We start from the raw sequence: 126,398 nt of genomic DNA on the forward strand, positions 1-126,398 counted from the left end.
TCTCCCTGCATGACACAGCCTGGTGTTCAGCTCCACACCGGTGCTGACAAAGACTCTGTGTGTGCTTCCTTTGTGGACCAAACCAAAGAGAGGTCACTGCTACCAACTCAGTGGGTGCAGACTGGCTTTTGCCCAATAAATGACAGCTTGCACCTTGTGGAATAAATTGCCCATGGCCATACGGCATACTGTTTACGTTAGATGTCTTTCGGGTCTCATCTAGTCTCTCCTTTGTCAGGCTTACCTACATGGTAGCCAGTTATGATTGGGGTCTCTCAGACACCTGCCCACATCACACTGTGCGATGCAGCACAGACTCTGCAGACTGTCTTCTCTTTTCATTGTCTTTATACAAAAGCCAAGAGCTTGATCTTCCCAAGTGTTTGTTTTGTCTTTAATAAATCTTCATATATACTGGAGCCAAAATGTACTCAGAAGTCCCTTCTGACATTATATGCTCTTGAGTATGAACCCAAAATCTCCCTTGATAGCTTTACTCATGGAAATTTTAAGCAATTTATTGATTGGGCAGAACCTTCCCAATAACATTCTTGATTAAACTTTATAACATGCTAGTAGTGAACTGAAATTTACTAATAAATTTTGCTTTCTTCATCCCCCACACATACGATTTCCAATTATATTCCATTTTCCAAAGGCAGCTAGATACCTAATGAACATACTGTGAGCTGGGTATCTGTTAAAAGAGGGGACTGTATCACAACCCACTTGGATGGTGTCTTTACAAACATGCCCTTGATGCAGGCACTCACGTACGGCATGGCGGCATGCCGTAGCATTTCAGAGAATGACGTCTGCTGGGACAAACCACAACTGGTGCTTTCCACAGTTGGATTTCTGATCTGAACAGATGATGAGGAGAACTCCTGTGTCACTATTGCCTGAGTTCCCTCACAGGACAACCTGAAGCAAAGCTCCAGAAAGGAGAGGAGAAACATGGAAATAGGTTGCTGTGAGGATTATAAGAGGGACCAGCACCCCGGGTTGAAAGACAGAGCAGGCCAAGTCAGTGGTACGAACAGAATGACTATTAGCATGGATGCCAAGTCAATGATACAAACTATTAGCATGGATGCTCTGGCAGATACTAAACCTTGAAGTGTTTTCTTTTCAATCAACACTAGAGGAAGAGTTCATCATGGTCAGGGCTAGACCCCAGTTCTCTGAAGTGCTTTTACTGCTTGGTTTCACTGTCAAACACATGGCAAATATCAGGCAGAGGATACAAATAAGGCAGAAATTCAAAATTTGAAGGGTCTATTTTTTCCTATAATTTGATCTTTCGTTTTTTTGTCTTAATTATTCCAATAATTAAGTTGTTCACATGCAGCATGCATCTTTTTAGCAATGGTTGTATTTTCTGCACCTAGTGTTGGTGATCTAGGAGTGAGAAAAGCCAGTGCCTAACATGAGCATCCAGTGTCATGCCAGATGCACTAGGGTCAGTGCACTTGTCTGACTGACCCGCTGTTATTGATGTTGCCTTCCTACTTAAAGGGGAAAAAAACACCTATTTGTTGTTCCCACTGGGGGTTAATGAACGCTTCTTTCCCAGTGTGAATAGCTGTTAACTTCCCAAACAATGAACACAACTTTTTTTATCCATGCAAATAATTAACTGAGCCCTCATGAGTAATTGACATCCAAACTCAAGCATCTAATTTGAGCAGTCTCCAATTCAGGTGTCTCCTGAGCAACGAGCTTAATTAATCTGCCTAAACACAGGCATCTAGGACTATTTCAGATACCCAAAAATATCAGAACTCCAGCTATCACTCCAGAAGGATCTCCCATAGGTCCTATGCCTTACCATTGTTGTGAGGATGGCTGTGGTACCCTAGAGTATACGAAATGGTATTTGGCTCCTCTATTTGGCACCTGACTCCCACTGTAGGTTGATCAGCTGAATAGCTCTCCAGGCCATATTGACCAAATCTCCATAAACTCTAAATGGGGGCTTAGACACCACAATCATGTGTACAGGCCTACATGGTAGAAACTGCAATGTTAAGGCTAGGTACAAATTAATAGTGTGTGAATTAATTATACGAAGACATTCTGGCACCAAGAACAGAGATCTGTCTTCTGGCATGTCTTGTCCTCCAAACTAAAGCCTCTAGATGACACACACAAAGATCACGGCAATGATGTAGCTGAGACTGTTTGGTTGAACACAAGCATTTTATTTCTATCGTGGAACTGTCGGAGTGGCTACTTGGTGGGAAACTAAGGGTATTCCATGTGAAAGTCAGCAGATAGATTTTGCATTTTTGAGACATTTATTCCATCTTATGTTAGCAATCAAAATGGATGACATTCAGGCTCTGCAGTTCAGCTAGGGCCAGCTCTGCACCTGCACAGACCAAAGTCACTGTGATAGAAATGGGTATTTCAGATTGTGTTGACTACACTCCCATCTAGTGGTGTTTGCACGATGCAACTTCCCCTTCTACTTTTTTCATGTGGTCTTTGAATTTCCCCTTGTTCTTATGGCTTTTTTTTTTTCTTTTTGAAGTTCACCAAGCTGATGCAAAGTTGTGGTTTGCCAAGAGATATTTATTCATCAAGCTGTTTCTGTCTGGTCTTGGAGACTAAACAGTCCAAACATTGACTAATAAATTACAGTCTACCTGGACTTCTTAAATGCAAGGTAGGAAGCTGAGATTAAAAGCCAGGACGCAGAACAACTATCTCACTTTGTTATGATACCACAGGTAGAAACACAGTCACCCTGCAGAAAAAGAAGATTGAGCAACATCTCCAGAGGATGACTGACACAGTTGTTGATTGACCTAGAAATGGGACACACTTGCAACATTTTCAGTTGTCAGATGTTGGCAAATCGGCTAAAAATTGGGGTTTTGAATGAATAAGAGTTTAAAGGAAAATTTAAAATTAAATCTGTGGAAATAAATGCGTAAGTCTTACAAAGTTATGCTATCATAAGTGGTCCAGATGTAAATTATTGGATAGGTGTCCTTGTATGGCCTTCACTGCTACACTGTCTGGTCACCTCCCTGTAGTGCCTAAATGTCGTGAGCAACATCAAAAAGGAGGTGCAGTCTGCATGGCAGAAGCTGACTTCTGAGCTAATACCTAAACTCCTGCTATTGTCAATGGAAATAAATAGTTACATTCCTCAGATGATTTAGCTCATAGAAAGTAGATATATAAAACCTATTGGATGGATTACAGCCCAAAGCACGCACTTCTCTCTGTAGACGGTAAGAGAGACTGTAAGAGGAGTCTGAGGTCAGCCTTAGATGCAGATGCAGATGACATTAATCCTGCTGAAGATGGTTCAAATATATGCTGCTAAATTAGAGTGCTAGACCTGGTAAGACAATGAGCTGGAAAAAAAAACAACCAAAGTTGTATTTGTAGTAGAGGATGTGTTTAGGGAACCCCAGGGCTGAAGATTTTCCCTCCCAGTCTGTGAAGGGTCATGGCTGGAATCTGTGTTGCCAGGTGTGTGGGCTTGAAAAATGCACCCCATTAATGTATTGCCAATACCTCTCCCAACTCCATACACATCTGGATAAAAACAGAGCTGACAAGAGGAGTCTATACAGAAGAAAAAAGAAGCAGATTTTCTGTTCCGTTCCTTTGCTGGGATAGCCTTAACCACAATAATGTGTCTAGTTTTGGCAACTGAATATTTTAATTTTTTTAGTATTTTTGTATTCAACAAATCCAGAAAAGATCAGCCAAAGCCTCAGGAGTTTTGGAAAATGGGATTTGTAAGGAAATCTAGAGAATGAGGTGATTCAGTACACATGAGAGGAAAATAAAAAAGAGCAGTATGATAGACAGTGGGATTAACTTAAACTGTGTTTTTCTGATTAAGGTCTGGCAACTGAACTCTTTCTGAGTTCTCAGTGACAAGAAATAGGTACTTTCACAGGGTGATTCACTCTGTTTTAGGGTGAATTAAACTCCTTAAATCTGTAATCCTTCATTCTACCCATTGACAAGACTGAAGGGTTAGACAACTGGAAGGTGCTTTTGTGTGTGTTCAGGGGGTTTTTCTCAGGGCAAATATATGCTGAGGTTGGTATAGATGTTCCTCATAGTTATATTCATTGATGGAAGTTGGATTCTTTTTCAGTCTCCTTCAAATAAAAAAAAATGTCTGCATTAAAGCTCATGCTACTTACTTACATATTGTGAATATATTAATATGCGTCAATACATATTAGCAATGGAAATATGACTCTGTTACTACTGGAGCAATCAGACCAAATACTTCTTTTTTTCACACCAGATGAATATGGCAAAACTTGTGATGGCATCTAATGAAAAAAGTTGATTTTTAATTTGCTTGCACAGGCTGGAAATGTGTTAGGAAGTACCCTTGTCCTATAGAGGAAACATGGGCGTTACTTCAGTTTTAAGTGCTTTTCAGTACATGGAGTAACAAGTAATGTGACTCTTAGTATGTGGGAAATATTTATAGAAATCAGGTGAGAGGTCTGATAATGCAAAGACATTTTTACTCTTTGCTTCTCTGTTCTGTAAAGAAACTTTCATTATTTGAGTCTTAACTGTCAAGGTCTTCACTGGTGCTAACATTTCCTGTTTTATCACTAGAACAAAAGTTATGAGAAAGCAAGAGTGGAAAAACAAAATGGTTGTTACAGAGTTCATCCTCTTTGAGGGCTTCGGGAATGGTCTTGAACTGGATTCTCTTCTCTTCTCTTCTCTTCTCTTCTCTTCTCTTCTCTTCTCTTCTCTTCTCTTCTCTTCTCTTCTCTTCTCTTCTCTTCTCTTCTCTTCTCTTCTCTTCTCTTCTCTTCTCTTCTCTTCTCTTCTCTTCTCTTCTCTTCTCTTCTCTTCTCTTCTCTTCTCTTCTCTTCTCTTCTCTTCTCTTCTCTTCTCTTCTCTTCCTGATATTTCTGTCAATCTACATTGTGATCATAACTGAAAACATCTTCATCATTGTGCTGATGTTGGCTAATCGCCACCTTCACACCCCAGTGTACTTCTTCCTGGGCAGTTTGGCCTGCTTGGAAATCTACTACAGCTCAGATACCTTGCCAAGGATGCTGCTTAGCTGTCTGGGTGGAGACAGATGTATTTCAGTCAACAGATGTTTTACACAATACTACTTCTTTGGTTGCTTGGCAGCTTCAGAGTGCTATCTCCTCACAGGTGATGTCCTGTGATAGGTACAAACCCCTGCACTATCCTTCCCATATGAACGGCGAGCTCTGTCTCCAGCTGGGTGCTGCATCTTGGATAAGTGGTTTTCTATCTAATTCTATACTAACATTCCTGATCTCAGGCACCTGGTCTGCTGGCGACAAATGGGACAGGTGGGATGCACATGTCCCAGAGGGGGAAAAGGATTTGGGGGCAGGAGTTAGCAGGGCTTATTGACAGGGCCTTAAACTAGATATGAGGGGGGGAGAGGGAGATAACTGGGTCTGTTAGGAATAAGCTCAAGGGAAGCATGCCAAGGCTTGAAGGATGGTGGACTAGTGAGGGCTCTCCCTCTGCCATTTCATTTGAGAGAGGGGATAGATGTTTAGAAATCATGGAAGCACCTGAGAAGGGTCTGGTAGGGAATGGGGCCCACACTCACAAAAAAGTGCTGGATTCATGAGCTCATCTCAAGTGCATCTATACCAATGCACCAGTATGAGCAACAACCAGGGGGAGCTTGAAGCCATGATGCAGCACGAGAACTATGACAGAGTAGCTATAACAGACATGTGGTGGGATGCCTCACACAACTGGAGTGCTGCAATTGATGGCTACAAGCTCTTCAGGAGGGACAGACAGGGAAGGACAGGCAGTGGAGTGGCCCTGTATGTAGAGAATGCTATGAGAGACTCAGAAATCAAGTATAGTGATAACGGGGTTGAGAGTGTTTGGATTAGGTTAAGGGCCAATAAAGCAGATCTTGCTGTGGGAGTCTGCTATAGACCCCCCAACCAAAGCAGTGAGGTGGATGATGCTTTTCTATAAAAAGCTGGGAGAAATCTCACGGTCACTTGCTGTTGTTCTTGTGGGGGACTTTAACCTCCCGGGTATCTGCTGGGATCAGAGCACAGCAGAGAGGGAACAATCCAGGAGGTTCCTGGAATGTGTGGAGCGATAACTTCCTCACACAGCTGGTGAGTGAGCCGACCAGGGGAGGTGCCCTCCTGGACCTGCTGCTTGTGAACAGGGAAGAGCTTGTGGGGGAGGTAAAGGTTGGAGGTCGTCTGGGGTGCAGTGATCAGGAGATGATTGAGTTTTCAATCCTTGGAGAAACAAAGAGAGGGGTCAGTAAAACTGTCACCTTAGACTTCTGCAGGCAGACTTTGACCTGTTCAAAAGACTGATTGACAAAATCCCTTGGGAGGTTGCCCTGAAGGATATGGGAGTCCAGGAAGGCTGGACATACTTCAAGAGAGAAGTCTTAAAGGCACAGGAGCGGGCTGTTCCCGTGTGCCGGAAAACAAGCAGGCGGGGAACGAGACCGGCCTGGCTAAACAGGGACCTGTGCTGGATCTCAAGAACAAAAGGAGAATCTATGACCTGTGGAAGAGGGGCCAGGTCTCTCATGAAGACTATAAAGATGTAGTGAAGCTATGCAGGGAGAGCATTAGGGGAGCCAAAGCACAGCTAGAGCTCAACTTAGCACAGCTGTTAAGGATAATAAAAAATGTTTCTATAAATTCATTAACAGCAAAAGGAGGATTAGGGAAAATCTCCCTCCTTTACTGGATGCAGAGGGAACCATGGTAACTAAGGATGAGGAAAAGGCTGAGGTGCTCAACACCTACTTTGCCTCAGTCTTTCAGCAGTGGAACTGGCTGTTCCCTGGACACCCAGCCTCTTGAGCTGGGAGATGGGAGGGGAAGCGGAATGAGGTCAGCACAGTTGAAGAGGAGGTGGTCAGAGACCTGCTACACCACTTGGATGAACACAAGTCTGTGGGACTGGAGGGGTTTACACCCAAGGGTGCTGAAAGAGTTGGCAGATGTGCTCGCCAAGCCGCTTTCCATGATTTACCTGCCAAGAAAGCCAACGGCATCCTGGCTTGTATCAGCAATAGTGTGACCAGCAGAAGCAGGAAGGTGACAGTCCCCCTGTGCTCTGCACTGGTGAGGCCACACCTGGAGGGTTGTGTCCAGTTTTGGGCACCTCAATACGAGAGAGATCTCGAGGGGCTGGAGCGAGGGCAGAGGAGGGCAACGAGCTGGGGAAGGGCCTGGAGAATAAATCCTGTGAGGAGAGATTGAAGGAGCTGGGACTGTTCAGTGTGAGGAGGAGAAGGTGAGGGGAGACCTCATCACTCTCTACAGCTCCCTGAAAGGGACATTGTAGAGAGGTTGGTGCTGGTCTCTTCTCACAGGGAATTAGTGACAGAACAAGAGGGAACGGCTTTAAACTACAACAGGGGAGGTTCAGACTGGACATGAGGAAAAAATGTTTCCCAGAAAGAGTGGTCAGAGAGTGGAATAGGCTGCCCAGGGAGGGGGTGGAGTCCCCATCCCTGGGTGTGTTTAAGGGTTGTTTGGATGAGCTGTGGGGGGATGTGGGGTAGGGGAGAACTTTGCAGAGTAGGGCTGATGGTTGGACTCGATGATCTCAAGGGTCTTTTCCAACCTGAATGATTCTGTGATTCTGTGATTTCTGTGGGCCTAATGAAATTGAACACCATTTCTGTAAGTCATTCCCAATGATAAAACTCTCCCGTAGTGACACTCATGTTGCAGAACTTGTCACTCCTGTTGTGGCAGGGGATGTGCTCACTGACTCTATTTCTGCTGACCTTCTCATCCTCTCTCTACATCATTATCAAAGCCACGAGAATTCCTTCTGTCACTAAAGGAAAAAGGACTTTTTCACATGCTCATCACATCTTATTCTGGTGATTCTTTTTTACTGGTCAATATTAACTCTCTATGTACTTCCTCATCACAATACCTAAATATGTCCAAAGAAAGTCTTCTCTGTTTTTATACCATTCTCACTCCCTGGTCAATCCTCTCATCTACAGCCTGAGAAACAAAAAATTAAAGAAAGCTCTGTGAAAACAGACAAGCAAATTGCTGGCTTTCAAAGGAAGCTTTCTGTTTAAAAAAAAGGGGTAATAATCCTTAATGAATTACAGGTTCAGACATAATTACATGGCATGAGAATATAGCTAATTTGAATAAAGTTTTGGAAATATATAGCTGTACATCTTAAAAATAAATAAAGAAACAAAATGGGTAAATAATCTTGCTATCAGTTGTTGTGTGGTATAGAGAAAGAGCACGAATACGTAGTGAACACTGTCAAGTAAGCAAAATAAATCCATGAATGTCATTCGTATGCTGTATTATTACACATGATATCTTCTTGCCTGACTGGTTGCTTTCTTTTTCCTCACTACAGACGAAATTCAGTTTGGAATAAGTTGAAACTCAATTTATAGCGAATAGACCATTTCTTTATCAATGTTATCTTCTGGATTACTCTTAGCCTACACCCATGATAATTGTTATCTGGACTCCCTTGATTGAAGATGAAGAGTGGTTCATCTGATCTATTCTGGATGTCTTGTTTTGGATAATATAAACCATGCTCTAGAAGGTTTCAGTTCAATATACGAAAGAACTGCTTCCTCATACAGAAGAACACACAATGTAGACATCCAGTCTAAAATTAATTAAATACTGTCTATATTTGGACCAACAATTAGAACCTTAAAATGAAAGCAAAACTCCCACAACAACATTTCAACAACTTCCAAAGAGGAATCCACACTCTGTTGACATTCAGTGAAGAGATGAGGAGATAAATGGAAAGGGGCCATCTTTACCAACCTGAAATTAGTTAATTTTGCATGTATAGTTTTATTCTCCTTGATAACAATTAGGAAATAGGAAGACCTGTTTAGAAATCTTCTGTAGGTTATGGAATTTTGATTGCTCTGTGTGTTCCATAAGCACATGTCTTATGAGGAGCGGCTGAGGGAACTGGAGTTGTTTAGTCTGGAGAAGAGGAGGCTGAGGGGAGACCTCATGGCCCTCTACAGCTACCTGAAAGGAGGGTGCAGAGAGCTGGGGATGAGTCTCTTTAACCAAGTAACAAGTGATAGGACAAGAGGTAATGGCCTCAAATTGCACCAGGGAAGGTTTAGACTGGATATTAGGAAGCATTTCTTTCCAGAAGGGGTTGTTGGGCGTTGGAATGGGCTGCCCAGGGAGGTGGTGGAGTCCCCATCCCTGGAGGGGTTTAAGAGTAAAGTTGACAGCGCTTAGAGATATGGTGTAGTTGTGAACTGTCAGTGTTAGGTCAATGGTTGGATTGGATGATCTTCTAGGTCTTTTCCAACCTAGACAATTCTGTGATTCTGTGATTTAACATGGTTAAAAAAAAGAAAATAAATAGGGATTAGCAAAGCTTCACACTTCAGTGAACTGCCTAGCAGTGCAATAAGCAGTGGAGAAGAGACAACATAGGAACGGAGTGTCCATCACAGTAAGGAAATATAGCTTTTGAAAGCAGTTAGCAGAGCAAGAAATGGCTAATGGGAAGCATCCCTGGGGTCTGGGGGAGAGAACAGCTGGAGAGAGGATTAGCAAATATAGGAAAGAGTAGGTATCACAAAGCTGTACGAGCCAGGAAACGCTTTCTCATGCCTTGGCTAAGTTTAGGAAATTAATTAGAGCTCCAAACTCAAGAATACACATCGAGCTGTCCCATAGACTATACCTACAACAGGCCAAATTAGCCAGGCCCAGAAATGTCTGTATCCCTTTATTTACTATAATGGATATCCATTAAGACTTAGACATCTGCATGATAAACTCTGCATGTGTGTTAGTCACCTAGTTTCCCAACATACTCACTAAATGGAAAAAAGGCATTTCTATATTGTGATTTATCTGCACATTTTGAACTTTTGAGGCTATGACGAATTACACCTTAGAAGTGGCTGTTCCTCTCCTTTGATTATAGGGCAAGTAACTCTATGCAAAGCTGTCCTGGTTTCAGCCAGGATAGAGTTAACTTTCCTTGGGCTGAGAGGAAGCACAGCTGGGTCCTTGGAGTATTCCATACCATGTGACGTCATGCTCTGTCATTTCGGTTTCGCTTTCCCGCAGGACTTCTGGTGCCGGGATCACTGCTGGGGGTGGGCTGCGTACCAGTCACTGGTCGGTGAGCAGCTACTGTATATTACCTGTTTGGACTTATTATTGTTACTGTTGTTTTGTTACTATTGCTAATTTTTTTTTATTCAACCTATGAATGTCTTTTTTTTTTTTTTTGTCCCTCCCCTATTTCACTGGGGCGGGGGGGAGTAAATGACTGGCCACATGGTGATTGGCTACCGGCCAAGTTCAAACCACGACAAAAGCTCAGATGTAGAAATCCAGAACTCAAACCATTGACAAACATAGGCCTTTAGCGCCCTTTGAGACACCCAGGAGCATCTTGGCTGGTCTCCAGTGTTGTTCCAGAAGGACAGATCTCCTGTGGATCACTATCATATTTGCCAGTCTTAAGCAGATATCTTGGATGCTCCAGAGCATTTTAAAAGTCACTAGATAGGCCAACAACAATTAAACCACTGGATTACAAATGTCTGAAGTTAGGTATGGTGAATGTCTCTTTGACTTGTTACCAGGTTTCCTTACCTTGCACAAAACACTTTGTTCAGTGTGGGTCCAGGACACATTTCAAAAATTAGTTTTGGAAACGTCACAGTGAATTTCTAATTTTCTGAAGAGCTGTAGTTCAAGCAGGATTAATTTCACCTGTATTTATCTGTTCAACTATAGACTTCTTACCCAAATGACATGCTGCTACTACATGCCTGATAATAAAAAGAGATAGCTGTCTTCAGAAGGTGATATATCCATCCTCTGAGAGATGTCTAAAACAAATGGTCAGATCTGGTTTGGGGTTCCTTCCTCTCCATCAAGACAGACTTGATTAATAAGTCAAACAAGGCATCTAGCAAAGGGTGTTTTCCTCCTCCCATTACTTTCAAATGGAGACTCACACTTTGTTATTTAAACTTTATTTTAAATTTCAATTTTAACATAATTATTGTTAACTTTACTTCTACTCATGTAAGTGTCTGAGGAAGACACTTGGGAGAAGACAATTCTTCAGCAAGGTGCCTCTGCCTAGATAGACTCACTGATTTTCTGAAAATTGGTCACACTTGAAGGTTAAAAATCAAAGAATTAATGCATTGCTCAAAGTAGGTGAGGGGTTTAGACAATTCAGCTTTTGTTGGAAAATACTGAGTAATGTACATAATCTGTATAATGAATAAATGAATATATTTAATGTAACTGTTCAAAATATTACAGAGACTACAGAAATAAGCCATAAAATCTGTACATTAACTATAAAATGTTTAAGCCTTTTTCCCTTCTTCTGCACAATGGTGAGCTTTCAAGTATATCTAAAATAAATCACTGAATAAAACACGTGACTCCAGCATACATAAACCTAACTCGTAACAAAATTCCAGCAAAGTCAGAAAAAAAAGTTGTGCATATTTTCAGGAAAAATATGCCAACAGATTGTTGGCATATTGATATAGTTCATCCCATGGTAATCAGTTCCTCTAACCAGATAGTAAAGAGAGGGATTCAGTTGACTGGATATAGGAATGGGATTCAGTTCAAGATTATGACATCCAACTGTAGGTATATGTAAGTCAGCAACGACAGGCCCATCAGACTTTATGACATCTAGTCAATACAATCAGCAACTTTTAAGGAGTGAACAACTGAGAGGAGTTTACTTTGGCTGCTTGAACACAGATAACTAGTGCTGCTGGAAATGTCCTACATCTTATTTTGGTTATATTCGCCAATCCAAATGTAACAGATAACCCTGGGGACTGCAGGCAGCCAAGGATGTTTCAAGTCACACCTATAATGCAGCTTAGTTAAGGGATGTGCACAGCAGTGCACCCAAAAGACCTCCAGCTGCCATACCAGGAGAGTGTCAGGAAACTGGGTCCAGGGTACATGGCCCTCTATCTGTTAGTTTTCTGGAGAGATGAGCGTGATACATCTCTGGCTGTGTGGGGTGGTTAGGGATCCAACTGCATGATGTCACAGAATCACAGAATTGTTGAGGTTGGGAGGGACCTCTGGAGGTCACCTTGTCCAGCCCCCCCTGCTCAAGCAGGGCCACCTAAATCCAGTTGCCCAGAATCAAGCCCAGATGGCTTTCAAATATCTCCAAGGTGATCCTACAATCAGAAGTGAGTATTGCTATTTCCAACTCTTTGCAAACAGTACCAGGAAGAATCACTCAAGAACAGCTCAAAACCATATCTGAGAGGTACAACTCCAGACCGACTCATGCAGTGGGTATGAGAGAACATGGGTATGAGAGAAAACAACATTTCAAGATGCAGCAGTGAAGTGATAAAACATGAGGCACCTCCAGGAAGACTTGCCTTAAAAAGGACTCCTTGACAAGAAGGGTTTCCCTGGGCCATGAGGCTGTGCCATGGGAAAAAGCCACCCGCTACCAAAGGGAAGGCACTGCAGGGGGGTGAGGGACTTCTGGTCGGTGGACCACCTGGGCTGGAAATGTGAGTACATACCCATTTGCTGTGTCCTTGCCTCTGTGTTGCCTGGGCTCTTTCTAATGCACCTCAACAGTGTGAAAGGAGGGGAGGGAGTGCTAGGAAAAGCCCCAGACTGGGAAAAAAAAAGAAAACTTAGGAGAATCATCTTTTGAGGGGCTGCATAGGTAAGTGTGTGTCAGGACGTGTCAAGCGGCCAGAACATTGAGCAGGGACATTTGGGGAGAAGTGAATTTTAGGTATGGAACTGGGAGGGGCTTTTGGGAAGGGAATGGGTTGGAGAACGGAGAATATACATGAAATTATGGACATTTGGGAAATTTCCCACATTTTAAACAGGAAACACAGGTCCTTTCACTTCACCAAGTGTTTTTCCATGTTGTGTGCCCATCTCCTGTCAGTCTTGAAAAGCAAAAATTGTAAATATCTGCTATATGGTGACTCAAATTTAAGCTGAGGGCTGCCAATCCAGCAAGTGGGAGAAGTGTGGAGGAATGGGGAATGTGGGGTTTTCCATGGGGAAGAGGCAGGGCAAGCTCTGCAGCTCCAAGGGAAAGGTATGGGCAAGGGCTGCAGGAGCAGGCAGGTTCTTGCAGATGCCACAGGTGAGCAGAGCATACTGACACAGCTCTTGAGACAGAACAACACTGTGGGAGAACCCCAGGAGATCTCTAGTCCCACTTCATCCTCAAAACAAGGTCAGCTGTTGGGGGTGACGACATTGTTCTGGGCTTCATACAACTGAGTCTTGAAAAATTCCAATGACAGAGGCTGCACAACCTCCCTGCATGACCTGCTCCACTGCTTGGCTGTCTTCAAGGTCAAAAAGTATGTCCTTATATGCCATCTGCATCTTCTGCAGCAGCCCAGTTCTTGGAGTCAAACATGGCTTAAACATGAGAGGTCCCTTTCTCTGAGCATGGCACCTCAGTACCCCCATGGCACAAGGTCAAACCCTCACCACAGAGGCAGCAAGTGCCTCATGAGCTAGACTAGCTAATACCTCTATCAAGCCCTTGTTGGGTGCTTGGCTGACCTCCTTGGGGGATCAAGGCAAAGCACTTGTGGGATGGTGCGTTGCTGTTGCTTGTCCCTGTGCCCTAGCAGGTCCTGCACACCCACATGGCTTAAGCAGGCAGGACCAAGCCACCAGGTTGGCTTGTGACAGGCCTGACTTTGTCAGCACCATGAGGTTGGGCTGTTACACCGCTGACTGGATGCTAGCAGTCGTCTGCCAATAAAATCCAACAAGATGCCTGAAGCAGAGGTGTGCTACAAGATGGGAACCTCTTGAGAGGGTCGTCAGTCCTTGGGGACTGTTATCCCAGGTCACAAGAAGAAAAAAGGGCTTAGCCAAAAAATCTGTATCCCACTGCTGTGGCATAACACCAACCCCCAAGAGGTCCACCTCACTTCCTTGCACCCACTGGAAACGGGCTGTGGGAATGAAGAGGGAGGAAGACAGGCAGTTGTTGCCAGAAACCCACCACAAGGCCAAACAGGCTCCGTGCCGGGTAAGCATGTGTGTGACAGCCTCAACTTCTCCTCCAAAATGAGGAGCCAAACCCCAGCGCTGACAGGGTGTCCTCCTCTTGCGCCTGAGTCTTGCTCCCGTGGAGCTGGTGTGAATACACTGATGCAGTATGAGGTGTGTGATGTGCTGAGGAGCCCAGGTCCCAGGCTTTATGTTCTCTTTTGTTTCTTTCCAGAAATATTTAAATCTCTCAACTGCCAGCAGTTTTGCAAACCAGGCCCCCAAATTTCTGAGAAACTTGTGCAAAAATACACCCACATTCATTCTTTTACATTCCCCACAGTATACTTGCCTGTTTTCCCAAAATCCTGTGTATAGGCAGGGGGTTTAGTCTGGAGAAGAGGAGGCTGAGGGGAGACCTCCTGGCCCTCTGCAACTCCCTGAAAGGAGGGTGCAGAGAGGGGGGATGAGTCTCTTGAGCCAAGGAACCAGCGGCAGGACAAGAGGGAATGGCCTCAAGCTGCGCCAGGGCAGGGTCAGACTGGCTCTTAGGAAGGATTTCTTTGCAGAAGGGGTTGTTGGGCGTTGGAATGGGCTGCCCAGGGCAGGGGGGGAGTCCCCATCCCTGGAGGGGTTGAAGAGTCGGGTTGACCCAGCGCTGAGGGATCTGGTGGAGTTGGGAACGGTCAGGGTGAGGTTCATGGTGGGGCTGGAGGAGCTTCAGGGTCTTTTCCAACCGGAACGATTCTGTGATTCTGCGGTTCTGTAGCCAACAGGTGAATGGCAGTTCCTACCCCGCTGGCCAAGAAATATAACATCCCAGATGGGCTTTTTTTCTGTCCAGCTTTCAGCCACACGGTGGGGGACTTCATCTCCAGTGCCTGGAAGAAGGTCAAAGTTCCTCCAGCGCCTGGGACAGCCGCGCGCCGCAGCGTGTTCGTTCGTCACCCAGCCTGGGGGCCAGCAGCGCTGTTAGCGGCCCCTCCCAGGGGATGCGGGTCCCGCCGCTGCTCCCCAGCCCCTCGGCACCCCCGCGGGGCCGCATCCCCCGGGCCGGGGCGCGGGCAGGACCCCCCGGGGCATCCCCCGGCCGGGGCGGGAGGCGGGATGAGGGGCGGTATCGGGATATGGTATAGCAGTTCAGCAGAGTGGCGCAGCGGAAGCGTGCTGGGCCCATAACCCAGAGGTCGATGGATCGAAACCATCCTCTGCTAGCGCTTTTGCTGCCCGCCCGCCCCGCACCTTTTCCCCGCGGCCTCAGGGCGGCCCCGCCCCTTTGGAGCGGCACTTGTGCGCGGCGCGGGGGGTACGGGCGCAGAGCGGCCGGTTAGCTCAGTCGGTTAGAGCGTGGTGCTAATAACGCCAAGGTCGCGGGTTCGATCCCCGTACGGGCCAGAAATGCATCTCCTTTTCTTTTTTTCCACTTTCTTTCCGTCTTCCCCTCCGCTCCTCCCTTTTGTCTTGCCCAGCGCCAGGCAGCGATCCCCGCAGGGCCCTCGCCGGAGCCGTGCAACCCGGGCGCGTCCAAGGAAGCAGGCCAAAAAAAAACCAACCAAGAGGATAAAAAGAAGTGTTGCTGACTGGCAGAAAAGATGGATCACCCTCTGAGTTACAAGCCCAGCATGCTTCCACTGCACCACTCTGCTCCCTTCCATGTGCTTCTGCACTGCTGGTTTAGAGGTACACGTACATGCCCTCCCTACCTGTACTAAGAGGTGCCCCCACACCTCTCAACCCTGGGGGATGGTCCCCTGGGAGAGCTTCACCCTCTAGTCTCCCCCAGTGTGTTCCCTACCCCTTCTTTTGAAGGTTTTCGTTTGTATTCAAGGACAAACTTCCCTGCTTGCTACAGCCAACTGCGCCCATTTGAATAGTGACGAATTGTCAAAAAACAGCCTTGCACAGAAAGTCAGCGACCAGCCAGTGTGCAACTCGTGCACCTGGTTGAGCACCCTAATAGCATCACAAATGCAACCAAGCAAAATATGGAAAATACATCATTACCATCATCCTCACCATAGCTTGCTGCACTGGCGGGGAGATCAAGGTTGCTGCTCACCTGGGAGCTCAGTGCTCCTCACGCCAGTTGGCCTCTGCTGAGAGGTTTCCCTTTCCCCTCCTTCGTCTCTCTCTCTCCCTTTAGTTTTGCCCATAATAAACATTTATTGTTAGAGTCAATGTATGCCACCAGCTACAGACACTGCTAGTAGTTCTTTGTTGCTGTGAGCCTGTACCAGCACATTTTGTGTAACACCTGGGGGATGCTCTGTTAGGTGCTGCCAAATCCAGCAGCCCGACACGGCCGAGGCTGCCGTGGCTCCAGCTTCAGTCAGCAGCAAGGCTGAGCGTGTATCCCCAGGAGGCACATACACCCCAAACTGGTAGGTGGGTAGTTAGACAGGTGATACACAGCCCCTTTCATATCCTTATCCCTCTATTTTCCTATATTTGTGGCTCCCCAAACCACTTTGGTCCCTCCTTTTCCCCACCCTGAACATCCCGTAAATCTTGTACAATCCCAAAATGCTCTTCCCCTCCATCCCATAATGTGTCCCTCACCCCAAGGCAGTCACCCCCCCCAGTCTGAGAGGTGATCCAGAGAGCTGCCCCAGTTGCCTGTTGTGATGGGTGCCACCTCCTGGCCCAAGGACGGCCCTGGGAGCAGCCAGGTCGGGGAATCCCTGGCACTGTGGAGGTTCCCAGGGTTCCTCCACCTCTCATTCCTCTGCTCCTTTTCATTCATGGAGATGAGCCTTTAAACACACAACCTAATGTTGTCTCATGGGAGGGGAGGCTGCCTGCATCCACCAGCCCTGAGGGATGCACCCACGGAGGATGCCCTGCAAGAGCCACCCCACAGACACCCTTCCAACAGGAAGAGTTCGCCTTCCCCATCACAATTCTTCCTGCAACAAAGCCCGGTCTGATCGCTCCCTCTCCTCACACTTGTGGGAGGGAACCAAGCAGGAAAGACCAGCATTAGCTGGTAAGGGCAGGAGAAGCTTCTCTTGCTCCTCTCCAGCCTGGCTGACCCTGACACCCCCCATGCAATCCCACATCCTGCCCTGTCCCTTCCAGAGTGCTCCTTGCACCAGCCTCAGGGGACCCACAGCCCCAGCACCGCCAGGGCTGGTGCCACCTCAACCCCTGGTACACCAGGACCCTGAGGCTGAGGTGCTGTGGGCAACAGCCCCTGCCCCAAGGTGCTGCACCTCAGCTGCTGTGCCCCGCTGCAACCCCACAGGAGCATCTTCAGCTCTGCAGGGCCTGGAGAAAAGGATGAGGTTGTGAGAGGGGCCAGACATGGGCGTGGGGGTCAGACATGGGAACGTGGCTCTAAGAGGGGGTGTCAGGGATGCAGTCAGAGCTCAGGCATCGGAGGCAGCTCAGGTGTGTCAGGATGGACCACTCAAGCATGAAGGTGATCCTTGAATATCAACCTCCTTTCTTGGGCCCCTCTTCCCTCCAGGGCCTTACCAATGGGACTGTATCAAGCAGATCCCTAAAGAGGCCAAACTCTACACTCCTGAAATCCAGCATTGTGATCTCGAGTTTTGCCCAGCTACTTCCCCTCAAGACTCTGAACTCTACCACCTCATGGTCGCTGCAGCCAAGGCTGCCTTTGACCTTCACATCCCCAGTGAGCCCTTCCTCGTTGGTAAGTATGAGGTCCAGCAGAGCTCCTCCCCTCATTGGCTTCCCTACCACTTGGCTCAGGAAGTTGTTATCAATGCTGCCCAGGAACCTCCTGGACTGTTTACACCCTGCTGGGATGTCCCACTAGCACCTATCAGGCTGGTTGAACTCCCCCATGAGGACCAGGGTCTGTGGATGTGAGGCCGCTTCCAACTGTCTGCAGGCAGCCTCTTCCACCTGTTCTTCCTGGTCAGGTGGCCTATAGCAGACACCTACTGCAATGTCACCCACACTGGCCACCTCTTTCATCCTGACCCATAAGCTCTCGGGGGGCTGCTCACCCACCCCCAGGCAGAGCTCCAGGCACTCCAGCTGCTGCCTCACATAAAGGACAACTCCCCCTCCTTGTCTTCCTGGCCTGTCCTTCCCAGACAGCCTGTGTCCCTCCATCACAACACTCCAGGCACGTGGCCACACACACATCTCCAGTCCCTCCTCTTTATTGCCCACACTGCTTGCACTGGCATGCAGGCAGGGCAGGGGGGCAGCCCAACGTGCCCACCGTGGTGCCACAGTGGAGAATCCCTTCAATCGAGGGGCTCCAAAAGCTCAAAAGCTCCAGGGGTACCTCACCAGCTGCTGCCGTTTTGAAGGACAAGGAAATAAAAACATGCACTGAGCACTTCCATCCAGCTACGCCGCAGGGAAAGGAGAGCAGGACAGCCTGCCAGCGAAACTGGGCATCAGGGAGGACAGAGCACTGCTCTGCAGATGGAAAGTGCAGTGGGGGCTTGAAGGGGGGGGGGGGTAGATGTAACATATGAGGTATCCCAAGCTGCAGCGAGATAAATAAAAGAAATGCAGGTATGGAACTGGTTAGAGAGAGAAGAGGCAGTGAGCATACCGGCAAAACCCATGTTTGTTAAGTACTTTTATTCTCAAGAAAGGTCAATATACTGCACAGAGGAGGTTTCAGCTGCATCTCATCTGCTCACTCCTGTTCTATGGCCAAAAAGTACCCACAACAATTCTTTGAAGAGAAAAAGCAGCCCTTCAAGCTGCTCTTTTTCAGCGGCAAATTCAACTTACAGCTTCCCAGTTGGTGTGGTAGTTTGGGGTTTGGGTCGGGGGGGGGGGGGCAGAAAGGTGCATTTTCTTACAGTAAGTGATCTCATTCGAATACCTTCCCTACAGCACAGTTTCAAGGTGTGGTACTGCAAGCCATGAGCTACTTTATTCCCATTTCCAACTCCCACCCTTGAAAAAATTCTGATCTCCACAGAAGGGTGTATCAGGTTCACATGGCAAGGTTGGAGGGGGCTGGTGCTGCAGGGGTGGCCCCAGCTGAGCAATCAACAAAGCTGGTGGCACCTCCGTAAAAACGTATTTAAGAAAGGACAAAATGCTGCCCAGAGTGAGGAAAAGAAATATGCAAGAAACAATCCCACTAACACCAAACAGAGCAGAAAGAGTGGCAGGAGATACTCGTGGCCCTGGAGCAGATTCCCCCGCAGGCTGTGCGGCACACCCTGACCGAGGTTGTCCTGGGCAGCCTGTGGGGAGGACCACACTGCAGCAGACACCCAGAGAGGCCCCTGCCAGACCAAGTAGGTATTCCCTGAAGGAACTGCAGTCCCTGCAGAGCCCACACTGGAGCAGCCTCTCCTGACTGCCACGTGCTGTGACCACACCATTTTTCCTTAAGTCACAACAGCCTTACACCTAGTTGGGGGGGGGGGGGGGGGGGGGGGGGGGAGAACAGATAATCTGCAATACTGTTCAAGAGGAATCTATAAAGTAGGATTACCTGAGCATCATTTTAATATTCTGCACAAAAACTTGTCCCAAAGAATATTGTACTCTCCAGCATTTTTTTCTTCTTGGTCAGGAAGATATTTTAGCACCTGTTGAATCAGGTTCATGAGGTCTCCAGCTTAGGAAACACCTCCACAAAGAATGGAAGCACTTTCTCCTAATTAGGGAAATGGATTTCACGAACAGCTCCTGAGCTACCAAGGCCATCGCAGGCACACTCACTACCCAGATATGCTCTGGAATGAGGAGCAGCAACACTCAAGCTCTAACAAACCCACTTACCTGTTTTAGCGACTTGCATATATCTTAACACTAAATGACAAAGCTATTCTCTCCCTTATCTGGCATAACCTCTGCATTTAACCTGCCTCATTAGGCAAAGGGTTCTATAACACTTTATAAATGAATAATCACATTAGCATCATTGGGAGGACTAAACATGGTGCGATTATGCTATGTGATAGGTCAAACTGTTTTTCAGATTAAGGTGCCAAAACCCACATAAGCATGCACATGAAGAGAACAAGGCAACCACCAGTTCAATAAAGTACAAGAACATATCCCCGACAGACATTCAGGTTTCCAGTGTAAGCTACCATCACTGCAGGGCTCAGTGATACTAATATATGACCTACCTCAGCACTAGTCACCTCCTAATTCAGTCAACCAGACTTTCTGCTGCTACAACTAGCATGAACATATCAAAATGGATGCTAGGGAAAGAGGCAGCAAGAAGCACTGGCTTGTAAGACAAGTCATGACTTCTCTGGAGCAACTTGAGCACTATTCCAGGCTTTTCTAGGCTTCACATCTTTCTTTGTCCCAGGTGTCTTCAGGTAATCCCTAGCAGTCTCCGTTGACAAAGGAAATTTCAAGAATTTTCAAGTAATTTCAAGAAATTTCAAGAAACAACAGCTATGTTCCATGTATTACAAACCACGTTTGTCAGATTAATACACATAACACAAGCAGTTTTAACAAGCACAGTTTATATACATTGCCAAGCATCAATATACATTGGTTCCAAGGCCTTATTTAGGTACTGTTGCCTCCTCCACTGTTCTTTCCAGAAGCTCCCGTTTTCTGCAGCCGGCTCGCACTCGGTTGCCGAGGCATCCTCTGGGCAGATCCTTCCCGGCTGCTCCTTTCTGCTAGAACCTGGGTCCCGCTGACAGCAGAACTGGCTTTATTTCTCCCTGAATAAACAAATACATACATTAATTTTCAAGTCTCAACCCTACATGCCACCCACACAGCACCTAAGCTGCAAGCGTTCCTTAAGGAACCATGCAAAAGGCAAAATTGTATTAGATGTTGCAAATGTCTCCAGCACAGAAAGCAAATTTGTGAATTCAGCTCAACAGGTGTAAGGGCCACGAAACCAAAACAAGTTGCAGTGGGAGCATTTTTAATGTTCATCAGGTTTAATCTACAAAGCAACCAGGCGCTTTGTTCTTTAAACACTTGCTTTCGTTTGGCACAGGAACACCAGCACTGCAAACAGCACTTCAAGAAGAACACGGAAAGCATCTAACACCTCAAGCCTGGGATAAGTGAATGCATGTGCCAGTGTCCACAGGTTTCTGAAGCCTGCGGTCACATTATCAGATCAGTAACTTCATGTCACTTCTGTGACCTGATGAGCAAGTTTGGATTTCCTGTCATTTTGGGGGGTTTCCAGAAGCTCAGACTCCAACACAGGACCTACTCACAGGTTTTCTTACTGTGTTCAGAAGGTAAGAGTTAACTTTCTGCAGGCACACTTGACCATCTCCAAAATGCAACATGACAGCAGAGAGAAGCAATGGGCAGAAAGGTCGAAGTTGAGGGATGCAAGGGGCACCCTTGCCCACCCTGCTGGATTCAGCCAGAGGAGAGTGACAGACCAAGGTGTACTGCAAACAAGTGACAGGAGGGGTAAGTCAGGAAGACTGACTTTTTCCTGACACTGGAGAGAACTACTTCAGATGAGAAGTAGGACAGGCATTAGGGAAGATAATAAAAATAAAAGAAATGTGAGGCAAAAGGGTCACAGCTTTTACTAAAGCTAGCAAGCTCCAAGAAGCATCATAAAAGATTAATATCAGGGAGGAAACAAAACCCAGAAATGTAGTGAGCTGTAGTTACATGCATGCAATAAAATGAAGACAGACATTTTAGCAATCGTTGTCAGAGCCACTTCCAGAATACCAACAGCTACTCCACACACTGGAGTCTCCACAGGCATGGTTTGGAAATCACCATCTTGGTTCATTTATGCTATGGACAGCACACAGACTGGAGATATGTCTGCTTTACTCACCAAACCATCCTGTCTCCTTGGAACAGCTGTCTTGAGAACAAGACTCACATCAATACCGCAAGTTAACACCTTACAAGACGGAAAGACAACCTGAGAACTTTCAAATAAAGAGTATGTGGCCCCTTCGTATCTGTAGAATTTGACAGACTAGGGTGGCAAAAGAAATACATTCACTTATCCCAGCAAAGTCGGGTGCTCATAAAAAAAGTCTGTTATTGTAAACCACACTAGTGATCTGCCAGTAGTTATCATCCCAAGCCAGCCAACCAGCCTTGCAACCTTTCTTTGTAGCTCAAGCAGTTTAAGCAGTTTCACTAAGGCAAGTATTGTCCATGAAAACAAACAAATTGCACAAAGGCAATACATGATCTCACAGTATGAGAGAAAAATTGGCAGGAACAAAAAGTTCACCGTAATGCTTTTAGCAATCCAGGATATCTCTCACAGGTGACTGCCCTTCCCTTTCTCACATGCATCTATCCAGTAAGAGTGAAGGTTCTCAACCTGTGTACGACAACTCTGACCATGTGCACACACAAAACAACTGTACATTAAGCACTACTGGGAGTCAGGCCCTTGATCTTCTGATCTAGCTGAAACAACCTGGGGAGAAAGAATCACTTTATTGAAGAAAAGCTGTGCTCAGACAAAGCACATGCCTGCCATCCTCTTAGCCTCAAAATCACAGTAAAACAAACCAATTACTTCAACAGCATAAAAAACAACTATGTTTTTGGGAGCATCCTATCTTGACCCATGAACCAGGCAAGAATAGCTCATGAAGTACGCAAGGACAGGCATGGTTTGTGCACATCTGCCAGATAAAACACTATCAGAGATAACAGATTCAATTAACACAAAGCACAAAAAACCATGAACAACCACAAATTCTCTGTAATTCAAGTACTACAGACAAACAAAAGGATTCCACTGATACTATCCTTGGTAAAACAAGATGTCCTTATCTTGGATGTGTCTGGCTGTCATAGAACTGCAGTCCAAATAGCTACATAGGCAAGAGACAAGCCAAAAGAGAGCCTAATCAAATATCTCCCTCCCCAAAGATGACTCCAAAAGAAGCAGCTATGTGTTTACCTCCTCGAGAGCCAAACACAGTTTGAGAATGGCATGTACATGCAAGCACTGGCACAAGTATGCCCTACCTACCTTTGACTGCTAGCTCCCCCCGTTTAAAAACGGCTGTGATCAGGCTGCTGACTGGACACATTAATGACAATCATCTCTGACAAAACCCAAGGCCAAAAGGCTACAGTCACCTCTTGGAGAGGACTGCCACCAGGCACTGAAGCAAGAGTCTGCAGGGTGGCACCAGGCAAGAAGACAAAGTCTTAAGTAATAGAGGGAAGAAGCAGCACCTTCTTGCATCAAGCAGGAGGCAAGCAAACACTGCTCAGGTTTAGGAAAGGAACCCCAACCCAAATATGCTTTCAGAAGTGGAAGTCGGTCTCCTCTCTACTCAACCTGCTGCTTTCCCCAGGAGATTCTTTCCTGCCTCTGAGCAGTAACAGGGACTACAGATTTTCCTCCTGCTGGCAAACAAACAAACAAACAAATAAATAAATTGCTCTTGGTAACACAGTCAGGGATGTCAGGGCTGCAGCAAGCTCAAAATATCTCCTGTAGTGCGTACTGGCAGTGACTATGGGCTAGAGGAACCGCAAGAGTACTTTTAAATTCTCAAAAATCCTGTTCCTATTTGTGTCTCACAGCAGGGCTTACACCAGGCACAGTAAACCAGCTGGCTTTTCTAGTCAAGCAAAGACTCAGTTTTAGGTGTGAATAAAAAAAAACTTGTAAGAGCAGAAATCCCTCCTTTTTGCAACACTGTGTGTTACCTAGAGGACTAAAGAGACATCTGTTGTCCGATCCCCAGAAGCATGCACAGTGATGGGCCTCACTTCAAGTATCATCACCTCCTGACCATGGAAAAAATCTCAGACATGGCCAGACTTCACTCCCCAAAGCAGTCCCAGTATGAGACTGTGGCTCATTATACCCAACCCTTTGCCACATTGCCATGTTTGCCCTGCGGAGTCTTGCTCACATCCCAACCTAAATATCACAACTAGTCCTCTTCTACAACAGCTGGGAGGTTCTCAGGTCTTCAAAGCTGCTGCCATATCCTTAACAGCTAATACACACACTGGGCTCTCTTCAGAGTCAAAACATCACCCCTGCTAAAGCAGCCTCCCTGAGAAGACGGAGTAAAGTGGATGAGTAAGACTGGCAAAACGTCTCAACAAATCCAGCTGAATTGTTTTAAAACAGAGGAAGAGGAACAAATAAGATAGTTTTGAAATGCATTTTCCAAAGTATTTAATTAACACCTTAAGTATGCACTGAAGAGAGGGTGTTATTTAAGCACATTTTTTCCTGCAAACTCTTATCTGAAGAGAAGGATCTGGATAAAGAAGAGAACACAAAATAAATGGAGACCTACACAGGCCCACAAACCACCTGCACAGAACTTATACCTTCCTCTCTTCTCCAGCAAGCCTGTCTCTTCAAACCAGGTTAGGTATTCAACTGCAACTAGGTATCACTACAAAGGCAGCATACATTAACAGAGTCACAGATCCTATTCAAGATACTGACAAGCCTCCTTAGGTGCTCAAACATCTCAGTTTAACACATCAGATTAAGAATCTGCTAAATGAGATGTCTGAAGGTGGCTTAAGGTACAGAGCAATTACCTGCTCCCAGAGCAGAGCTCTGCATTGGTCTGATCAATCTGACAGTCCTTTTCTCCAAGGCAACTCTCGGAAACAATACTTCATTTTCACCTACATGACGGATGGATTCTCCCTTACTCTAGTATCTATGTGACTTTGGGAGGCTGCCAACTTAACCACCTATGAAGTGTCTGGTTTAACAAATAAATACAAGGTTTTCATTCACCTCTCCCACTCTCTTCGCGATGGCTCCCTTCAAGGCTGCTCAGCAGAGGCACAGGAGCTCCTCTCCCAGGCACTGATCAACATCAAATGCACTAGGCTTTTCCCTACAAATCCTCACGTGTTCCTGGTTGCTCCTCATTTTACTAGTTTTCACCACCACAACTGGAATACTCTCATTTCCTCCCCTTCTCTTGCATGTAGACTGCAGAAAGAAGATGGAGAAGAGTCCCTCATTTTTCTGAGAGCTCTATTCAATCTATATTTATAAGATTTTTTTGAGTGTTTCTTTGGTTGGTTGAGGGGGAAGAATGAATTAGTTGTCACCCACAAACTCACATCTTACTACTTTGCCACAAGGCCACACATGACAAGTCTAGCATTGACAGTATTCCTCTAAATCTCCTTTATGTCAGTTCTTGCCTCACAGAGCATAAAAAAAAAAAACCTTGAAAAATCAGCCTGAAAAAACATAGTAAAAAAATTATCCCTGTGCAGTGTTTAGCTCAAATAGGCAGCAGAGAGGAAGCCTCACAGCCTCAGGTAAACCTGCAAACCTTCTGCATGGGAAGTGTGACAGGAGACCGACCCACACTGGTCTGCTCTGCCACCTGCTCGTGTTGGCAGTGCTGCCAATGTCACCCAAGTCCTGGTTTTAGCAATCCATCTGTATTAACTTGCCCATCCACGTCCATCACTCCTAGAGCATATATAAAAACATTACACAGAAAAAGGCAGGCTGCTGAAGGAATCCCAAGACCTTCAGGGAATACACTGGCACACAGTGCTTCCTCTTGAACCGCGGCCTGTTCAAAAGCCACCAGCTTCTCCAAACGACACAGCCAGGAACTCATAGCTAAATTATCCGGCAAGTTTGCAACAGGCTCCCACTGTACACAGAGCACTGCAAAGAACATAAAACACTTAAAAGAAAAAGAGTATGGAAGAAGCCTGTGCCTCTCAGATAATGCTTTTTTTTTTCCCTCCTTAAAAAAGTTACTCAGATGGAAGTCTTTAACAGATTCCTTCCCAAAAGACAGTAGTGCAGGTTGCATCACAGCATCCAATACAGCTTTTTCCTCATTATAAAGGTAAAGAATTCATAGAACAACAAGTTTGTCTAGACTTCAGTTTTCAAAGTACATTACCCAGAGCAAATTGTATTTTCACAGGAACAATGAAACCACCTATTCTTTTGCGACTAGGTCCACGTCAGGTTTTGAGCATTCCAGCCTAGACCTTTTGCAAGTTAATCCCTGGGATAAGGAAAAAGAAATAAAAAGCTGTTGGTCTGCTGTTTCTGAAGTAGAAAAGGCTACTTCACTACCCATCACCTGTATTTTAAAATATCACAATTTATTATAACCTCCCCGGAAAGGAAAGGAGCTGGAACTTTTAACCAAAGGACTTTCAACCATCTAAGAAAGCACAGTACAGGTGAGAAATTTTTTAATCAGTTGTAAAAATAACTAACATCAGCACTCGCAATCCAGAAAATATCATAATTTCTGTACTACAAGATGAACAAGGTCTATAAATTGAAGCCATTCAGTTGCTGAGGGACTAAAGAAATGCCTACAATACAGAAAGGTTAAATTTTTTTAGAAGTGCATTCTGTAATGGGAGCCTGAGGGGAAGGGGGAGGGAAGGCAACCACTCCACATTAGGAATGCTCTGAACATAAAACTTCTTGCCATGTGTAATTACCACGTCCCCCATTGCACAAAACAAAAATAAAGGCCTCTAGTTCCAAAGCCTTGAACTCTTACTGCTTATGGTAAAAAGAATTAGAGGGAATGAGACTTGCAGGACAAAAATATGGAAGCCAATCTAACTGTTCTTTAGTGAATTCAGGAAATCCACTTACCGGGAAGGTGTTGATGAAGTACTGAAGAAGGTTGAGTATGAGTGAAGCAGCTAAGTAAGGAAACCACAATGAGGACTGTATTAGTTCTTTGATTAGTCCTACAAGTCACCTATAGATCATTCTACAGATTTTTTTTCAGGAAAGACATACAGACCATGAAGAGTCCGAGTACAACATTTACAGGTGCATGGCACGATTAAGAACACATATCCATGGGATTTAACTGATAGCAGTATTTCATCTACAATTAAAGCATTATAACCAACAGGAAAATTCACTGTATGATGTATAAAAAACAGATTAAATACATTTAAGAGAAATCCTTAGCATCTCTGGGGGGATTCCCTCCACTGTATCAGAGCTCCACATAGCATTATCCTTGTCAGCTACCTTATCTCCTTAATACAGAAGTCTGCATTACAAACCCCACATCAAGACAAATCCTGAAATAACACAAGACTGAGTAAGTGAGGGTGAGTATAAGAGGAATGCAAAGCAGCCAGCATGGCCAGACAGCAGTACTCAAGAGTGATGGCAGTCGCTGTGGGCCCCTGCAGCAAGAGCTGTCATCCCAAAAGGCTGACCACAGCTAAAGACAAACAACCCAGAGAAAGAAATAAGAAGTGAGAAAAAGGGATGAACAGGGAACGATACAAAACACAAGGATGGCAAGAGGAACACATAGGGAGGACAATGGTGGCAACAAGCTGCATAGCAGACAGAGGGGTATTTAGGAAATAATCAAACAGCAACACTTAGAAGAGACCTTGATCCAAGTATTTATACAGAAAAAAAGTAGTTACAAATGCAGGGGCAGAAAAGGACTTACGACTCTCAAAAGCGTATTTTTCTGCACAGACGAGAAAAACACACCCCATGAACCCTTCACCGAGTCCGTGGCTGGTGGTGGGCTCAGTGGCTTTTCCAACAGGCACCTCAGCGTGACACAGGGTTTCACGGGGTAGGAAGCATTCTGACCCCTGCTACGCAGAACAGGAGGCTACAGTGGTTCCTTGCAGCCTTAAAAATCCAGAGACTAGGCAAGAGGCCCACAACAGAGACAGGATTTGGAAAGCAAGCTCCTGTTAACAACACATTCAGTATGAGAAATTAGCTGGGGCAAAGCTTTGGGAAGTAACTTTACGGAGGACACTTGGGCTGGGAAAGGGGGGAATGTAGAAAAACCAGCTGGAGCACAAAGAGTGACAGAAGCATCAAAGAATATTCATCAGCCTAGAAAAGAGAACAGGGCATTGATGTATGCATGTCAACAGAGAGGTAGAAAACTGTAGAGAAACCACCAGGGGCTCTAGGGTTGGCTGATGGGAACAGAAAACATGGAAATAATACGTAAGAAAATGGCATATTAAACTACACAGAGGTAAACTATACACATACCTAGTCTAGACCAAAACCAACACCACTGTCCTAACAGGTATGCACACCTTCTGCTCACACGCACAGAAAGAAATTGCCTGGATATCCTTTCTCTTTAAAATCAGCTCTTTCCCTCCCAAATCAACAACTGTTGAGGAAACATTTTGAATGCAGCCTGTGTGAGGTTGCATCTAGCTAAATATGCCAGATGGATGCTCCAGTACTGACACACAGTAATGAATTCAGTCACCAGCAAACACAGCTCCACGCAGAACACCATGGCTAAATTCGATGGGAAAATGCAAAATAAAGTCATTCATATTAGACTCCCTGTAGCTTTAGCTGTAAAAAAGCTGAAACAACTACGGGGGGGGGGAGTTCCCCCCACTAATAATAGTGTTGTTCAGAAATGCTGTAACAGTCTTTTTTTAGCTGATTTTAGAAAACCTCCCTGCACCATGATGGGCTGAGGAGCCCAAGCCGGTAACTCGTCATTAATGATACAACTCGAGCAAAGCAGACTTGGCTCATCTTTAGTGAGACCTGGATTACTTCAGCCACTTGTCTGTCTTCTGACAAAGGAGGAAGCACGGGAGAAAGAGCACATATGCAGAGCTGAAGGACACTGTGCAAAGCAGCTTGGCAAGCTTGTATGGGACAATCAGTGCTCTTTGTATCAGTGCAAGAAGCTCTGGCTTTGTCAGCAGACACAGCTCCCAGCTACGCAGAGCAGGCGTATCCAATCTCCAAATGCCTGGTCCTGCTGCATGGAAGCTGCACCATCCCCTTCTTAAACAGAAGCAGCATCTTCCAACAAAAGATGCCAGGGCCAACAGCAGATAGAGCTTTGTTTCCCCTTCCCCACAGCAGCTCTTGAAGGGAAAGGAGTCAAGGCAAGCCAAACGCTCCTGCAGAACAGATCCAGCCCAGAGGACACCCCCAGCCACCCTGTTAACACTTACCCAACTCCTGAACGATGGACTTGGACTGTGCCCAGAACTAGAGAGCTCAGTGAGTGAGGAGTGATTCCTCCTCTTCAATTTGAGCTAGCTGGTTGTTTCTTCAATTTAAGGAGAGAAAATTACTCTGCAGATGATATGCTGATTTTAATGGGATCTTTATTTCAGCAACACAGTTTCCCCCAAGGGCTACAGTAAAACAAGCTCCTGTCTTGAGATAGTTCAAATCCTAATTCAACCTAAAGTGGTCCAGTAAAACAGAGACAAGGCTGGCACTGATGGCCCAGTTCTACCATCACTGACAACTCCCAGATCATTACCAATTTCCATGAAATGAGATCTCTCTCTGGATACCTGTTTGTTTTCATGACCTTCAACCAGGAGTCCTACACATCTTCCTCAGACACCCCAAGCACATTGCTCCAATTGCTCTGGAGTCAGACATAAACTAGCCAAAATTTGACAAAGCTACAATTAAAGCTGCAGAAGCTTGTTCACTGGCACTTGATGCCCATCTTAGGTCAGGCTGGGCACTGAGCTAACATAGCCCCTCCCTCAACTAAATCACAGCGAGTGCAGACAACTGGCTTCCATCCGAGAGGCTACAGAGACGTATCCTCACAAGGAGGCTGGACAAAGGGCATCCTCTTCTTGGTATTAGTGAGATCTTACTGGCACTTCTTATACTCACAGAAATGAGGATGCAGGGCTGAGGTTGCAATAAGCTGCCACTCAGCTTAAGTTCTGCTCAAATAATTTTCTGTAAGAGTTACCTTTTCAGTGGTGATTACATTTTAAAAGGAATTAGTTGGTGTCAGTGGGTGCTGGGTGACAGAAGAGTCACTTGGGCTAAAGAAACTAAAAAGATAACTTTGAATGAGTTGTGAGTTACAGTTCTAATATAACCAAGCTACCAGAAAAAAAAAAAACCTGACACAATTGGTAAGACCAAGCCTTCTGGCAAGGCATGCAACTGCTGCCCGTCAGAATCTGCTCAGAACTGAGCGTGATGAGAGAGAGGAGGCCAAAGTGCCCCTTTATCACCATTACCAAGAACCACCTTGCAAAGAGAGCAAATCCAAGTTAAGCATTTCGTGTTTTACCATGTCTGCAATGAAACTGTGGCTTGATGGGCACAATCCTCCCATCTCAGCAAACTGCATGTGATCTGGTGATCTCAGTGCATCAACTAGCCCTGAAGACATATTTCAGTCTTGGGAAATAAAGCAGCAACAGGAGACACTGAAGGCCAAACTAATACTGTGAATATTTACCACAAGCAGTGCAGAGCTAACACCATCCTTCCCTGAACTTCACTACACATCACCCTCGGTTCCGAGGGCTCGTCCCAGTGCACTCAAGGATATCAACAGGTCCATGTTAAAGGGAAACTATGGAGAGGAAAGTCTGGCCAGACACACCAGGACTGTCAGGCACCATCTCGGGTCAGAAGATGCTCCACTAAAGGTGCAGAATGAGCATCCTGGACTGATACAGGCACAACTGAATTAAGCTCCCAAGACAAATACTAATTCCTGCAAACTCATGGCCTCTCTAAGGTGCTTGCAGCACCTCACGGTGGTAGGAGGCAACGGTTAAAGGCATATCAAACCTTAGGGTTTCTGGTTTTTCCTCTTGAGAAATTTAATGCTGATTAAAAAACAAGTTGCCATCTGACCGTTTCAAGCCTGAGCCAGCCTACTACTAGCTAAAACTAGCTCATGGCAGTGACCCAGTGCTGGGGGGAAAAAAAAAAAAAAAAAAACCAACTCATTTTTACAGGAAGTACCACACAAATAGCATACATGAGAGAAAAAAAAGCTACTCCAGATTGACAGAAACAAAAACCTTAACAAAAAGCTCCTTCAGAGTTTTAGTGGCCCATCACACCTGAAGCACCAACAAAGGAGGAAAAGGAGAGAAAGCAAAATTTAACAGCATCTTTTGTTTAAAATCACTCTCTTTTGAGACATTTCCTCACAACATGGTACCAGAGCAGCACACCGATTCTTACTTAAAATTATCCAAATGCTCTACCCCTCTCATTTTGCTTGGGGAAAATTCGTGAGCCAGTGTCTTCTTTTTCCCCTGTGCATATTTAGAGTCACTTCTCAATCACGTGTGAGGCTGTTCTCTTTACCGCAGCCAACTTCTCTGCAGGAAATTCTGAATCAAGAGCATCTCTTGAGAAAGGGGAACCTGTTCATGGTGAAGTCCATGGAGTGCCGGACACTTTATTCACACACTCTATTCCCATCTGGGCTTTAGCAAACTTCCTCAGAGTCTGTAGAGCCACCCTCAGCTGCTCAGTGAGGTGATTCTCACCCACTTACCACTGGGAATCCACACCAGAAGCAGCAGGCTCTGCAGTTGTGAAGGAGCCTCAGCTTGTGGCATCAGTGTCCTTACCCTAAAACTGTTTATAGCTGACCAAAGGAATCTTGCCTTTCAACTTCACTTTCTATAGGAATCACCACCAGACTTGCAAGCACAGCTATAAGAATAAACACTCCCTAGAACCAAGGCAGCCTCAGCAGTGAGACTAAACCAAGAGCAATACACTATCACAACAGGGAAACCTTACTTTCCCCCCACCCTGCTCTGGTTACCTTTGCCGACAAAGTTTTTCTTTCTTGCCCTATTCTCTCTGTTCCCAGCACAGTCCTTGCTGACGGTTACTTTTTAAGGTTTTGCCTCAAAAGTCATTGTGTGTCAACAGAGACCCATCAGCTACAACAGAGCTTTCACCCCAAAACAGAGAGAGGAAGGGAGGACAGGACACAACAATACAATTCGACTTGACCTCATCCATTTCTAGGCTCCCGCTGGGTGAACAAGTGGCACCCACGTTACTGGTACAGCAGTGCTGAGGCACGCAGCAAGCGGAGCTTTCGGCGTGCAGCTGTTCTTGGCAACCACAATGATCACAAAACCATGTTGGTTTGGACACTGCCGCTTTCTACTGTATTTCTGAGCACAAGAGAAATGAGAGCCTTGTCAGCGTGAATTCAAGCTTAGTGACAGCAGACTTATTTTAGTCACCTCTTTTTAAACCTTCTGCAAGTAATCCACCGAGATTGCGAGCTACCAGTCAGAAGTCACTTCAGAAAGTAAAAATTTTATTAGAACCGGTTTGGAATAAAATAAAATATAGATGTGGCACAGCGTCAGGGCTACATTTGTTACTGCCCACCGAGGTTAGAGCAATAACCAACGGTAATTACATTCAAAAGCAGTCGCTGTTTTAGCTGACAGTCCCACACCGCCTCCCAATGTAGCTAATGTAGCAAAAACTACTTTTTTTGGAGTTAGATACAAGCAAAGCAGCACTGTGGAATATTATGTTATTAAGGGTTTGAGGGTTTTTTCTGCTTGGAGGGCAGAACCAGGCGGCTACAAAACGCGGCGCAAGTGACTGCGGCACCCCACCCCGCCCCGCCCCGCCACACCGCATCGCTCCCCCACACGCGGCCCCCAACGCTGCCCAAAAAGACTAAAAAGTAAGAAAAAAAGGGCGCGGGCAGCAGGCGCAGCAGCCGGGCCCGGGCGCGACGGGGCTGCCTCTCCACCGGCCCGCGCAAGCCCCCGCCGGGCCCGTCCCCGCGGCTCACACCGAGCGGGCCCCCCGGGGGCCGGCCGAGCCCCGCCTCGGGCCCAGCCGCCCGGCCCGCGGCCCCCTCCCCGCGGCGGGGCGAGCGGCGCGGCCGGCGGGAGGCGCGGGGAAGCCGCGGAGCGGCGGGCAGGCCGCGGGGGGGCCGCGGGAGAGCGGCGGGCGGCCCCCGAACCGCGGCGGCCGCAGGGCAGAGGCGGGGGGGAGCTGGGCGGGGGCCCGGCCGTCCTCAGGGGGCTCTGCACGGGGAGACACGGGGGTCAGGGCCCGCCGCCGCCGCCGCGCCCCGCCCGCCCCTGCCCCACCGCCTACCTCGCGTGTCGGCGGGGAGCGGCGCCGCCGCGGCGGGGGGCCCGCCCTCAGGTCCCGGCGGCAGCCGCTGCCCGGCGCACATGGACTTGAGCACCTGGAAGACGGCGAGCGGCGCCACGTTCATGCGCAGCAGGTCCAGCAGCACCCTGCGGGGACACCCGTCAGCGGCGGGGCCGGAACCGGCGGCACCGGCAGCCGCCCCCGCCGCTCACCGGAACACCTCCGGGTCCAGCCCGCTGCCCGCCGCCTGCGCCAGCTCGAACAGCTCCGCCTCCTCCGCGCTCAAGAACTGCTTCCGCCTCAGCCGCGCCTCCGCCATCGCCGCCGCCGCCGCCATCTCCGCCGCCGCCTCCGACATGGCGGCGCCCCGCGCCCCGCCCCGCCCCGCCGCCAGGCCCCTCCCGCCCGCGCCCGGCAGGGGGCAGCCGCGCTCCAGCGCCGGCCGCGGCTCGGCGGGGCCCGGGCCCCGTCCACCCTCCCGCTGCCCGGAGGCCCCTCTGCTGCCCCCGGGCTGGCTTCCTGCTGCCCGGGCCCGCAGAGCAGCGCTCCCGGTGGCTGCTGGGTGTCTCCCCAGGTTCCCGCCACATGTGTCGTGGCTGCCCGCCCGCACGTGCCGCCTCCAACCTTTGTGCCCTCTGCTCTGGGACGAGCCCTCAGCCCTCTGGGAGGGGCCTCTCGGTGGCCTCCGTTACCGCCCGGTTTAGCTAAGCCAACCTCCTTTCTCAAAGTAGACACACAGAATGACAGAATCCTTCAGGTTGGAAAAGCCCCTCGGGATCATCGAGTCCAACCCTCAGCCCGACTCTACAAAGTTCTCCCCTACCCCACATCCCCCAACAGCTCATCCAAACAACCCTTAAACACACCCAGGGATGGGGACTCCACCCCCTCCCTGGGCAGCCTATTCCACTCTCTGACCACTCTTTCTGGGAAACATTTTTTCCTCATGTCCAGTCTGAACCTCCCCTGTTGTAGTTTAAAGCCGTTCCCTCTTGTTCTGTCACTAATTCCCTGTGAGAAGAGACCAGCACCAACCTCTCTACAACGTCCTTTCAGGGAGCTGTAGAGAGTGATGAGGTCTCCCCTCAGCCTTCTCCTCCTCACACTGAACAGTCCCAGCTCCTTCAGTCTCTCCTCACAGGATTTATTCTCCAGGCCCTTCCCCAGCCTCGTTGCCCTCCTCTGCCCTCGCTCCAGCCCCTCGAGATCTCTCTCGTATTGAGGTGCCCAAAACTGGACACAACCCTCCAGGTGTGGCCTCACCAGTGCAGAGCACAGGGGGACTGTCACCTCCCTGCTTCTGCTGGTCACACTATTTCTAACACAAGCCAGGATGCCGTTGGCTTTCTTGGCCACCTGGGCACACTGCTGGCTCATGGTCAGCTGCTTGTCAATGAGAACCCCCAGATCCTTCTCTTCCAGACAGCTCCAGCCACACCTCCCCAAGCCTGTAGCCATGCAGCGGGTTGTCGTGGCCCAAGGGCAGGACTTGGCACTTGGCCTTGTTGAAGCCCATCCCGTTAATATTGGCCCACCGATCCGATCTATACAAGTCTCTCTGCAGAGCCTCCCTACCCTTGTGCAGATCAACGTGCCCCAGACCTCCAAACTGGAGTCTTCGGTCCGCACCCACGAGGTTGTGGCTCACTCCACCAACCCTCTCCAGCTTCTTTTCCACAAGCTGTCACATTTTTAGCTGAGTAAAACTGTGGTGTTTATTCCTACAGGCACAGACGTGCTAAGTATGTGCTGGACGAGACCACGTCCAGGATCATGAGCTTCCCTGTACCCACCTACGTGTGGACAGGTGAACTCGATGTAGGCATCAAACCAGGACATCCTCACCCCCTTGCTGGATTTCTTCTTGCATTTTTCCCACTGGAAGACAGAAATAGCTGGTTCTCCTCATTGCTGTGGTCATCTGGGTGACTTCTTGTGTGTCCATCCTCTGTCCCCCAAGTGACCTGGATCCTGTATCGTGGGGGCCAACTCTGGATGCTGGTTTTAATCTCATGTCACTGGGCGGGGGTGGGGAAGGGAGCTAGTGAGAGACAATGGGAGCACTCTGGGGCACAGGCAGTGCAGCAGATTTGGGTGCAGAGAAGCCATATGTGCCAGCTGCCTCGTAGAGCTACACACAGATAATCACCCGTGTTCACACACCCAACGTCTGCCTCTGCTGGGCTGCAGCATCTCTAATGCATTTCAGTTCCCAAGCCAACAGAGAGCATCTGGTGTTGCGTGGGGAAGAAAATTGGAAATTTGGGTCTTGAGTCACACCGTGGCGAGGAGACGTCAAGCCAAGATTGAAATTCCTCTATCTAAATGGAAATGAGCAGCGCCTCTGCCATCAGGGAGGGATCGCCTGACCCCACTCCCCCCACAGAGAGCACACACAGAGACCACGGACAGACCAGCTGTGCTGCTGAATGGATATCAGAGTGGGAGGGACGTGGTGCAGGGATGTCCCCCTCCAGTGCCACCACGAGAGACCCTGTCCTGTCCCTGCATCAAGCCACGGGAGAGAGATGTGCCCAATCCACACCCCAAACAACCTGTGAGCGTGTCAAAATCATCACCCGCCACAGGGCGACCCGACCTTGCGTCCTGACGGGCGTTTGGCCTCACTAACAGACAGACATTTACTGCAGCTGCCAACAGGGGAATGAGATGTATGATGATAAAAGAAGGATATTGCTGCTAATGGCCCTGAGCGGGACCAGCCCAGCAGAGACAGTTATCGTGGTGCTGATAGCGGGTGCAGCTGCTGCCAGCATGAATTACCGTGCTGTCTGCAGGGCAGACAAGGCCAGACCCACAAAGCCCGAGGTCACCCTGAATGATGGACTTGCAGAGGGACCCTCAGCTGAGCTGGGCAGTGTGGGGTCTGCAATGCAGAGGGCACTGGGCAACATCCCTGTGCTTGCTCTCTTGCCTGCTCTGGTGTAGGATGTGCTGCTTCCTTTGGGACTGGCTGGAAGCCAAATGCAAGGGCAAGAGCCCTCACCGCGTGGGTGATGCACTCTCCAGCCCTTCCTGGTCCCACCTGGACCACTTCCCCCAGCCCATGGCATCTGGGAGCTCAGCTACAAGTCACAGCAGAAGAGGGCAAGATGCTTCTTAGCTCGGCCCCTCTCTGGAAAAAAACCAAGAAAACCAGGAACCACATTCCCTACGATGAACTGGAGAAGTCTCAGCTTGTACCTCCTTCTTCCCAGCCCCAGCCAGCTCCAGCTAGCAGCTCTCCCTGCATGGCCTGGTCACCAGCATCACAAACGGGGCTGGAGACCTTCCCAGGGCAAGGGATGAGAGACCCTGCCTCTCCCCTGCTTCCTTCACAGGCCGTCATAGACCATGGCTGGGGGTCACACCTTCCTCACCTTTCTCGGTGTAGGCCTGGGTGGGCACATTCTGCAATTTCGAGTAACAACACTCTCCTCTGAACTGTACGGTCCCTTCTGCCCTCTGAAGCATTTCTGGGGTCTCTGACATCCCAGTTTTCCCCTTTTGCTCTCCCAAACCAACAGGTCAGTAGAGGAAGTCATTGGGATCCCATAAGCATCCCCTGAGAAGACCTCAGTTACTGGGGCTGCAATGTGGGATGCAAAATCAGCAGCTAGAGTTCAGATGTCAGGACACGATGCTAGTGCCTTGCACACAAGCAGAAAGCACTGCTGCGGTGTGCCTGTCCAGGGGCCAAAAGACGCCCGTGTGGGAAAGCAGCAAATGCACGTGTAATAAATTAGGAGCACATGGAGGCCGCACCACGCTGCATGCAGTGCCCACCCACTGCACATGCGGTAAATCCAGGACTGCCGCGTGCACAAGGGGCAAACCAGGCAGCCTGGGAGAGGGGCAGTGACTCAAGGTGCTCTACACAAAGAGATGCAAAAGCCCTCCCTGTAAATCAGGACACTGCACAGTCAGAGAGAGCACACTTAAACCAGACGTGCTGTGAATTTGCAGAGGTAACTCTTAGTGCGAGCAGTAAATCAGGACACGCTGTGCATGCGCAGAGGCTGCAATGCTGCGTATGGGCAGTAAATCCCAGCGCACTGCACATGCGCAGCAAGGCCACCCCACACGGGAACAGGGAGACAGGACTCACATGTGCAGAGAGCCTGTCAGTTCCACGCAGGCACAGAGCAGGACTTGCTATGTGCTGCCACTTTGTAAGAAAAATTCAGCATGCGTATATTTATCCTGGAAATTAAGAGAAAGACTTGTAGCTGCGCAGGTCCTCAAGCTGAGCGAGATGTGAAGGACAGAGGATGCCCGAGGCATGACCACCAGATGAGGACACACTCTGAATGCATGAGGTGAGGGTCAGCCAGGAGGTGCTGCGTGAGATCAGGGAGGAAAGAAGCAAGGTCACTTCACTGTGGAGGAAGGATCAGACTTAGGGTAACCCGGATATGGCTCAAATAGCAAACAAATGCAGCAAATGTGCCTCCAACATCCAGAAAAATCAAAAGAGGGATTAAAACATATCTTAGACTTTCATACCTTTCTGAGGGTTTTTTTAAGGAAACCCAGCTTCAAGATAGGAAGGCAAATGGAAACCGAATTTATCACAGATACATTGTCTGAATGTAATGTAATGATTTTTCTTTGATAATTAACTTCGACAAGGCGATGCAGTGCATTTAGCCTGGTTAGATTTAAGAAAAGAGTTTGATTTGTACCCAGTATGAACCAGTTTCCAATGCTGGAAGTCACAGGCATGGACATATAGCAGAGGAGGAACCAGCTAATCAAGTAAATGATGGGTTGTATCAAAAGGGGTGTCTCTGAGCAAAGAGCTGCTTCTAGCACTGTTCCTCCACCCCAGTCTTGGAATTACCCCGCTACTGTTAACAGCAAGCAGTGCAGGGCTGGGAGTGTGCAGCTGTCATGCCTGGGAGGTGATTTCAGAAGGGACACAGCCACATCGCTAGCAAGGCACTGGGAAGATCTCACCCAGAAGATCTGCCCAAGCATGCCTTTTTGGAGACACGCCTCCAAAATTGTGCAAGGAAAAGGAGAGAACTGCTCACAAGTAGACTGCAAATTAGGTGGAAGCATCCAAGCATAGAAGTTTTGGGACAACTTTCAAACAGAGTACCAGGAACAAGCAACTGGTTTGAGGATGGTGGGGAAGCATACCGAAGGGTGGTCTCTGAGTTAGGAGCTGAACTTGCCCCTCGTGTCAGATACGCTGGTCTTTATGAGATTTGAAAGGAGGCATTCAGCTGGGCCATGTGTGTGCCACATGCATGTGTGTGCTATGGATGTGCTACACTGCACGTTTTGCTGGTAGCCTGCAGGGATCGGGAACAAATTTTTCTCCTTTGCTATAAACTTTGGCAGCTGAGCTGTTGGGTTATTTGATCCTTCTGCAGATTGCTGTGGTTTGAGACAGAACACAGGGCACTGTGTTTTCTGTGATATTCAAGCAACTTAGGCATCACTGCTAGGGCTGGGGTTTTAAACTAATCACTAGGCTTGGGCTTAAGGGAACTTCTCCAGGCCAGAAGGGCAGGAATCCCATGGATGGTGGACCACACCCCACAACACATCTGAGGGTTTTACCCAGTCCCACAAGGATCAGAGTCACTGGTGATGCTCTCCAGCCTCTGAGGTGTTCAGGAGCCTTGATGGCTTGTGCTGGGGCAGGTGATAAGGCTGATGTCGAGCTTGATGCTAACCAAAGTGCTTAATTTCCAGCAGGTGAGGGACTGTGACAGTTTCAGCAAACACACCCCAGCTTCCAAGGAGGGCAAGCTCAACTTCTGCCCTGCATCAGCCTTTCACCCCACTTGGTTGCCTTCCTCCTGCAAGACCACATCTTTTGGCCAGTGAAGTCCTGTGCAGGAATAAGCACAGCCCCAAGCTGGCCCACAATCAGGCAGAGTGGCACGGGACTCAGGGGCCGCGCCAGCTCAGCCCTGACCACCATGCAAGAGCATGTTCCCAGCAGTGCTAATCCAATTACGAAACAAACTTCCTTCCTTCATTATCAGGGCCCGCAGAATGCTAAAACAGCTCAGCGATTATGGAGGGCTTAGCAAGGGACTAGAGATCAGGCAATGAATGACAGAGCTGTTTCACTTGCTGGGAGGAGGGACAGACAACAGAGGCAGCTGGGAGGACACGGGGGATTGCCGGGACAAGTGGATTGGGAATTGCTACAGACAAAGGTCTCTGGTCAACCTTCATGCTCCCATCAGGGTTAACCTCAACGCCACATCAGGTTGCTCAGGCCCTTGTCCATCCTGGGGATTAGCATCCTCATGAATGGGGATCCCCCGTCACCTCTCTAGCCCTGTCGCATGGCTGCACCCGCCCACCTCAATCCCAAACACCACTCACTTCAGTCATGGGAATGCAAAGGTAGCACTAAAATACCCTTGCAAGAGAGACTCAATTCAAATTTTCTGGGGAGCTCCTGATCAGCTCCCATCACAAACAGAGGATGAAATGCGCCAACCAGACCGAGTCATATGCTTTTTGTGGGAATCCCAAAATAAGACCCCCCTGGGTCCAAACAGGTCCCAGAACTTGCTTGGATCTGCCCCATTTGAGATCAGGTCCATCCCCTGACCCAATGCCAAGCTGGGGGCTGGCTCTTTGCTATGGTTCTGCATCCTGCACCCTGCTACTACATCTTTCTTGTTGGACCTCCTCCATCACGAGGGCCCACATGGAGCTGCAGGTGTTGCCCTCAGGTTGCAGTGAATTTGCAGGCTTCTATCCCTGATGTCCAGCCTCTCCTGGTAATGCTATGCTTTATCCCTGGTGTCCAGTCCCTGCTGGTAGTGCTATGAAGAGGGGGGAAAAAAACCTAGCTGGGCTTAGGGCAGTTCTGCTTCGCTCCAAAAAAAGCCATTCTTGATTCTGGTCAACGCTAACACTGCTTGGAGCAGGAGGGTGGACTACAGACCTCCTGAGGTCCCTTCCAACTCAAGTTATCATATGAGCATAACCAGGTGAAAGGAAGTGGTTATTTCCCTTTATTTGGCACTGGTGAGGCCACATCGGGATACTGTGTCCAATTTTGAACCCCAAGTACAAGGAGAGAGTCCTGCATCACTAGGATGGCCAGGGCTGGAGAACATGTTATACAAGGAGATGCTTGAGGAGTTGGGCGTCTTCAGCCTGAAGAAGAGAGGGCTGAGGAGGGATGTAATTGCCACAGGGAGGATTGAGAGCTGCTTAGCTGAAGCACTGGGACACAAAGCCCAGCTCAGAGCAGTCCTGCTGGTCCGTGACTGTTTCTGGGGAGCTGGTGCAATGCACACAGGTCTCACACATCTTAGTGCTCGGCCAGGATGTCCCCGAGATGCAGCCAGGCTGCTCGGGCAGGATTTTCACCATAAGGCTGTGAGCTTACTGATACAGCCAGCACTGGCTGCCAGGCAGGTTGCTCCGTACCACAGTTTCTCAAGAAAAAGAAACACAGTATGTGGGGAGCCTCTCCTGTGCCTTCATTCCCCAGCTGCACGACCCAAGAAGCCTCTGCTTTCCCAGCCATGGCCACGGAGAAGGCAGAGTAGCCCCGGGGATGAGCTCTGTGCTGGTGCCATCAGGGCACAGCAGGGCTGCTAAGGGGCCTTGAAACCTTTTAAATGCAGCAAGGGCATCCAAGAGCATCTCTGCAGATTTCTGCATCTCCAGCCCTCTCTGCAGGCTCCGGTGTGGCACTGCGGGAAGAAAAACCCTTCAGCTGGAGCCGTCTCCATCCCCGGACAAGATGCCTCCCTGGGATGGAGAGAGAGAGGCAGCCAGGGAGCTGCCAGCAGCCAAGCAGGACTGTAAGAAGACACCGGGCACCCGACCAGCTCAAACTGCTGCCTTTTAAGGAGCGGCAGAGGCTGAGGCATCCTGGAACAAACCACCAGTTTCTGCAGGCTCCCAACTGCGACATGCACTCAGGGACCACACTGGCTGTGCCCAATGGTCCCCAGAGCAGCTCAAAGCCATGTTGAGCAGCCAGGACAGCTACAGTTCAAGTCTGGAAAACGCCAGAGCCCTGGATGGTAGAGCTGGGTTTCTGCCGTGGCTGCAGCGTTCACCCGTGCAAGGTCCCCGAGGTCTTATCAATCACCTGCCTCCCCCCGCCGACCAGCAGGACCTGCTCCTTCCTGGGAGCAGGCAGTGGGGAGGATGATGCTTTTTCACAAAGCCTTCATCAAGACACTGCTAACACATCCCACCAATGCCCTAAGTGCTTTGCTCCGCTGATGCAAAAGGTTTTGCTGGTCCAGCAGCGAATTTGCTGCTGCCATCCCCTCTGCTGAGCACAGCGAGAGCACACAGGGAGCGGAGGGGAAAGGGAACGCCCTGCAGGAGAGTAACTGCAAGACTGAGCTTAGTCTGAAGCATGGATGGAGGAAATGTACAGGTGTGGGTACAGCAGCAACACCAGGAACACGGTTAAATGGCAAGGTATGCATTAAATGCTACAGAGCATCAGCTGTAGCTTCAGCCAAATGAAGAAAAGGAGCAAGCCGGCCCAAAGACAAGGTGTCCGAAAGACGGACAGGACTGGAGCCAGTAAATACCCAGAGGAGGAGAACAGAGGTCTCTGAAATTCAGGGACTTTGCCTAAGACTTACAAGGGGTGAAGGAAAACAAGGAGGCAGAAGACCCCAAAGAACACCCCCTTCTATAAGGACTAACAGGCATGTCCAAATCAGCTCATCGCTGCCCACGAAGGGTCCCAAAGACATAGCAAGGATGTGACCACCGGTGTCCCTTGTCCCCTGTGTCTCAGACGAGTGAGCTGGCTGGACCGCTCGGGCACAGGGCTCTCAGCGTATGCAAGAGCGAAAGAAAAATCAACTCGCTTAGAGCTTTTGTGTAATAAAATCCCCCTCCCTGCCGTTTTGCCACACCAATGCCCCACTCAAGGTGGTGGGACGCGGGCGCGAGGTCCCCAGGGAGCAGCAGGAGACCATGCACTGCTTTATTGGGCAGTGGTGCTGCACGCGCAGCCGAGACCGGTCACTATTTACATTTGGCAAAGGATGGCAGCAAGTACCGAGCACCCGTGTGGGTGGGGGCCACCGCCGGCCTGCCTGACCCCCTGTGCCTCACTAGCCCCGGGCAGGCCCCTGCTCGCACCCTGCCAGCCGCCTCGCCTGTGGGCACAGCCATTTTGTCTCCCGTGGGCAGAGCCAGGCCCCTGCTCGGAGGCACCTCAGGCCTGCTACCGGATGATTTCTCCCCCTTTTCCCCACACATTGCCCCCCTCCCCAGCCTCTCCAAGGCCCCAGTTCCAGCCCTTGCGACCCGAGCTCTGCCCAGAGGCAGGCGAGGGCAGGGGACAGCTGGCAAGCCCCGCTCAGCTCCTCACACAGGGGGTCCTCCCGGTGCCATCCCAGCGGGCAAACCAGCACACAGGAGCCCCCCGAGAGAGCGGGACGAGGGGTCCAGCTGCAGCAATCCCCAGCAGCGCCAGCCATGCCCAGCGAGCTGCTCATGGGCTGCCGGTCCGGAGCCCGTCCTCGGCACAGCGGCGCTCGGCCCTGCGGACGGGCCAGTTTTGGGTGCACCCGGCCTCGAGCCTGGCTCATGGAGGGTGAGTACTATAGGGTACGGATAGCCACCGGGTAAAGCAAGGACATGTGCTCAGCCCCCTTGATGGGCAGCTTGCGGCTGGCATAGTGATGAATGATCTCCGGCACGCTGTCGAAGGGCGGGCTGTGCTGACCCAGCACGTACTTGTTCTCTTGGGTCCGGGACAGTTTCATGTGCATGAAGCCCTGGCTGCTCCTGCAAGGAGAGATTGAGGCAGAGTTAGGAGGTGCAGCTGGCCTGAGCCTTCCATCAGATCCTGACCTCCCCAAGACAGGCAGCCTGCCCCTGCAGCTGGGGGGGACGCTGCTGACTCCTGTGCCCAGCCATGGCCCTGCCCACACCATCCTGCTCTGGGCCAACTCCAAATGAAGCCCATGGCACAGGGGAGGGACGTGGCCAGCCACGCTGTACTGTGTCCCCCCCAGGGAGCAGGGCCATGCGGTGGGGTGTGAGGGGTCCATCCGGGGACAAGGACGGTGCCAAGGCTGAGGTAGGTGTGTGCAGGCAGGGCAGCGAGGGCAGAGCCTGGGCAGGAGCAGCGGGGGCTCTTGCTGCAGGGCGACATAGGGACAGCAGCTTTCACCTCTCGCCTGTGGCAAAGCCCCTTTTGCAACCACCCTGGCTCACACGGGAGAACTTCAGCTCATGGATCTCCAGTGTCACTGTGGCAAAGCAGGATTTTCTCCTTCATCCCACAGTGCATTGCCCCTGCCCGCCCTCCCCCCGCCAATACTGCAGGGTCCATAAAACCTGCTCTGCGTAGCGAGGCCGTTTCCCGGCACAGCACAGGCACTGAGCCACGCGAGGCTGCGCAGGCAGATCCTGCCATGAGCACTGATTCCAAGTGACGGGCTAATGGCCCTGTTGCTATTAATTTGCGTCTCTGAGGAGAGCCACAGTCTGTCTTCAGCGTCTGGAATGCACATTAGGGCAAAATATTGATGACTTAAAAGCAGACAGGACCTCATCAGCAATGCTGAGCCACTTCCAGTGCTGTGCAGGCCAGTCCCATCCCCCCGGCTGGAGACAGTGCCCATAATGGACAGCCCGGCTGCATTAGCAGAATGGGTTTGCAATCCATTTAGCGCCGAGAGGCAAGGAGCCAGCCGCGCCGGGGGAGGGCAGCGGGGAGAGCCGCAGCCCCCCGCCAAGGGCCACGGCAAAGCGATAGCTGGCCGCATCCTGCGTCCCAGCGGCGGGGCGCAGGGAAGAGCTGCAGGGGCTGCACCATGCACAGCCCCCCGTGAAGGTGCGTGGGTTCATCCTGCACACACACACACACACACAGTCACACCGCTAACACGCAGAGCTGCCCACGGGTGCTGCCCTCAGCGCTGCACCCTGTCTGCAGGCAGACCCAGCCCTTGCCTGGTGCTGGCAGGGGAGAGATGTGCGGGAGCCTGGTGCAGGATCAGTGCCAGTCCGGAGCCAGACCGCTGCCACGCAGGTCCACAGAGAGGTGAGGCTGGTTGTGCTTTGCCCGAATCGCTCCACGGGTCTTTGTCACAAGCTCAGGGACGTGACTGAGATGGGACCCCCGGGATGATGCCTGAGGGAGTGCGCTGCAAACCCCACAGCCTCGCAGCCAGCAGCAGGAGTGGGAGGAGAAGGGGCAGGCGCTGCTCCTGCCGAGCACCTTACAGATGAGAGGAAGGACCCAAACCTTTGCAGCGTGGCCTCAGCCACTCTCATGGAGGCGCGAGCCAGGAGGGACTCATTCTCCGAGCATTTGAGGCATTAATACTACAACCCTGTCTGTGACAGGCAACGTGGGGCTGCCTAGCCTAGACCAGCCAGGACTGTCACAGCAGGGTTAAATCCTGCCGGCTACCTGACACGCTACTGGTACAGCCACTCCTGCTTCTCTCTTGTGCATAGTTTCCTTTAAAGCAGCACAAAAGGGCGTTAGGTCAGCACCAGAGCTCTCTTTCAGACCATGTCCTCAGCTGCGCCTCCTTTCTCAAGGAAAAAAAAAAAAAAAAAAGAGTTTAAAAAAAAAAAAAAAAAGAGATGCAGCCAGCCAGCTTACAGCTATATAAAAAGCATCCCAGGGGACTTTCCTTGAAAAGGCTCTACAGAGAAAGGCAATGGAGTTAAAATCATGCTCCCGAGGCTGCGGGCTCTATGCACCAGCAAGGAGAGCTGGTGGCCAGGCAATGCCCGAGCAGCTCCTGGATGGGCCACAGTCTCCTCTGAGGAAGTGGCACACTGCTGCAAGGCCACATCCTAGCCACACATGACATTTGAGAGGAGGATTTGGCCATTTTTGCCGCAAGGCTAAGGACAGGCAGTAAGAAGTAAGGAAAAAACCCCAAAGAAATGGGTGACTGGCTTTTAGGGAGGTGATGGAAAGGGGCACTCATGCTGGCGAGGGAGGAAGCCCCATCAACTACCCCAACGCCACCTCCCCGGCTCTCCAACACACATGCTGGCTAATGCCACCCACGAGGCGACGGCTGAGAGGACCTCTCGCAGCCTTGAATATGACTCACCAACCAGCAGAAGCTGTCACTTCAAAACTGCTTGCAAGCCAGGGCAAGGAAAAAAATATTGAGAAAAAATGTCAGTAAAAATTCTAACAAAAAAAAAAAAAGGAAAGGAGGGAGCTTTTCCAGAAAGGTTTATTGTCTGATCTGAAAGCTACAAGTGCACAAGGAAGAAAGAATATTTTCAGCTAAACTTCTGCCCTGGTTTGGTGCTGAAGGCAGCAAAAAAGTGAAAAAAAAAATATAGAGAGGCAGAGTAATCTAATTCACAGTTGTGTCACTGGGAAATAAAAAGGGAAGGCTGAAACCACCAGGGAGCAATGCAGGTACAGAGACCACCGGGAAAACGTAAAGTATATTGAGGAAAGCATAAGGATACGTGGCCTGTTGTTGGGCAGAGACAACTGAAGTGCTCAATAAATACTTTTTTCACATCTGCCAGGAACAGAGCTAATATAGTCATCCAGCAGCAGGGCAAGAAGGTATTTGCTAACCCATCATCATCTTCAGGACAGTAACAGCTTTGATTTCGTGGGTTTGGGCTGTCCCAAGAGCCTCCAAAGAGCTGGATGAGGAGCTATGGGCAGCTCCTGCACAGCGATGCTTCATGCAGTTCTGGCACTCAGGGAATCTGGAAAACTTGGGGAGGGTGCAAAGATCCCCCCATAAAAAACAAGCAGAAACCAAGCCATGCTGTGGGGGTGAGGCTTCCCTGCTGGGAAACCAAAGCAGCGCAATGCCCCCTCTACAGCGGGGTTGAGCAACGGCTTCAAGGATCACGTGAGCTAGGGAGGCAGCGATGGGTACCTGTGTTTCCATCAACAATGGGATCACACAAACTTTTTATTCCCGTGAAACTAAGCTACAAAAACTGGGGTAAGAAGAAGCCAGAGCTGGAAGCTGTAACCAGACCCATTCAAGTGAGCAGTGAGGCACATCATGTTATCTGTATGAGGGATTACTAGCACTGCCAAGGGAAGAGCAGTGTGCCTCTAGGTCCACAAGCCTTCCTGAGAGATACTTTTGCCAGACACCAAACCTGAAGCCTGTGTCACACTGCAGAGAAGTGCAGACTTCGTATTCCAGCCATTTCTGACCACCCCGTGGTCGTCTCAGTTACCCCATCGGCACGGGCACATGCTCGCATGGGGCACCCACCCGCGAGGGGTCACCCACGGCACCGGGTCACCTCTGCTGTGGGTCCACCACCACCCCCCCCCCAGCCCTGTCCCGCTCACTCACTTCAAGGAGAGGGAGAAGTCGTTCTTGCTGGTCTCGCTGTTGCGCACCAAGTAGCTGGCCTCCTTGCACAGCCTCAGCAGCGTCTCCGCGTCTGTCCGGCTGATGGCCCCGTGGTACCAGCTGGAGAGGCAGGAGAGGGACCGGCTGTGCCGGGCAGACAGCAGACACCCCGGGAAGGACTCTGCCCCGGGGCCAGCCCCCCAGCACCTCCACGGGAGCAGCATCCATGTTCAGGGAGAGAGATGCGGATGGCACCACCAGGGTTGGGGGACAAGGGGCAGGGCTGCACTGGGCAGCTCAGGGCAGTGCAGAGGGCACACGGGGACACCGTGACTGTGAGATGGGCACCAGGGACAAGCAGGCAGAAATGTGGGGCCAGGGAAGAAAGAAGGAAGCAAGTCTGCCCCAGGGCTCCCTGTGGTGGGGCCACAGGGATCCTGGAGCAGGCAGAGGGGTTGGGCAGCTGCTCGGGGCAGGCAGGACTCACCACTGGCTCTCCAGGGGCAGGGCAGGGTCGATCCTCTCCCCGACGAAGGGGCCAGGTTCAGCGATCAGCATCTTCGTGCTCTTGAGGCTGCTGGAGCCATGCCTGAGGGCAGCCCTGGCCTTCTCCTCCCTGCAGGGCGAGGTGTGGCCGTACCCCAGCCCCTCTGATGGACCTGCAGGACAGACACGTGTCACAGCCAGTGGCGGGGACAGACGGACAGGCTGGGCTCCCAGCTCTACCCCTGTGGAGAGAGCCTGCAGAAAAAGCCAGAGCCACATCACATCGTGCTGGGTCCCCTCGCACTGCCCCATTCCCCTGCTCTAAGTATGGGCAGGGCAGCTCTTGGGCTGCTGCTCACTGCAGTGCCCCAGGATAGACGAGGTTGGGTCCCTACCACACCAGGACTGAGGTCCCTACAGCACCTGAGCCCCTGGAAATACTTTCCAGGGAGGTTTCAAAAGCTCAGAGAGGTTTTGCTAATGCAACCAGAGATTCAGTGGCTGCGGCATAGAGTTAAGTTAGAAGCAGTAAGGAGACACTCTCCAATCTTGAAAGAAAAATTAAATTAAAAAAAAAGAAGAGGAAGGGGTAGAGCTAAAGGGAGCAGTCAGTTTGGAAAGGATGGACGCATTTCTGCTGGCACAAGTAAACCTCCTGGGGTGAAAAAAATAATTCTCCGAGATGGGAAGGGGACATTTTGACTGCGAGGTGCCTCCCCAGCGCAACCCTCTGCCCGGCACCAGCCCAGCCACGGGCCCCCGCGCGATGACAAAGCACAGCAGCCCGGTGCGTGCCGCCTGGCGAGCGGCAGGGCATTAACCCAGACGTGCCCCGGGGACCCAGCCTCCCGCCGACTGTTATTTCCGTGCAGGATGATTTCAGCATTAACGATATTGTTTCTCCCGCCTCCAGAGAGTTCATTATTGCTCCCCTGCAATGCAAGCCCCCTCACACAAATTAGTTATCGATCAGGCAGAGCTGCCTTGACGTGAGGCTGCTGGTGGTTGGTGCCGCGGAGGCACAGTCACCCCGGAGGTGGCCGAGCCCAGGCACCACAGCTCCCAGGACAAGCAGGATGCCCCCAGCTGGGCAGCTTCCCCCCTCCCCATGCTTCCCGGCTGCTGGAGGGGGAAGCAAAAGCAGGTCAATGCTGAGGCCATGCTGCTGCAGCACAGAGGCAAAAACTACCCAGAGAGGGATGTTTTTCTCTCTAGCAGGGCATCCTCTAATGCAGCTATTTGAGGGACACTTTGTCTGGGCCCTACACAGACAACCAGGTCTCCAGCCCCTGCCAGCACTGAGAAGAGAGGAAGGCAGCCGAAAGGAAACCCAGCCAAAATCCTCTGCAGCTTAGCACGGCTTAAAACCCCCCGAGAAGGAGCTCGGGGAGGAGGTGCTCAGCATTAAGGCTTGACCAGCCATGTCTCCGCAGCAGTTTGGCTTCTCACCGGCGAGGCTCACCCCTGTACATAACATCCAGGCTTCAATTTCAACTCAACACCTTAAAAAATCTGGGCAATTGTTAAAAAGCCAGACAATCAAAACAACGAAGTGTTTGCTGGCGGCACAAAGTCATCGTGTTAGAGGCTCAGAAGAAATGCATTGCACCTGTCAGAGAGAGGCAGAGGCATGTGCATGATTAAACAGGATATTAAAAACAAGCCCCTAGGAGTAAGAAGACATCCTTCAAGAAGTTCAAGTCACCCCCAGACAGGAGAAGTAGAAAATGAGACAAAACTCTGGAAAGATAAACTTAGCACAACAATGCAAGTCAGGAAAAAAAGAGACTCTGTGTTGCTAAAACCAGGAAAAATGACAAACTGATGTGTTCATCAGGAGTAGGATGCATGTCAGAGCGACTGCAGGGATAATATAAATGATGGGGGAAGAGTAGAGGCTGCATAGCAAAGAAATTAATTTTTCTTGACACCTGCATTCATTGTAGGAAGAGGATCGGGAAGTTCCCCCGTGCCAAGACCTTTCTTTTTCGAGACTGAGCTCAGCCTGAAGCATCCCTACAGGTTTGGGACAGTACCCCGATGCGGCCCCGGCAGAGCAGCTGCATCACTCTGGAGTGCCATCAGCAGCGAAATCAGCTGTCATGTGCAACCTCCTGCTCAAACCCACCTGGGAGGAAGCAAATGCCATATTGTTTTTTCTTTACGAAGCTCTGCAGGGATCTGGGTAACTGCAGATAAGGAAATCAGACATCTGCACCCAGCACGTCACAGTGTCTACCAGCAGCAGCGTTAGTGACGCACGGGCAGACATGGCACGCCGGGGCACAGCCACCACTTTGTAGAGAAAAAGTCACGGCTCACAGATCCGTCCCAGTTCTTCACAAGAGCAGCAGCCCAACCCCAAAAGCCTGTATGGCTTTCGACAAACCCCCCCACCTAATGTTCTTGTCGAAACCCTAATCCACTACGGCGTAAGAGCAAGGTCCTTAAAATACTAGTAATGGGTTAAAAGAGAAGCAGCAATATTTGGCTTTCATAAGTGAGACTGCCAGCAGAGTCCAAGGGGGATTTACATGGGGGCTCTGCTGCTCGGCACAGACACACAAAAAAGGCTTCACAACAAGGCAAACCTGAGATGACGAAGTGTACCTGGGAGATTTAGCTGTTCAGGATAGCAAAAACAAGAGCAAAGAATCCAGAGGGACCTCCTGCCACTGAGCAGCAAGGTAATAAAATGACAGAGGAAATGGAGCAGTGCTAAATGACGAAGCGAGGCGCACGGGGAAAAAACAACCCCGACTTCAGCGGTGGGATCTGAATTAGCTGCTACCACACCTGTAAGGGACCTGGGTATTAAGAGTCCCGAGACAACATCAGCTAAATGCTCAGAGCAGTTGTCGTTAAAAGCAGCCATCAAACATTGGGTGTTTGGAGGCAAAGAGGAGAGAACAAAAGAGACGGTAATAACTCTGCCACCGAATAACCCGCTGGTGCGGCTCAGCTGCTGCGTGCAAAGAGGCATTGCGGAGCTAGAGAAGATGCAGAAGAGGCAAGGACAAACGTCTGGTGTCCGGCACAGAACAACTGAATGGGCCAGGAGGAGCTGGGGGAGGGTGGAGGAGGGTGGATGTCTGGCAGCGCCCGCTGGCAGAGCCCTTGCCAGTCCAGGCAAGCTCCGAGGCGTTGCAGCATCTCGGTGCTGGCGGGGCAGCGAGGCAGGGTCACAGCGAGCACTGGCCGCAGCCCCCCTGGACACCCCACTGTCACGCAAGACCCACCGTTGGCGTCTTCGTAGCTGGGCTGGCCGTGCTGCGGAGGGACGGAGGCACCGGCCTCACCGTCCGGGGGGCTTTCACCGCTGTCAAGCTGTCCCACCGGCGGTGGCCATGGCAGGTCTTTAATGACCTTGATTTCAACTGGATGGGGGGGGGGAGGGTGGGGGTGGGAAAGAGAGAGAAAGAGAAAGAGAAAGAGAGAAAGAGAGGGCTTAGAAAAAACCATCAGCAACACCAGGCCCATGGAGAAGGAGAGCAGTTGTGGGGTGAAAGACCTGAGGACTAAATTCCCAGGACCCCTACACCAGCTTGGCCAACTGGTCCCCTCCCCAGCACCAAGCAGAGACAGGCCTGACGTGGGGCACGTTCCTGACGGAGAGACCCTGCTCCTCCATCAGCCTTCCCAGCCGACCCTCTCTGGGGTGGGGGGGAGCCTGCGATCACCCCGGTCCCACGTGCACGTCCATCCGGGGACCTTGGCTGAGCATCCCATCGCCATCTGTCCTCCCTGTGCATCACTCTTGCTCTGGGTGCTTCCCAGTCCCCCCACGGGGCCCACGTTCCCCTGCCAGGCACCAGCAGGTTGCTGCCTCATGCCAGTACCAGCTGCCCATCAGCAGGGCTCTCACAGACCCCCCAGGGGCGAATGGGTCAGCAGAGAGGTTCCAGCATTGCAGGAGAGGAGAAATGCCCTGCAAGCCACAGCAGGTCCGAACGTGGCCCAGGACATGGCAACTTGACTCCCTGAAGACTCGGAGCAAGCTTGAAGCACTCTGGGGAGCACCCATGTGCATCCACACGTGAGCCAGACCTGTGAACATGCCACCTCCACCCAGGGACATCGAGCAAGGCGGCTCATCCACCCAGATCCTTCAGCACAGACACTTCAGCACAAACCCAGCCCTGCAGCGCGCCGCGTTTCACGACGGAGCCTGAGCCGAACCCTCAGCACAGCACGTCACGGGTGCTGGCCCCGCGCCCGGCCGAGTCCCAGCAGCACGAGTGCAACCCCAGGCATGAGTAAACTCCGTGGCGTCGAGCCCAGCACACGCATCTCCAGCTCACAGAGCCCAAACCCAAAAGGTGAACCACTGCCAAGCCGAATCTCCACGGCCCTCTCCGCCAGCATCCCCGCGCAGCGCTGACAACGGCCGGGCTCGAGCAGCTCCTGCACGCCGGCTGCAGCGCAGACACACAATGCTGCAATTAAAATGCATCCTATATAAGAGCGTGGCAATTAGCCAGCACTAGTGGAGGAGCCAGCACTAATGCACAGCATGGATTTCCTCATTAAAAAACACAAACACAATCGATCCCACAGCACAGATAAATAGGTCAGGACGATTGCCTGGCCAAAGGCTCCTGGGGGAGCACCCAGCTGTCGTCCTGTCCCAAGGAAGGAGGGATCTGCTTGAGCCCAGGGTCAAGCCTCTCCCCTGAAATTCGAGGCTGGGGGGGTTAACTTGCACGGGAGGCTATGAGCAGTCAGAGGGGGGAAGAAACAACAAGAGATGGGCACTAGACAGGCTGTCAAGGCAGCTCCATCCACCACTCCATGCGGCCTGGCTCCCTGCTGAAGAGAAACAGCTTCTGCAAGTGCATGAGTGCTCCCTAAGCCACGGAAATGCAAAGGCCAACACTACCGACCCCCAAAAGACGAAGGAACACCAAGGAGCCAGCTTCCCCCTTGCAAAACACAACACATCAGTTGCTCTGTGGCTGCTATCCATCCTTCATGGCCGCTCCTATCACTCACCTGCAAAGGCTTTGGAGATCCGCTCCTTCTTCCACTCCCAGGGCTGGTCGTACTCCTCGGGCGGCCGCTCATCGTCCTCGGGCAGCCGGGACTCCCTGGGCCTGGGGCAAGCCAGGCGGTCACCCTCCATGTCCAGCCCTCCAAGGACAGGCTCGTAGGGAGTGTCGTAGAGGGGCAGCGGCCGGGCAGGAGCCTCCCGTAAGCCCTTCTGGCGGATCTCTAGCAGCAGAAGAGGGAAAAGACCGTGAGCTTTTTGCCCAACATATCCTGGGCATGGTCGCCAAAGCCCTGCTAATGAAAGGGCTCAATTTCACCCGAGGGTGACGTGGGGTGAGGAGCATCAGCGATGGAGGAGATCCCCCAGACCTCCGGCAAGCGCCTGCCAGAAGCAGGGGAATTGCTGGGCCACTGGGTCCTGAGCAGTCCACAGCACCAAGATGCCTCCACTCCCCGCAGTACAACACCCCCGCTCTCACGCAGCCCTGCAAAGAGGGGTCCATGGGGACAGAGCAGCCCAGAGACTGAGTCCCTGTGAGCAGAGAGGTCGGGTTTCTTCCCTGGACACCCAGCGTGGCTAGTGTAATAAAACACCCTTCCCTCGAGCAGAACAAAAGTCTCTCCCACAGACACAAGCAGACTCTTCGCCACTTGCCGGTTTTTCCAAGAAATTCGACGGTCTAGTCCAAAAAGCCACATGAGCTTTCCAGAAACCACTCACTCCAGGAAAACCATGGAACTGCAAAGCAGAGTCAGAGCCTGGAGCACGCCAGCCAGCACGACGACCCTGCAGGCACTGCGGCAGCAAGAGAGATGCCTTTGGGAGGGCGCGCTCTCACCTCACCTGCTTCCAGCCCACTGGTGACCCCACTGCTGCGGCAGACAACGGCACGCTCTGGCCCAGTCCTAACCAAATTAAATAGCTCCCACATCCATCTTAGTTTTATGCCAGACACATCGAATGTCAGGTCTCTCCTGGCTCAGCCCGGCAAGCAGGCACTGTGGTCCCAGGGGGCAGCATTGCAGGAAGAAATATCGAGGTGCCTTTATTGCTCGGGTAGCTTTGTGAGTGCTCTGGCTATGGCAGACCCATCGCACCTGGCTAGAGCTGTGAAAATTTGCCCACAAAGTGGCTGTGCACCACTACAGCGATCACCCAAGTTCGCCTTGACTGGGGGACCCAGTACTGTCATGGGCTGCAAGGAACAGAGTACAGTGGCCACCAAATTCACACAGCAGGGACCAGAAGTGCAAAGAGGGGCCCTTTCACAGAGCCTTCCACCTTACCAGCCATCATCTTCTGGGCTTCATATGGCTCCATGTATCCATCGTTCTCCATCACCTTCTCCAGCCCTGCCTGGCTACCAGCCACCTGCGCCGCATCGAAAGGATCTGCGTAGTCCTCCAGGACAGCCAGCTGGAAGAGGGAAAGGGTAGGAGAAGGGTTAGGGTACTCCCTGCCTTTTTGGGCAGGGTCAGGGACCAGCTGAAGCCCCTTAAAACCTCGCCACAAGCTCTGCTAGCAGCAGCTAGCGCGGCAGCCCGGCCCCCAAGCCCGCATCATGGCAGCCCCGCTGAGCAGGTGCTGGCAGCCGGCGGCTTTCCAGGCACCAGCGCTCGGCCGTGGAAATGCTCCAGCCTTTGTCCCGAAAGCTGGGCCAGAGCCAAGCAGAGCAGAAGGCGGCCCAGCCTCCTCCCTTACCATCGGCTCAGCACTGCCAGGGCCTGCGCAGACGCCCTGGCAAAGCCACCACTGCGGTGCGGGGCTGCCGGCGGTGCTGTCCCCACCGTCCCCCACCCCACAGCAGATGCTCTCCCTGCACGCAGCCACATTTCCTCGCCCAAGGTGGAGAAGGGGTGCAGATCCCAGTACAGGGGCATCAGCTGGCACTGGCACGATGGGAACTCACGGATTATTTTCCAGGGCTCCTGCAGGCTCATTTGAAGATGTTTCTTAACAGGGGCCAAGAACAAACTATGGCTTCCTCTCCACTCCCTCCCATGCCCCCACAGCATCCCTACCTGCCTCCCTAATAACACAAGACAGGGCTTCTCCACGTGATCAGGAGCCACCAGGAAGCAGGACCAAGAGCCGGCACAAAAAGCCTGAGGTCTGCCCTTACTAACAAAAAGGGGACAATCCTGCAGTAGGATATGGGGCATGTCCCAGAGCTTGATTCCCTCCAGCACTGGAGCCACACGCCTGCTCTGGCCCCTCAGCAGCTTCCCAGCTGCAGCACCCCATGGCATGATGCTGCAGCCCCCGGCTGTACATCCCACAGCCAGCCCCGAAGCCTGGTCCCATAACAAGGCCAGGAAGTATTTCCAGCAGGGTCCAAGTGCACCCAAGCACCTTTGCTGGGGTCTGCTCGCCCACCAGGCTGCAAACCCCAGGCTGGCCCAGCTGGCGAGATGGGTTTTGCCACCACAATGGCAGCTACGTAGAGCTCCAAGACCAAACCGCCCGAGCATGGTGTGGTGGCTGCATAACCCCACCCAGCAGCAGGTTCTGCCCTCACCACCATGCTGTCCCTGCTCCTGGCCAGCCCTGGAGACCAGGACCGCTCACAGATTCCTCTCCGGCTCCCATAATCAGCTTAAAGCAAAACACTTCTTCCTCCTTCCTGTGCAAAACGGTCCGACAATAGCCTCAAGCGGCAAAACCCAGCAGGAAAAGGGAACAGGAACTGGAGCTGTAAACACCTCCACACAGCCCGAGCCTTCACACCCCTCTGAGCTGTGGGAGGAACGCAGCTCCCCACATCCCGCCTCACCACCTCCTCACCATCTCCTCCGTAAGCATCCCAGCTCCGGGCTCCCGGGGTGGCCGACGCAGCTCTCCAAGCCTGGCCCCTCCATACCGGAGCATGAGTGAGCAGCAAAGCATCATCCCCGGAGCAAACCCCGCCAGCCACAGGGCTCGCAGCCCCCTGGGCAAGCACAACAGGGGCTCAAACGTGAGAGCAAAGAAGACGCTCTCACCCCTCGGCCAGGCAGCAGCGCGACAGATGGCTGCTCAGGGTACCGGCCTCCCCCGGATGAGAGGGAAAGAACAAAACCTCCCACTGGCTCTGCAGGCAGGGCCGGGTGCCAGCAAGCTGGGATGGGGCTGCAGGAGCAGCCAGTCCCTGGTTTTGCAGCGGGAGACAGGAAATCTGCTCTTGCCTCCATCATCCGAGGGAGACGTGGCACCACTCAGGCCCCACTGGGCACCAGGAACACCAAGGGGCAATGCTGAGCCCAGGGGGCTGCAGCCCTTTGCTTGCCACCACTGGGGCGAAGCACCCCAGTGAAATCTTAAAGTCACTGATGACTTTTGCAGCTGCTTGGTTGCTAGGACCCAAGCTAACACCCACGGGGCGGGGAGATGAGCGACAGTGACGGTAAATTCACTGCAGGAGGCCCCCCCTCTTCTCTAAACACCCTTTTCCTCTCCATGGCAAAGAGGGGCTCAGCCTGCAGCAAGCGGGTGCTTCCCACCCACTGCCTGCTCCATCCCGAGGGCAGACCAGCGCCCGCCGCTCCAAACAGCTGGCAGATGCCAGGGGCTGCACCCACGCCTCAAAAAACTGCAAAGAGGCTTTCGCTCCGCCGCAAGGACATCTGCAGAGCACAGCCCCGCGCTGGCGACAGCTCATTCTCACAGGCGCCAGTGCCAAGGGAGGCAGGAGCATGCAGGCAGGCGTCCCGACACGCACAAACGCACAGGCTTGACACGCGAGCGCCTGCGAGGCGGGCAGACGGGCAGCGCCATGCCCGATGCTCGCCCTCTGCAAAGAGCTCTCGTGGCTCCAAGAGTGCTGCAGGGCTGTGAAACGCAGTTTGCTGACCCTCCTGGGCTCAGAAACGGGTTGCCTGCTCATTCCTCCTGCCCTGAGCCCAAGCTGCCCGCATTCAAACCTGCCACGAACCCCATCTCCTAGACGCATTTTGCTAGATAGACATAGACCCAGCTTGCTGCTGGCACCAGTCCTGAACCCTCCCTCTCTCACCCCATAAACACAGAGCAGCTTCAGACAAGACAGGGCACCAGCACAGCAGCTCGGCAGCTGACAGACTCCTCTGCACACCGTGGTCGCGCTTCCCAACTGGAGGAAACCCCGCTCTGTGTTTCCTCAGCGCTCAGGTCTGGCTTCCCAAGGAGGGACACACAAGCTCCAGCAAGCTCACAGAGTGCCCCCCACTCAGATGCCCCCAGGTCTAGAAAGCAGAGGATGGTGGAGCATCATAACACCTCTCTGCTGAGACTGCTAAAACTGGGTATTTTGCTTCCAGGGGGGTGCAGAGACACTCAGCAACAATTAGACAGGGTCTATGCAGGCAAGACGCGGTCTGCTAGGCTTAGCTCAGACCCAGAGAAAACAGCTCAGATCAGGGGCTTGAGTCTCCAGGCCCCCTAGGTTTAGTGGGGTTTTGCCACACTGGCTTTACTCCTCCATTATCTCAAGGATGCCTCTTTGTAGGAGCGAAGCCTCCCCACCATAGGGTGCTGAGAACATAAACCCTTTCACTTTTAAAATGGTCAGATACTACCAGGGGAGAGCCACAGAAAAGCTGGGAAGGCAAGTCCTAACTGTCTCCAGGAGCACTGTAACCTTGGGATGCACAGCCAAGCAAGCGGGAACGGTAGGCCGAGCCCCAAGGCTGGGGTGGCCAGAGGCTCCGGCCGGTGCCGGGAGTGGGGCAGGGCTCTTAGAGGGCAGACGGTGGGGACCACACAATTACCGACTGCATCTTAACGCCCTTGCACGTGGGGCCAAATTAAGGTTGCCTGGGAAACTGCATCTCTGACATTTCCTAATCTGAGCGCTGGACTTCACAAGCCGTGCGGGGCTCCCTGCAGCAGCTGCGGTGCACGCAGCCGCTCCCCCAGCACAGGAGGGGACCACAGCCGCTGGCGGGGCAGCTCCCAGGGGTGCCCCAGACCCCCCCGGTTCCGTCACAGGCCAGGCATTTCCATGCTTCGCTCACCTCCCGTGTCGCAGAGATTGATGCTCACCACCCGCCACTCAGATGCCTGGGTACCGAGGCGTCGCCTGCTCACACACAGCACAAGCTTTGCTAGATTTGAAATAATACGGTTGCAAAGGAAAAGCCTGACACACAGAGTCACCATCCCAGGGCAGCTCTTGGTTTCAGAGAACAGCCGGGCACCGCTGGCACTTGGACACATGTCCTCTGTGTGCACGTGCGTGTTTTTCACGTGTTTATCTGTCATGGCAGCGCACACCTAGATCCCTGCTGCGGTACTGAGGCTGGTCTCACTCTATTATTTATGCCAACTGTAAGAAAAAAAGAAAATCGAAAGAAAATTAAAGCGAAGGACCAGATCGTCACTGGATTCTCGCAGTAAAACAGCTTTTACGCTGCCCACCAGTGAAGGCGACAGACGGCAGCTCTCCAAGAGCATTCACAGTTCAGATGCCAAGATCCGAGGACAGAGCTGGGGCTCTTCACCCCATCCTGCCTACAGACATCCTACCTGCCACCACCTTTCACTGTAACAAGATGCTTCACTCTAGAGAGAGGTCCCCAGAGGATGCCTGGGGAGATCCTTCGCTTTATAATCAAGTTTCTTGACCTGGAGATAAAGCATGTTTGGGGTCCCCCCAGAAGATTGTTGGGTTTAACACTGGAGCCACTCTGAGTTATAACCAAACTCAGTTCTTTCACTCTGCCAGGTGCAAAATTTTCCTAGTTTTACACATCTTGCAGCTTGGCTTTCAGTGGACGCTGAAGCCAAACCCAAAAGCAAACCTAGCACTGGCCTTCCAAGAAGGGTCCAGCCCGCAGCCTGTGGGGGACAGCTGGGCCAGGCGGGGAGCCCACGGCTGCACCCGTGGCACAGGAGGAGGGAGCGTGGGGCGGGCAGCACGGCACCGCGCAGGATGACTCAGTTTGGGGAGGCTCTCACAGGAAAGACACACGCCCAAGAGCTTCCTGGCTGGCCGTTCCCACACCCCGCGGCACTGACCCTGCACTCCCAGCAAAAACGCCAGCGACCGGTCCTGGCGGGCATGAGACAAAGATGTCCCCAGGCAGATCCCCAACCCTGTCCCCGGGAACAGGCGTCCCCATGCAGGGAGGTCCCTCACCGCATCTCTCCCCACTGCATCCTGGTGGCATTGCTCCTCACACCTAATCCAAACACGGCAGAGGAGACATCTCCAGGGTATCTGCCTCGTTCAGGCGAGCCACATAGGGCCAGTCCATCGTCCACTGCTGTAGGGAAAGGCCTGCCCAGACCAAGCAGATGGAGAAGGACCTGTGCTGGTCCCCACCATGTCCAGCAAGCGTTTCTAATGGAGCAGGAGCCACTGCAGAGCTCACTCTAAGCACATCCCCGCAAGATGCTGCAGATCCCACGCAAGGCAGAAAGATGTGACGACTCATGTATGACAGCAAAGCACCGCATGGCCCAGGCAGGAAGGATGCCATTGCCAGGATATTCCTGCTCCATCTTCAATTCTCCAGAAGGGGCAGGGCAGCTACAGCAGGCACAGGGCTCCCAGGGAACACGATCGGTCCCCCAACCTCAACGCAGCACCCGTACCGCAAACCACATGGCCTCGGCCAAACCACACAACCAGGAAGTGGTGGCTGACCCTCTTCCACTTCTGTCCCTCCTCATCCTCCCCGCTCGGAAGGGATGCACGTTTTATTAGAGTGTTTTTCACTGTCAATCGTTAGCAAAAAACCTCTCTGCTCCAGCAGCCTCACCTCTACCTAGAATTGTACCTGTCCCTTCATCTTCAGCATCACCACAACTCAAGGCCCACACTCACTGGCTTTCTGGAGCCCCAGTCCCCGTGGAGGGTAAGGAACAGTATCCACCACCTCTTCCTAAGCGTGGGAGCTACAACCATCGTCTCGGCTTGAGGAATTCAGCGGAGGCTCCAGCCCAGCCCTGGTGTGCCTCCCCTGCTCCAGGACACCTTGACACTGCCGCCAAGAGCAAGGGCCACAAGCATCAGCATCCCCCCAGCAGGCGCCTCCACCCTCCTGGGCCACCACCATGGCCTCGCAGCAACCTCCCACCGCCCAGCCCAACGTCAAGGCCAGCAGACAGGAGCTGCAAAGGGCGCTCAAGCCCAACAGAGATGCTCCACGTGGCAGAGGCTCCCCGGCTCCTCCAGGGAAACTGATTTAATGGACAGCTGCATGCGCTATCAAATACTCCCACTTTATCTCTGCCTTCACCCAGCCTCTGGAGCTCTGCCTGTGTCCATCACGTACCGGAGCCCTGAAGAATTAGAAACCTCCTCCCCACAGAGGCACTCAGGGGATCGGGAGATAATCTAATCGCCGTCTATCTTGGATAAGACGAAGGGTCTTCTTTGGCCTAGTGCTGTTAGCAGGGTTTCCCTGAACGTATGCCAGCTCTTGGCTTTTCTCTAAACTTCCCAGCTTATCCCCAGCCCTCGGATGCCGGCACAGCCCTGACCGTACCTGCTGGCAGCCCCCACTTCCTGCAGCTCCTGCTCAGCCCTTTGCACATCACAGCCCGAGTCCTTCCCATGTCCACCACCTGCCCCTGGTCCCTCTGATCCCACACATACATATTCCAGAGGAAAAACCATCCAGCCTGCCTCAGCAAACCACATCACCACAACAGCACCTCCAGTCCCCACTGCCAGTGCCCCCCTCCTCCTCCTCCTCCTCCTCTGCTGCCCGCAGTGGCCAGTCTACAGGATCCCAGAGCAGAAGAGGGTTTCTGCTGGGCCCCTCTGGAAACCTCCCGAAAGCGATTAGTCAGTACAAGCAGCTTTCCAAGATCCAGCAGCGACAAGTTTTTCTATCTGCTTAAAATACTCCCAAGCAGATTTTGCCCCGCACTTGTTTCATCGTTCTGCCTGGCGGTGCCAGGACCACGGATGGGATCATTACATCCACCATTCCCTACACCAGCCAGATCTGCAATCCCGTCGAGTTTGCTCGACAAGCCCTGTCTTGCAGGCGGCAGTGCTGGCGGGCACTAATTACCCCTCCTGCCTTTATTTGCACAGTCCCCCATCAACCTCTCCGCCAAGAGGCCCGGCACCGACGGCGGCAGCCCCGGCGGGTTTATTCCTCTACAGGGTCCTTGTGCCGCTCGGAGCCTGTCTCCCCACGGGGAGTTTCTCCCCGGCTCCTGCCTCTCGCCAGGGACGTTCCTCGCCTCCTTCCTGGCCGGCAGCGCCAGGCTCCGCTCTCACCCCTGAGAAGTCGGCTGGGAGGCAGCAGACAAAGAGGCGCTGAGGCTCCCTGACAAAGCAGCACGACAGCTCAGGGGCGCCCGGCCGCCGCCGCTGGCACCGGCAGGCTCCGGCAAGCGGGCAGAGGGAGATCTGCGCTGCCGGGCACGGAGTGGAAGGAGGCCCAGGGCCACCAGCCCCAGCGTTGGAGGCCACCGGAGACGGTCCTGTGCCGCGCCAGGCCTTCCCAGGCTGGAAGGTCTTCAGTTGTGTAGAGCACCAAGCACTTGGCTGCAAAGAAATGGCAAGAAGCAGGGAGGGGAAGGCGGCCGTCAGGCCCTGAGCTCTCGCGCCTCGGCGAGTGCCGCTTCCTGCTGGGGTTATACCTGCCTCCCGCGGGAGCAGGAGGAGAGGCCAGGGCCGCCCCGCCGCGCCACTGCTGCTGACGTGTGACCGGCATGTCGGTGCTGCCGGGGCGCAGGGGGACGCGACGCGGGAGCCCCCGTGGAACCCGGCCGCGGCTCCCGCCACACAGCGAGCCCTCGGCTCCACCTGCCCCAGGGGCCCCGGCCTCGCTCCTCGCAGCAGGCGCTGCTGAGGGTCCGGCGGGGCAAACCCAGAGCATCGCCCCCGGCCGCGGGGAGGGCGGCGGGGTGCCCGGCCCGGGACACTCACCTCCTGCGGCGGCTCGTCGGGCGGCTCGGGGCCGTCCGGGGGCGAGCTGGGGGCGGCGGGGGCCAGCAGCGGCGGCGGGGGGCTGGCGGGCGCCTTCTCCACCGCCTCCACCTTGATGAGCCGGTGCTTGGGCGAGACGTAGCGGGGTCCGTCGGGGGCGGCGGCCGGCGGCGCCCCGCTGTAGGGGTCCTCGAAGTCGCGCTCCTTCTGCAGCCGGTAGGCCGCCACGATGTCGGGCTGGGCGGCGGCCAGCGGCTCGGCGGCGCCCCCGGGCGGCGGGGGCGGCTGCGGCGGCGGCCCGGCGCGGTAGTCGGGCTTGGGCGGCGCGGGGGGCGCGGGCTTGGCGCTGCGGAAGCCCAGGTGCTCGCGGAGCCAGCGGGCCATGGTGCCCACGCACTGCGGGGCCCCGCCGGCCCCCGCCCCGGCCCCCGGCCCGGCCGCCGCCCCGCCGCCGCCGCCGCGCTCCGAGCCGGCCGCCGCTCCGCTCAGCAGCATCGGCGCTGGCGGACTGAGCGCGGCGGCGGCGGCGGCGCCCGGGCCGGGGGGGGAGCGGGGGAGGCGGCCGGGGGAGGCGGCCAGTGCCACCTGCCGGAGCCGCCGCGCCGGCTGCTCCGAGCGGGGCTTCCCCCCCCCCCCCGCCCCACTTCCCCGGACCCGCTCCCCCCCACCCCCCTTCCCGGCACGGCACGGCACGGCACGGCCTTCCCCGCCGCCCGGCCCGGCCCGGCCCGGCCCGCCTCCCCCCGGACCCGCCCCGCTGCCCCGCCGCCCGGCCCGCCTTCCGCCGCGCCCGGCCCGGCCTTCCCGGCGCTCCGGGCCGGCCCCTCCCGGCGCTCCCGGCACAGCCGCTGCCTCTCGGCTCCTTCCCCGGGGCCCCGCGTCCCGCCTCGGGGGAGAATCGGCCCCCCCGGGGCGGCCGCTGCCCCGTCCGTCCGTCCGTCCGTCCGTCCTGCTGCGGGGCCTGGGGACCGCGGGCCTGATCCGGCCCCGGCTGCTGCTGCCGCTGCGCCCCCCCCCCGAGCATCACCCGGCTCCGGGAGCAGAGAAAGGCACCGGGAGAAGGGCCGCCGGGGCAGCTGCGAACGAGCCCGGAGCGATAAAGGGCCCCTTGATGGCGACCCGGTGCCCAGGAGGTGCTCGTGGCACCAGCCCCGAGCGGGGCTCGCAGAGCAGAGCTGCCCCGCCGCCAGGCTGGCACCCTGCGGGACTGGGGGGAGCAGGGACAAGCCAGGAAAGCTGCCTGGGACGAGGGCTGAGCCGAGCCTAGGTGTGCAGGGACGTGGTGCTGAGCCCCAGCACACGTGGGGCCAGGACGAGGGCTGGAGGACATGCCCTGGGGTGCAGCCCAGGGAGGGCTGGATTTGCCAGGAGGGGCCGGTGGTGACAAGCGTGCAGAGCAGGGCAGTGACACTGGGAGCAGCGTGTTGGAGCGTGGCAGCAGAGGCTGAGGCCGTTGCGGCAGCAAACAGCACGTTTACACGTTCTGACTGTTACCCCTGCACACACCCGCGTCACCGGCCACCGCCGCCCCTGCTCACCCACCGCCCAGGACGGACTGTTTCCCCATGCCCTCCTAACCCCTGGGGCACAGCCCCGTCTCCAGTCCTACGCCCCCAAATCCTCCACACCCCTTCCTAAGCGCACACCATCACCCAAACCCGCTCCCGGCCCTGCTCGCGGGCTGAATCCCCTGAAGGCCATGGTCAGCCACGCCTGAAAGGGAAGGGGGACGGACGGAGGCAGGATGCTCTGAAAGTGGGACCACTGCAGAGGTGGAGCTGTGCAGAGGCACGGGGCGAGGGGTGAGAGGTGCCATGGTGTGGTCCTGCCCGTCCCCACACCGTGAGCCGGCTTCCTGCCCCACTATGGGAACAGATGCGGGGATGTGACTGTCGGGGTGCCTGCTGCGGAGAGGAGAGGATGTCTGGAGAGAGACGCTTCTCCTGGTGACCTCCCTTCCTTCCAGCTCCTGTGCAGGAGGAGAGCTGGGACGGGGCTGCAGAGCTGAGCCTCCTGTGCCAGCCCGGCACAGCACATGCCAAACGCCTGCCCAGTGAGCCCACTGAGTCCCACATTTGCTGATTTATTGAGTACGCACACACTGCACTCTCCTGCCTGAGAAACCCAGCCAGATCCCCCAGGTCCGAATGGACAACAAGGGAGCTTCCTCCCTAGGGAGAAGACAGCCATGGCACCCAGAAATCTCAGAGCACAGGGAGTGCAAGACACAAAAGGCATCAGGAGAAAGAGCATCTGCCAGGAACGGAGTGGATACAAGGCAGTGTTTGAGGTCTAGCAGCAGACCTCAGTCCTGGCAGATGCAGATTATGAGATTGTTATTAAAATGCAGAAAAGACAGAGATTCTCAATAAATCTGTCTGTCCAGCATTTGGGAGGAAGCAGGTTGCAGGGCTGATGGCACATGAGACTGAGCGTACTTCTACCCTCTGTCAGTATCCAAGGAGGATGTTCAGCAACATCTGTTAGAGATGCCTCTTGTTAAATCCTCAGGCCTGGAAAACACACGCTCAGAGTCTCCTGAGAGGTGACCAAGGAGGGATCTAGCTTGTGGCAGTGTTTTTTTTGAAAAAGCACTGCCACACCAGAGGAATTGCAGAGGTCCTTCCTTCCCATCCCATTCTGTCACACCCCTCCCATTGCTCTGTCCTTGGAGACGCAGCTGCCCCAGGGCTATGCTGGGGATCGAAGAGGGTCTGTGGTCTGAGCCCACCTAGGACTCCAGCACCTTCTCACCATTTGCTGGGCCTGTTTCTCTTCCAAATTCCTCTGAGGCCTTTTGGTAGGTGGGTACCTGGCCCAACATAGCCCTGTTCTCTGTTCTGTGCCCCATGGGGTATCCCCTTCTCACCTGAGGCTTCAGCAGAGCCTGGAGTGGCATTGGGAAGATCCCTGGACCCACCTGAAGCCCTCAGATTTGAGCTTGCCCTGGGTATTGCCTTCCCCTGGGCCAAACCACCCAGACAGCAACATGGGGTGAGAAGAACATAGGTGGGGTGGGAGCTCCCCTCAGGAGGCTTCTTGGGGAGTGCTTTGGGAGCTTTGAAGCAGAAGTCCGGAAGGAGACTGAATGAGCTCCTGACACCCCGCGCGGCTCCGCACAGGCACGGGCTGCTCATATTTTTTCTGCAGTCATGATGAGACACTAGCGACATCCCTCCATTCACAGCAGTTCGTTTCAGGTTTGGAGAAGCAGCGACAGATTTCTGCATTCGCACTGCCAAAGCCAAGCTCCATCTGCGTCTCACGCTGCAGCTGGTGTTGCTCCGATCCCCAACTGTTTACATCCCTCGTGTCTGATGCACGTTGGGACCCAGGTTTGATGCCTGCACCGCAGAGACTGGCCCCGATACCACAACCGTGGCCGCAATGCCGCTCCGCCTGCGAGTCACCGCGGCCCAGTGGATGGCTGTGACAGATGGCTGTCACGTAGCATCGCTCGCGTCGGGACGGGAGGGGGACGCGGGGTGGGACTGGCAGACGGGTGAGGATCGGGAAGCACACACTGTGCCACTTGCGTGCCAGACTCCACAGTTCGGCTGCGGGAAGCCCCCCTGCTGGGATGCGCAGCCCCGGGGGGCTGCCCACTGCTCACGCAGCCCGTGGAGCCCCCAGGAAGGAGGGAAGGACAGTGGTGGAGCCACCACATACACAGTCCTCAGTCAGGAGGAGAACAACCCACGGCTGCACAGAAGTGATTTTTAGCTCACTCTCATGGACTGTGGGAACAGGGGAGACAGGAGGACCTGCAAGGACCCGGGCTGGATCTCTGCACCAGGAGCTCTGCTCACACCCTCTTCTCCATCTCTGGAGGGTCCAGGAGCTCTTCTCTGTCGTCTCTGGGCTGGAGCTCATAGCACAGCCCTTCCTCTCACCAAAGGCAGCAAGAGCTGCTCGCCTGCGTAAACACTTCCCAGGCAGGTCAGAGCACGCACCAGGAAGAAAAAGGCAGGCAACATCTTCCGTGCTCCTGCCAGCCCTGCGGAGAGCTGCGTGCATCCTCAGCCCTCATCCGTCCTCCTGGGTGTGAGGAGCTGCTTCAGCTACCCCGACTGCTCCTTGTGCTCACCCACAGCTGGGGACAGGAGCCCTGTTTGGCAGCCGGTGCGGGACCTTCCCTGGGTCTGGGAGGACTCAGGCCACGTCGTCCTGGTAAACCCTCCCCTCCAGTTTAACCCCGGGTGTTGTGGACGCAGCCCAGCGTCCCCCAGGCAGCAGCTTTGGGTGACTCAGAGGAGAAGGTCTCTGCTCCTGCATGCTCTCGAGGACGTGCTGGAAGATGATTCACCCACAGGTGATGTGGGGGCTGAATTTAGCCAATGTGTCACTTGAGTCAGGCGCTGGGTCAGCTGCTACCCCTGACACCAGCATCTCCCCTGGCTTGCAGGGAAGCCTGCAGCCCCTCCAATCTCCAGGTACTTCTTTTGCAGCTTCAAATAAAGACCATCCCCAGGAGCTTAGAAATGTCTATGGTGACTCTAGCGCCTTCCCTCCTACATAAGCCCTGTTGTGCAGCGCAGCAGGGACCGGGAGGATGTCACATCTGCTGGGTGACACCCCAACCTCCCCCAAGGTCTGGGTACAGCAGGGAATGTGAGGACTGGAAGGTGGCAACTGTGTGACACCAGAAATGCTTCCCAGGAGGCAGCCAGGGAGCCCCAGGCTGATAAATGACACATCTGTTCTCTGCAAATGAACAAAAATTGGCATAAGGAGTAGGAAACTGGCATCGCTAGGGGACAGATGGATAAATATGACATATTGGGTAAGAGTCGACACAGCTCTCTTAAAGGGAATTTCTTTTTTCCAAAGCTAGTGGCTGTCTTAGAAAGAGCCAGCAGGGTGATCCAGCTGGGAGAGGTCACCTGCATCTCCACAAGCAGATCCTTTGAGGAGATGAGGTCAGTAGAGACATGACAAAATCTGTAATAATATTGAATTATTCTGGATGCTGCAGATTAATGGTAAGAATTGCAGGAGGACTTTCAGAAGCTGAGGACTTGACAATAAAATGAGGCAACAGGCAGTGTCAGGGAAGTGACACACATGGGGAAACCAAGCGCAGCCTCACGTCGAAAGCGATGGGCTCTGAGACCGTGAGCTCTGACAGTCCATGAAAACACCCCCTCAGCACTCAGCAGAGGTCAAAACCGCAAAACTTCTCCATCGGAAATGATAGGAAGGGTTAGGAAAAGGTAGAGATGACATCAGAGGTGTCACTATTCCCTGGTCAGTCCCAGCCTGTGTGCGGTCCTGGTCCCTCCATCCTGAGGATACAGCAGAGCTGGAAAATGCGGAGAAGGGTGACAGAATGATCAAAGGCACACGGGGCGTGTGATGGACCAGGGCTCTTCAGCATGGAAAAGGGACGACTGGGGCAACGGGGCAGAGTTTGCACGTCTGGAGGAGAGTGGGCAGAGACTGGTAGATCAGGTGACTGTGCACAGCAGCCCTCCCTGCCACGGGCTGCTGCAGATGCTACGTGGTTTAGGAACAAGACCGGACAAATCCACAGAAAGAAATCCATCAAGCACCGCTAAATACAAAGACCGGCACAAGGAGCCTTGCAAATATTTAGAGGCAGGGATCGTGTCCAGGGGAAATGTTGCACCAGGAGACCATCAAAGACTGGGCAGTGGGTGAGATGGGCCGCTCTCACCACAGCAGCTGCCCACGTGCAGGGGGATGCTGCTCCCAGATACACCATGCAGGCAGCATGCTTTCATTTGGCAAGGCATTCCCAGGCTGGAAACATCCCTATTCCAGCAGCCCCTCATCCACACACCAAGCACATCCCCCACCGGTTGTCCCATAGCACTTAAGAGCCTGCAAGCTGCGTTCATCCCTTCCAGATACCCCGGCTCCCATCAGGCTGGAAGGAAATGGCACGGAGCAGCCATGCCCAGCCGTCCCAGCTCGCTGCCAGGTGCCCTGGGGAAAGCGGGGAGCAGTCTGGTGAGGAAGGGCAGCTCTGCACAAGGTGCTCTGCAGCCCCCTCTCACCCCAGCCTGCCGCAGTGAGTTGCACAGAGGTGGCAAGGGCCGAGACAAATGGTAAATTGGGGGAAAACAAGGAGGAACATGAAGAACATGGGCCCGCACCAAGTCCCATGTATGATGTGACATGTTACTGCCCCCAAGCATCACAAACCAGGACATTTCTGCATCGACACTCACACACGTGTGTCCAGACACTGTCTGCCCAGACATGCGGGATATGCCCAAAGCATGTGTGTTTACCGAAAGGAGAAAATTCTTGTGGACACTTTTTACAGCTCCCCAACCTTTCTGTCAAAAGAAATCATTATGCAGTTGATAATGCAATTGAAACCATGCTAATTGACCAAAAGAAGAGACGACAACTCGCTAACAGACATCTGCCAGCTCAGAGACAGTTGTCTCGTTGCCTCAGCTGCACCGAGCGTCTTTTCTGCCTCTGCTCTCTGTGCTGACAGCCCTTTGCACATCCATGACCCTGAGCGTCACAACTGCTCTCTGGTATGATCCGTTATTTCATTAACACTTGACGATGTGTGGAGAGCTGTGGGCAACTTCATTTCCACAAATTCAGGCGTAGCACCCTGGAAATGGGCCAGCAAGGGAGCTGGGTGACAGATCCAAGAGAAAAATGACTTCAGGACTGACATCCAGAGGGTGAGAAATGCTTCTTTCACTGACAAATGCCAGGTATGGGCTTGAGGGAAATTTCCGAACAGCACTCTTTGGCATTATTCTTTTTTCTGTAAAATCATTTCGCGTGGGCTCAAGCCCTGGAGAGCTGAAGCCACACTCAGCACCTGTGGGGACAGGGCAGCCAAGCCACAGGTGCTCTCTGCAGCTGCCTTCAGTATTTCCCCTGCAAAACCAGGCTCATGGCATGGAAACCTCATGACAGATGCCTGGTGGCAACAGCTGTATTATATCATGCAGATCTCATGGCCTTATCCAGCTACCTGCCTTCACACCCTGCCCAGCCAGGGTGACCCTTCCAGCGCTCCAGCTGTAGCATAAATTCGACCCCTTCATTGCTGGCCCTCGGGTGGGGAAGGCAGGGAGGAGCATCTGCATCTGTGGGGTATTATTTGCACCTATCAGGGGGCTTGACCCTGCAAGGGCACAGCACTCTCCAGGTGGGATAAGATGCCTGAATTCCTCCTCTGAATGAACAAAGGAAGCGGGACCAGCTGAGAGAGCACGGATCTGAACTCAATAGCAAGTGGTAAAGTGGAATTGATTGGAGCCGCCTGCCCTCATCGATCTGAGGCAGAGCAAACTCAGGAGCTGGAGCATTTGCAGCTCAATCAGAGTGACGTGCTGGTTGGAGGCCTGTGCTCTGGGGCTGGCAGGGGAACCTGTGTGCCCCAGGAAAGTGTTAATGGTGGGTTTGATTAATCCAGCTGCAATGGCCATGCTCACACAGCTGAGTCCTTCTCCAGACAGACTCTCACTAGCTTTACCTTGCCTAGAGGGTGTGAATCACCCCTGGCATCCCCCTTATATCTCTTAATAGGGCTGTCATCAAGCGTCAGGAAGATGGGCATTGGTGGACCAGAGCAAAACAGGGGCCACTCCCCCCACGCAGAGGGCAACAATTGATATTGCCACCAACTCAGCCCTGTGTTTCCAAAAGGGCTGGGAGGCAGAAAATGAAGGTGAATTTGGAGGTGAGCGCAAGATGTGGAAAGGTGAGGGCGGGGCTGGCTGTTTTCTGCCCACTCAGCATCACAAAGAGGGGTTAAGAGGTGGCTGTGTGCAGGCTATAAATCCCTGCTGCGGGAGGAGGCTCCCACTTACGGCACAGACAAAGGCAGAGTGAGAGCTCAGGCTGGCAGCTGGAGTGATGCAGGGCACACATGAACATGTGGCAGCGTTTATATAGGGGTGCGGGGTGGCTGACTCTCCCCCCTGGGGTGATTTTATCACATCCCATCTTCAGCTGGATGCTGGACCCACAAGGAAAGGGCTTGAGAGCCTGCTCCAGGCTTTATGCTCCCTGGAGGTGGGGCAGGACAGCTTTGGTGAATCTCTGCCCCAGACATTCTGGGGACCATCTTCCTTGATCTCTGAACGTTGGAGCCAGGCAAGGGGATCCCAAAACATAATCAAGCAGAAAATCTGTCTGCTGTAGCCTGTTTTCCTGCCCTACATAGCGCTGGGATACTGGAAAATGCCCTTTGAAGCTTGGGCTTTAGAAGAACCAGGACCACCTCATGCACTGTTGTGGGGTCACAAAGCCTCTCAAGAGCATCACAGCTGAACATTCATGTCAAAAATGCTTGAGTCCTCCTCCAGTCCTTGGTGCACATGTCTCATGAGAGGACGGGGAGATGGATGTTGGGAACAGAGCCGTGTCAGGTTGCTTGCTCAGATGTACTGTCCTTCTCCCCCAAATCCCACCTAAACCTTCACCTCCAAAATTATTCTAGCCCCAGGACACTCCCATGGCCTGCTCTTGCTCCAGCACGCTGTGCTGGCCTGGCAGTGCCTGTGGGTATGGGAATAGGGGATGGTGGGCTAGATAGTATAAGTCAGTGGAGTCGCTCTGATTTCCTTAGGAAGGAAGGTGGGCTTCCAGCAGCAGAGCAAATTGCAAGCTGAATTTATGGCCCCTGAATACCCAGAGATGAGTGCTGGCCTGCATCAGTGCACAGTGTTCTATCACCAGTAGAACACGGAGTGCCTCCTTGCAGCACTGGCTTCTGTCCTGCCTCCCCAGGCACCAGTGCCGCTCCTGGGGCTGGTTTAGGGATCTGAGACCGAAAGAGGAGGTGGGGGGGATCCCTCTGCCTCCCATCTGCCTCCTTGAGATGGGGACAGGAGGCCAGGGGCTGCCCCAGCAAGGCAACAGCTGGGGAGGCCACTCAAGGGCCAGAGCAGCCAAGACAGCCACGCAGTGATGAATTGCTCTTGTCCCTGTGCCAGCAGGAAGATTTATGTTTGTGCCATGGAGTGGCAATGTCTGGGCCCAGCAGCACTCTCTGCCTGGCTGCACCGGCGTTTTGACATTGCAGGCACCTTTAAAATCCCACTGAACACAACCCGCAGGCATCAGAGGGCTCGGAGAAAAGCATCCTGTGGACAAAAGCACACGGCAAAGGGCTGTTGGGACCCTGACAACCTGGCACAATTTCATTAGGAGTGGTCGTATCCGAATCCTGTTGGGGAAGGCAGCCCATGGGGAGGAAGCTGTGCTGGGATGGGGCCACCACCATCAGTGATGGGTAGCAGCAGCTTCATGCCTCCTCTTCTGCACCCGCCAGGCCCCTGCCACTTATCTCCGTGTCCACTCGCCACCTCCCTGCTCACTTCCATGTTTGGCTGACTCCTCCTTAGAGCTGCAGCGTTTATCTCAGTCATGCCTGTTCCAGCAGTTGAGATCATTGTTATTCTGCCAGCTTCCCCTGTCTAGAAACATCTGCCAAGCATCCAGAGCACGAGCCCCACTGCCTCCTCCCTGCCCGCTGAGGAGCCCGCACCATGCACACCGTGTGAGCAGCGCCCGGCACGCACCCACGCAAACATCAGCCCTGCACCACGCCAGGCCAAGAGTTGGGATCAAGACCGTGGTGGACACCAACCTCAGGGGTCCCGCTCTGCCTGCCCATGCAAGTGCCCGAGGAGGAATCCCCTGGTCACTGTGCGCGTCGCTGTAGGTTCTCCGTCCCCACCAGGCTTGGGCAGCACGTCCTGCCAGCGGTGCTCCACATCTCCACACCATCCCACCTTCTCTCTTGGGTGCTTCTTCCCCACCACGGCTGCGCCGACCCAGTGCAGCAATTGTCCAGGGCCGTGCAGGAGAGCAGGCCAGCATGGAGCTGGGCTTGTCCTTTCACTGGTGATACAGCTCAGCTCAGTGGCATTGTGACACCACCAGCTCAGCTTGGAGGAAGGCACGAGAGACCAGGCATGGGGCAGCACAAGGACCTCTCCCCTCCACAGGCCTTGAGATTCAGGGGTTGCGATGACCCCACCTCTGTGGCTCAGCTGCCCCTGTCCTGCAGATGTCTGGGTGCTCAGATCTCTTGCCATGGTGCAGCCAAGGGGCTGATGACAGCGTTAAACTCCCTGGACGTGGGAGGAGACACACGTATCTCCTACCAGTGATGCTGCACCCACTTCAGGTCCGGCATGAGGACACAGATGGTGCCCTGGTTTTGGCTGCAACAAAGCTAATTTTTTTTTCCTTCTTAGTACCTAGAATGGTGCTGTGTTTTGGAGTCTGTATGGGATTTGGTATGAGAAGAATGTTGATAATGCACTGATGTTTTCAGCTGTTGCTAAGAGATGAAGGACTTTTCAACTTCTCATGTCCTGCCAGTGTGCAGGTACGCAAGAAGCTGGCAGGGAGCAGAGCCAGAGCAATGGACCCAAATTGACCGATGAAATATTCCATGTCATATAACACCATGCTCAGTCTATAGATGAGAGTTGATCGGGAATCTTACCCTGGCTTCCAGGACTGTGGTTTTGGAATTCTCTCTTCTCTGGAATTGCTAGCCAGGAATGAGCTGGACATTGGTCAGCGGGTGGTGAGCAATCGTGTTGCGCATTACTCGTTTGTATTTTTTATTATTATCATCATTGTTATTTTAATTTATTTCAATTATTAAATTGGTTTTATCTCAACCTACGAGTCTCCTTACCCTTACCCCTCCAGCTCCACTGCGGGGTAGGGGAGGGGGAGCGAGCGGCTGCGTGGTGTCTGGCTGCTGGCCAGGTTTAAACCACGACACAGACGGTGACAGGGTTGGTCACAGATGAGCAAGAGCAGTGTCCTATGGGAGGGACAGGCTGGGACGCTTGGAGGGTGGACAAGGGAGAAGGGCAGCACTGGACAGGAGGGCGGTACCAAACAGCACGCAGACACCCAGGTCATTTAGAGATACCACCAAAGAGCCCCTCCTCCAGCACCTCCTGGTCAGCCAGGTTGGATGATGTGGGGAGCACCTCCCGTTATAAAGGTTCCCACCAGTGCTGAGGGACCAACATGCACACCAGTGCCCAGGACAAGGCAACAGCAAAGAGGCGGATGGAAGAAAGAGGTAGGCACCGTCAAAGGGAGAACACAAAAGGCCGTTCTGTCTTCCTCCACCACTCTGAGCTCTTTTGGGTTGGATACGAGCAAGATGAGGAGCTCAGGGTGGCAGGAGTAATTACTTCATGGAGTAATCAAGGTGTACAGGGCCTGGGGGTGTTGATTGCCAGCCGGCTGAACAGGAGCCAGCAGTGTGCCCAGGTGGCCAAGAAGGCCAATGGCATCCTGGCTTGTGTCAGCCATAGCATGGCCAGCAGGGACAGGGAAGGGATCTCACCCCTGGACTCGGCACTGGTGAGGCCGCCCCTCGATGAGTGGGTTCAGTTTTGGGCCCCTCACTCCAAAAAGGCCATTGAATGACTCGAGCGTGTCCAGAGAAGGGCAACGGAGCTGGTGCAGGGTCTGGAGCACAGGTCTGATGGGGAGCGGCTGAGGGAACTGGGGGGGTTTAGTCTGGAGAAGAGGAGGCTGAGGGGAGACCTCCTGGCCCTCTCCAACTCCCTGAAAGGAGGGTGCAGAGAGGGGGGATGAGTCTCTTGAGCCAAGGAACCAGCGGCAGGCCAAGAGGGAATGGCCTCAAGCTGCACCAGGGCAGGGTCAGACTGGCTCTTAGGAAGGATTTCTTTGCAGAAGGGGCTGTTGGGCGTTGGAATGGGCTGCCCAGGGCAGGGGGGGAGTCCCCATCCCTGGAGGGGTTGAAGAGTCGGGTTGACCCAGCGCTGAGGGATCTGGTGGAGTTGGGAACGGTCAGGGTGAGGTTCATGGTTGGACTGGAGGAGCTTCAAGGGCTTTTCCAACCGAGACAATTCTGTGATTCTGTGATTCCTCTGGTTTGCCCCAAGCCTCAGGAAGACTCATTTAGATTTAGGATTCACCAGCTGCAGCAGATATACAAGGTCGAACATGGTGCAGGGACGTACCCCTGCCCGGCAGGGTTGCAGGAGGCCTCTGCCTCTTCCAGCACCCCCTCGCACACAAGCGAACCCCGCAGAGGCGCGTGTGGACGATGCCCAGCGCTGGGCTCCCTGCGCCCGCAGGAGCAGAGGTTTGTGTGAGCAGCTCTTCCCCTGACGCAGCCCGGAGCTGTGAGTCACCCGGGCCACTGCAGTGCCTTGAAATGCCACGATTGCTCTAAAAAGGTGGTAACACAAAGAAATCCTTTTGATCCCAGGTGTTTTGAATTCTTTGCATATCTGTGAAAATAAAAGAGCCTTTGATGCTTGGAGCACTGTACAAACCAGCAGCAGTGGTGACAGCAAACAGTCATTAACTATTAATGTTTCACCGGAACAAAGAGGAGCCCCAGCACAGACCGATACCTGCCGCTGGTTTGGGCCACAAAGACAATTTCATCGTTAGTCCCGCGTCCGTAGGCACCACCCCGGTGTGCCGAGGGGTTAATGCCGCAGTGAAGAGAAACTTCATTGCCAGAGCAACCCCCCGGGGTGAGAGGTGGGATCAGAGCCGGGGGTGGGCACAGGCCGAGGGGAGCGCTGGGAGAGGAGCTGGGGGGGCGTCACGGCGGGGAGCGGGGCCAGGGCCTGGGTCTGGAGTTGGGGCGAGGCCAGAGAGGGACGGTTAGGGTTAGGCGTGGGCTTAGAGAGGGTTAAACCACGACGAGGGTGAGGGAGAGACACGGCGCTGTGCAGCGTCGCGGCTGGGGCCTGGGAAGGAGGAGAGCTGGGGCTGGCGGTGGGGCGAGGAGCGGGGTCAGGGTCAGCCCGGGGCGCAGGATGAGTCCGGGCCAGACTCCAGGCGGGGATCAGTGGCCGGGGTCGGGGGCGGGGCCGGGCGGCGGCCTCAGGGCGTCGTCCCGCCCCGGGGCAGCGGCAGGGCCCGGGGGGCGCCGCGGGGCCCCTCAGCGCCGCCTCAGCCCCGCGCAGGCGCAGCCCAGCTCCGCCGCGGGGCGGGACACGCGGCACCTGCCACTCACCGCGCATCGCCATGGAGACGCCGCCCCGCGAGCCGCCGCCTCAGCGCTAAGAGCCGCGGCGCCGCCGTGCGCGTTCAGAGCCCCGGTAGCGCGCCGTGATCGTATAGTGGTTAGTACTCTGCGTTGTGGCCGCAGCAACCTCGGTTCGAATCCGAGTCACGGCATCGCCCCGGCGGTACCACGGCACACGGGCTCCGACTTTTTTTATTTGATTCTTCCCGACGCCGTCATTATTTTTGTTTCGGTTTAATATTTAATTTCCCCTCGCGCCGTTCAATTACAGAATCCCAGAATCATCTCAGTTGGAAAAGCCCTTGAAGCTCCTCCAGTCCAACCATGAACCTCACCCTGACCGTTCCCAACTCCACCAGATCCCTCAGCGCTGGGTCAACCCGACTCTTCAACCCCTCCAGGGATGGGGACTCCCCCCCTGCCCTGGGCAGCCCATTCCAACGCCCAACAACCCCTTCTGCAAAGAAATCCTTCCTAAGAGCCAGTCTGACCCTGCCCTGGCGCAGCTTGAGGCCATTCCCTCTTGTCCTGCCGCTGGTTCCTTGGCTCAAGAGACTCATCCCCCCTCTCTGCACCCTCCTTTCAGGGAGTTGGAGAGGGCCATGAGGTCTCCCCTCAGCCTCCTCTTCTCCAGACTAAACCCCCCCAGTTCCCTCAGCCGCTCCCCATCAGACCTGTGCTCCAGACCCTGCACCAGCTCCGTTGCCCTTCTCTGGACACATGAGGAAGAAATGTTTCCCAGAAAGAGTGGTCAGAGAGTGGAATAGGCTGCCCAGGGAGGGGGTGGAGTCCCCATCCCTGGGTGTGTTTAAGGGCCGTTTGGATGAGCTGTGGGGGGATGTGGGGTAGGGGAGAACTTTGTAGAGTCGGGCTGAGGGTTGGACTCGATGATCCCGAGGGGCTTTTCCAACCTGAAGGATCCTGTGACTCTATGAATTATGCACCCACCGCCCTGCAGAGTCCCCAGGCCGGGCGGGCACGGTCCGGCCCCAGCAGCAGCCGACAAAAAAAGAAAAAAAATATTGGCGCGACATGAAAAAATGAAGCCCTAAGGGAGCTGTCGGAGAGGGGAAAAAAAAAGTCGGAGCCCGTGTGCCGTGGTACCGCCGGGGCGATGCCGTGACTCGGATTCGAACCGAGGTTGCTGCGGCCACAACGCAGAGTACTAACCACTATACGATCACGGCGCGCTACCGGGGCTCTGGGTAAGCGCGGCGGCGCCGCGGCTCTTAGCGCTGAGGCGCGGGCGCTCCCCCCGCACACCCCGTGTGTGGGGAGGGACCGCGGCGCCTCCCCCGGCTGCTCCCCCCGGCTGCTCCCCCCGGCACACGCGGCGCTGGCTGCGCCCAGAGCACCCGTGGGTGCAGGAGCAGCGCCCGGACCCCGCGTGGCCCCGCGGGTGTTTGCGCGGGGGGAGCCCACGGGTGTCGCGGCGGCGGGGGGGGGGGGGGCCCTGCACACGCGGGACGGGCTCACCCCGCCGTTGCACGGGGCTTTACTCCCGCCATCGGCGCACTGACGCTGCCCCCGCCCCACACTGAGGCGGCAGCTTTGGGTCAAATCCGCGGGGAAATGGTGCCGCTCCAGCGCGTGGGGGAACTCGCCCGGGGAGCGCTTGCAGAGCAGCGTGGCGCGTGGATGCCCCGAGCATCCCGTGGCGTCTTTAATCCGGGATCTCCCACTGTCCCGCGTGGCAAAATGGTTTCCCACACACGCTGCAGGCCCCGGCCGGACGCAGCCCCAGGGCCGGGTGACGCGACTTTGCCCTGCCACGGCTCTGGAGGCCGCGTGTGCCCGGCACTTTCCCCGGGAACATTTCCTGGGGTGGGGTAAAGGTTGGAGTTTTGCTTTTAAGATGGTCCCTCGAGGCTCATTTCGCCAGGGGGTGGAAGTATCCCAGACAGCCTCTCGTGGGCGGCACGCTGCCCTTTGTGGCCGCCGCGCTGGGCTCCCCGCACGCCCTCGTGGGTGCCCGGGCGTGAGCCCCGGGAGGAGCCGCGGCCGCCCCGGCCCCACGACGCCCAGCCCAGCTCTTTGGACCGAGCTGTTAATCGGTAACCGGGGCGCAGGGCCGGGAGCTGCGTGGCCGGCGGGGCTGGCAGGTGAGTGTGGGGGGCCGGGGGTGGCCCTGGGGCACGGGGGCAGCCGTGGGGCGCGGGGAGGGTGCGAGGACGCGGTGGGGGCGTGAGGGCGTGAGGACATGGCGGGTGTGAGGGCGTGGGGCGCAGGGGCAGCCACACCGCACCACGAGGCCGTGGGGGTCCACGAGGGACAGGGGGGCCCGGGGGGGGCCTGGGCATGGTGTGAGGACAGGGGCCGCAATGGGGTGAGGGGGGGCATGTGGGGGGCACCCTCCTGCTTGCCCCACTGATTGGCTGCCTGTCCATGTGACCCCACCCCTGAAGGGGAGGGCAGCCAATAAGGCTTCACCAAGACAGGAGGTCGATGAACCACGTGGGGGGTGGGGGGGTGGCACTGAGGGGGACATGGAAGTGACATCAGCCCAGGGGTCCTGGAGGGCACTGAGCCCAGGAGGGGTGGGGAGAGCCAGGAGCCCTGGGGCGTCCCGGAGCCTTGTGGGGGGTCCTGGGAGGGGTCCCTGAAACACCGTCCTGGGACCCCTCCCGGTGCTGGGCCTGGGGAGGGGGCATCCTCCTGGTCCCTGCCAGGGTCCTGGTGAGGGCTCCCTGAGCGCTGGGGGGCACCGGGGGTGCTGGAGGCCCCGGAGGAGGTCTGGGGTCCTGGGTTCCTACGCCAAGCAGCCGCGAGCCCAGGGGCGCGCTGAGGGCCAGCACACCTCAGTGGTCCCACCCATGGAGCCCACCGCCACCTTCAGCTGCTGTGAGGTGCCACGTTGAGAGGGATGTTCTCCAAAACTCCTCACCTCCACTCGTTCCATCTGGGGCTGGGTCGCTCCCTTCAGTGGGCCCTAATTCTCACCCTGTGAGAAGCAGGCGATGACCCTGCTACCTGCACCTTCTCCCTGCAGACCTCTACAACCCTTCTCCAAAGCAAGGACAACTCCCTACTCCCTCTGTCCTCACACAGAAGTGCTCCTACAGTCAATCACTGTCTTTTCTGTGACTTCTCTGCTCTTCCCTCATCCTTCTCCAGGTAGAGGAACCCGGAGGGTGTCCAAATGGGATGATCCGAGGGTTCCTGCCCTGGCATAACACTGGTTCTTCTGGCTTTGCTGGACCAGTTCTCCCAGTGTGATCCTCCTTTAGGAACAGTCCCCATGCAAACTACCACTTATTCCTACCCATTGCTCCTGCACTGTATTAGTTATTAACATGAAAGGACTTTCTTCCTTACCGTACTCAGTTGCACCAAGCCCTCCCAATGAGGGATGCAGCCCTATTTATTTTTCGCAAAATCCCACTTGCAAAGGGGCTCATGGAGGCCGGTGGCCACTGCCACCAACTTGGAGGAGGAGTACCTGCTCTCCCTGCTGCATCTAATCCCCTCCTGCAATTCCTTGGGAGCACAGAAGAGCAAAGACCTTCCCAGAGTGACAGGAGAACAAGGAAGTCGGCACACCAGCCCCATGGCTCGGGGACCTCATGGGATGGTCCCTTGATGTGCTGGTGCAGGAACTGCTCTGAACCCCTGCTGCAAAGGGCGTTCTCCTCTCAGAGACCCCCAAATTGAAAACTGGGGTTGGACATCCGTCCTTCCCAGAGGTGATCCTGTCTTTCTCTCCTCAGCCAGCGTTGGTCCCTCGTGGGGCTGTTTCTCTCATGCATTGAAGTTGCGGCGCTTCTGGAGATGGAAGAAAACCAGATAACCCTGGACAACCTTGAGAAGGGCGCGGATAACCCAGCTTTCAGCTCCGTGGTAAGTGTCCTCTTCCCCTCCCGTCAGGGTGCAGGAGCTGCTCAGGGTGCTCCAGCTAATGATGTTTTCCAGGGGGAGGAGAGAGTCTCTGAGGAATGTGATAGTCCACGTGGTGAGAGCAAAGAGGAGAAGAGAGGAAGGAAAGAGAGATTCTCCTCCTACTGCAGGTAGGATAGCCCCTGGAGATGTGTGTATGTGGGGTGTTTCCAGTGGTCATAGCAAGTCTGCAACCCTTGGGCCAGCGATTCTCCTGGAGCCATACTGCCCACACAGCAGGGACAGTGCCTGATGGCTTTGTGGGGTGACAGTGGCAGGTCTCTGTCCCCACAGCAGACACCCAGAGCAAGCCTGCACTCATGGTGCTTGGGCTGTTGGGGTGTGTGGTGGGGTCTCCCCTGCCATAACAGGCCAGCTTGCCCCTCCTCGGAGCACACAGCATTGCTGCTGGAGGCCACGGCACACCTACACCACCGTGCTGCTGCTGCACACACCCTCTGGGAGGCAACGGTCACGGCCTGGCTCCGTTGGGTTGGGTTGGGTTGGGCTGATCAGGATCCATCATCTGCACCACTCACGTCTCTGGCGTGTGACTCTCCCCAGGAAGGCCCTGCAGCCAGCATCCAAGGCAAAGCGCTTCTGCAAGGCTCACGCCAAGTTGTTGAGAAGGGTCGTACTGGGGCTCCTTGGAGTAGGTGAGGACTTCCCATCACTGAGACCCCATCTCCACATCCCTTTGGCTGGCCGTGCCTCCAGCCTCCCAGCACTGGGCATGGCCACCCATGTGGAGGTTGTATCTGCTCCCGCCAGCCCCACTGCCTGCCCGCTCCTTACCCCACCACTCCTGTCCATGAGGGCTACCTGCACCTCACTGTCCTCCTCCCCTTTCTCCACCTACCCCAAAGGTTTGCTGTGCCTCTTCCGCTCACTCCATGTGCCCCCAGACAGCGGAGGGGCTGTCACCAGTGAGCCTGGCTGCTGGGGTGGTGCTCCCTAAGTCCTCCTCACACACAGATGGGAACCTCAAGGGTGGCCTGGGAAGGACATTTGGAGGAAATGAACCTCACTGTTGGCCCTGGTTAGTGTTACGAATCCATGATCCTATGGCCCATATGTTTCTGACCCACAATGTGCCTTCTCCAGCCTACCTGTGCTACTTCATTGCGGCCTGTTGGCTCAACTTCCAGCGAGCCCTTGCCTTGGTGGTCATAACTGCTGTGGTTGTCTTCTTCGTCTGCTGGAGCCTCTTCAAGAAGCACTGTGGGGCAAAGGTATTGCTGCTCCTCAGCCCTGCTTGGAAATGCTTCCTAAAGTACTGGCCGTGGCTGAAATGGTGAGTCGGGAAAAGGCAGGGCCAGATCCCTCCCTGCACCAGGGTCCCCTCTCTCATGGCTGCCCTGCCAGCATGACCAACAGCCGGTGGCGTTGGGCACATGCCCTAGTGACGTGCAGGCACCTCATAAATGATGAGGCATGGCCCAGCCTGGGGACCACTTAAAAGCCATGGCAGAAACATCTTGCTGCTCTACCTCACCCCTCATTTGTGCCCAAGCCCCAGGTTTCTTCAGTTGCATGGACCCTATGGTGGCATCTCCCACATAATTTTCTCCTGCCCTTCATGAGCTGCTCTCCCCATGGGGACATCTGCTCTGTGACAGTCTGGGATTTCCTTTGCAGGCTGCTGGTGGTGGGCCACGTGGTAGGCCTGATCCCATGGCTGATTTTGGACTCCTCCAGAAATCCAGAGCAGCTCATCTCCTTAGCTGGCTTCTTCTTTTTAGTGCTGTTCCTGTTTGCCTGCTCCAAGCACCACGGTGCAGTAGGTGTTTCAGGTTTGACTTGGTCATTGGTGCCCTCACATGAGGTGGTCACCCAGCACTGGGGAACAAGTGCTTCCTTCCCACTGGCATCCCCTGATGGCCCATTGCTGGAGCTCCCTGGAGGAAGCAGAAGCCCAGCAGGGCTCCAGGGCAGAGCTGGGCACAGCCTGGAGAGCTGAGCTGGTCAGGTGGATGGAGCCCCAAAGCCACCGCACTGCCCTCCTTCCCACCGCTCAGCCCAGGGCTCCCCCATGGTGCCTCAGTCCTGTTTTCCATCATGTCCCTCATAGTGGGTGAGAGGCAGAGACTCAGGACCAGACCCACGCCTGAGCTTCAGGTGCCTGGGGGTGGAGGTTGGACCTGAGCTTCAGGTGCCCTGGGTGATGTGAGCAGAAGTGATTGAATTCCCAGTGGCTTCCAACCCAACTTGCTTCAATGTTTTGGGCAATCCCTCCACCTGCCTCCTCCAAAGGGTTAATGAACAGAAAGTTTTGATCTAGCAGGTCTGTACTACCAGTCAAACCATTAGAAGGTCTCTGTGCTCATCTCCTTCTGGTTGAGCCTGGCAGGTTATATTCCACCAGCCAGTTCCTGAGTCCCACCAACTCATCTTCCTCTATCACCAATCTACATTTGTGGGTTTCTATGGGACTTTCTTTATTAGTATCCCCATGACCCTCACCGAGGGCACAGTGTTTCCCATGCACAGCTGTCAAAGGGGTGGGAAGACAGAGAGGGAAATCTGCAGGCTTTGGTAAGGTCTCAGTCTCAGTCCCCGTTCTGCTCTTGGTCCCCAGGTGTACTGGAGAGCCATTTTCTTGGGCCTTGGCTTGGAGTTTTTATTTGGACTCATCGTCCTCCGAACAACCCCCGGCAACCAAGCTTTCCAGTGGCTGGGTGACCAGGTCCAGGTACTGCATCTGCTCACGCCATCCTGTGCTTGTGCCATCCATGTAGCCCCTCCTGGGATCAGCAAGAAGAGCAGAGGGTGGCATGGGGTGGAGAAGCTGCAGGGACTGCACGCTCACAAATGTTTTTGTTTGGGACTGGAGAACAGGCAGCTCTTTCCTGGGTTTCTGCAGCAGCCCAGACACTTCGGTGTGGCTCCCTTGCAGGCTGGAGCAGTGCCCTGTGGCTTGGAGACAGCCCACCAGTGTCCCCAGCTTAGGTTTCAGAGGGTCATTCTCTGGAGGGGTAGTGAAGTGAGCTGTGGGGTTGGGGGCACTTCTACTAGGTAGAAGTGAGATGTCAGGGAAGGAGCCAATGGAGATCTCCGTCCTACCATGGAACTTCTCCACCTGCAGTTCTTCCTGGGCTACACCACAGCTGGCTCCAGCTTCGTCTTTGGGAACACGCTCATTGAAGAAGTCTTTGCCTTTCAGGTCAGCTTGGGGAATGGGGTATGGGGAGGGAGAGGTAGAGCCTGGTTTTCTTTTGGTCTGGCTGCCTTGCTGGCTCCTGGAGAGCACCAAGCTAAACACAGAGTTTTGCTGCAGCAGAGCTCAGCCACCTCAAGGATGGGTGTCCCTCAGCTTTGTACCCACCCATGAGCCACCTCAGTGCCATGGGGGATTTGCGCTAGACCCTGCCTCTCCTGCCAGCCCGGTCCAGTGTTGTGGCACCCCAGTAGCATGGACTGGCTGTGCAATACCACGCCATGCCCAGCTCATGGGGCAGGGAGGCTTGGTCCCCGAGTGTACTTAGATGTGTTGCTCAGCTCTCCTTTAACCCCGTGCCCTGGTGCCTTGCCTGCAGACTCTGCCCATCGTTGTTTTCTTCAGTTGTGTGATGTCCATCCTCTATTACCTCGGTGTCATGCAGTGGCTCATTGTCAAGGTAGGGCCTCATACCTGGCTCTGGGGTGGTGATGGAAAGGAGAAGAACCTGGTGGGTTCTCTATCTATTATGATCAGCTGATGGATGTCCTAGGAAAATTGACATGGCACTAATTTGGGGTGATTTGTCCTGCTTAAAAGAATAGGCACAAACTCCTTCTTTCTTGCATGTCCTCCTGAGAAAGCCCAACCCCGGAGCTGATGTTGCTACCTGGTCTGTGGGCGCTTCCCAAGATCACCTCTGTGCAGCTTGAGGGCCAAACAGTGCCCTGCTTCATGGGGTGAGTGGCAGGGTGCCGGGAGCCTTTGTGAACATGGTGGTCTTGTCTTTCCCCAGATCTCCTGGCTGCTTCAGGTCTCGATGGGCACCACTCCTGCTGAGACCCTGAGTGTGGCGGGGAACATTTTTGTGGGACAGGTAAGGTCCTGGGCAGGAGGTCCAGCTCCTCAGCCCTTGCAGCTGAGCCTGCCCTGAAGGAAGGGACTTCTCCTCCCTTCCCAGGAGACCTGTGGCCCTGCGTAGCCCTGTCTCAAGGACAACAGGGTTTTCTCTCTCGCAGACCGAAGCCCCACTGCTCGTCCGCCCATACCTTGCAGACATGACCCGTTCAGAAATCCATGCGGTGATGACTGGTGGATTTTCTACTATTGCAGGCAGCGTGATGGGTGCCTACATATCCTTTGGGGTGAGTGCATGAGCAGATGTATGCCACGTGCTCCCTGCTATGGGGTCCTGACACACGAGAACTGCCCTGGACTGGTAGGTGAGGGAAGACCCTCAGCAGATGTCCTGTGGTCGCCTTCCATAAGCAGGAGGAGGGCAGGGTGCCTCCATGGACAGCCTCAGCTCCGCTGGCCTGGCCAGAACCCCAGAGCCCTTCCAGGTAGAAGGCCCTGCCGTGGGACCCTCACTGCACGTCCTTGCACAGTGCGCGGGGCAAATCTCCCTGAATCATGGGATAATTTAGCCTGGAAGGACCCTCTGGGGGTCTCTGACCCACTCTCCTGCCCAAATGAGGTGACAACAAAGCCCAAGGGGATGCCCAGGGCCTTGTCCAGGTTGGTGGTGAACATCCCCAGGGATGAGGATCTCCCCCCACCTCTCCAGTCCACCCCACAGGTGCCTCGGTCATGCGGAACAATTTTTTCCTTATATCCAACTGGAATTTTCCCACTGAAACTGTGCCATTGCTTCTCACCCTTTCGCTGGGCACCTCTGTGCAGTGTCTTCCCTCCAACGCCCATTTAAGTAGTCGGGAAGAGCAACTACACCCGCCCCCCCCCCAGCCCTCTTTTCTCTCAGCTGAACAAGCCCCACTCCTCCAGCATGGCCTTGACGGTCCTGTGCCCTGACCCCGCCAGGGACGCCCTCTCCAGTTCATCAGTGTCTCAGCCCTGGACACGGTGTCCAGACGTGGCCTCATCAGTGCTCTGTAATGGGGCATAAACCTTCCCCTCGACCTGCTGGCTGAGCTCCTGCTATTTAAACATTAATTAGTCTCCTTAAATGGGGAGCCAAGGGTGAAAGGTCAGAGAAAGGAGACGTCACTCAGCAGGCAGGGGAGGAGTGAGACTGGGAGCTTGGCTCTTCGTCAGCACGTAGAAGTTTGCAATGTTGCACAACCTATTGCTTTGATATTGATAAAAAGGGACAAGAATCATCATGATTAGGTCAAACAGCAGGAAAGATTATCACCTCTGAGGCTGCCGTCGCTGCAGCTCCAGCAATGCCTCCACCCAGGTGAGCTGCCCTACGTGCTGCAGCCAGCTGAGATGGGAAAAACGAGATATTTTTCCCACCCTGAGCAAACAGAGAGCCCTGAACTGCTCCGAGCATCTCTGGCTGATGCCAGCCACGTGCTGGGCTGCCCTGAGGTGGCACGTCACGGGACGCAGCCTTGCACAGAGGTGCCTAAGCCCACGGTCTGCACGTTGCAGATAGATGCAGCATCACTGATCGCAGCCTCCGTGATGGCTGCACCCTGCGCCCTCGCCATGTCCAAACTCGTCTACCCTGAAGTGGAAGAGTCCAAGTTCAAGGACAAAGCAAGCATCCACCTCTCCAGTGGGTGAGTGTGAGAAGGGGGATGGTGGAGCGGGGCTGCCTGTGTCCTGCCAGCGCGGGGAAGCCATGGGGGCAATCTGAGGGGGATGAGCGGCCATTGCGGGTGACCTGAGGTTGGGAGAGCCTGTGGGGTGCAGATCGTGGGGTGAGAGCGGGCCTTGCACAGGGGGTGCCCAGCCACACGAGCCCACCGGGGTCTTTTTTCACACAGGGAAGAGCGGAACATCCTGGAAGCTGCGAGCAACGGGGCTGCTGCCTCCGTGGGGCTCGTGGCCAACATTGCGGCCAACCTCATTGCCTTCTTGGCGATGCTGGAGTTCATCAACGCTGCCCTGCGCTGGTTCGGGGAGATGGTAGACATCGAGGGGCTCTCCTTCCAGGTACCCCTGAGGGCAGCCCCACGGTCTGGGCTGCCAGATCCTGCATCCCCCACTGCCAAGCCCCTTGCTGGGTGTTTGGCAAATGCTGGCAGCAGGTGTCCAAGCTGGGGGCTATGCAGCTGGCCAGCTCTGAGCTGCTCCCTTCTGGGATGCTTTTCCCAGGTCATCTGCTCCTACGTCCTCATGCCCGTGGCCTTTCTCATGGGAGCAAACTGGGCAGACTCGCCGCTGGTGGCCGAGCTCTTGGGGATCAAGATCTTCCTGAACGAGTTTGTGGCATACCAGCAGCTGGCCACATACAAGAAGAACCGTCTGTCGGGCCTGGAGGAGTGGGACGGGAGCCGGAAGCAGTGGATATCTGTGAGGGGCACCTGGCAGGGATGGCGCCAGCTGAAATGGGGCATGGGATGTGGCCAGGCAGACGGGTGGTGGGCGGGCAGGGGGATGACACTGTTGGGGTGGGAGGGCACCCATGGCCAACTAGACTTGAATGTTTGCTAACTGCTGGGTACGGGGTCATCCTGAAGGAGTCAGTGAAGCCCTTTCCCATTCCCCCTGCTCCTTGGTGGGACAGACCATGATGCTACAGGGCCCCCTGTCCCCCCAGCCCAGCCTCTCCCAGGGGCAAGCTGCCTACCCCTGCAACCTCGCTCCCAAAAATAGCTGAAGGAGAAAGGGTTGGGATAGGGGAATTATCTCCATCATGTCTGGGTGGACTGGGAGCTACGACATGGTGCTCAGCACTGGGTGCTCTGGGGCTGCTCCTGGGCGGAGGTGACCATCCCCTGATGCTGTGCCCTCCAGGAGCGATCCGAGATCATTGCCACCTTTGCACTTTGTGGATTCGCCAACCTCAGCTCCATCGGGATCATGCTCGGAGGCCTGGGTGAGTGTGACCCATGTCCTGGGTACCTGGGCATGATGCAGGGGGATTCTGGCCCCAGGGAGCAAGGGCTCAGCTGGGGCAGGAGCTATTTGCTGCCCCCAAGCCTCCATGTTCGGTCTCTGCCGGCACACAGGTAAGAAACAGGATCTGCATGAGGGTAGAGGGATGATTTTGCACTGCACCCACAGGCAAGAGCATGTGCATGTCCCACAAGCCCAGCAACAGGACAAAGGGCAGAGAGTCCAGTGCTGAGAGCTCCCAGGGCTCTGGCTGATCACCCATGGGCGCAGGGCGGGCAGAGCGCTCTGCCAGCACCCACCACTGCCAGGACAGGCAGACAGCACGATGGGTGCTGGCTGGGATCACCATGTTCCCCAGACATCAGGGGTTGGGGTGGGCAGGGCACTGTGTGGCAGAGCCAGCTGGGGACCTGGGACACGTCCCTCTGTCCCCAGCCTGGGGTAGAGCCAGAGCAAGGATCTGACTCGCCCCTGTCTCTGTTTTGCCCCCCACAGCCTCCATGGTACCCGAGCGCAAGGGTGACTTGGCCTCCATCGTGCTGCGAGCCCTGCTCACTGGCATCTGTGTCTCCATGCTCAACGCCTGTCTGGCAGGTAAGTCCCTGCCCCCCACCAGCGGGGCCAGAAAGAAGCAGGGAGAGACAGGCAAAGGGCTGAAGACCCCTATAAATGCAGGTGCAGGGGTGGGGATGGCTGGCCTGTCCTCCCCATGGCTCTGCCAAGGCCTCCAAACCCTCTGCTTTCCCCTCATGGTTTTGCCAGGGGCTGCCCAAGCCCAAGGGCTCTGCTGGGGCCCCTCATCCTCATCTAGGCTGGGATGGGGACAGCTCAAGGGCAGCTTCTGGGGCACTGCAAGGAGTTCCCTGGGGTCACTGCTGCAGCCGTCTCAGGGGCGAGGGGGGACAGTGCATGGGACCTGCAAGCGCCGTCCCAGGTACAGGATTTGCAAGCAAGTGTGCTCGGGGTATGGGATTTGCATGCATGGTCCCTCAAGAGCCCCAACCAGGAGACCTTGTCCCCCAGGTCTCCTGCATGTGCCAACAGAGGTGGGTGACTGCGTGACCTTCCTCCGCACCGCCAACTTCAGCTCTACCAGCTACACCATGTACACGTGCTGCAAGCAGCTCTTCGCCAGGTGGGTGGGAAGGGCCCCCGAGCCCTGTGGTCCTGCCCGGGGATCCAGGTGGTGGGATCTAGGCTCATCCTGACCATACTTCTCTCCTTCCAGCTCAGTGCTCGCCAACGGGACGCTCTCCTTCACGGGAGCCTGGGCTGGCCTGGCGGAGAGCGTGCTGTGCCTGACGCAGTGCTGCGGGCACTACAACCACACGTCCTGCACGGGGACAACCTAGAAACATACAGGCAGCTGCCCGCTCCAGGGGCAAGGGCCTGGGAACACCAGGGTCTGTGAGGCCTGGGCCCAAACACAGAAAAAACCCCAGCAGAGACCTGTGCGTTCAGTCTTCTCCGCTCCAGGGATGACAGCCAGCCACGTGCACCTTGCAACCCGCACCCTTAGATGCTGGACCCGCAGACACACGGGAACTACTCCTAAATAAATCATAGAAATCCCCGTGTGCTTGCCCTGAGCCCCACTCTGGCCCCTGGCCGTGGCTGCCCCACCCAGGATGAGGTGTTTGCCCAGGCTGCACCCTGCCACCGCAGCTGCCGGAGCCAGTGTTCGCTGCAGCCCAGCCTCCACCAGCTGCCAGCTTTGGGGGCTGGCCCCAGGCACCCTCTTCTCCCCCCTGGGGTGTGGATGGGGGTAAAGCCATTACTTGAAGACGTTTCCTTCCCCCGAACACAAAGCCACCCCATCCTGCTGTGCTTGGGTGCATCTTTTTGACAGAGACCACAGCGCTGGGGACCAGGCCAGTCCTTCTGGCTTTATTGCACTCCAGAGCACCCCTTCGCCAAGGTGGCCACGTTATGTACATCATCATTTTACAATGACCCAACAACAAAGCATGAGGACCCCAGAGCATGGTGCACTCCCAGCCCGGTCCCTTCCCTCCTCTGCCAGGCTGCACCGAGCCACCGTTCTGGGCACCAGCCTGCAGGGTGGCGCCGCTGGCACCTGGCCCTGTCCTCCACAGCCCCAGGGAGGGTGAAGCTCTGTGGCCAGCAGAAGTGGGCAGCACAGGGGCTCTCGGCAAGCCTTGCTGCCCACGGCCATGCTCTGCCGTCCTCCGCGCCCCGAAGCGAGCTGATGGGCACAAGGGAGGCTTGATGCTACAGAGGGTGCTGCACCTTCCAGCACAGAGGGCTCTGGAGCGGGTGCTGCGAGCTGCCACCGGAGCAGGGCCTGTGCCAAGCAGGAGATGGCAACCAAGCGTGAGCTGTGGGGCTGGGCAGGGCCTATGGGGTCTGTGTTGGGCAGGTAGGCGAGGGGGGTGCAAGTCCTGTGGGCTGGACACCCATGTGCTGAAGCAGCACCTGTCACGGAGGGGAGGTGTCCCCTGCACCCCGCTCCCGGGTGCCCCGTGTGAGGTAGAGCATCTTTGCTGTGGCGCCAGCCGGCACCTATAGCAGCACTGCTGCCCTCAGCGTCAGCCCGGCAAGGGCGTGGGAGGGACACCCTGGGGCACAGGGCGGGCCATGAGGGCAGGGGGGCAAAATGCCAGCGCCCTTCCAGGGGACTGGCCTGCACCCCAGAGCCCCACAGAATAGCAGCAGGACCCCTGCAGCTCGCCCCTAAACCCCTCTGCAGAAAAACCTTGTAAATCACAGTGTGCCAGGGCAAATGAGCCCACCTGGGCGCTGCTGGGTTCACATCCTTGGCACAGAGCTCTGGCAGGGCTTGGCACGGTCGCTTTACAGAGGACACAAAGAAGGACGTGAGGTGCTGGGAGCCAGGAGGGCAGCCCGGAATCCCAGTTTGCTCAGGGAAACCAAGCAGGGGGCACAGTGCCTGCAAAGCCTGAGGGAGCAGGTCTGACAGCCCCTGCCTTAAGGAAGGCAGACAGGAGAGTCGAGAGAGGAAAGCTGAGCCTGAACATGGAGGGGCACATGGCCCCACCGGCTCCACCACCAGCAGCAGCTCTTGTAGAGGTATTGGCGAGGGGATCCACGCTGCCTGCGGCTCACAGCCCCCCGACCCAGCCGAGCCGCTCACACTAGCACACACTACACAAGGCAAGGGCTGCGGGCCAGGGTGGGAGCCAGAGGGAGGAGAGCGGGGCGGCAGCGGCCACTGCTGAGCTCTCCCCTCCCCAGCCTGGCCGCATGCTGCCTCCGGGAAGCTCAGGCTGGGGTCCTGGGCTACTGAGGGCAGCCAGACCTGCTGCTCTCTCCTGATCCAGGTTTGGAGGCTGCCAGGGCCTCCCCTGTTTCTGCAGCTCTCCGGGAGCTCTTGGGGCTCACGGCAGCTTTGCGGGTACCCTGGGGACTTGCCAAGCCCTTCTTCTGCAGCTGGGGGCTGGACTGGGCAGATTTCCTACCCATGGAGGGGCTTCTGGAGCCCTTGGGCTTGGCTGGCTCCAGCGTCTTCAGGCCCAGGATGCTGCAGTAACGGTTACACTGGTGAGCAGCCACGAATTGCTCCAGCAGGGAGGGGAAGCAGCTTTCCTTCAGGCCCTGGTACCTGCCAACAGAGCCATCCTCAGTCCCTGCTTCACACCAGGAGACATCCCACTGGAGCAGGGAGCCGAGGACAGAGCCCAGCCACCCTCACCACCACGGCCCCTCGCCACATGAGCGGTGGAGCTGGGGCCAGCCAGGGCCACCCTGCACCAGCAGCACAGGGCCACTCACCCTTTCAGGTTGGTAGCGATCCGCACGTTGGTCAGCTTCCAGCCCACTCCTGCAATGAAAGGGAAGACAACCAGGCTCTGCCCAGAGATGGATGGGCACCAGCACCAAGGGCAGGTCATTGCCCTGTGAGCTGGGCTCCACAGCATGTGGGGAAAGAGGTGGGAGGGCAAAGCTGGGGCTTCTCCTCCTCTTTTCACAGGCCAGAGTGGTGAGGAGTCACGGGAATCAGACAGGAGATCCCTTTACCTTCCATGTCAGTCACGAGGATGTTTCCATTTGTCCACTGGTAGACCCAATGCTGGAAGGTGCAGCATTTGAGCACGATCTCTGAGGTGCCTCGTGCCATCAAGCTGCCATCTCTCTCAGTGACACAGTACTGCTCACAGGGCCCGCCCAGGTCCTCCTCCATCGTGGCATAAGGGATGTTGTTGGCCGGTCGGTAAATCAGGTACACAGGAATTATCCTGCATGGGAGCGCGCAGACGGGGTCAGCACCAGCTGGTGAGCTCTCCCACCGCAGCACGTGGAGATTCACACCACGGTCTGCAACCCTGGCTTCTGCCTGCCCCCCCAGTATCCCTTCAGTTTGAGGGTGGGAGAAGAGCGTGGCTGCCCTTCGGGATGTCCTCAGCACCAATGGGGAACTCTCCCACCACCCCCAGGATGCTCTGCTGGGATGTCAACCCAACAGAGCTGCAGCACCTTACTTACTCGGGCACCGCTCCAAAATCAGGGACGGCTCGGGCCTCAGCAGCAAAGATCTTGCAGTACTCACGGCTGGAGTTCTGGATTTTACATTCCTGGAGATGCAAACAGAACAGTCAGGGACTTGTCCCGTCTTGCGCCAACGCCTCCCTGGGACCCCCCGCCCGGCCAGGCATCCCCTGGGACCACTGCCAGTTGCTTCCCTATCCTGGTGGTTAAAGGACAGTGACAGGAAAGCTCCAAGCTGTTCCATGTTGCTCAGAGAGGAGAGCTGAAGCCAAGAATAACAAGGACATTGCCAACCCACTGGAACATGGCTCGACCCCTCCAGAGCATTCAGAAAGTGGAAGGAAATGAAGAAAGTGGGCACAGGGCTGGGGCCCATGGCACAGACTGACAGGGAAGGTGTGGGGGAGACAGGCGGAGGGTGTCCCACAAGGATGCCCACCTGGATGGTGATGTCGTAGTTCTTCTCGATGAGGCTGTTCTCATTCTTGGTCCCAAAGACAATGAAATTGTGCACTTTGATGACGCAGGTGCAGCCAGACTCAAAGATGGGCTCCAGGCCGTAGATGGCTCTGGCACGGCAGGCTTTACGCAGGAAACCAGCACCCACTTCCACGTCCTCGCTCACCACACGCCCGAAGAGCTTATCCCCCCAGTAGCCTGCGTCAGCCAAACCCTTCGCGAACACCATGGGCGTCATCTCAATCTCCTCTCCAACTGGTGGAGGGAAGAGTTTGTGAGGGGGGACAACAGGGGCACGTCCTGCCCCCACCACAGAGCTGCCTGCCCCCCGCACAGCAAGGGGCAGCAGTTGCATGTCACCCTTACCTTCGATCTCTTCCCGCAAGATAAATCCCGACAGCACTAGAGGAGACAGAAAGCAAAGAGGTGTCAAGGTCCTGCCAGGATCCCACCCTGCCCCATGCACTTCCACACCAAGGGGCAGCAAAGGAGGATGGTGTGAATTGCTCCTAACTGAGCACATGGAGGCAGATGCACCTCACAGAGGTGGTGTTAGGGGCTGTGCGAGGCTCCCCCTCCACAGGCTGGTACCAAGCCCTCTCCGCAGTTCGCCACGCCACCCCTTGGCACACCTGGGCAGCTGGGAGAGCTGCCAGGCTGCTGAGGGCTCCTCACCTTCTGGGCTGAGCAGGAAATCGGTGCAGTCGGTGCCATACTCGTTACTGATCACGCACCGGTAGACCCCGCAGTCCTTCTGGGACGCCTGCACAAGAGCCAAAGCTGCCTGGCCCTCATCACCAGCACTGGAAGAAACCAGAAATGGCTTTAAAATGGACATTAGTAAAAAATGTTTCCCAGAAAGAGTGGTCAGAGAGTGGAATACGCTGCCCAGGGAGGGGGTGGAGTCCCCATCCCTGGGTGTGTTTAAGGGTCGTTTGGATGAGCTGTTGGGGGATGTGGGGTAGGGGAGAACTTTGTAGAGTCGGGCTGAGGGTTGGACTCGATGATCCCGAGGGGCTTTTCCAACCTGAAGGATTCTGTGACTCTATGAAACTGGAGCATGGCCTCAGCCCCACACAACGCGTGGGGGTACACAGGATCCCTGGGACAGGCACTGCAGGAGGGCACCGTGCTGCCCTTGGAGGGCTGGAAGAGGGCTACAAAGGAAGCCACCCCAAGGGCATCCTAGTTGTGCCCCTGGCACCTCGTGGCACCAGGAGTCCTGCCCTGCAGTTTGTACTCACAGAAATGCTCAACTTCCAGGAAAGCCCTATAAAATCTGTCCGGGATTGGGCTACAGACTGATAAAGGTACTTGCCTCTGAGTGTGGCTGGGCCAGGGCTGTGCTTGAGCTAACAGACCTGCATCTGGACGGGATGGCTGGAAGCTGAACAGCCACATTTCCAGCTGTTCCCAAGTGAGGGCAGACACCACTCCCCATCCTGCAGCCTGCCCCTCTCCAAGGGGCTGGCAAAGCACAAGCTCTGTATCAGTGGGCTGCCAGTCCTCTCCAGTCTGCAGCACCAAGCTTTGGGCTGGCAGTTCCTCTAGCCCCGGTGGCAACACACCCAGCAGACAGGTCTCCACAAGAACCAAAGGCCTGTTTCTGCCCCATATGGCCAGCACGAACCAGCAAGCAGATGACAGGCTACAGATGGGAGAGGTGGGACTGTCATCCTGAGACCTGCTGGCTGAGCAGGCTCTGCCCTGGTCAGCTACAAGGCAATGGCCACTCCTGGCCCATCTGTCCCAGCTCAAATATCTGCTGTAGGAGATCGTTTCTGCCCCAGAAGCACCTCTTTCTGCCTGCATGTTATAAAAGGGGCCCAAGAGACGCTCAAAGGCATCAGGCAAATCCTATCCAATGTGGATGATGTTCCCACACAAGCTCCCTTGGGCTTGAGAACAAGTTGCTCTCCATAAGGCACCCAAAGGAGCATCCAGGATACAAGAAGCCACCCAGCTGTCTGGACATGCCCTCCCTGTGCAAGGGCGGTACCAAGGGATAGAGAGGGCACAGCCAGAGCTGCTTTTTCCCTGTTGGTGCTTGCCAGTGGTGGCTGCACAGGAGCGCCTGCTCAGGTGCAGTGTGCCACACCCTCACATGTATCACTTGGGGTCCCAGTTTTGCAGCTCACACCCAGCTCTCAAACTCTGAGGTGGGCACAGCACCTTCCCTGCCCTCCCCAAGGTTTGGGTTCAGCCCCTGCCCTCCCCAGGGCTCTGCTACTCAAAGCATCAGCCCTTAAGCCAGGCTCAGGATAGAGTGTCAGCAGGACAAATTTGGCAGCAATGGCCCATCTGGGTGATCCCTCCCTCCCTGGGCACCAAGAAGATAAAGTTCACAACATGCAGTGAGCTTCCCATGCAGCCTTAACAGAAGAGGCACCTCCACCCCAGTAAACGCAAGGAGCTGGATTTAACACACCAACCCCGGGCTATGCACAAGGACTGCAACAAAGTGGAGCTGGCCGGTTACCTCCTTTGGGCTTCTGCTACAGGGATCTCGTCCTTGTACCACATCAGCTTAGAATCGCTCAAAATATTGAAGAACTGGCACCAAAGTTTCAGGTTTCCTGATGCATCGGAAAATTGTTCTGCCCTGATCTTACGAATCACCTGTGGAGCTAAGGACAGGGTGAAAAGAGATCGAAGGTGAGACACGCAGTGCTGGCTGCAGCTCCAGGGACAGGCCAGCCTGCCCCAGTGCTGCTGCTCAGGACTTTGGTGTTGGGTATCTTGGGTATCTCAGCACAGCCTGGTGTAACATCACCTTCCCCGGGAAGGCCTCAGAGCTCCGCTTGGATAAATACAGGGGGATACAAGTGACACTAATTCATCCAACAGTGCAGCACTGCAATACCTAGTGGGGCTCAGCCAGAGGCAACGCAGAAAAACTCTATGCAATGTTGGAGGAAACATTTATCTACTGAAGTAGGGATTTATCAAGGTTACCCTTACTTTTGCAAGAGTGCTGATTTCTGTGAGGGTGTCACATGGCTCCCACAAGCACTTCAACACCAGGATTATGACTTTTCTAATTCAGTGCCACGAGGGATCAAATCAGTATTGACCATGGAGGTTGAAGAGGAGCGTGCACCCCACTGATGTCCACTGGACCCCTAACCAGCACGAGGAACAGTGAGGACCAGGACACAGAGACCAAGAACAAAAGGATTGTGTGATTCCTTTGGCCAGGGAAGTCCAGGCTGTAGAGACAGCCAGTCTCAGTGCTGCTGCCTCTTGTGTTCTTCTGCCCTCCCTGCACTAGGGAAGTCTTGGGGCAGACTTTTGGCTTTCACATGGCCAAAGGGCGATGCTGAAAACCCTGCAAATGCAGAAAAATCACATGGTCCCAGCTAACTATCACCATCTCAGTTGGCCAGGCTTCCTTTATAGGCAACAAGGAAACATGCTTCATAGGGATTACCTCTTCCCTTACCTTTAAATGGGTTATTTGCTTTCTTGGACTCCGCTGGCTGTACTTCTGCCTTAGCATCTTCAGGGACCTCGTGGTCACCACTACTGTCACCTGTGGGCTCCTCATACAGCTTTGGAACCTCCAACGTGGCCATCTTCCTTGTGAGGGTTGGCGAGCGCTGTTCTGTGGGAGGGGATGGGGCCAGGGCAGGGGACTGCAACAGGGCCGCGTTCTTCCTGGATTGCCGTGGCGAAACGGTAGGACTTCTCACATGCCCTGAGCTCTCTGAAGTTTCCTTCTCTTCCTCCCCCGCCTGCTTGGTTTTTGGCAGGTATATTTTGCGCCGGGCCCCAGAAGCAAGCTCCTCTGGCGTGGCACAAGGAAGCACTGCCAGAGGGTCACCAGGGCTCTCTTTCTCAGGGCTTGCTGGAGGCAAATCAGAAATATTATCAGGAGGCTGCCCTGCTCCTGCTGCTGGCAGCATGGTGCCCACCACGATGGAGGGCACAGAGAGCTGGGGTGGCCCCTCCACCTCGGGAGCCACCCGGGTACGTCTCTTTGGTGGCACAGGCCTGCAAGCCAGCATCTCCTTGCTGGTAACGAATTCCTCATTAATCATGCCTGTGATCCGCCTAGATGTCCTGGGGGTCAGAGGCAAGTTCTCTGCTGTCTGGAAGAGCTGATTGTTTTGTACCTTTTCCAAAACTCTCCTTGAGGTGCGGGGGCTCAGGCCTGCAATGCCTATCTCTGGGACCATGACTTCCTCTGCATCAGGCTGCTCCTCATCCCTGGGGTCAGCGTCTTCTTTCGTGGCATCCTTACTGCTATCTGACATTTTTAAAAGCAGCAGCAGATAGTTCTTCAAGGAGGAAACTAGGTTTTTGTGCTGCATCTTTTCCTCCAAAGACATCTCCTGAGGTCTCTCGGGGCTAGGCAGGACCAGAGGCACTTGTGCCTGAACCTCAGCACCTCCTTCAAAAGCACCTGAAGATGCTGCTGGTACCTGGTGTGGAGCTGTAGTTGTTTGCTCTCCTCCTTCCTTCCCCCCAGGTCCCACAGCTGCTGGTTTGGCACTCTCCTCCCCTAATGTACTAGCTGAAAACTTCTCTCGCTGGGCAGATCCATCTGCCAATTTGACTTCCATTTCTCTGCTCGCAGGAGGCAGCAGCTGGGCTCCAGACAGGGCCTCTCCCGCTGTGGCCTCCATCTCTGGGGCACTGTGAGCTGCAGGCAGTGCCTCCCGAGCCACCGACATCCCTGCTGAAGGAGCGGGACACAGCTCTTCCTTGGCAAGTCGAACTGGAGCAGGAGCCAGCGTTTCAGTCTCCTCACGTCCCAAAGGTGCCCCTCCCAGCTCTCTGTGCACAGCCCCGGGAGACACTGCACTGCTCCCTCCTGCCTCTGCACCGGGATGGCTCCCGCACAGCTCTGCTCCTGCCTCTTTGTTCTTCCCATCCTTGACTACTGTCTGACGTGTGGTCTGCTCAAGAGGAGTGCTTTCTGCAGGCTCTGAAGGACTCAATTTCTTTAGCAATGGCTTTTCCTCACCTTGGCTTTTGGCCTCTTGATTTAACAGTCCTTGCTGAGTCTCTCTGCCCTCAAGAGAATGGGAATGTCCTTCTGCCTGCTTCCTAGAGGGAGGGTGCTCCTTGCTGGACTGCACATGCTCTGGAGAAGGTGCTGGTGGCTTTGGTGGCTCCTGAAGCCTCAGCCGAGGATTTGTCCTTTTCCCAGCCCCCCTGGTCTCCTGGCAGACAGGCATCTCTTTCCTGAGCTCCTCTAGCTTACTGGCTTGCTGACCAGTCTCTACAGTTGGACTGGACACTGGATGTTTTAGGTCACTAGCAGACTGTTCCACTGTTGCTGCCACCTAGTCAGAAAAACAAAACAGAAAATCAGCATAATTTTACTGCTTGGGTCTGCTCAGTGGTGCCCGTGGTCCAGCTGTACCATATGGCACTGCCCAGCATCTGCCTGAATCGTAAGTATTAACCTGGTATCACTGATACTCACTCATTCAGGGCCTCCTGGCTTCGTCATCATCTGACAGCAGTGAGTCCCACAGCCCCCTGTCATGCTGCACAAAACGTGGGGTTTTTTAATCAGCTCCAACTCTTCTGCCTTTCAATGCCTTGGTTGTGCACAAAGAGGCAGATCTGCCTCTCTACAACATTAAATGGCTTTTAATTAAGTCTTCTCCGACACAGCACCTTCCCAAGGAGGGAAACTTCCCCATTTTCACCAGCCGTTGCCGAGACCTCATATAATTTCCTTGCTCTTTTTTAAGACCCAGTGCTCCCCCTACACTATATCTGCAATCTCCACTCTGAGATGGGGCGATCGGCATGTCACACATTATCTGGATGAGGCTGCCCAAATGATTTATAGGGAAACTCTACACCATGACGTTATCTGCACTATTCAACCATCCTGTTTCTTTGACATTCGGGAAGCTCAAATGTTTCCGACTGCAGCTGCACACCAGCAGACGTTTCAACAAACTGCCCACTGTGACGGCTGAGCTTTATCCCGAGGAGATCTGGTGAAATCCTCCAGCCAAGGGGCACTATCTATTTTTGTAGGATAAGGCTCAGGGGAGGCAGCGATACTGCTGATATACTCTGTGCTCAGCCTGCAACATCAGGACAGTCCTGAACAATGGGAACAGGGCATGCACACAACAGGTTCCCCTTCCATCCCAGAGGATCTGCTGCTGAGGATTTTCTCCTGAGGTCTCCAACTTGAGCTTTAAGCCTCCAAAATGAGGTCCATGGGAAAGGAGGGCTGTGGCACTTAGCCCTTCCATTTTGTGCCACTTCAGCTTCATTTGAATGCTTGGAAAAACCAGGAAGGGTAATGCTGATCTCAGAGCAAGCTCTTCCCCAAGCAATTGTTATGACAATATGAATACCAGAGGACTGGGGTAGGAGGAGCAGCCTTAGTGGGGCTATTCCTGCACACAGAATTCATGTCTGCTTCCTTGGTAGACTCCAAAGGATGCCAAAGGCCAGGCAGTTTGTCTCCACACACAGGGCATGAAGAAATAGGGCCCCAGTTCACAGGGTCGCACAGGCACCCCCAGATGCCACATGTCCCTGTTGCTGTCCCCCTAAAGTCATGTCCCTCTCCTGCTTCAATGGGCTGAATGTCACAACACAGCATCCCAGTGCTCAGGCTTAAAAGATTTTAAGAGACAGACAGGCTTCATGCAGTGAAGCCTCCCCTGGGTTTTACCACAGTATTTGGTCCTCTGTGGCACAGAGAGATGGGGACGGACACAGCCCTGGTCCCTCTGCGCGGGGGCTGAGCAGCACAGTGCCCAGGGGGGCTGCAGGTGGACCTGGCTGGTGGTTCAGATGGATGCACAGAGGCAGCTCTGCGCAATGGTGCTGGTCAACAGGGACATCTCTTCGGCTGAAGAGAACTTGGGGCTCAGGGGGGATTTTCTTATCACTGGTGCACAAACTAAAGCTTATTCAGAAAAGGTTTCTGGGAGCTTTTCTGAAAAGCATCTGTCCTTACGTAATCATAACACACTCAAACTAGGGGCATATAAAAGAAATATAATAAAATCATCAGTTTCTAAGCTAGGCAAGAGCGATCATCACACAAATCCAGTTTCTTCTCTGCTCTTGTGCCTGAGGATGTTCAGATCCTGGCTATGGTCTGGCATTTTGCAAAGCCCTTCTGCTACGGATAAATCCAGCTCAAAAGAGAAGCCCTGAGCATGAGGCCCAGCTGGATTCCAAGGCCAGGAAAACACTCATGCTACAACCCTGTCTCATTTAAGGGAAAGAGGTAAAAAGACAAGCAACCCGTGTCCTGGGGAGTGAAAATATCCTCAAACACCTCCAGACTCAGCTTTAAAGGGCTTTAAAATAGCTTATTTGGTCACACAAAAGCCTCAGCACTTTCCCCAGCATCACCAACTAGCTGAAGCATTCAAATTCAAATAAAAAGCATTCCCTTTTGTCTACTCAAAGGCACACCAGCTGACAAGTTACAGGTTTCCCTCTGTGAGTGGGTTTTTGAAGAGGAAAATACCTTGATGCATGTCAAAGGCTCAGGGATGACAGCCCAAGCCTGACTGCTACACACCAACACTTTTCACCCTTCTTAAGAGCAAGGAGCATAAAAATGAGCAGAGAGGGAGAAAACAAATTGCTTTGCCATGGGCTTGCATGCACAGCAATAATTTTTGCAGCAATATGTGATGCTGATGGGTCAGGTTAAAGATGGGTTCAGGGTGCTGCACTGTGGTGAGGCCAGGACCCAGATGCTCGTTTCACTGCATAACACAGCAGGTTTATTACCAGTAAACGGTGCTCCTACCTTTGGCTAAAGAAATCTAGAAGAGGAAGAAAGGATTTTTTTTTTTTCACTAGAGCAGCTGGCAGTCCCACTTTCCATATCATAGATGTTTCCACATTCTGAAGTATTTGCATTACCTACCAAGGGGGCCGTGCTGCACCCAGAGTGCCTCCTCAGACAGCCCTGGTCTGTACTGAGAGCATGCACCTACCACCGCTCAAACACCAAATCCTGATGGCACCTGCAAATTGGACTTGGAGAAGATTTTACCGCAGAAGGGTTATTAAAGAAAAATGCAAAAAAAAGAAAAAAAGACTGGTAGCTTCCAGTCTAATATTTTGATGGAAAATGCTTCAGGTTAAGTGACAAAAATAGAAGTTGACTAAAAGATGCAGTGAGCGTCAGGAGCAGGTGCTGTGCCCTGGCGCTGTGTCACCACCACAATGAGTCTTGTAACAGAGTTTTTCCAACAGGGAAGAGCCAAAAAATAGCCCAGATCTACTGTATACATGTTGCACTGTAAACAAAATTCAATGCCCTGCCCGGCACAGCTCACGTGGCATACCTGGCATGCAGCACTCATTTGCATGGGGGGCTCACTAAACGCCGGCTGAAGCTCAGGTTCAGTTGCTAAACTGAACAGATGTCATCAGTCTCGCTGCCTGGTATACGCACAAGGTATCCACCCCCAACTATAAATAGCCATTCAGTGCTCCCTGCTTAACTGATTTGGAAACATTTTGCATGAGGTCAGCCTACCGATTAAATAGGAGAGCTCACAGCACGCCCCAGGCCGCCCAGAGACCAGCTGCTTGGCCGGAGGGCCCTGACGTACATCTCTCCTCACCACCCCGTCTGACATTTATTCGGAGATGGGGTGGAAGCTCTGCTGTCTGGGCACACAAAGTCCAGAAAGCCCTTTTTTCTGGGTGCTTTTGCCGGTGGACATCTACGAAACCTCAGCAGCAGATCCCGGGGGGCAACACAACTGTGTGGCACAAATATTTTCTTGTTGCAACCCCCGCGTTGGCTGCTTTCTGTCCTAGTTACCTCTGGAGCGATGGCTTTGTTTCCCTCCAACTTCTGTGCTTGCTGCTGGCCTCTCTGTCCCTTGGACGGCACAGATCCTGCCTCCGACACCTCTGGGGACGACAGAGCATCCTCTGTCTGTCTGCCGACTGCCACGGGCTGCAGGGCAGCCTTGCTCGCAACCTCTTCCTTGGCTCCTGCCTCCTCCTTCCCTGCTGCCGGCTTCACTTCCTTATCAAAATACATCTCTTTCAAAGAGAAGCGCATGTTACCATTAATTTTAGTGTCCTGATTCACAGCTTTCCCGGGCTGTTTGATTTTTGGACTGTTTTCCACTTCTTGATCATTTGCCACCCTCAAACGTGCGCTCCTGCGTAAAGGGACGGGAGGCGCAAACCTTGGATTTGGAGAGGGGTTAGGCCTGTCTTTTCCAGTTTCTTCTCGCTTGGAAACTTCCTGCTTTGCTGCTGGAGGAGCCTCCACCTTCTTTTTCTTTTTAGCTGCAGAGTCTTTTGCCATTGGCTTAGTCGCTAGGTCCTCCACTGTCTCATAGATGTACGCGAGAAAGCTGTTCCCGTTCTCCTCCACACTTTCCAAAGAGGCGTCTCCATTGGTGGTCACATCTGCTTTCAGAGGTGCTATCAGCTTGGCTGGAAAGCCCGGCATCACATTGACCGGCTGCTCCTTCGGCTCAGCAATATCCTTATGTAATCTGGACTGAGAATCGGCAACATGCACTTTTGCTGCATCCTCCTTCTCCCATGGAGAGGCTCCCGAGCGGAGATTCAGATCCCTGGCCAGCCTCCGCTTTCTCTGGAGCCGATCAGGGCTCATTCCCTGCAACTTCTCGACCTCCACATTTTCTTTCCCTCGCTTCTTGCCCTGTTCTATCTCTCGCAGTTTTTCTTCAGCTTTTCTCTTAATTTTGGCAAACCACTTCTGGTGGATTTTGAACTCAGTCATGGTTCCCACTTCCAGCACGCCAGAGCAGGACACGATGCCTTTGTTATTTCTAGCTGAGGCCTGGTAAATGCCTGCATCTTCTTCTCGGCACCTGGAAACCAAAAGCTCTGTGTGAGACCTGCCCATCCTCCCCAGGCACTACCACTGGGCACGCAGACATGCACACTCTCCCACTTCTTGCGCCAGAGGGACCAGAAGACGAAGACACGGCCCTTGAGGTGCCCACAGTAGGTCTGGAGGCCTGGGGCTGGCCTTCCTCCCCAGGCTCTGCCTGTACTCAGCACTAGCAGGCAAGCAAGTCGGACGCTAAATCAGTGCCCAGCTCCCCCCGGGGCTCTAACTTTGATAAGAGAGGGCTGTGATGGAGGGGAAACAGCTAGCACCAGGCTTCCTGACTGTTCTTGGCCACATTCCTCTGCAGGATCTTCTCCTCTCAGCTCTTCACAGCCTACATGACATTTCTGTTCTTCCACCACCCTACTGCCTTACCAAAGCCCTCCCACCCTGCCTCAGGCACCAGCACGAGCATGTGCATGCCATCTCTGCTGTGGCCCCTCAGGGATGCCTGGCCCATGGAGATCCCTGCTCCTGCGAGAGGTGAGCCAGCCTCTGACGGAAACCTGGAGCACACCTGGGGCAGCAGAAAAGCCCAGGCTAGAAGCATGAGGATGACAAGACTATCAGCAAGACCAACATTCTGCACTTTCAGACAGTGCTGCACCTGTCTGACATCCCAAATCCGGGACTCGAGGTGCAACAGGTCTCTGCTTGCTGGGGACATGGTGTGACTGGCTCTCCAGAAGCACAGTGCTCATTTAAAGTTAAAAGAAGCTGGTAGTCAGGGCTGAATAAAGGAGGCCCTTGGCTCCATCAGTCGAGTGCCAAAGCAGTCCTTTCCTTCCCTGACCTCATGGTCAGAGGCCCTCCTGGGACAGGGCCACAGCCCTTCCCTCTCTTTACTCTTGCTTAGGACGCTCCTATGAACTCATTTCTGTCCTTGCTTGTCTGATCCCCTGGACCATCATCCTGCAGGCAGCCAGTGCTTTCCCTTCGCTCACCTTTGTCCAGCCCTAATGCTCAGCACTTGCCTAGTGCAGCCATAGCACATGCTGCCACCAGAGCACTGGAAGGCTCCAGAGAAGAATTTCTGACCTTCCTCTTGCTTCCAGCATGGCAGCTATCTCTGGATGCAGTAATGGATCTCATACTGATGTGATCAGGGAGTCAAAGTGAAGAGCTGAAGGGGAAGGGACAGCCAGCAACATCACAATGGGGAGCAGAAGGGGCCAGCACAGGTGCTGGGGGTGGAAATCACTGCTGACAGCCAGCTCCTCCAAATACTGAAAACATGCTCAGAGCTCCCATCACCAAATCCAACCACTCTCCAGCTTCTTTACTCACTTGTACAGCTGCAGGGTGTGGCGATTTCCGTGACGGAATATCTCATACTTGGGTAAGCCACAGTAGCGGTCCATCTCCTCATCATCCTTATACCATGTCACCTCTGGCTGCGGGTATCCTGGGGAGGAGATGGATGGTACAAAAGGGTGTGAAACACTGCAACCAGTTGCACAGCAAGCCTGCTCCCACGGCGACAAGGCATCAACAGCAAAATGAAACACTGCCAGAATAGGATACATGTTATTCTGGGCTCACTGCATTCATTAAATCACACAGCAGAAAAAGTATTGTGAGTGGAAAACTGATGGGCTTATCCAAGTGTTTTATCACTCCTAGGAATAGGGCTATTTTTGAGGAAAAAATCTCAGCGCTTCATTCCTGAACAGAGGGCAGTGGATCACATGATCATCTCCTGTAACACTGGCTGGGAGGAGAAGATGAGCATACTGTCACTTTTATGTGAAGAGGCATGTTTTGATGAGATTAAGGCTAAGGTTAGAAAACAGGCATTTGCCCCTCCGTGGAGCTCACAGCCTTTTGCTAAGTGTCACAGCCTGTAAGCTGATCCAAAAGTTTCCATTGAACAGAAACAACCTTGATTGCATCATAGCCAGCTTGGTGTCCTACAAATGTCACTTGACAACAGATGTCACCTGCCTTTTCAGTAGAATGACATCATGACATGTGTGACTGGCTGCCTGGCAGGCCGGGCACGCAGCCATGTTCCCTGCCACCAACTGCAGAGGTAGATCAGCATGAGTGCCCCACATGGACCAGTGCTAGCCACAGCCCTCATCTCCCACCAACAGCAGCTCCAGCTCAGAGTAAGAGCAGTTTTCAGAGGAAAACTGCTTGAGCCAGTGGCCAGCACTGGCTCCTGTACTTTACATGGGGCTCCTGGCACAGACAAGCTGACCCTAAGGGCATGGGATAAAAGTTTCAATGATCACATCATGCCTCTACTTAAGTCCATGCGCTCAACAGTTAAACCCCAAGGTAGATATTTGAAGCTTATCTCCTGCAAATGCCCCTGCTGGCTTTCTGTGCTGCTGAAGTGAAGGAGTCCAGCACACTGCTCACCTCCACCAGTTCCCAAGGGTCTCCCCACCAGCCCCTGGCGCCCCTGAATGCTGCACAGGGTCAGCTCTAACGGCCAACACTGGCATGGGGCCAGCAAAGGTTCTCCAGGAATATCAAAGCGTCCAGACTTGACAGCTCTGAAGTAGAGAGAGGGCAGGGACAGGGCACTACCTTCTTATCCTGGATACTTCCCAGCTGCCAACCAACAGGTTTCAGGGCTACCAGCACCCTTTTCACCTCCAGGGTGAGAAGCCTCCTACTTGCACCAGAGATGCTGGCCGCCTGTAGCAATGCTTGAGACCAGCTTACACCTGCTCCAGTGAAGGTCCCATAATGGAAGCAAAAGACCAGAAGCAAAGACTCATCAGCAGGAATTCACCCTGGTTCTGGCCAATTCAAAATGCCGTTGACCAGAAAAGCAGCATACGTCAGATCTCCTCCTCATACCCCCCACCTGTTCTGTCCCTATCCATTGTTGGGGCTCTCCAGTGTCCTCTGGCCCCTCCAGGGACTTAACCCACTGGAACCAGACTGGGTTGGGGAAATAGTGTCAGAAGAGTTTCCCTTTCCTGCCCTCCTCCATGAACAACAGCCATCCCCATAGCCCAGACACCCCTGCAGACTAGATTTTACTCTATTTTCCTTTCCTCACTGAGGTCTCTCACGCTGCACTGCCCCTGGCATCTACCCTCCCCATCCTCATTGCCTGTGCATCTCTCACATCCTTTGCTGCCTCATTCCCCTCCCACTGTTGCCATTGGCAGCTTTGGCTTTCCGTTGATTAGTGCCTCTTTCCTCCCTTTCTGCAGGAAGCCAAGTCATGATTTTCTCCTGAAGCCCTTCCTGCAAGGCTCTCCATCAGTCTCTGTCTCACCACGGTCTGCTCTTTGCTGCTGCTCTGGCCCTCCAAACCAGCTTCTAGAAGTGCAAAGCCCTCAGATACTTGTGGCTGAAGTGAATGAGCCCTGAACTGCTAACTGGAGGAGGCCATGGGAGTACCCCAGTGATGGGATCATCAGTGATTGATGCTGCTGCTTATATTTTCCATAAATCTTTGCTACTGACTGTACTTGGCAGCAGGACCCTAGGCTGAATAAGCCTGTGGTGGTTTCTTTCTGCTCCAGGGATGAGGAATAAAACAGTTTTCATACACAGCTCACACTTTGCCCAGAGCAATCCTACCCTTCCCAAGGGCTGTTCTGCAGGTGAGACCTTCAGGAGGCCCCCACAGTCCGTAACGCAGCTGGCAGGTAGATTTTCCTAATACCCTGCAAACAGCAATCACGGTACTTCATTCTGGGAACTACAAGCACATCGTTTCTGAGAAGCCCTGTGATGTCTCCCCCTCCGTGGCCTCTGCAGCTGATTCCCATTCCCAGCTGACATCTGCTGGAAAGAGCTGTAATTTCTATAGCTGCGCAGTGCCTCGACAAAAGGCTTTTCCTCCTGTTAAGCCTAAACTCCCTTTGACCTGAGCACTTGTGTCCTTGAGGCTATCTGCTCCCTACCAGGGTCTTCCACCCCACCAGCCCAGCGCAGGCAAGGAGGGACTAGCCCCTGCTGCACACTCTGGCCTGTAGCAAAAGGGAGCTACAGGCAAGTGCTGGCTGGAAACCCAGAGGCAGAGGGATGCTGACAGGCTTCCCAACTCCCCCGCAGAAACAATGGCCTCAGCTGCCTGTTCAAACACCAGCCATCCCTCCCCAGGGGCTGTAACCAGAGCCAAGCAGGGGATGGAGAGATGCCTGCACAGGGACAAGGCTTCCTGGCATGCCCTGTGCTCGGCTGGGGAGGGGAGCTGCTGCTGACACTGCAGGCATCCATCCTCAGGCCGCCGAGCAATTAAATTCCCCTGGTCTGGGGGCAAGGGGGACAGGCATCACTCCCGGCACATCCCCTGAAACCACAACATCCGCAGCTTGCCCAGCTGCCACGACAGGCCAGTTTCAAGGGTGCCAGTGGGCCGGGGTGGTCGGATGCCCACCCTTAGCACAAGTGCATTGCGAGACAGAGCAGCCATTCACAAATCAGGCACTTGCCCCTCCAAAACCTGTCACTCCCATAGAACCCCCCCTGCAGCTGGTGTCAACAGGGATTTGCCAGCAGCTGGTCCCCTGCATCCACCAGCGAGTGCCCTGCAGTTGCAGACAGAGCGGTGCCGGGCGTTCCTGGAGAGGAGAGCAGGCATCCGCTTCACATCTTCCAGCCCAGCAAAACTTTTTTGGGAAGCGTCTCTTCCAGCAGCACTGCTCTGGCGTGATGGCCAGTTACTGCCAGAGGAGGCCAGTTACAAGCCCAGGAGACTTTCCTGAGCAAGAATTTTTTTTTTTTTTTTATGAAGATTGCCAGGTTTAGACCAAACATTCTTTTTCCCAAAGCTGTTGAAGTCTGAGAAGTCTTCAAAGCTTTGGTGACATTATCCAAAACAGTTCTTGCAACAGCTACCCAAAATCACCCAGAGAAACTCTGTTTAAATCAACTTCCTTTTTTTGAATTGTTGGGGCAGGGGTTGAGGGGAGCTAGTCTTCTGAAACTCTGGAAGGTAGAAAGATTTTTACAATTACACATAATCTCCTCTGTTTTCTGTTTCTGCTCTACACAAGCTACATGGAGGCAGTTTGGGGAGCAAGAGCCAATGGTAAGATCTCACCCCTTCCGGCATTTAAAGACGACAAGGAGGCTTCCAGTAACACTAACAGGAGGGAGAGATGCTCCCTAAGCACAGTAGTTTCCCATGCCACCGGCTGTGAGTGGTGTTCATTCACCATCCCCTTCTTGCCCTGGCTGCCTCAAACCCAGGCACCCTCATCTGGCACCAGCCTGCTCTCTGCTCCTGTACTCACTACTTCATCCCAAACCCACCCATCCACCCCTCTCGCAGCCCCTGCATTTCTCCAGACATCCTCCATCCAAGCACTTCACTCTCATCCTTCAAACATTTCCCTAAGAGAGCCACCACAGATACAACAAATTGAACTCCTTTATGCTTATTAAAATTATCTGCTAATCACATGACTCTCTACTCACCTTACCCCAACTCTCTTCCCCAAGCCATGGGCAGAGCCCTTTCCCCTCCACAGCCCTACAATAAACACAGACTGTTTCTGGGCACATTGCCTTGGTCCCATCCCCTCTGGGGACGTGCTACTCACCACAGTGCAGATGATCAAGCCCCTGCATAGCATGGGAGAGGTACCAGGCTGGACACTACTTCAGCACAAGCACTGACCCACGAAGGGAGTGATGGAACTGAGCTCCTGAGCCGATGATTTGGGTAGCCAGGGCAGAGGGGTTAAACCTGCCTAAGGAGGGCTGAAATGGCACTGTACAACAGAGGGCAATATGTGGGACTGACATACGATGATCTTGGCTACATCCAGTCATCACCTCTCCCGGGTGGCCTCAGTCCCTAATAAGCAGTCAGAGAGCCAGACCCCTTCATCCAAGCCCCCACATTTCATCAGCCGACATCTCTCCTTCCCAGCCAATGCTCTACAGAAATGACTGAACAGTTGTAAAAGCCTCCAATAAGGGCCACTCTCTGAAGAGAAGAACCCAATATCCACTCACTGGGAAGGATCTGTGATGACCCTTGAGATCCTGAAGTCCAGACAAACCCACCAAGGAAAACACTCGATGCAGAAAGTGGGGTGCGCTCTGCTCTGTAAGAAACTGCACAGTAAATGGAAACGTTCTCGTTTCCTTTTTCACATGTCGTGGAGAACAAAGGATGAACTAATTTTGTCTAAAAAAGAAAAGATGTCATAACTGATGCAGGATTTAACCCAAAACAATCAAATCAGACATACTAGGGACACCGGCAGCAGGCAGAACTAAGTAACAGGAGGAAAGGAGGGTTTGTGCAACCACCTAAGAGCATCAGGAAGTCTGCCTCTGCCTGGCTTGCTTTTCCACTTGCCTGCACCACCCAGCACATTTGGGAGACTGGTTCTTCAAACACTTGCATCTTGCTGCCTTTCCAGGACATGCCCAGCAAGTCACTGGTATTCACAGATGTGGGACTATCCTGTAACTCTCATTATTGGTCAAGAAGCAGCAAAAAAAATGTTAAGATGTTATTGTAGGTCATGTACATTTGTGGCTTGAGAGTCAAAACAGGAGCAGCTGACAGTCTGCCCTTTGCCTCCTGCAAGTTTATGAACCAAAGTGTCCCTGGACTCCAGCCATAGCAGTGGGACTGCGCTGGTTCCACTCTGGACACCGGCCAGGGATGCAACCACCACTTCCTTTCTCCCTGTAATGTCTCCCAGTTCAATGCAAACATCATGGCAGGGGGAGATATCTGAACTATTGATCAGACTTTGCAGTCAGAGTTCACTTTCCACCTTGTGCCCCTCTCTCAAAGAGATCCTGAGCTCCTACATCAGTCCACAGGACCACATGCAAAAGATGACCATATGGCATAGACGGTCCAGGCTGCTTTTAAGGATGTTCCCATGAAAATTCCTGATTTTGTAGGTCTATTAATTTAAGTGCATAAAGACATCCCCCAATCCAGTTTACCAGGTACAAAAATATTGTGATAGGCTAGATGCTGAAGATGCTCATTTGATACTTTCCTTCACTTGAGTAGAAAATGAGACCAGTACCAGGTCAAGTTTTAAACTTGGTGTAACACACCAGGTTGTGCTACACAGCACCAGCAGGTCATCCAAAACTGGAAGGCAACGTCCTGCCTACCAAGAGCAAGGGTGGACTGCAGGAAGAGCTACAGTCAGTACTTCGATTTTGGTACAAGCAGAGAAGGTTATTCCTTGGCAGCGTGTCTCCTGGAAAATATACAGTGAAGAGTTCCAAGAGCTTCTCTAGCTTTTCCAGGTGAGATGCTGGAAAGGACATGGACACTGAATTTACAGTGCTTCCTTGGTAGCACTGACTGAAGTACCTCTTCCCCATGTGCCCCCATGTGGGCACCACACATGCAGAGCTCGTGGTGAACTAGAGCTCAGCTGCACAAATGCACCTCACCCTGACAGAGCCCACATGGAGCTGATGCCATCATCTGGGCTTTGGAAGAGATGAAGTTTGTTAGAGGGAACTGTCAACCTCAAAGTGCAATTGGTGAAGACTCAAGCTAGTGAGAGAAGCCAGGACTAGGGACTTGGAAAGGGGCAAGCACTCCTGAAAGGAGAGCAGTGCTACCGAATGTCCTTGCAGTAAGAGCCATGCTCTGGATCTGCAGCACTTCTACACTTTCAGGCAAGGGGAGGTGGAAGAGAGAATTTTATCTGCTCAGGATTTCCTAATGTATCTAAACATCACTCATTTTTTGACCTCTGATACTCATCGCTTGCAGAATGGTGAGTTTCATTCTACTGCACAATATATCAAGCTTTTCCTTTCAGAAAACTTTAATTGGGAAAGACCTTCTAATGAAGGGCTTGGCTTGGAGGCATCTCCCTAGCAGCCCACTTTTGCCCTAGAAGCACAAGTGGTCTGCTGAAGTTAAGCATCAATAAAATCAATATATCAGTTGTAACCTTGCAAGTTCAGAAAGTCAGACCTGCAAAACAAGTGAATCTGTAAGAGAAGAGCCAAGAATTCAAAGCCAGCAGCTCTCAGAAGGGCTCACTCTGCATTTCCTGGTGCACTGCTTATTTACACCATGTTTCTAATGGCAAACTAGATTTTCTAAGTCTTAGGAAAGTCTTGGTCCTTGTGACTAAGAGGCTCACTGGAGATACACTCCTCCTTCCAAAACTTATGAACTTGTTTAACATCTCTCACTGAGTAACCTGTCAGAATAATTAACATGAGCGACATCAGGAAGGATCACAAAGTTGTAAACAAGTACATACTATGGAAAAAAGAGGTTTTAGAGTCTCTATATAGTCTCATCAGCAAAGGAGCTGCTTGCCTTTACACCAATGCCTGCCATGCCACATCATCACAATGCCTTAGTAGCAGCCCTCTTTTTCAGCCTCCCCCTCCTCCTCTTATTGGCCTAACCACTTCCTGCCCAAAGGTAGATTTTAGCTCACTGGGCAGAAACCAGCTTTTATTTCAGATGTTGACAGACACACAAGTTTATCACCGATGCAAACACAGCTGCGCTCTAATCATTTACAGCCAGCAAAGAGAGCCATAATGGGCTCCAGTATGATAGCCTTAGTCTTCAAAACTGCACATTCCTGAGTTATGGAGTCTAGGATTAGAGAAGCAGAGATTAGGACAATAAAACGTAGCTGGCCCAAGCAGTAACCAGCATATTCCATTTTCTGGTCTTTAATTTGCCTTGTTTGAGATGTTAGGTTATGCCTTTGCCTCTTTACAATCTCAGGTGTTTCCCCCCCTCTTAAATTAAAGCTGAAATCATCATGCAATTGCTGAATCTCTACTTGGCAGTCTGACAACAGTGGATGTGTTAACGTGTTGCCTTGTTATCACTTGCTCTAGAGTTTAACTAGCACAAGTCCAGCAAGTGAGGCAGGACCAGGTTATTAACTGAAGACACTGTTACCTGTCACTATGCACGTGAATTTAGCATCAGAGTCCTCGGACACAGAACGGGATTTGATAGTGGTTTCAAATAGTGGCTGGGTTTCCTCCGTCAGCTGAGAAATGATTGCGCAGAAGGTGCTCCTGGAAGATTCAAGAAGCATTTCTTAAGAGATCAAAGTACTAGAAAAATCAAAGGGTCCACTTTCTATCTCACCTCAGAAGCCTGTGTTCTTGTTGTAAATGCCCTCCTTCCCTCCCATCATCCCTACACTAGATTGCTCACAAGTCCAGTGCAGTGTCAGGGTATCTGACTGGTTTTTTACTCCTAAAATGACTGTCAATCTACAGTGTCATTTAAGAGACGTTCCCTTTGTCTTAGCCCTTATGGCTATCAGGTTAATGAATGTCCAGAACCATTTTAGTTCTTGATTATACCAGAACATTTCTTTGATCAGCCAGCAGGCTCGAAGCAAGATCCTGACAAAGTCAGCTTCACATTCCCAGTACTGCACCATCCGTGTTTCAAGTGTTGTTCTGTTCACTGGGATTTCTTTACCTGTGAAGACTTCATATGTAATTTCAGGCCAAGTGTGAACCAAACATGTCTCCCAAATACAACAGCCCTCTTTGAAAGTTTTGAATTAAGAAAAGCTGACTGCTGCAGGGACAGCTCAGTGAAGTAGACCTTGAGCCTGACTTGCAGCTTTCTGCGCTCAGGAATTACGTGTGAAGCTGCCATCCATTCCCTGTTTAACCTCTCACTGCTGCAGGCAGGCACTCACACTACATACTCCATAGGCACTGACCTCGAAGTTTAGGCTGGAACACCCAAATAGCCAGAACTAGCCAAATAGTGCAATCTGTGAAGCTCAACATGGACCTTAGATTCTCCAGTCATTTAAGCACTATTCAATGATAGCAATAAATCACCATATTCATACAGCACTGCCAACCCTGCTGGAGCATCACCAAGAGAGGCCCCAGAAGATCTGGGCTTTCTTAAATAAAGGAAAATTATTTCATTCCAAGTTGGGTCTTCATTCAGACAGTGCTCTGGGGTTTGTGGAAGGGAAGAGCTTCTTTTGTTTTTCCCTCTGCAATTAGAACACTACATGTTTACACTAGGAGAGAGACCCCAAGGTCTCAAGTGCAAGGATCTTAGGAGAAACAGCAAATATTGCAAGAGAACCAGTAGCTGGCAGCTCTACTTATATCATTTTTAGCAGTGAAAAACATTCCTTAAACAAGTGATCAGCTTCTAGAGACATGCAAGAGGTAGAACAAACCCCCAGACCATTCCTGACACAGCTCCACCACGAGCAGAGGGGCTCATAGCATGTAGTGAGGGCTCCTCAAGGAGGACCCCAGCCTCACAAGCAGCCCCCGGCTTGTAGGCAGGATGCTGGTGCTGCTGCTACTCATGCTCTACCTGCTGAGGAAGCAGACTTGTTCAGGAAAAACAAAAGAAGAAACCACATTTAGCATGAACCCAGCAAGGTCAGGTGCACTGACAGGCTCTGCAGCAGGGACTGAACTGCACGTACAGCTGAAGGTGCCAGGATAGCTACGGCCACAGCAACTGCCTGCTTCATCCACCCAGAAGACTTACCTGGAGGTGCTATGATTTTCACTCTGGCTTCCTACTAGAATGGGTTTGTAAGAGACGCAGGGAGAAGAACCCCTGAGTAACAAACAACCAGGATGCCATGGGAGTCTCATCCAGCTCCCAGGCACTTTGTGGTGGGTAAGGGTACAGGACAGGGGCAGCTAGGGCTGTTGCAAACTTGACTCATCTACTGAACGAGGGTTATAAGCACTGTCTGTATTCAAACACACATGTGGGATGGGGTAAAAAACAGATGCCACAGCTCAGACTCTTTTCTGTGGAAATCAAGGGTCCCCAGGAGACTGGCCCTGGCAAGCAACTCTCCACACAACTACAGGGCTAGGAAAGGCCTGTGGGAGCTAACAGCTGTTTCATACCAGAGAAGCCTTTCCATATTCCAACCCCAGGACAAAAAACTCCAATTTCCAAAGAGCAAGGCAGACAATCCCATACCAAGACAGTTACTGGTGGGGTTTTGAACGCCCCTTCAATACAGATCCCCAGCCCTAGACCAGTAAATGCCTTTTAGATTCACATAAGGAACTTCCCAAGCATCAATGAACATTTCATACCCCAGCAGGAGAGCAACCAGATCAGCATCTTTTAAAAAGTGATGTGCACACACAGTGACATTCGGGACCAAGTTTAATCCCAGTACCATGCCACCCGTACCAGCAGGAAGCACCAGGAATAAGTCTGGTCCATTCAGTGCAAATCCCACAATCAGGTGAAATCCAGCAAAGGCTACTGAATAGTTTAGGAAAGCGGCATCACCAGAAGCTGGTGGCCCCACAGGCACAGCAGATGAATCAGAGGAGATTTGCCCAATGTACACTTGGCAGGAAGCCCTGGAAGGTCTATTTAATCTTTCAAAGAAACCATTGTGTTAGTCACAGGGGGCTTTTAGAGACTGCAGCACTGTGGGGCTCTCAGCTGACTCACTCCAGCTGCAACAGACTTGTCCAATTCAAATTGCTTTCTAAACCAGTAATTCAGAGCATTCAAGAAATCTGATATAAGCAGCAGCCGCTCTTCCTCCAGGCCTTCCTGGAGCTGCATCTTTGTTGCAGAAAAAGCCCTGGAGCCTAAGAAGAGGACACCAGTAATTCAGTAGCCTTTTACATTAAAGAGGGATTTCCATACAAAAATCAGTCTGCAGGAAAAGATTTGAGAAGTGTATTCCTCTTCATCATGATTTTCTTTTCCTGATTTTTTTGGTTAGCACCCCCACAGCCTTGGGGGCATTCTGGAGAGACCTTTCCCCTCCATGGTCATTCCTCTACCTGCTTCTGCAGCAAACCAGTAATGTCAAATGATTTCCAGTTGTGTTACTTTGCCAAAGGCAAAGTACAAGTGCATTTCAGGGCAGGGTCCAAACGGATGAGGATCTTCACAATACAGCACAGGATAGCAGGGGGAGAAGAAAATTTCTTCTTTGAAAAGTCTCGGGGCAGACACACCTAATTTTTAATGTCTCTGTATGGAAGTCCCACTTTAATAACAAGAAGTAGCTGAACACCCACCCTATGGCTAAGAGAGAGGAGTATTTCTTGCACCTTAACACAGGAATTACAATAAACATTCACTTTGCTGTCTATAGTTCAAGCAAGTATTAGGGATCCAATCATGCAGAATAAGGTTGTTAGATCACTTCAGGGCTCTCTACTAATTAGTACCAAAAGCATTACTGATTAATCATGTGCAGGCAGATTCAGCAAAGTGTTTGGTCAGAGCAGTTTAATGCAATGTAGTTTTACCTTCCTAAACTGGAGGGAGAGAATCTGCTGCTTGATAAGCTAAGCAAAAAACAGCATAAAATCCATTAGACACAGAAGCATGGAAAGGAGCAGAAATACCGTTACAGAGATGTATTAATGATGAGTCGTTTTGCACAGGTCAGAGTTCCTATTAAAAGAAGGTACAGCTGCCTTACTCAGGCTGACTGCCAGGCTGAGCAAGCCACATTGTCAATTGAAATCAAAGGCTGTAAAAATGAAATGGTCGTTAACCGCAAAGAATAAGTGTAAGGACATTTATACAAGTAGGTTTCCAAGAAGCAGCACCTGAGCCTTCCATGCACCATCCGCAGCGTTGTGCTCAAAGCAGGCAACTCCACCCCGGGAGATGTTCGATTAAACGGCAGGCAGGAGTACAGACCGTTGCAAGCCCACTTCTCTGCTGGCAAGCAGGTGGCCTGAGCTGGTCACCCTCTGTGCTTCCAAGGACAGCTCGCTCTTTGGAGAAGCTGAAAACTCTCTGGTCACTATACACCGCTTTCCAGCTTGCCAACCAACTCACTAAGGTCTGGCAAAAAATTAAAATAAAATAAAAGAAGTAGACTTTACAAGAATCTACAAGTTTTGTTTTCTTTGCAGGAACATGTTATAACATTGACCAATTCAGGGAAAAAATAAAATAATCAAACACCCAAGTCCTACACAAGGGACCCCCAGACGAGCTACTTACCAGTGGCCATCAGCTCTCCCAAAGGAGTGTCTTCAAGGACTCATGTCCTAGCCAAAAGACCATACTGCCATATTGTGGCAGCAGCCTCTTGCAGGCTGTAGGAAATAACCTCTCAGCATTGACCCACAGCAGTCAGGAGCAGTTCCTCAGAGCCTGAGCTCACCCACATGGCAATCAAAAGCCTAAAACTAAGTAGGTACCAGCTAATCGACAGCACATAAGCTCAGTGATTTAATCACACTAAGATACACGTTAGTTATGCCTACGCAACAACCTCACCATATAGCCCCAGAAGCAACTGCAGCGTGGACATCCCCTCTGGGATGTAAGAAGTCAGACTCCCACATCGGTACATGCAGAGAGGTCAAACCTTCTCAGCCTTGTGCACTGAAGACCACCATTGAACAACCAAACTTCAGCACTTTACGATGATGCTACAGAAGACAGCATGAAAAACCCAGAAGGGTGCACCTCTTCAGGTCTCCTGCCCAAATGACCATATTCAGGCTCTGTGCAAGTCCCAACTGCACAGAAGTCAACAGGACTTCAAGTCTTGCCCTAAAAATTATCACAGAGGGTCTCCGAAAACTGCTCCTGCCAACCATATAGCAATTGCATCTGTGAAGACAGAACCTCCACGTGAATAATAAGTAAAAAAGTAGTTCAGTTTGAAGGCCTGACACTTTACACAAATAACTGCACATTTTCATTGGGGAAAAAAACAGCACTCTGAAGAGCTCACTGACTCCTCTCCTTCTGATCAGGAGAGCAAAGACAGAAGTTTTAGACAGCCACTCAGGAGTAGCTTTAACCAAACAAACACGGGTGGCACTTGCCCTTTTGGCAGCGGCTTCACCCTCTCCACCCCCAGCCACACGATCCTGATCCCTCCCCGGTGCCAACTGCTGTTCACGCAGCCAGAGGATGAGCAGATCAGGTGTTATTCAGCTGGAAAAATCAAACACTAACCATAACAGGCTGAGGATCAGCCACCCGATCCATCTTGCATGCACTGTGCTGGCCCACAGGAGAAGTCAGACAGAGGAACTCTGTCTTTCCAGCTGAGCCCCACCACCTGGGACATCCCTTTGAGCCCTATGTCCAGCCCAGCACTTCAAGGCATGCCTTTGCATTACCTGCCTCACTGACCAGCAAATCACCCAGTCCTCATCATTCCCAGCCACCCTAACAGCCTAGAGAGTTCAAATTGCACCTGCAGCTGCTCTCACCCTGCCCTGACCTCCCAGGGGGATCGAGCCTCCTCCTCCCCACAACCCTCCCAAGCACAGCCACCCCAGGCGATCCTGGGGCAGCAGCACAGATGCGCTGCGTCCCTGTGCTCTGGGTTGCCCCCAGGAAACTCTGTCTAGCTGGAAACATGGGCTTAAATAGTCTCAACCACCAGCTTTTCCAACTGTAAATAAACCCCAAAACACTTTGCATACCTCTGCAAGGCAAAAATGTCCTTTTAGCCTCCAGGAATACTAAGGACCTGGGCATCGCTTGAGGAGCCAGCAGGGAAGATCCTAAAACACTTGCTGGAGAATGTTAGTGTAGGCAGGAGTGTGGTTTTAATCATGCTGTCTTGCATAAGACAAGCAGGAAGGTGTCTTGGCTTGGATGTAAAGAAAATCACTCAAATAGCAAGAGTCAGAATGAAGGGTGCCTGTGGCACAAGCCCCTTGTGCTCATGAATGTGATCAAACAGCGAGCATCGTCAGTACTTTTTTTTAATTCCCAGTGTTGAGCACACACCCTGGGCTTCATTCACTGCACATGCTGAAACACAGTGCTAAATACTGGACTGAGGGTCTCTTGAGGAGCCTTGATATTATTAAAAGAAATAGGCCATCACCACAAAGATTCACGTATTAACTAAAGTTTAACCTCAATATGCTAAGGAACCAAGAAAAATTTGCTTTTCAGACTAGAGATTTAAGCCCAGAGAGAGCAAGATCAAATTCTGAATGCTTCAGCCAGAACAGCCCTGCCTGCAGGCAGCTGGCGTTTCACTTCATTTTAATTACATTCACAGCATACCCGCACAGAGCTGCAACGGCATAACTACAGATTCTAAACCAAATCTACCCACTTGGAAACGTGGGACTCCTGAGCAAGGCACAACAGCTGCCCCAGCGTGCCTAAGTCTGCCACTCTCTGGGACTGGGCTGTGTGTGTCCTCAGCTCCCCAGGGACTTGTTAGAGCCCACAGGACAGGACTCTGCTGATGAAACGCAGCATCAGCAGCGGATGTGTCCCCCCCAAGCAAGCTTGGGGTCATTGTAGTGACTGGATGACGGCAAATGCTTGTCTTATCCTGAGGAACAAATCTCAAGTGGGTGAATCAAGGTCTAAATGTACCGCTTTTGCTTCACTGGAGAAGGGGAGCTCAGAGAGGTCTGCTCCAGACATGTCCAGCATCGGTGGCAGGAAAGCCTCCGCGGGCACTTTGCATCTCTGAAGTGCAGTACAGCTCGTTAAAAGCTAGCCCTGAACATACAGGTTTGGTTACTAACCGCTGTGCCACCGGACTGTGGAATTACATTCCTCTACTATGCACCTTCTAGCAGCCCCAGTTCTTCTTTAAATTCTGTTTTATCAGATGCTTTCAAACTCCTTTGGACATTTATCATCCTCTTAAAGGTTTTAGCCCTTCAACTCCTCATAATTTTCTTCGGAAGTGAAGACAGTCTTCCCCATTTTTCATGCACTTGCAGTCTTGCTGCAAGGGCAGGAGGCAGAACTGTCAACCCCAGTCACTTTTTTTAATCACTGAGAACATTGCTCAAGTTGATGGCCTAGGCTGGTATATCACCCCACTGGCACCGAAAAGTTAACTCCAGCACCTTTTCTAACCCTCTCACGCAATCACTGCATGAAATTCTCCTCTCTCTGTATTTCGTCTCCCCAAGATAAAGAAATCTTTCTCCTTCCAGCTCATGTCCTCATATAGAAGTCAACAAGAGCTCAGGAGACTCTGAAATAGGCTTCACAGTGGCTCCATCCCCACACGTACACGGACTTGATCTGCTTGAGCTGCAACAGTTATTAATATATTTCAGTGCTCTTCCACAGCTCGAAAATTGAGCCACACAAGCTGTCCAGTGCAGCAAGTAAACAGCAAAACTTGTCAATGACAGCAAAGCTGAGACCTCTGAGTTATGTTTTGACAGAAACAGCATTGCATAAAAGCTCCTCAGAAGAGCTACTGAGAACTGGGCAGCCCTTCCATCCTGTGAGTAGGACAGAGGGATGGCCCTGGCAATCCCCTCCAGACACTCCCTCTTGCTGGCACTCTGACCCGTGACATTATTGGGCATGTTTTGCACATGCAGACTTCCAAGTATAAGATTTCATATGAACTTCTCTGCCTCCAAGGTTAATACTACTTGAGACAAATACAAGCCACTCCGAACGTCTTCTCAGCTGTCAGGAGCAAACCGTTTTCAACATTTAAAAGCCAACAATGAAGCTTTCATGTACATATGGTTATGCTTAAGGCTTCTTTCCTGCCACGTGTCCTCTTTCTTATCAAGCACTTCATGCACACACAGAACAAGCGTGTTTGTTTCATATACCATGGCAGTAATTATCAGCAATCCTGTGATAAAGCAGCTGTGAGTGCTATGGAGCTGTACAAGACACATTGTTATTTCACAGACTGGAAAACGGATGTATTGAGTCTTTGCCTGTCAAGGTCACGGAACAAATCGATGTCAGAGCTGGAGAAATATGGCATTTTTTCTGCCAGTAATTTACTTAGAGCTGAGATAAACACAGACTTGCATGCAACAATTTAGAGCTAGATTTCATTAACAGAGAAGGTGGAAAACAATAAATTAAGTTACATGTTCCTGTATCAGCCTCTGTAAGACTCCGAAGATGGCTCAGATCTGTGTATTTTAGCTCTGAATTATTGTTGCTTTTATGGTCCAAATTAATCTAGTAGCTAGTTGAAAGACATAAAGGAATGAGAAAGGACAAAAGAAAACAAAGCAAGTGTTGGACAATGAGATGCCCAGAAAAGCCGACATCTTCCTGATAACTCATTGTGCGTAGAAGACTTTTGTGGCTGTGGGTTAGAAAAGAAGCAAGTTGTTCATAACAGCTCTTCTACCTTCTTCTCAGACCAGGCAATGCTGTAAAGTGTGAGACTGAATCGGTGTGAGATAACAGCCTCACTCACCCAAGACCTTCCTTCCCTCACTGAAACAGAGTGAGGACAGAGCAGGTTTTAATTCCATCTCCTGGGAACTGCCTCTACTGTGGTGCCTCCGAAGAGGTGCCTCGTTCAGAGGGGACCATACAACCAGACCCCAGGCATGGGAAATGTCTCCATTGATGAGGTTTCCAGAGAAAAGCAAAGTTCACACATGTGACATTGTCTTTTAACAGTGGTCCTGAAGGGCACTGTTTGTCCAGCTCCACATCTTCATCTTCCAGCCATTATCAGCTCATCAGCCCACATACTCAGCTCCCCTTGAGTTTCTAGCCATAGGAACAGGAGGCTTTAGAAAGGGGGCTGAAAAATGCAGTTTGGGATTATTATTTGCAGTGCACAACTGCCAAGGAGCCCCACCCAAAACAAGGCATCCCTGTGCAGATACTTACACCAACAGGAAAAAGATGCCTCTATCCTAGAGATCAGGCTGCAGATTAATCCATCAGTGCCTTTACTTTTGCCTTTCCAGTGGGTACCAGATGTCCCTCCTTTCCAAGTTTGAGACACTTCCATCTGACAAGACAAATGGACCAAATTCCCTCAGATGCCACAGCCGGTTTCTCATCAGGGATTTACACCACTTGTTGTTAAAAGCAAGGTCCCATAAGAAGTTACAGGTGCCCATAAGAAGTACAGGTGCCCAGCTGCTGAAGAGGGAATTCCTCTGAACTAAGAAAGCTAAATATGCTTTTCAGGAACTAAGTACTCCCGAGTTTTCAGCTCATTTTATTATAGTAACCGATCTTTCACCTTCATTTGATATTATGTGCAAAGCAAGAGGTACAAGATGGGGAATGGTTTCTAGCCAGAAAAGCCAGGTGGCAAGGCACTCTCCTGAGCTCAACTGCCGCCACAGCCAGAGACAGCCATCCAAGAAAAGATCAGAGGCAATGTCACTACACTCTATAAATATCTGCATATGATGAAGCTATGACAGTAGAAAGATATTTAAGCAAGGAGGCAATGCTGTAATGAGACCAAGGAGCAGACATCTGCATTAGACAAGAGGTGCAGATCACTTCCAACAGTGGAGTTTGCCTAGGACTCAGATGAAGTTTTTACATAAAATTGCATCTCTCTGCACAAGACATTCTCCAGACTCAGACAGTTCTTACAAAAAGGATACCTAAAGAGATGTCTTGAAGTTGTGGCCCATGAATGCAGCTAAGGCAGGACTGACAGCTTCTCCTCTCACTTTGTGAAGTAATTATAGTCAAGTGCTTTGAGACATAAGAGTTTTTTTTTAAAAAAACAAACAAACAAAACACCTACCCCAAAATAAAATAGTCCTGTCAACTTCCAGGGCAGAAGGCAAGTTACCATGACCATAAGCTGCTCCTCACATTGTCCATTATCAGGTATGTTAAAAGACCAGCGAAGGAAAGTAAGTAATGTCTTCCCACAGAGCTATCTGCTCACAGGGAAGATTCTTCCTGAAGACCAGTTCCCAAGGGCACAAAAAGTAAATATCCTGAATGCTCTGTTTAATAAAGGGATGATGTTCTCTCTACAGCCATTTTCAACACCTCTATTCTTTTGGCCCCCGCAGCACCACCTCTGACATATTCTATAAGTTAAAAAACAGAAAAATCATGTACCAGTTTCCAAATTAGTATCCTTCAACTTACACAACCCCCCTTTCCTCCTATAGGATGAGGGAGACCACGTAAAATCATCCAGACGACTCTCTACATGGTTCATGAATGCAAGCATACAGGTGAAACATGTCCATGAGTCACCCCAGAAGCAGGGATTCCTAACCTCAGTTTCTTTTCATAAACAGTTATTTCCATGTCTGTAAGTATCTCTACCACATCACTACACTTTCTACTGCTTTACAAATGGGTGAATAGAGCCGGCAAATATTTGGTTAAACACATTCTACAGATGCATATAAAGACAGCAACAGAGAACCCTGAAAAAAACACTTTCTTCAGCTCAGAATACCCATTTCTGCTTTCTAACTACCACAGCAGCCTCCCACCACAACTGTGTGTCTGAATCACTTGTCCTATACTTTCTTAGCTCCAAACCCACCAAATTCAAATATGTTCTGCATTAAAGAGAACTGCTGAATGTTATCTGCCGTTAGGCGTGTCACTCATCTTGCTTTTCAAGTTCTCCCAGGCAAGCTCTCCAGATGTTCCTGGATTTAATTAAACTCATAATTGCTTTCTGAAAGTCTTCTTGCTACGCCATTCCACTCACTTGCTTTCCAGAAGTGTTATTATACATTATTTAATTACAGGACAAAAAGCCCCACTTCATTCAAGCCCTTGCCCTGCATCACAGACAACAACAGTTTCCACACATCCTGGCTCAAGTCTTCAGCACTTGTAGGTGCTCTCAGGGCTGTGCAGGGAAAGAGACTTTTACATTACTTCTCCTTAATTCATGGAGAGGTCAGGGAAGATGGCTGGCAGATGTCATCAACACAGGGAAAGTTCAGTTTTGCTATTTAGCGAAAATTTATTTGCTGCTTCTTACAACAGAAAGGGCAGCCACTGAATCACAGAATCATCTCAGTTGGAGAAGACCCTGAAGCTCCTCCAGTCCAACCATGAACCTCACCCTGACCGTTCCCAACTCCACCAGATCCCTCAGCGCTGGCTCAACCCGACTCTTCAACCCCTCCAGGGATGGGGACTCCCCCCCTGCCCTGGGCAGCCCATTCCAACGCCCAACAACCCCTTCTGCAAAGAAATCCTTCCTAAGAGCCAGTCTGACCCTGCCCTGGCGCAGCTTGAGGCCATTCCCTCTTGGCCTGCCGCTGGTTCCTTGGCTCAAGAGACTCATCCCCCCTCTCTGCACCCTCCTTTCAGGGAGCTGGAGAGGGCCATGAGGTCTCCCCTCAGCCTCCTCTTCTCCAGACTAAACCCCCCCAGTTCCCTCAGCCGCTCCCCATCAGACCTGTGCTCCAGACCCTGCACCAGCTCCGTTGCCCTTCTCTGGACACGCTCGAGTCATTCAATGGCCTTTTTGGAGTGAGGGGCCCAAAACTGAACCCACTCATCGAGGGGCGGCCTCACCAGTGCCGAGCACAGGGGTAAGATCACTGAAGTTAACATGCAAAATGAAATTACCTTGCCATAGGCTTTGACAAGCAAGTACATAGTGGGTTGAAAAAAGAATTGGACAATTTGTGGAAATCAAATGCACTGCTGATTAAAGTGTAGCAGTACAGTGTCCCTTTGCCTGCAAAAGCATTAGGCTCCCACAGATGGAAATTGGGGCGCACCCACCTGCAGCACTAGCCTGACAAGTTCAAGGTGTTCAGGACTCAGAGCTCTGCAGTCACAGGCTGGATTTACCGTGTCTGAGTCACACCATCAACACAGACAGAAGACACCAGTCTCGCTACTGGGAGCGCCATATCACTCTGCGGCTTCCTCAGCAGCCTTAAGGAAAACTTCAGGGATTTGGGGAAGCCAGCTGGGAACACCAGAGGTATTGCTTGCAGGACTGATGAACCCTCCTTTATAGTTAAACTGTTTAAAGCTGCAATTTGAACATACTCAGGCAGGAATAAAAATCAAGCTATAGGCAACCAAAGCACCCCGACATCTTATTTATTAAAGACTCTCTCTACTTGTGACCCGCAGAATGGAGTCCTCAGACTCAATTACAGATTTCCTTTGTATAGTATGGCTTGAGGTCACAGATTGGTTATGGACACGGCACAGACATTTGTCGGTACCGAAGATGCCACGGTATGCAGACAGACTGCAATTAGATTGCACACCACGATACAAGCACAAAGGAACTGAATTAAGGCAACTGAACTTTGGCATTACCCCAGTTTTAACATCTGACTTTCAGGCAGCATGTTTTCATCTCTTTTGGGCCTGTATTTATTTTTATGAATCTCTGATTCTTTGTGGCGTGAATGCTTGACACGCTGGAAATGGATAATTTATAAATCATCGACAGGGAAGAGGCACACTTGTTTCAAGAGAAGAGCATTCCTAGCGAATCCAAAGTAATTTATAGACCTTATTTTGAACGACTAACACAATCACCGACACCTTTGCCTTCACTGGCACGTTGCCTTGTATTTTTGTATTTGCTAACCTCATCCAGTCTCAGTTGACAACATGTTTATCATACCTTCTGCCGTGTGAACAAAGCCTTATTCCTACCACAGACCCCCTGCCTAAGGACATTTCTGACCCAGGAATGCTGTTCTCATCGTTGCTCGGCCCATATCTACATTGTAGAAATACCTTTTTGGCAGTGAGATAAGGCACACGCGCAGCGGGCCCCTTGCTCGGAGTCTGGTGTCGCTAACACAAGCGGCTTCACTACAATGAAGACGGGAAGGTCAGTGCAGTCCCCTCGCCGCGAGTTTAACTCGAAAGCCACAGCAGCTCCCGTCCGTCAGGATTCACAGCAAGGCCATCGACTTAGCACACCTGCCCCGCTATAAAACGATGCACGACTCTGACAACCCCTGCCCGGGCAACAACCGCCAAACAACACAGCCCGTTTCTTGGAAGCGAGGTGCTGGCCCGCAGCGAGGGAGCTGGTCTTGGGGAGCCCCCGCCATCGCTGGGCTCCGCCACCCTCACGCCGCTCTCCAGGGAAGGAGAGGCCGGGGCAGCGGCTCCCAGCCCAGCCGTGCCCTCGGTCCCTTCGGGGCCGGGGTGCTGCCCTACGGCCCGGGACGCCGCTGCGCCTCCAGACCCCTCGCACCTCGGGCCTCCGCCTGCCTTCGCGGTGGCTCCCGCAGGCCCCGGCGCGGGGCCGGGCAGCGGCGCCCCCCGGCAGCGGGGGGACTCCCCGGCAGCGCCCTCCCCCGGGCCCGGCCCGCTCACCTGTTGCGGGGCCGGATGCTCAGCAGGTAGCTGCGCCGGTCGGGCCGGGAGGCCCAGGCCGCCTTCTCGGCCTCCTCCGCCCCCTCGACGCTGCCCGTGTCCCGCCCGGAGGGGCCCGCGAGGGCCCGGCGGGGCTCGCCCATGGCGGCGGCCGGGCTGCGGCTGCCCCTGCCCCCGCCGCCGCTCTGCCGGGTCACTCGCCGCCGGCATTTATACCCGCCCCGCACATGCCGCTGTCAGTCGCGGGCGGTGACGCGGCGGCCGCGGCCCGGCCTGGCCCGGCCTCCCCGCGGCCTCCCCGCGGCCTCCCCGCGGCCTCCCCGCGGCCTCCCCGCGGCCTGGCGGCTCGGGCTGCGCGGGGCCCAGGGCCAGGCCGCCACCATCGCCGCCAGCCCCAGGGCAGCTTTGGGAAGAAAGTGTGCTTCGCTGTTTTTTTATGATAACCCCTGAAGGGAAGCTGCTGCAAGTATACTTGAAATTAAGAAAAGGCTGATTCTACTCCCTAGGAAGGCTAAAAGATTGTTACTTGCGTTTATAACCTCCTAAAAAATTATGTTTAAGGTAGCGCTTAGTGCTGAGCAGGATGGGCCAAATGAATTTTCTCTGTCCTATTTTCTCTGCTGTTATTCTAGTAGAGTGATTTATACACAGGATTTACGGTGTTGTTTTCCCCATCCAACCAGAAGTAATAAAGTAATGAAGGGATAGCAGGTGCAATAGTTTTGAAATAATTGCCTAGGTGGCAAGAGCTGGGTTGTGATTCAGCAGTGAGATGGAAGATTTCCCTCTTAGTCCTCTGCAAACCAGGAAACCATCTTTCAGGGGAAAAAAAAAAAGCATCTCTGCCTCCATCAAACAATATGTTCCCCCACTGACTGGTAAGGTTAAGTTAACCCGAGCCTCACTTGGTGGAATAGTGATCAAACATTGGTGCTTGTCCCCTGAGGGAGGTGAAACACTCTCTTAGTTCAGAGGAATCCCACACCAGGGAGAATTGCTTTTGTTTTGGGGTTCCTATTGGCAGCTTCCATAGAGCCTAAACAGTGTGTATATAGCAAAGAACCAGGCAGTTCCTGAGACTGAAATTAGTTACCCTTGAGCTTTACTTTTTCCAGTCAAGGATGAAGAACCCTTTAATTCTAGGAGTTTGTGGAGGGACTTCATAGAGTAGGGCTGATGGTTGGACTCGATGATCTCAAGGGTCTTTTCCAACCTGAATGATTCTGTGATTCTGTGAAACTGCTAATATACAGGGACCTGTAAAATAAGACATTACTTTTAATGTTAGACATCACTTATGTTTTACTAGCTTTTATTTTTTTCCCTGTATTTTACTGTAATGTATATAATTTCATTTATACTTTTTGCCTAACTCCCCTCTGTAGTCATTACCCAGTTACCCACTTTTAAGATGTTTTTCAAACCTTTAACTCCTTGCCTAGTAAAGATAAGACAGACCTTGGACAGTCTGAAAAATTCCCTGAGTACATCCCTAATAGCAGGAACCTAAAGAAAACAAGGGCCTAAGGAGACGCCAGTGTCACAATAAGTGCTGAAAGCTGGAACAAACAGGAGCTGAAGGACGGATGAGGTCACTCTATGACCAGAGATGGACACTAGAAACCTAAATTTCACTGAGGGACAGTGTGAGAAAGGCTGTGGGGACCCCTAAGGAGGGGAGAACACCCTCACTCTATTTTTACTACGCATGCTCAGACTATGTAAATGAATTCTGAGAACCCATTAGCAAAAGACTGTCTTTTCTAAGAAATCTGATACATATGTATGCTTTTTGTGTATATTAGTCAGAGAGTTTTGTTAGTAAGCGTGGCACTCATGGTGGAGCGATCCCCAGTGCTGCCCAGTGCTGCAAATAAAGAATCCCTGCTGAACAGTTAGACTCAATTCTGACTGTGGAGTGAAGCTCTTTGATTCACCTCCACCCCCCACCTTGATTTAGGGGATTTCTCGCACCTCAAAGATGTCTCAGGATCAGCTAAAACATCCCCTGATCTCTTGCCGGCACAAGGCTCCTGCCCCGGCTGGCGGCACTGGCCTGTGCCCTCACGGCAGCCGCGGGAGCACCGCCTGGTTTTTATCCTGGGCTGCCCAGGAGAATGTCTGTGATGGTATTTATTCGGTCTCCATGAAAAGGACAGCACAAAAAAGGGCCATAAAAGGTGGGTACATGTCACAAACTATTACCAGCAGCGATTTAATACCAAATGAAAACATAACGCGCAATACAATGGGATTTATTCTTGTTCCACCTTCGTCTTGCCTGTCAAGCTGTTGTACAGTGCGCCGCCGGCACGTCACTGGTGGCACCGCGTCTCTCCGGCGCAGGATTGATGGACGGAGCAGATTTGCTGTGCATCAGCTCTCTGCCCACGACTGCAGAGCAGCGATTCCTGCAGAGTGAGAAGGTGATGGTGGAGAGCTCCAGACTGGGAGACAGCAGGCTTTGAGCTGATCCTTCCTGGGCAGGAGAGATAACGAATGCGGCTGCAAGCAGCAGGGCAGGTGCTGGCCGCCTGGATCACTTGGTGCAGGAGACCCCTGATTCCTCTTCCCCAGCAAACACCATGTTTGGATGGTGACTTTGTAGAGGGACTGGCACAGTGTGTGCATCACCTGTACAGGTACGGGGTCGTGCACCACCCACGCAGGGGCACAGGAGCGTGCATGGACACACGGTGTGTGCATCAGGTTGATACAACTCAGCCTTGACCTGAGCTGTTCTTGTCACTGGTGTATCAAACCTTGGTCCACATGAAAGGGGTGGTTACAACTTGAGCCACATCTGCATGTGGATAAACTGATGTCCACCGAGAGAATTGCCAAGCCCAGCAGATGCCCAAGCCTGGGCATATGGGAGGGCAGTGACATCTGTGGACCAGGGCTTTGGGGAGAAGTTTGCAGGGACAGGCGGTGACTGAGGAGGATTCAGCCATGCAGTCTAGTAGAACTGTGCTTGGCAGACACCACCAGATCCAAAGCCAGGACCCCCAAGTGAATTTTACTCTCATATAAAGTTTCTTGGATCCTGTTGACCTGTCAGAGTCAGTGTATACTGGGTCAACAATTTGGTTTTTATGATTGCAGTAGTTATGATGTGGTCTTAAGCACTCCAAATCTGGATTTATTCATTTGGTTGACAGTGGTCTGATCAGACTTGTAGTTCTTCCACTCAAGCCCCAGTGAAATGCTTTTCTCAGGTCGGATCTCAGGTTAGTCTTGCATATGAGCAGTGTTTGGGAGGGAGCCTTCTGTCATCTCAGGTGTAGGTATTGGAGTTTATTTGCTTTTTTGCAGGCCACCGTGGCAGGTGATCACATTATCAGACATGTAAATAGCTGGATCTGTGATACGAGAGAGGATATTTGGCCTTGACAAATGCAAAGGAATGTGGTCCCAGGAAATATGGGGAAAGAAGGTGGTCCCAGAGGGCTGACTAAAGATCTCACCTTCACCAGGCAGTAAAATAGAGGATGGAATTACATAAAATGAACGTAACGTAGGGGTCACAATGATACTCAATAGACAGCAGTGGGCTCTGCATGGGCTAATGCCACTCAGGAATAACCCATCTCAAACAGAATACAGGACAGCTGAAAAAAAACAAACCCCAAACTGCCAGAAGGGCAGCAAGGATGACCAGAGGTCCAGAATGGCTGCTGCATTAATATCTACATAGACTGGGACTCTTCAGCCTGGAAGGAACAACTGAGGTGCATATGACTGAAGTATACAGAGCTGTGAGGGACAAGGAGACCAGGGGCGTCAAGTGAAATTAGAAGGAAGTAAAATCAGTAAAAGGGAGATGCTTCCTGCCTCACCTTGGTGTTAAGCTGCTGCCACACATTGCTGTGGCTGCTCAGTGTCAGCAGGGGTTAAGAAACCCCATAGGACAAATCTGTAGAAGGAAAAATCTCTTGAGGTTCACTCAGGACAGATACTACTTTTGGTTCAAGAAGTCTCCAAGCTACAAAAGATGTACTGTGTGCATGCCCCCATTTCACACCCTTCGTCGTGCCCTGGCTGCTGCCCAAATGTGTGAGGCAGGATGCTAGGCTGGGAGGACTCAAGGTGGCATTCTCCTGCTCCCATCCCTTTCTCTGAAAGGAGGAGGACTTTCAGGTCCCACAGCTTCAGGAAGCCTGAATTCAAGTCCCAGCGTATGAATTACACGTAATTTTACCATCCCGTCACCATGAGCCTTATCTCCTGGGGTGCTGATCTGATAGAAGAGAGCCCAGACCACCTTGAGAAGAGTGTCCAGAACAGGTAGGTCTCTGTGCCAGGACTGTAACTGTGTCCAGTTTCAGACTCACAAATACAGGAAAGACACTGGTGTACTGGAGTGAGTCCAGTGAAGGCCACCAAGATGATTAAGGGCGCTCAGGCACATGACGTAGGAGGAGAAGATGAGAGAAACTGGGTTTAAGACTTCAGGGGAGGGCTAAATGGAGACCTCCTTTCTTTCTTCAACTATCTCACAGGAGGGTGCAGACCAGACAGAGCCAGCCACTTCCCAGAGGTGCAGAGTAACAGAGAGGCAACACATGAAATGGCAAGGAGGAAAGTTCTGATTAGAAGTTAGGAAAAGAAATTGCCCTGTGAGGGCGATCAAACAGTACAACAGGGTCCCAGAGAGGTAGGCGATCTCCATCCTGAGAGACAGTCAACTGTGGATGGGATAAGGTGCCAAGCAAGTGATCAGCGTCCTGCCCGGAGTGGGAGGCTGGACCAGAGACTCCAGAGGTCCCCACCCTAGTCACACCATGGTTCTGTGCCTCACCCCGGCAGCAGAGGGAAACCAGGATTGTGAGTGCAGGTTTAGCCTGACTGCGGTGAGACAAAGCCTGCTGTGGTGTTGGATCCTTCCCCCAGACGCAGGGTGGATGTATTTTTTTCTGCCCTTTCTGGCTCTGAATGGTTCTGGTGCCCATCACCCTGCTGAGACAGAGCTTCCTCTTACAGCATCTGCTCTCCCGTCATTTTGCTCACGGAGAGTGACAGTGCCCTCTGCTCCCATCTCCATTTGGAAACATGCTCTCTCATCATTTAGTTTTTGAAGCCTAAGCCAGTCAGCCACAAGGCTTCAATCCTTGTTAGCAAAGCTTTCCTCCTCTGCCTGCAAATCCAGCACTGGCTCACGGCAAGAGTCACACAATATATCCTTCCTTTTCCCACCCTGCACGCATACCCGTAGGTTCTTCCCTTCCTAAAATCACAGGCTTCTTCCCGCTCTCCAATGTATTGTCAAGAAGCTCTCACCCCTGGTTCTTCACCAAATATTTATGCAGACTGTGCCAGGGCAGGGCTCCTACAGAGGACAAGCACGGTGGACTTTTTGTCGAGGTATTTGATGGAGGATGCTCTCTCTGAAGCCCAGAGAAGCAGTCTGTGGGG

At 52.9% G+C, this 126,398-nt stretch overlaps 4 protein-coding genes, 4 non-coding genes and 1 pseudogene across 15 annotated transcripts; 5 read left to right on the forward strand and 4 right to left on the reverse strand.

Annotated features, from left to right (window-relative positions):
• Positions 1–4,621: 4,621 nt before the first annotated feature.
• Positions 4,622–12,397, forward strand: LOC141928539 (olfactory receptor 5AP2-like; annotated as a pseudogene).
• A 2,784-nt stretch (positions 12,398–15,181) lies between these two features.
• Positions 15,182–15,253, forward strand: TRNAM-CAU (transfer RNA methionine (anticodon CAU)). Its single transcript has one exon. It is a non-coding gene; the product is annotated as a tRNA-Met (tRNA).
• A 107-nt stretch (positions 15,254–15,360) lies between these two features.
• TRNAI-AAU (transfer RNA isoleucine (anticodon AAU)) lies at positions 15,361–15,434 on the forward strand. Its single transcript has one exon. It is a non-coding gene; the product is annotated as a tRNA-Ile (tRNA).
• Positions 15,435–20,462: 5,028 nt separating this feature from the next.
• LOC141928527 (mitotic-spindle organizing protein 2B-like) lies at positions 20,463–33,226 on the reverse strand. 3 transcript variants are annotated; one of them, XM_074836899.1, is made up of 5 exons: positions 33,045–33,226; positions 32,833–32,978; positions 26,575–26,624; positions 25,856–25,963; positions 20,463–20,686 (listed from the first exon to the last, which is right to left on the reverse strand). In XM_074836899.1, exons 1-4 carry the CDS (start codon positions 33,188–33,190, stop codon positions 25,895–25,897), a joined length of 411 nt encoding a protein of 136 aa, XP_074693000.1. In that variant the 5' UTR covers positions 33,191–33,226; the 3' UTR covers positions 20,463–20,686; positions 25,856–25,894. The 3 variants fall into 3 exon arrangements, with proteins under 3 accessions (XP_074693000.1, XP_074693001.1, XP_074692999.1); XM_074836900.1 differs by lacking the exon at positions 25,856–25,963 and having other exon boundaries at positions 33,045–33,222; XM_074836898.1 differs by lacking the exons at positions 25,856–25,963; positions 26,575–26,624 and having other exon boundaries at positions 33,045–33,212.
• An 8,539-nt stretch (positions 33,227–41,765) lies between these two features.
• SHF (Src homology 2 domain containing F) lies at positions 41,766–60,868 on the reverse strand. 3 transcript variants are annotated; one of them, XM_074837173.1, is made up of 7 exons: positions 60,446–60,866; positions 52,884–53,013; positions 51,600–51,818; positions 49,847–49,984; positions 46,609–46,780; positions 46,122–46,241; positions 41,766–42,588 (listed from the first exon to the last, which is right to left on the reverse strand). In XM_074837173.1, the coding sequence occupies exons 1-7, from the start codon at positions 60,827–60,829 to the stop codon at positions 42,402–42,404; spliced, it is 1,350 nt and encodes a 449-aa protein (XP_074693274.1). In that variant the 5' UTR covers positions 60,830–60,866; the 3' UTR covers positions 41,766–42,401. The 3 variants fall into 3 exon arrangements, with proteins under 3 accessions (XP_074693274.1, XP_074693276.1, XP_074693275.1); XM_074837175.1 differs by lacking the exon at positions 60,446–60,866 and adding an exon at positions 54,382–54,399; XM_074837174.1 differs by lacking the exon at positions 49,847–49,984 and having other exon boundaries at positions 60,446–60,868.
• Positions 60,869–73,522: 12,654 nt separating this feature from the next.
• On the forward strand, positions 73,523–73,594 carry TRNAH-GUG (transfer RNA histidin (anticodon GUG)). Its single transcript has one exon. It is a non-coding gene; the product is annotated as a tRNA-His (tRNA).
• Positions 73,595–74,557: 963 nt separating this feature from the next.
• Positions 74,558–74,629, reverse strand: TRNAH-GUG (transfer RNA histidin (anticodon GUG)). The gene has a single exon. It is a non-coding gene; the product is annotated as a tRNA-His (tRNA).
• A 2,581-nt stretch (positions 74,630–77,210) lies between these two features.
• Positions 77,211–85,808, forward strand: LOC141928671 (sodium/nucleoside cotransporter 2-like). The gene is made up of 17 exons (XM_074837284.1): positions 77,211–77,279; positions 77,352–77,446; positions 77,880–77,971; positions 78,420–78,609; positions 78,954–79,095; positions 79,894–80,007; positions 80,401–80,478; positions 80,852–80,932; positions 81,269–81,349; positions 81,492–81,617; positions 82,870–83,000; positions 83,208–83,376; positions 83,539–83,736; positions 84,181–84,262; positions 84,778–84,876; positions 85,306–85,417; positions 85,511–85,808. The coding sequence occupies exons 1-17, from the start codon at positions 77,211–77,213 to the stop codon at positions 85,632–85,634; spliced, it is 1,983 nt and encodes a 660-aa protein (XP_074693385.1). The 3' UTR covers positions 85,635–85,808.
• A 335-nt stretch (positions 85,809–86,143) lies between these two features.
• ALPK3 (alpha kinase 3) lies at positions 86,144–121,268 on the reverse strand. 4 transcript variants are annotated; one of them, XM_074837268.1, is made up of 14 exons: positions 120,984–121,267; positions 111,239–111,277; positions 107,895–108,016; positions 100,334–100,451; positions 97,991–99,023; positions 92,651–94,499; positions 91,688–91,835; positions 89,884–90,011; positions 89,575–89,610; positions 89,189–89,463; positions 88,747–88,835; positions 88,282–88,499; positions 88,036–88,084; positions 86,144–87,865 (listed from the first exon to the last, which is right to left on the reverse strand). In XM_074837268.1, the coding sequence occupies exons 1-14, from the start codon at positions 121,124–121,126 to the stop codon at positions 87,544–87,546; spliced, it is 4,569 nt and encodes a 1,522-aa protein (XP_074693369.1). In that variant the 5' UTR covers positions 121,127–121,267; the 3' UTR covers positions 86,144–87,543. The 4 variants fall into 4 exon arrangements, with proteins under 4 accessions (XP_074693369.1, XP_074693371.1, XP_074693370.1 ...); XM_074837270.1 differs by lacking the exon at positions 111,239–111,277 and adding an exon at positions 111,545–111,785 and having other exon boundaries at positions 120,984–121,117; XM_074837269.1 differs by lacking the exon at positions 111,239–111,277 and having other exon boundaries at positions 120,984–121,268.
• Positions 121,269–126,398: the final 5,130 nt, after the last annotated feature.

The sequence above is a fragment of the Strix aluco genome, chromosome 12 (genome assembly GCF_031877795.1).
Source record: "Strix aluco isolate bStrAlu1 chromosome 12, bStrAlu1.hap1, whole genome shotgun sequence".
NCBI classification, from domain to species: domain Eukaryota; kingdom Metazoa; phylum Chordata; class Aves; order Strigiformes; family Strigidae; genus Strix; species Strix aluco.

What these genes read in the sequence shown, in the direction of transcription:
- LOC141928527 (XM_074836898.1), bottom strand. Translation starts at nt 33,190, where the DNA reads ATGTCGGAGGCGGCGGCGGAGATGGCGGCGGCGGCGGCGATGGCGGAG. An exon ending in CTGGACCCGGAGGTGTTCCG is followed by an intron (nt 32,979 to 33,044) that starts GTGAGCGGCGGG and finishes GTGTCCCCGCAG; the next exon opens with GGTGCTGCTGGACCTGCTGC. An exon ending in GCTCCCCGCCGACACGCGAG is followed by an intron (nt 20,687 to 32,832) that starts GTAGGCGGTGGG and finishes TTGTTTATTCAG; the next exon opens with GGAGAAATAAAGCCAGTTCT.
- SHF (XM_074837173.1), bottom strand. Translation starts at nt 60,829, where the DNA reads ATGGCCCGCTGGCTCCGCGAGCACCTGGGCTTCCGCAGCGCCAAGCCC. An exon ending in CCGACGAGCCGCCGCAGGAG is followed by an intron (nt 53,014 to 60,445) that starts GTGAGTGTCCCG and finishes TCCCTCTTCCAG; the next exon opens with CTGGCTGTCCTGGAGGACTA. An exon ending in GATCTCCAAAGCCTTTGCAG is followed by an intron (nt 49,985 to 51,599) that starts GTGAGTGATAGG and finishes CCCCCCATCCAG; the next exon opens with TTGAAATCAAGGTCATTAAA.
- LOC141928671 (XM_074837284.1), top strand. Translation starts at nt 77,211, where the DNA reads ATGGAAGAAAACCAGATAACCCTGGACAACCTTGAGAAGGGCGCGGAT. An exon ending in AGATTCTCCTCCTACTGCAG is followed by an intron (nt 77,447 to 77,879) that starts GTAGGATAGCCC and finishes GACTCTCCCCAG; the next exon opens with GAAGGCCCTGCAGCCAGCAT. An exon ending in GCTCAACGCCTGTCTGGCAG is followed by an intron (nt 84,877 to 85,305) that starts GTAAGTCCCTGC and finishes CTTGTCCCCCAG; the next exon opens with GTCTCCTGCATGTGCCAACA.
- ALPK3 (XM_074837268.1), bottom strand. Translation starts at nt 121,126, where the DNA reads ATGGGCGAGCCCCGCCGGGCCCTCGCGGGCCCCTCCGGGCGGGACACG. An exon ending in AGCATCCGGCCCCGCAACAG is followed by an intron (nt 111,278 to 120,983) that starts GTGAGCGGGCCG and finishes TTTTTTGCTTAG; the next exon opens with CTTATCAAGCAGCAGATTCT. An exon ending in TCTCCCTCCAGTTTAGGAAG is followed by an intron (nt 108,017 to 111,238) that starts GTAAAACTACAT and finishes TGAATCTTCCAG; the next exon opens with GAGCACCTTCTGCGCAATCA.